At 41.4% G+C, this 111,314-nt stretch overlaps 9 protein-coding genes across 14 annotated transcripts; 3 read left to right on the top strand and 6 right to left on the bottom strand.

The window, feature by feature from the left end:
• Positions 1-428: 428 nt before the first annotated feature.
• Positions 429-5,384, bottom strand: asmt (acetylserotonin O-methyltransferase). The gene is made up of 8 exons (XM_085920676.1): positions 5,274-5,384; positions 4,651-4,825; positions 4,448-4,577; positions 4,293-4,361; positions 3,128-3,246; positions 1,095-1,235; positions 913-1,035; positions 429-646 (listed from the first exon to the last, which is right to left on the bottom strand). The coding sequence occupies exons 1-8, from the start codon at positions 5,382-5,384 to the stop codon at positions 429-431; spliced, it is 1,086 nt and encodes a 361-aa protein (XP_085776802.1).
• Positions 5,385-5,679: 295 nt separating this feature from the next.
• On the bottom strand, positions 5,680-10,125 carry akap17a (A kinase (PRKA) anchor protein 17A). 2 transcript variants are annotated; one of them, XM_085921049.1, is made up of 8 exons: positions 9,954-10,125; positions 9,520-9,684; positions 9,337-9,429; positions 9,046-9,264; positions 8,729-8,941; positions 8,196-8,344; positions 7,874-8,114; positions 5,680-7,794 (listed from the first exon to the last, which is right to left on the bottom strand). In XM_085921049.1, exons 2-8 carry the CDS (start codon positions 9,676-9,678, stop codon positions 6,961-6,963), a joined length of 1,908 nt encoding a protein of 635 aa, XP_085777175.1. In that variant the 5' UTR covers positions 9,679-9,684; positions 9,954-10,125; the 3' UTR covers positions 5,680-6,960. The 2 variants fall into 2 exon arrangements, with proteins under 2 accessions (XP_085777175.1, XP_085777174.1); XM_085921048.1 differs by having other exon boundaries at positions 9,337-9,684.
• A 1,149-nt stretch (positions 10,126-11,274) lies between these two features.
• sowahca (sosondowah ankyrin repeat domain family Ca) lies at positions 11,275-14,890 on the bottom strand. Its single transcript, XM_085920698.1, has 4 exons — positions 14,409-14,890; positions 13,396-13,736; positions 12,944-13,333; positions 11,275-12,850 (listed from the first exon to the last, which is right to left on the bottom strand). Exons 1-4 carry the CDS (start codon positions 14,734-14,736, stop codon positions 12,389-12,391), a joined length of 1,521 nt encoding a protein of 506 aa, XP_085776824.1. The 5' UTR covers positions 14,737-14,890; the 3' UTR covers positions 11,275-12,388.
• A 488-nt stretch (positions 14,891-15,378) lies between these two features.
• Positions 15,379-19,640, top strand: septin10 (septin 10). 2 transcript variants are annotated; one of them, XM_085920699.1, is made up of 10 exons: positions 15,379-15,519; positions 16,023-16,137; positions 16,217-16,412; positions 16,471-16,657; positions 17,382-17,543; positions 17,617-17,713; positions 17,787-17,955; positions 18,030-18,162; positions 18,254-18,432; positions 18,699-19,640. In XM_085920699.1, exons 1-10 carry the CDS (start codon positions 15,490-15,492, stop codon positions 18,712-18,714), a joined length of 1,284 nt encoding a protein of 427 aa, XP_085776825.1. In that variant the 5' UTR covers positions 15,379-15,489; the 3' UTR covers positions 18,715-19,640. The 2 variants fall into 2 exon arrangements, with proteins under 2 accessions (XP_085776825.1, XP_085776826.1); XM_085920700.1 differs by lacking the exon at positions 18,699-19,640 and having other exon boundaries at positions 18,254-18,436.
• A 659-nt stretch (positions 19,641-20,299) lies between these two features.
• Positions 20,300-60,521, bottom strand: LOC147051110 (E3 ubiquitin-protein ligase SH3RF3-like). Its single transcript, XM_085921043.1, has 10 exons — positions 59,907-60,521; positions 36,434-36,709; positions 34,544-34,639; positions 31,298-31,609; positions 30,519-30,634; positions 29,318-29,488; positions 27,205-27,464; positions 25,582-25,907; positions 22,871-23,232; positions 20,300-22,788 (listed from the first exon to the last, which is right to left on the bottom strand). Exons 1-10 carry the CDS (start codon positions 60,309-60,311, stop codon positions 22,620-22,622), a joined length of 2,493 nt encoding a protein of 830 aa, XP_085777169.1. The 5' UTR covers positions 60,312-60,521; the 3' UTR covers positions 20,300-22,619.
• Positions 60,522-61,405: 884 nt separating this feature from the next.
• On the top strand, positions 61,406-77,921 carry edar (ectodysplasin A receptor). Of its 3 annotated transcripts, none has more exons than XM_085920531.1 (12): positions 61,406-61,483; positions 70,437-70,502; positions 71,030-71,149; positions 72,549-72,730; positions 73,270-73,355; positions 73,733-73,810; positions 73,886-74,011; positions 74,106-74,177; positions 75,534-75,606; positions 76,044-76,320; positions 76,431-76,494; positions 76,575-77,921. In XM_085920531.1, exons 2-12 carry the CDS (start codon positions 70,452-70,454, stop codon positions 76,958-76,960), a joined length of 1,515 nt encoding a protein of 504 aa, XP_085776657.1. In that variant the 5' UTR covers positions 61,406-61,483; positions 70,437-70,451; the 3' UTR covers positions 76,961-77,921. The 3 variants fall into 3 exon arrangements, with proteins under 3 accessions (XP_085776657.1, XP_085776656.1, XP_085776655.1); XM_085920530.1 differs by lacking the exon at positions 61,406-61,483 and adding an exon at positions 64,047-64,180; XM_085920529.1 differs by lacking the exon at positions 61,406-61,483 and having other exon boundaries at positions 70,278-70,502.
• An 11,923-nt stretch (positions 77,922-89,844) lies between these two features.
• vgll3 (vestigial-like family member 3) lies at positions 89,845-92,033 on the bottom strand. Of its 2 annotated transcripts, none has more exons than XM_085920821.1 (4): positions 91,912-92,033; positions 91,405-91,745; positions 90,794-91,330; positions 89,845-90,714 (listed from the first exon to the last, which is right to left on the bottom strand). In XM_085920821.1, the coding sequence occupies exons 1-4, from the start codon at positions 92,016-92,018 to the stop codon at positions 90,674-90,676; spliced, it is 1,026 nt and encodes a 341-aa protein (XP_085776947.1). In that variant the 5' UTR covers positions 92,019-92,033; the 3' UTR covers positions 89,845-90,673. The 2 variants fall into 2 exon arrangements, with proteins under 2 accessions (XP_085776947.1, XP_085776948.1); XM_085920822.1 differs by having other exon boundaries at positions 91,405-91,747; positions 91,899-92,018.
• A 6,648-nt stretch (positions 92,034-98,681) lies between these two features.
• chmp2ba (charged multivesicular body protein 2Ba) lies at positions 98,682-104,535 on the top strand. The gene is made up of 6 exons (XM_085921072.1): positions 98,682-98,890; positions 100,592-100,683; positions 102,074-102,268; positions 102,552-102,654; positions 102,835-102,941; positions 103,362-104,535. The coding sequence occupies exons 1-6, from the start codon at positions 98,854-98,856 to the stop codon at positions 103,482-103,484; spliced, it is 657 nt and encodes a 218-aa protein (XP_085777198.1). The 5' UTR covers positions 98,682-98,853; the 3' UTR covers positions 103,485-104,535.
• A 1,132-nt stretch (positions 104,536-105,667) lies between these two features.
• On the bottom strand, positions 105,668-108,848 carry pou1f1 (POU class 1 homeobox 1). The gene is made up of 7 exons (XM_085920618.1): positions 108,713-108,848; positions 108,251-108,412; positions 108,046-108,144; positions 106,647-106,910; positions 106,230-106,394; positions 106,098-106,158; positions 105,668-106,018 (listed from the first exon to the last, which is right to left on the bottom strand). Exons 1-7 carry the CDS (start codon positions 108,846-108,848, stop codon positions 105,784-105,786), a joined length of 1,122 nt encoding a protein of 373 aa, XP_085776744.1. The 3' UTR covers positions 105,668-105,783.
• Between the last annotated feature and the right edge of the window lie 2,466 nt (positions 108,849-111,314).

The raw sequence follows: 111,314 nt of genomic DNA on the forward strand, positions 1-111,314 counted from the left end.
AGAAAAAACTGAGTTCATCATCATCAAAACAAATAAATAAAAATATGTCTGCACCAACAAGTGCCATTAAAAGAAAATCCCAAAAGTGCATCAGAAGTTTCTTGGTGACCTAAATACTTTCCATCTAATTACACAGAACAGACACAGCAGGGCAGGGAGCGAACCGATTGGTTGACATGGAAAAAGCCAGGTAGGAGTGACAAGACCAGGTGAAATCAATGACCAAAAAAATAGTAGAATATGTCGGAACCTATAATGCATGGAGGAAAAATTGTTGACATTACATCATAATAAAAAAAAGAGATTTTTTTGTGGGTATTGAATAACCACAATCACAATAAATTTTTAATGAATGTGATAAAGGCATATTCATTTACTTCTGAGGCAACTGTCATGAATATTATTTCCAGAAATGATCCCAACAAAGATCAAGCTTCTTTAAGTCCCAGAACTGCATCATAGATTTTGCCTGTGAGACGGTACTGGACTTTGGTGAACCCGGCGGCAGCCAGCAGGGCGCTGTACTCAGCCCCTGTTCTTTCTCGACCTTCCGTCTGTACCAGCATGTTTAGTGAGTAGAGCTGCGCGGTGAGCGGGCCGGAGCCGTCCTCATGCAACAAGGCTTCCACTAGCAGTATAGCGCCTCCTGTAGGAGCAATCAGTAACTTTAAAATTAAAATGAATAAAATTAGCAACTATTCTATATAAGGCGTAGACAGAATGTAACCTAATTACTTTTCAAATTTTTAATATTGTTTAAATGACATTATTATTCTGTCCATGAATTTTTATTTAATTGATTTAATTAAAACTCATTTGAGAGGTTCTATAAATGACTTCACAGGTAACAACAGTTTAAGAAGTCCATAGACTTCAACTAATGTTGAAGCAGGAAGAAAAAATATCCCAAACCTGGTTTGCAGGCTCTATGGACTCTGCTGAGCAGTTCTACGCAACGTTCATCTGTCCAGTCGTGGAGGATCCTGGCAAGAATGTAAAGATCTGCCTCGAGTAAATCGTCTTTGAAGAAGTCCCCTAAATGGACACACATTTAAAAAAAAAAAATAGAAGTGGCAGAGTGATAATGAAGTTACCCTCAATGAAGCTTATCTTGTGGTCAGCCTCCTTGACAAAATGTTCCCTGGATGTCTGCACCACCTTGGGGAGGTCAAAGATCGTCACTGCGCACTCCGGGTAGGCCGACGTGCACTGCTTGGCTAATGCTCCGCTGCAGCCTCGGGAGAGAGAACGAGAAAGCACGAAAATGACTTTGAGTCACAGCAGCATGAAGACACACAACCTTAATTAAAATGGTAGGAAATCACTCATAAATGGACAAATAAAGTCAGTGGGGTAGAACAGATGCTCGCAGGTATGTGGCCATTATTATTTATTATTGCATGATTTGTATTCAGTTGTGTCGCGTAGCCTCTGTGGACACGGTTCAGCTAACATTCATGGCAATAAAGCGAACCAAATTGAACTACATTTGGAGTGACAGAGAGACAGATGCCGTCGTACATAAACAAAGCGTCGACTGTCCCGTCGGAGAAGAAGAATCGTTCAAGCCGAAGAATCGGAACGTGCGTTGTCAGTAGCATCAATGACATTCGCGTAGACGGATATAGCCAAATGTTAACGATCACACAATCATCGGCATATTGCGACACTGTTTAATACTTGAACCCGATCCGTGTAAAATCTGCTGAAGTAGCACACGAGGGTAAAGAGTGGGGCGGTTATCGTTATACTTTTTTTAAAATCAACCTCAATCTGAGGCAGATGGACAGGAAAAAAAGAGTGTCTGAATTTGATGGAGGGACAAAAAAGCAGTGAGGTGGAAAACAGGATCAAAAGATCTCATTTTGACAAAATGACAACCATGTGTGTGTGTGTTTGGATCCTTCATTCTTTCATTGTTCGGTCCAATCCTCCACTTATGCCGTCGTATGTATCCTTTTGTCAATTTTCTCACACTCGTGTCTTTTGCACAAGCATCAGACGGGGGGGGGGTCAGAAGAGGTTGAAAATCAAAGCGCAACGTTGCGAAATAAAACCGAGCTCAACTCGGCATCACAACATACGAGGCCCAAAGTGACCTGGATGAGTCACTTTGTTAATGAGCTCCTTTTATGGGAGCTTTGTGAATGTTGTCGTACGTTTTATGGCTTTTGTTGTCTGCCTCTCAAATGTTTGATGTGACCGTCCTCGCAGAATTAAGATGTAAATTGTTGCTCACTAAAAACAGAAGGTACAGGTTATAGTAGGGTCAATTTGTAATTTAAAATAATGGAGGGGGAAAGGGGGGGCGGGGGTAGGCTAACAAAGAACCTCAATGAAAAATAAATAAATAATGTGTTTTAAATATAACATCAACACATCTGTGTGCGGCACCTTTATTATAACAATTAGTTGATTATGAAAATGCGCCCTCAGGTTCCCCCCCGAACGTCGCTATAAAAATCTTCTTCTTCATTATTTCAATGATGCATGCTGCGACAGTGGATTCAATATTCATCTCTGCAGCTTGGCACAAAGTTGGACAGACGGACAGCCGGAGGAGCTGAGCAGCAGGTGTGTGCAGACCTAACAGATGTTGGGTGAGAGACGAAGACTTAATGGGACGCTGCGGTCACGCCCTTCGCACCCCTGCTGTCCGCTCACACTCATTTCGGCGGAGGCGTTCCCATTATTATGCATAAATATCAACACACACACAGAGACGAAGGATGTCCTCTGTGTTTCCCCTGTTTTAGTGACTTCACAGCGTCCCCTTGTGGCTACTTGGGTAATTACATATTTTATTAGTTTATTTGGTAGAAATAATTTATTGGTTAAAAGAAATATACATTCTAAGATTGTTTTTTTACCCCCACAATGGAACAGTGAGCTACTTCCTGTTTTGATGTCATTAAGAAGAGTGATTATGTGTCAACTGTCACGAAGGCCATTTGTGCACTTAATTGGAGTCTCTGCAAAGGGTGACAGGATAAACGAGACAGCATGAATATGAATGTGCACCTCAGCCAGCTGTCTCTCACTTAACGTGACGGTTTGAAATGCTAATGGCCGTGCACCTGCTGATCCCGCCTAGAAATGACTTTAGCAAAAACATACACGCACTTACCTCCCAGGTCACAGATGACCTTGAAAGGTGAAAGGTCAAAGGCTGTCAGCACATCTCGACCGCAGATGTTCCATATGGAATTCATTAGCTGCATGAACTTCACCATCTCTTCGTCAGACCTCAACACACACGTGTAGAAAATGTTGAGCAAAAAGGGTTTGAAACTTTAGATGACACACCAACTTCTGGAAGAACTTTGAAAGTGACTCAATGTTTTAAAATTGGATTAGACCAGATGTGAGTAAGACAAATGACTCTGAGGCCAAACAATGACCTGTCAGTTGGAATGTTTGGGTTCAACTGGAGATATTTGCCTTTCAAATTATATTCATTGAGACGTTTCAATTTTGAAAACACATCAGTCACTTTTAGTCGCATTTATTCGGCTTTAAATTTCTCACTACGCAATCTCGTACATGCTCTGATTTTCCAAATGACTCTCTCTCTCCTCGCTTTTTTTTTGGTGTGTTCGAATTCCAACCGTATTCCTGACTTGACTAAATTATTTAGGTGCATTATGCGGCTGGTTAAATGGCAAGGAGTAAACAAGTGTGTGAGTCATGCAGCCAGCTTTGAATCATTTTGTCACTGCTCCAAGAAAGCCCTCGATGACTTCCGCGCTTGTTTCCCGCGCTAATTTCCCCCTCGGTATTCTCGAGGGAAATCAGCAGGGACGAAACAACCGCAGCTCCTCATTTGGCCATTGTGAGCAGGTGTTGATATTTCGTTTTTCAATCAATTAGCGGCAAATTACAAATTCATCATTCCGAGGATGACATTGTTACTGCACATTTCATATTTGGAATATTCTTGTGTTGGTCTTTTTAAACGATGCCATTTTGGTGAGATGATCAGATGCGATCTCCATGGTGGCATTACCAAATGACGACAACACGATGCAGCTATGAGGAGCATACAATAAAAAAAAAAGAAAAAAAGAAAAATTCATTCTCATGGAGCAAATAATTCCGAAAAATAATGTGATTCCGATTCTATATGCGATCATTTTTTTTGAAGGTTCTCTTTATATTTTTTTAAGCAACTCACCACTGAAAATTAATTTATCTCTGTTCGATAATAATATCTAAATAATGACATTGTGTGTGCAGCGCCACCTTGAGGTGAGTGCATCCAATATTTTCTTTAGTGTTGTGTATATTCTCACCTGTAGAGAGCCTGAAACAAATCTTTGGAGCTGACACCGAAGGCTTTTTCATACTGATTCGTTCCGTCCCTGTGACATACAAAACGTGATATTTTCAAACGACACACATCTTTGCTTAAACTGATTGGATTTAAATTTACGCAATTTTGACCGACCTGACGGCATCAGTCAAATAGTGCCAGCAAAGGTAGATGGTTCTGGAACTGTACTGGATGGAATGGTAGAGGGTTGCAGGACCAGAGCGGGTCAGGTAGAGGTTAGCCTGTTCTGTGTTACTGTAACACACTAACATATAAAGAAATGACAGCAAATGAGTTTTCCAAGGGTCCAAAGCAAATTTTGTTGTGGTCTACTTCACCTTGTCCATTTTGCTGGTGCGTTTCAAGCAGCTGAAGGCCGCAACAGGCCGCCAGCAGCCTCTGGGTCCCGTCCAGGCTGGCACCGACCGCCTGGCTGATGTCATCGGCGGACAGAGGACGTCCTGCACACGACAACACGTCGAACACGCCCAGCTCGCAGGCTGTGAATAAAGTCTGGTTCGGAGGAGAGGATAATGTCAAGGTGAGGAAGGGGGCGGGGCTATTTTGCACTGCAAATGTATACAATGAGACTTCTAATTAAAATAGTATATCTGCTTTTAGTCTCCCAAGAATAATTATTCTGATTTCTGTAGCCTTTCATGAAAATAGTGTGTTCAACTAAGACTTTTGCAAACATGTGCTTTAAAAACAAGCATTAATCCTCAATGTGTGATATTGCTTAAATATTTAGTTTTTAATCTCCAATACTGGATAATCAGTTTTAATTGGGGAGTAAACAGTAAACAAAGGGGTCATATTTTTGCAAGAAACGTTAATGCAAAACATTTTAACCAATTATTATTCTTGACAGAATAATCATAAAATCATATTTTTCTTATATGTGGCTTGACTTTTGTCCAATTCCATTTTAGTATTCATGCATTTGAACCCTGTGACTTACCTTGGAGACAAGAAAGCCTTCCATGTACTCGAGTATTTTCCTGGGGTATTCCCCAGCAGCAGGTGACGCCGCCGTTGTGTCCATCACATACCGAGCCGCCATATGGACCATAAAGTTTTTCGTCCTATGAAAGAAGCCGTCCCCTTCAGACGAGTGGAGACCAAACCAGACTAACAATGCCCATTTTGCAGTGGTAGTCGTGGGCTAAGCTGATTAGAGTCTGATAACTCGGATTAGAGCAGGGCCTTACCCGCCACTGAACCAAGAAACAAAAAAATATCCGCAGCCTTTTTCACGACAAAAAGAACCACATCAAAAATCAGTGGCATCAAAAAAGAATGGACAAAAGAATTCTTTCAAATACATTGAAAAGTTTCCCGTAAAATCATACAATGACCAACAGATATAAAAATCCTGGAAATTTTAATGTGACAATGTAATGAACATGATCCAGGAGGCTGCACAGTACACGGATGTGACAAATCTAAAAACTTGAGTCCCTTGCAATCTTATCAAGAGCTACGAAGTAAGCACAAAAGCCCAAGTCGAGACTTCCTACATTCCTGTTGTTCTGGGAACGGTGCTGCTTGCTTAATCAGATTTAGAGCATAGTCACAAGTCGGTCATAGTACAAAGAGAACTTTTAATCAGAAGAACTTTTAAAAATTAAAAAAAAAAAAAAATGAAATGACTAAGGAATTAAAAATGTGTTCAAATCGTTTTATCCTGAGTTTTCATGGGCTGCTTCAAAAGAGAAACCTGGAGAACATTCAGAAAGCTGACATGTTTTCAAGTGGTCAGTTCACATTTGGAGAAGAGCAGCAAAGAAGTGGTCAAAACTTCCGAAACACACTCGGTGGATTTGTCAAATATTGCCTATTTGATATATTTTTGTCAAATGTTACAATGTTTGTCATGCCATGAGGTTGCCATTTTTTTTTTTTTGGAGAGGGAATTATATCGCCTTAAGATAGGAATTGACCCTGTGCTAACCGTTGATATTCAAAAAGGTAATTAAGCTATCGTATTTTTCGGCCTACAAGTCGCGTTTCTTTTCATAGTGGAGAAAGTGACACAGATGGTTTGATAATATTGTTGCTTATATAATAGTTATTTTATATATAATTTATATATCGTTATATGGGCCTGTGGAATAATTTGAACTGCAACCGACATCAGTGGCGCGGCGCACATTGTTGACATAAAGGACGATCAATGGATTTAATGATTTGGAGTGACAGATATTTTGATAAAGGCGTTATTTATGTTATAGTTATTTGGATAACTGTCAATGTTACGTCAGGCCCGTTCTGTTGTTGCTCGTTCGTGTCTGATTTTGGTGTTGAATTTTGTCAAATAAATTTCCCCCAAAATGCGACTTATAGTCCGGTGCGACTTATACATGTTTTTTTTTTCTTCACTTAATTGTGCATTTTATGGCTGATGCGACGTATAATCCGTATATTCTTTTAGTCCGAAAAATACGGTAATTTCTTCTACTGTTTATAGTCTGTTTGATTTCTTGTGCTGATGCTACGTCAGTGAATGCGGAATGGATTAGCAAGTTGTGAGTGCGAACAAAGCACACGCTTCTCGTGCACGTCTGAAACAAACACGGCCTTCATTTGAGTCAAAAGCAACAACGACAAAAAGGGCCACTGGTTGAAATGTGAGAAGAGGAGCGCGTTCATCTTCGAGAGTGACTCCTGTCCCGACTGTAGCTGCGCCTCCTGTACTCTCGAGTGTAGCGACTCCTGCCACGGCTGCTGCTCCTAGAGTCGCCTTTGCTGTATCGCCCCTGGTGACGGTGCTTACGACTCTTTCCCCTGCTGTAGCTCCTCCCGCTGCTGCTCCTGCTCCTGTCCCGGCTGGAGCTTGTACTTCTGCTACAGTGGCTGTGCCTCCTGTTGCGCCGCGGGGTGTGGCTCCTCCTGTGGCGGCTGGAGGTCCTGCGGTGGCTGCCGCTCCGGCTCCTCCTCCTGCTGGAGTGCCGTTTCCTGGAGCTGCGCTCACGGTCTTTGCTGTACCTGCTCCTCACCTCCGCTTTCTTCTTCTCCTGCTTCGTCTTCTTCACATCCTCAGCCGCCTTCCTCTCCTTTGTCCCTCTACTTTTTTCTGACATTTCCGCAGGTTTGGATACTTGTTTGTCTTTACGCTCTTCTGCCTTTACTCCGTTCACCTGACCCGGGACTTGCAGGGACACGTTCTCCTTGCCGGGATGCGGGGCCTCCTCGCTCCCTGCGGCGCTGCCCTGCTCCTGCGTGTCGGGAGGTCTTGTGGGCTCGCTGCTCTTCTTCAGCATGTTGGAGAGCAGCTTCTCCCTTAGCTCCTTCTCCCGCCGTTGGAGGTCCAGGGCCCGTTCCTTTTCCAGCTCCACCTTGAGGAGCTCCTCCTGCTGCTTGCGTCGGCAGGCCTCCTGCTGCTGGCGGCGGACCCGCTCCTCCTCCTGTTGAGCCTTCTCCCGCTTTTCCTGCTCCTCACGTTCGGCCCGCTCTTTATCCAATTGCCTCTGCTTGGCCGCCTTTGAGTGAAGAGAAGCAATTTACAATGTTAAGAATGGAAAGACACCTTAGCTGTCAATCAGGTTCTTCAAGCGGTACCTTGGCTCTGGCCAGGAGCTCCGCGATGAGTCGGATGGATTCCAGATTGCGCTGAACCAGGAGAAGCCTCCTTTCCTCCATGGCGATCTTCATCTGAAGCTTCTTTTGCTCCTCCTCCTGCTGCTTCCTCACCTTCTTGATGTTCTTCCTTTCCTCTCTCTCCTGCAGCTTCTGCTCACGCTTGCGCTGCTTCTCCTCCTTCTTGCGCTCCCGCTCCTCTTCTTCCTGTTCCTTCTGTTTCCTGGAAAAGAGAACGTTTGGGCTGGGTCAACATCTGCTGAACGAGCATTACATACGAACAGGGGGGGGGGAGTCGTCATACCGCTCCAGCTCTTTACGTCGCTCTTCTTCTTCTTTCTCCCGCCGCTTCTGCTCCTCTCTCTGCTTTTCCAACTCCTGCAGCTTGAGCCTCTCCAGATTTCGCTTCTTCACAGCTGACTCTCCGAGATGCTTGGTGGTGTCAAATGTCACCTGGAAAGATTTCATTCAATGAGAATTCAAATTTCCAGGCAAAACAAAATTGGACTGTGTTTGACCACTATAATCAGTAAACAAATGCAATTTGGGATTATCACCACTCTTGTCTCCAAGTACAGATTTGTGCAACAAGATCTTTAATACTCATTTTAATTAAACCCTCCCAACAAAACATGAGCAGCTTTCATTCTCATTACATTAAAAGGTCTTAAAGGTGACTAAGATGAAACCAGCTCAATGCTCGTGGCCTCCCACACGGCTCACGTAAGAGATCGAAATGACTTGCAGTATTAAAATTACTAATAGGCGCACGCTGGTCAATCAGTTGAGGATTAGGAGCAGGCGGTAATCTTTTCAAAAGAGGGGGATTAAGCGTACCTTGATGTTGCAGGCCACTGCCTTGCCATCATCTCCTTTCAGCATCAGCTTCATGCCGCGAAGCGTATCCATGGCCTTGGTGAAGCCGTCATACTCGTGATACTGCACGTAAGCTTCAAAGTTCAGATGGCCCCCGAAACTAAAAGTATTAAAGTTCTTGTCCAGCATCTCCTCCCTGTACGGGTCCAGCATTGGGATGTCCACGTTTCGTACCTGAACCAACAAATTGTTGTCATTGTTATTGAGGACATCATAAAATAACATCACTGGATTATGCATGATGGAAATCAAATTCAGACAGTAATAAAACAGTGTACCTTGCCAAAGGCCTCAAAGACAGCGATGAGAACCTCCTCACACGGCCGATCTGGCAACCCGCTTTGCTTCTGGCTGAACCAGCGGCAGGGAAGTCCTTCCAGATGAATCGTGTCGGGTCGCTCACCCGGTAGAGTCTCATTCATGTCTTTGGCATCACGAAAGAACGAGTCCCAGTCGTGCCTTGTTGGGAAGTCCACTTTGTTTTCCACGGCACGAACCTTGAGGGGAAAAAAAAAAGTTTGAATCATCAAACTGACCACTGATAGATTAAGACGGGGAGCCAAGCTCACCTTCAAAACATCGGTAAAGCCACTAAGTTTGATGCTCTTCCCATCCAGGCGGCTCAATAGACTCTTAACAACAGTTTTGTTCTCCACTTCTCCCTCAAAACGAATGAAGTCCATGGTGCTCTTAGAGACCCGCAGGGTTGAAAACTGGTCGGGCACTACCATAGCCTTAACTCTCTCCATTACCTCCCAGTTGGAGATGCTCTTTCCCGGCAGCTTGAGCTGAGGAAGCGTGACGCTGATGGTCATTTTAGCAATGGGCTTCAAGTACATGTTGTGCTCAGCTGACAGGCACACCGCCTCGGTGGTGTCATGGACGATGGTGGTCATTGTGGCAGCCAGCATGAAAACCTGCAGGAGGTTTGAGAAGACTATCATTGGTAGAAAATGCAAAATAATGTTACAAAACAAGCATCAAGCATTTGACAGGCCATGCCACATTGGATATCGATTCAAGATGTTTGCACGTCGGAAATGTTACGAACATTATATGGTTTAAATTTGAAGCAAATATTTTAAACCGGTAGTAAAAATGGCTACGTGCCGTCTGCGAGGCATCTAGTAAATGTGGGTTATAAGCTACACTGGTTAGCATAGATAATTCATTGAGTCTCAATTACCTTGAAACCCGTTCGTGTAATACGAACGGAGCTCTGAAAACTTCTCTTATGACGACAAATTCAAACTATGGCACATCTGGTAATCTCGCAGTAAAATACAAGGAAATGATTTTGAGGGCAACAAACGACCCGGAGTAGCAAATGAACACAAGCTAAGCAACTTCCGCGTTATTTCAACTTTGACCCAAGAACGAACCAACGAGTACTTGTGCAACACTACGTCGTTACAAGAGCAGCGCCATCACATGGAATGGAGTATTACATGTTTTTATTATTTTAAAGGAAATAAATCATAAAAACGCAGTTAAAAATCTATTTTACGATAAAACCCTCAAACATAAAATTAAATTACATTTTTTTTTTTAATTACTGTTAGCTGTGAATGTGCCTGTGACTTGTTGTCTGTCACTTTATGTACTTTTGATTGACAGGTGGACCAAGTGTAGTCTGGCTTTCACCCACAGTCAGCTAGGATAGCCCCCAGCTTCTTGTCACCCTCAAAAAATGAAGGAAAAATATGCTCTTAGATCTCATATTGACAATCCCAAAATTTCTGACACAATGTTAACGGTTTTGTCTGTATTTTGCAGTTGTATCGTCTTTTGCTGCATTGCACTCGGGCTGGAAGTACCAATTCTTTCTTGCTTCATGTTTTGCTCCATCAACGTGACTCACTGGACTGAATATGGCACTTGGGGACAGAATGTGAGCTAAATTGAATATGGATTAATCCAATGAGAGAGCCCCAATGGCCACCATTGCCTGAAAGGATGGCAGGGAAATTTACATAACAGGCATTACTCCATTCGTAGTGTATGTAGGTCAGTAGCTGCAGTCAGACAGCCGCTCTCTCTTTCTCTCTCTCTCTCGCTCTCGCATGAGCTCTCACCCAATAAGCAGTCATACAAAAGCGGCCTAAAGCAACTCTAAACCCAGAGTGATACTTAGTATTGCAGTGATCTCCCAAATTAATTTAGACTAGAAGATGGGAGAGAATCCAGCACTTAATGTATATCCCAAAACAGATGTCAGGCCCACAAAGCTAAAGGACACAACATATGAGTTAGCATATTTAAAGCCCTGGAGAACATGACACACACATAATAAATGTGAGGCAGGTGCACAATGATGCTTCTACAAAATTGAAAGCAGTGTTAACATAGTCAGCTGTGGCTATTGTGCAATTGCTGGACATCAGATCATCAATTATTCAGCATCGGCAGACAAGTGCAGACTGTTGTCAGCTGCAGCAGCGAATGTTAACTAATCTTGGGACTTGAGTTCATCATTAAACACAAAGCAATTTGATATTGATGTTTTATTTCACATTTAAGGATGGGACAGATAAAAACAAATTGGCTTTTACCCAATAGTAACTTCACAGTATTGAGGTAAACATAGTACACTTGTTGTACAGATTTCTACTTGACAATAACATAAGGCCATATGCGTACTATAAAATACAAAGACAATATTGTGGCAGTCATGTGGTTTAAATGTACTTATCAGGTCATTTTAATAAAGGCTCATGTACAACAGACAAGACTTCAACAAATCACATTATAATTCTAAACTCTATTCACATTTGACAAACAGCTAACAATTCCATTTGTACATGCAAATCTAAACCAAGTTGAAATCAAATGCATTCCAGAGTATTGAATGTGACCGCGCTTGTTTGATTGCATATTTTTGAATGTGTGCTACGTTAGTCGTCAAAGGTCCCTGAACTCACTGTGTCGTATTGACTGGCATTTATTCAGCAGTTGTCAAAAGAGGCACAACATGAAACAAGTGGCAAAATGTGTCACCGTTTCCAATCATGCTGGAGTTTTCGGTGTATTTGAATTGATAGAAAAACAGTTGAACAATTATTGAGCAGATTTGAGGAAGAGAGGTGTATCGCCTCTATAAAATATAAAACAATCTGGTCATACAGCAGAGTAGTATTTAAATTGTGCAGAAAATCTTGAAAGTGGCAAGTGCAAATAGAACAAATGTATCAGAGCATAGAAGTACTGTAAAACAACTGTCAATAATTAAAGAAAAATATCTGTGAAAAAAACTCTTACTTTTGTGCAGCTATATTATGTACCAAAACACCATTTTTGATTTAAAGTGATCTTCCACCAATGTGAAATGACAAACTTCCCTTCCCTCCCTCCCATTAAAAAAAAACACGTTTAATGATGCATTCACTGTCTGTCTGAAATAAATAAATTAGATCATGTGTAGCAAAAAAAAAAAAAAGGTACCTAAATAAGTTAGTTAAGGATTGAACAATAGGAATAAAAATCAACTTCATTTCTTGGAGAAAAAAAAAATATTTATGACTTTAAAACTTTTAAAAGGCTTGTCCATTCAAGATATTATAAAATTATAAAAATCCATGAATGGAACTCTTAATAAATAATTAGCTGCTTTTTTTTGCGGTTTCATCCGAACAGGCTAGAGAGGGGCCGAGTTCGTTGAGGGGTGCTGGGAATCTCCTCTCCTTTTCCGACTTCTCCCGCGTCCCTAAAGGAAGCGCTGTGTATAATCTGCGCCCTGTGTCGCCCCCGATGCAGCCGAGCGTTCAGTCGACCCAGGGACGACTTCCTCAACATGCCCCCCTTGGTCCTTCCATTCCCGAGCGCCTCTTCGGAGGCCCCCGATGACTGGTTGAGTAGGCGCAGCGGGTTCAGGTTTCCCTGAAGCACTTTGGGAAACCTCCAGCCACGTGTTACACCGCCACCTACCGCCGAGTGCTCGTTGTCAGACTCCGCCCTCGGCGAGGGGACTCCTTGATCCCGCAGGTCTGCGGGCAACGGTGCGGGAAGGTACTGGATGGCTCGTCTACCGCTGTAATCCCTCACCTCGGGGTCCGCCTCCCAGTCGGACATCAGCACGCGCATCACCTGACCGTCCAAAACGAGCATGCATTTAGAATGCTTCAAGTAATAATAATAATAAAGCTCGACACGTATTTTTTAGCATCACACACAGCTTACCTGAATGTGTCCATGTATAGCTGCCAGGTGGAGTGGCGTGTATCCGGCACCGGACCTCACATTGACGTTCACGTGGACGCCGTTGTCCTTGGCGAAATTCAGCAGCTGGGAGAGCAGCTCGGCTTTGCCCTTCTTGGCAGCCCAGTGAAGGCACGTGAAGCCCGTGACAAAGTCTTTCTTGGCTACCAGGCCGGCCTCCACAGCCAAGAGGGGGTGAAGGCTCTCCCAAAGGCAGTCCGAGGCGCACAGCATCCACTCGTGCTCCATGGGGTCCAGCGCCACCGAGGCGCAGTCCTCGTCGGTGGCCGAGGAGAGGAGAGACGCCGAGTCGCCGTCGCTCCTCATGGAGTCTCTGAGACGCGGACCTCGATTTATGAGAGATCGGCGAACCTGTGGAGGGGATATTTTTTGGGGGATTACCAAACGCTAACAACACATCTTCGTAGGCTCACCTGAGGAGAACAATTCATCATCAGCTCAATGAAGTTCCTGCGGCTCCCTTTAGGTGTGTTGAAATCAAGAGTGTACTCCAGGCCTTCCACCGTGTTGTCCTCAGACAGGCAGCTGGTCAGCAATGCCCGTTGGGACCCTTTGGACACCCTGCGGGCCGCTCGGACTTGATGATGGCTTTGGGAGCTGGCGGGATGGTCCTGATCCGGCACCCCGATCACCGGAGCCGACTCGCGTCTTCTCCTCTCTCTCAGCTTGACCTCGCCGGCTCCGGGAATAGTGTTGGACTGAGCGAGCTCGGACTGCTTGACATCCATACTGCAGGAAGGTGGACTAGAAACTCCTATGAGAACAGAAAACATGTATTTAATGTCATTATTTCTGAACCTAGCACACGGAAGGAAATGTGAATATCACAAAGAAGATTGGGCCCACACAAACAGGAGAGGTATGAGAAAAGGATTGTAATGTCACAAAGATATCACACACTTTAACACTTTGTTGCCGAAGCCACAAAGCTAATGTTTTTAATGTCACAAAGATATCACACTTTAATAATTTATTTTGTTGCCAAAGCCACAAAGCTAATGTTTTTTTTTTTCCTGTATGAGGCCTTCAGGGTAAAAAGTCTGGACATTTTGCATTTACTTCCTATCGGCCTTTAAAAAACAATGGACAATTAATGCTTGTACATTTCTTATAATGCTTAGAAATACAAACAAATATTAACTTTGATTAACTAGTGTGCATTTTTAGATTTCAGCCCAACAGGATGGAAAAAAATAAAGGGTAAAGCAATAAAACGCTAGCATTAAGCGGGGTGGAAAAAAAAAGGACCAGATGGGCTCTGGAGAGTAAACCCTACTTGCACGTTGTGCTGAATAATAAAACCAACAATTAAAGGCCATGAAACAAAAACGTATAAATCAATGTGTTTATTTCCAAACAAAGAAAAAGAAAAGAAGACGTTGTTAATAGACCACAGCCGAGCCAATGCAGTTTGATCAAGACTCACCTGCTTGCTGTTTGTTGTCAGAGTCGCCACTGACGAAATTGTTGTTGCCTGGTGTTTTGTGCACGTTACCGTCTCTATCCAAGCGCGTTACAGAGCGCGCGTTACAATCCTCATTCAAACGCACATATTGCACGCCGCTTTCCACTTCCACTATACCGAGTGTGTCCAAGGCGCGCCTCAAAGCCTCCTCCCCCTTCATCGGGTCACTTCCAGCACCACACCTCGCCGCGAAGTGATCGATCAGCTCCATCTGTTGGACTCGCCCTCCTCGCTCCATTAAGAATTCCTGCACGGCTTCGACCGTGCACGGAGACGCCATCGTTATCATTGTCCAACCAAATCAATTAATTACACGGCAGCAAAACGTTTGGAAATTAGTCCGTGGTCATTTTTGCGGTCGTTGACAGCCGATGACAGCATCTTCATAGGACCTCCTCCTTTCCTCCATCATTGGCTGATCAGTTTCAAGACATGACCGCCAGGGGACGCACACCACTATTAAGCCCTGTCGTCATCGTGTTACATTACAGTGCTCCACGTAAATTCCAAAAGCATTGGAAAATTTAACCTCATGCTGTCAAACCTGAGTGAAGCAATTTTATGTATGACATTTTATTTTTACTATAAATTCACATAATGTGAATGCATTAGAACTACATGAAACATACTTCAATTACCGGTTATGTTGGTCTGTAGGGTAGACATATTTACCACACTTTGAATACATTGAAAGCGACACATTTTAGGACTATACCAATTTGAAAAGAAAGGGGATTCTTGTAAGAATGGGGTTGCTAAAGCAATATATCGAACATATTAATCCTCTTTTTTTTTTTTAGAAACATTTGTATAATTTAAGTTGAAAATGTGAAGTGCACCTCCTATTATATGACATTTTAAGTATATTCACAGAGACCAGTTGCCACATAAGACTGTCTTCTTTTACTTGGTCCAGTCTGTCCGCGGTGAGACGGTCCCATTCAGGAGGATTCTTTAGGGGGCGGAAAAAAATCGGACTTTTAATAAGTTTGATTGTATTCTGTCTCGCATCTGCGGGAAATCCTACATTTAATCGAAAACTATGGCTTCTTCCGATGTTGCTCCGCAACTGGTTTGTATTGATCTCTGTTATATCACTCTTATAACAATCGTAGTCGAGCAGGGAGTGTCTGAGGCTACAATGAAGTTAGCCAGCCGCACAACTAGCACAACTTTTCTCTTTGACAAATGAACGAACGCTCCCGTTGAAACAAAACGTAACTTGAGAACACAAATCTAAATACGTGCATGTAATTCATGGATTACGTGTTCACGCCAAGATTAACCATTAAAACAGTTTACCCATCGGCCGATATTACCAGAGGGGCGTTAGCTGTCTGAAAGAAGCAATCACGTCATCCATCTGGCTGAGTGACTGCTGTGGTATTCAGTTGCACTGTCAAGAAAACTTCAAAGATTTAAAGATATTTAGTCAGAATACACATTAGTACTGTAGTAGATGTTATTACATTGTTATTATATCGTAACAGACAGACATGTTTCAATCTGAATGCATGCACCTACTGTATGGTGGAAGATTATAGCGAAATGACTAAATCGTGTTGTGTTATTTAGGATAAGGGATTGCGGCCTCTCTCCCTGGCAGGCCATGTGGGTTTTGATAGCCTACCAGATCAGTTGGTCAACAAGTCCACGGATCAGGGGTTCTGCTTCAACATCCTCTGCATCGGTATGCTTCCCGACAAACTACGATTAATATTATTATTAGAAAGGCTTTGGTCATCAGTAGATTTCCTTTGTGTCTTCAGGTGAAACCGGTATCGGCAAGTCCACTCTGATGGATACTCTGTTCAGCACCAACTTTGAAAACTTTGAGTCGTCCCACTTTGAGCCTCGGGTGAAGCTGCGGGCTCAAACTTACGACCTGCAAGAGAGTAACGTGCGACTGCGCCTCACCGTGGTCAACACGGTGGGATTCGGAGATCAAATGAACAAACAAGAGAGGTCCGTGCGAACGAGCGTGGGATTTGTGTCCGGCCATTGTTAACTGTCTGTCTTGTAGCTATCAGCCGGTGGTGGATTACATCGACAGGCAGTTTGAGAGTTACCTGCAGGAAGAGCTGAAAATCAGGCGCTCGCTTTTCAACTATCACGACTCGCGGGTGCACGCCTGTTTGTACTTCATCTCCCCCTCGGGACACTCTCTCAAATCCCTGGACCTGGTCACCATGAAGAAACTAGATAGCAAGGTAGGAAGGCAATCTGGTTTACATTGGTTGGAATGCGTACGGCTATTTTCATTCAGTACTTGATTTTATAAAAGAATCAATGCTGGTTTTAGTGTTTCAGTAGTTAGACACGAATGCGGCCGCAGAGATGCTTTGATCAGCAAATTGTATTGCTGCCCTCCAAACCGCATTCAAATCATGAGGTGGTGAAAGAGTCGCAAATAATGCTAGCAACCTTTCCCATGCTCTCGTGTGTCACTGTCGGGAAGTGCCAGCAAGCCGCGATTTGCGTGTGAAAAGAGTCACACACACCAAAAAAGCGGTGGAATGTCACCACACACGCTCACACACTCAACACACTCGAGTTGTCCTTTTGTGTCACTGTACAGACAGACAGGCGGAGAAAGAGACATTTGTTGTTGTTTTTTTTGTGCTCTGCCATCACTTGAGTGTTTTGTTTGTGTGTCTGACCCCTGAAGCTCGAGCAGAAAAAACATTCTTGTTGACAAAATCACACGGTCAGGAATGCGGGGTGGCTCGGACAGCAGAGTGAGCTGCTGATCCACAAATAACATGGGGAGACATTTTTTTTATGTGCTGGCCCGAGTTGCCTCTCTTGTTGAGTTTGCTTCCTTAACGGAATATTAAGCAACTTCTGACACTCGAGTGTTGACCTCAGTACCGCATCGATGATGTTTCTTGAACGGTAGAGAAAATAAACAAGTTTTGTTCCGTCATCGTTTAGGTGAACATCATCCCCGTCATCGCCAAAGCGGACACAATCAGCAAGAGCGAGCTGCACAAGTTCAAGATCAAGATCATGAGCGAGCTGGTGAGCAACGGCGTCCAGATCTATCAGTTCCCCCTGGACGACGAGGCCGTCGCCAAGGTCAACACGGCCATGAACGTAAGCGTCTTCCTCGTCGCCGGTGTCCACGCGAGCTCTGCGGTACATTTGATTTATTTTTTTTGTCCTCTAGGGCCATCTGCCTTTTGCCGTGGTGGGCAGCACGGAAGAAGTGGCCGTGGGCAACAAGATGGTGAAGGCTCGTCAGTACCCCTGGGGGATTGTCCAAGGTCGGTTTGTGGATGAGCACGTTGGGCATGATGACGTGTCTGACATCGTCTGCTCTCCATCCCGTCATACCAGTGGAGAACGAGAGCCACTGCGACTTTGTCAAGCTCCGTGAGATGCTGATCTGCGTCAACATGGAGGACCTGAGGGAGCAGACGCACACGCGCCACTACGAGCTGTACAGACGCTGCAAGCTGGAGGAGATGGGCTTCAAGGACACCGACCCCGAGTGCAAGCCCGTCAGGTGACCGCCGTCAACAGCTGGGTGCGGGGGGGGGTTCCTAATAAATCGACGGATGTCCTAACACCCTCGTGCAGTCTGCAGCAGACCTACGAGGCCAAGCGTCAGGAGTTCCTGGTGGAGCTGCAGAGGAGAGAGGACGAGATGAGGCAGATGTTTGTGCAGAGGGTCAAGGAGAAGGAGGCGGAGCTTAAGGATGCAGAGAGAGAGGTTATTGTTCTAGATACCTTGAGTGAGAAAACAAATGCATCGAGAAGAGATATTTTTCACCATCCACCCGTTTTCCCTTTCCACTTTTCAGTTGCAGAGCCGCTTTGAGCAGCTGAAGCGGCTCCACGCCGAGGAGAAGTCGGCATTGGAGGAGAAGCGGCGCATGCTGGAGGAAGACCAAAGCTCCTTCGGCAAGAGACGTGCCGCCGCTCAGCTGCTGCAGGCCCAAAGCTTCACTGCCAACGGCAAGAAGGATAAAGACCGCAAGAAGTAAGGAAAACTTATTTTGCCCCTTTTTTTTCCCCCCTACATTCTACAGCATGCCACAAGAGGGCAGCAAAAACACAGTTTAAGTAACACTGAGATTTTTGTGCATGTCTCCTAATCGTGTTCAAACTGAAAAATGATGAAACCCTTATTGACTTCTTTTTCCAAAATCCACACTTGCTCAAATGATTCAGTTCAAATTTTGTTCTTGAGACTTATTGCTGTATAACTAATTTTCACCATATAATTTCTTTTCTCCTCCCAACCAGTTCTGGGTTCATGTGAAGAAATCGGGATTTGAACTCCAGTCTGACCAGCATCATTCCCAAAATCCTTTGTGGCCAGTCTTGAACACTAATCCGAAGTCTCCCATCAGCATCAGCACCGCCAGCAACACACAATTGTGTTTTATGTGCCAAAGTTAAGACAGTTCATTTTGTTTTTCCCTTTGAAATAATGTGTGGGGTTTTTTTTTGTTTTGTTTTTTTTGTACGTATTCTCTATGATACCTCCTTTGTTGTTTTTAAGCTTGCTGTGGTTTTAGAGGCTCCCGCTTGTTTATGTGTCGGGGTTAATAATGGACCTATAATGATTTTAATGGTACATTCATGTCTCAGATCTTGTGAACTGGTCACCAGCAAAATGGATGTTGAGAACAAAGAAGCATTCTTTATTACTTTTCGATGGACACCTTTGATCATTCAGTGTCATTCATCCTTCAAAACATATCTGCGTCATTTTTGGATTTGGATCATTTATTATCAATCCTTTGAGAGTGTTTGTGAAAGCAAGCAAGGCCTCGACAAGTTTTAACTCACGACAAAAATGTGTTTACTTATCTTTGAGTTGGTTACAGCATATTTACAGACACTAAACTCGACAGAATGTTTTGTTTCGCTTGCTTTCTCGTTTCTGCTGACACGCGCTCGTTTAAGTATGCGCAACAACGCCGAGTCATCGGGAAAAAAAACAAGACGCAAGATAAGAGGCAACAATATCGTACTTTGATGCTCTGGTGTCTAGGCCGACGCTCACCGTCGTGACACTTTACACTCCACATGTTCCACGTGCCTTATGTATGTCCAGCCTATAGTAGGATAAACAAAAACACGCAGCAAAACACACGATGCCTAACGAGGGGAACCTTTTTATATTTGTCCTACACTCGTATTTATGAAATAAACAGTGTTACTCAGGAGGCTTGTTCTTTATTTCTCTGTCTTTTATTTTTGGCACCGTATTATTGTTCAGCTGTACAGAAAAAGCATTTGGGAATTTTAGCCGTGTTTACTTTGTTACGTGTTTAAAATAAATAAATTAAAATAAAAATCAAACTAAAAAATGAACAAACTCATTAAAACGAAATCAATATAAAAACTGACAAAAAAAAAAGAAAAAATCTGTATAACAGACACGAATCGGACAGACAGCGTGATGCAATCGAAACATTCAATTGAAGGAAGCAGCTTTGCTTTATAAGACCAGTTAAGACTGCCGCGCTTTTAAAAAAGATGCAGGAGGAGACACATCCTCCCCGCCGTGTCTCACCGGGTATGGCGTCAAGTGTAAGGATGAGGATGGATTGCCCGCAGGAGGCCACAACATCTCTCCGAAGGAGACACCTTCACCTCCCAGCGTGGGATAAAGCTCTTGGCTGGGAGCGGGTGTCGCGGGCGTTCCCATGCGTGGCTTCCCACAAAACTTTCTTAAAAGATCTTAAAAGAAAATCGTACACGCAGGCCTTTTTTTTTGCTCGTCACTCTAAATGCTAATGAGGCTTGGAAATGGGCCTGGAAGTTAATGGGGGAGGAGAAAGGAGAAGAAGACTGAGGGGAAAGAGCAACTTTATCTTTATTGAACATCCGTCAGGTCAACACGGTTTGTCTTTGACTGCGGGCTTAGCGGACGCAGCATTAGGCACACCGACTCTAAATAAGAAAGACCATCAAAGATTTTTTGTTTTTTAAATCAAAGGCATTTATTGCGAAAAATGCACTTGACATGGAAAAAAAACAAAATCAATCACGGGTCATCAGTACAAGACGATGCATCATGATCACATGGTAGTGCGCGCTGAGTACGGCCAGCGCAGAGCATGACTTGAATGGCACCAAAGGCCTATAAATATTCTGCACAATATAGAATTAGATAGACATTTTTCTTCTTTTTTGTTTTTTTTTTGAAAGAGACCTGACTCAGTCCTGATAAGCGTCCACGCCGCCTTTTTTTTTTTTTTCCCTCCATGTGCTACATACCGAGGCCTCCCCTGAAATACATTCATTCTCTCACACAAACACACACAATCGTCTCCCATCGAGAAATTATTTCACATTCTGTGCTTTATTTCCACATTTAGACATTGTTTGGGGAAATTTAGGAATCCATCCCCTCTTCAACTTTGACCTTAATCTACTTTGCAGAGTTGCACCAGATGCACGGGATTACCCATAATGCACCTCTCTCACCATCGAGAGCTTGCAATTTTTTTCAACAATTTGACATGCTTGGAAAAGTAAAAACACTTTGTTTTTGTGCTATGAGGGTCCAAATTGGCACAATATTTATTTTTATATCTTCTGCAACAATTTCATGGGGGGGGGGGGGGGGGGGTTATGGTCAGCCAATCAAAAAGCTTCAACTACGGCCGTAATTAAAAGTTTGCCTCGCTCACACTTTCCACTCGCTTCCCTTTGAGGATATTTATGCACATTTCGATCTTGCCTGTTTGCTGTGAGCAGAAGCTCAACCCAAGAAGTCACAAACATACACACACACACACACACACACACACACACACACACACACACACACACACACACACACACACACACACACACACCCTCAAGTTTGGCTGTGCTTCTATCTCGGGGGGGAAAAGGTAGATAGTGTGACAGATGTAAACTAGCTTGGACCGACTCTCAGGACGTAAAAATTCATAAAGCAGACTGTACACTCACTGAAGCAAACCTTGTACAAAAATATCAACAAGTTCCAAGTTGCTGTCAAACATTTGGCAGTTGGAGAATGAAAAGCTTCTGTTCACCCCTTTGGAGTTTTTGCGACTCCTCGTCAACGACTTGACTTTTTTTTTTCTTCACATGGCTGTGTTGCTCTTTAAACTGTTAGAATTTGTGAGTTTTTTTATTTGGTTGAGAAAAAAAAAAAGCTGGTTTAAAGTTAAATATTTGTTAGAAGCTGATGATGGTAATCACATGGAGTGCAGTTCGGCTGTCGGAAATGTCACCAAGTGCAATCTTAACTCTTGCTTTCGTCGAACACACACATAAAAAAAAAAAAACAAGTTCAGCAATACAAATGAATCATCCCAAGAGTTTGTATATCTTTTTTTTTTTTTACATTCATCAAGCCATTTTTCCCTCACATGAAGCCACTGTGTGCATGGGGAAAACATTAAATAGAACAATAGTAAGTTTTCAGATTCAATAAATATTAAAAAAAAAAAATTAATGCTGAAATTACTTGTTGCACCTTTGTAGTTCTTTTTTTTTTTTTAATACAAACAAATCCAGTGACAGATCACAGCTTGGGACAACACAAATATCAATCCAAACATTACGAAAAAGAAAAAAATTAAGAGAGTCAAACAATGCTACACGCATTTATATAGAGGTGTAGCGATTAATCGATAAATTGACAAGTAATCGATTATCAAAGTAATCTAATTATTTGTGAATTGATTAATCGTTCAGCCGCTTGGTTGAATTTTAATTCAACAACAAATATTGAGTTTAAAAAAGAAAAAAAATGTGTTTATTGCCACAAACACAATGAACCTGGTTTGGATCTTTGCAAAGAAAGAACACACCAGAGAGGAGGTCTGAGGTCGCAGTTTGAAGCTTGTGCTGGTGGACGACACCTGGGAAGCTTTTCTTTGTGTGCTCTTCGAGTGTGTGCGAGCGTTTATCTGTGTGCGGATCTTCAGTAGTCATAGAGGACGGGAAAGTGTGGCCTCCCTTTTTCCTGTGCTGCTGGATCGAGAAGGACTTTTGAAGACGTCTTGTGCTACTGTTTTGATTCTGAAAAAAAAAAAAAGGTCCACAGGGAGAATTTTACCGCTGACACTTGAATTTCTGTGACTTGTTTTTTTTTTTTGAAGGTGAACAGCTCCTTAAGGCAGATTGGAAAGCCCAATATCAAGCCAAGTGATTTTGTGTGTCTTTTTTTTTTTTTTAAAAGCTCTCCACAAAGCTTCCAGGAAACAGGCCGGTCTGTCCCGTCCTTTGCAGGGTGCCTTTGTACCAGCCGTCGTCTCGCTTTTTGTGGACGAACACCACGTCTCCTTCCCGAAGCTCGATCTCCGCCTCGCTCTGGGGCGGATAAGGAACTACCACTCGAAACCTAGCCGACACATGAAGATGACAATCAAGTCAGCTGATAGAAATGATTTTCTACATCTTTATCCAGTGGTTCTGAAACCCACCTTTCCCTGGACAGGGGCTTGGGTTCAGGTCGGAGTACCATGAGAACACTGCTGGCTCGCGTCGGAGGGGGCGACATTGGAAAGTTTGTATCCAAAGAGCCCGATTTTCTGTGCAGAGGTTCCAACCCCACGGCCCCGGCCATGTCGATCTCAACGGGGCAGGAGCCGGCCCGCCCCTGAGAGACCATAGGACACGATCCGGAGCGGGCGTGGTGGTGATGGTGGGGGTGGTGAGGGTGGTGGACGAGGTCAGTGGACGACGAGGGATCGTGGGTGGGCGGGGAGGTGGGAGGTGAGCGTGGTTTCTTCTTGGCCGCCGCCCCTGACAGGAGCTTCAACAAACCTCCGGCTTTTCTTTCCTTCTGATGGGAGGAAGTCGGGGAGGAGCATGATTATTATTTTTTTCTGGAATTGATTCTTTTCGTTATAATTCAAATATTAATCGGTAAAAATAAATAAATTTTAAAAATAAAATTCAGCACGGTCTGTCGGCACCTGTTTTTTTTTCTTCTATTGACTAGTCAATGATTTTTTTGGGTCACAAAGTTGCTGTTCTTCTACAAACCGCACGGTGGCAGTATACACCCATTGACGCTAATGTCAAAGCAGCATGTAGTATTATATCATTTACACAAAATATCATTTTACACTTGAAAGTCAGTCTCACTGAGGGAGAGTTTGATTTATCCATCCATAAGGTCATGTGACAAATGCTCGTAGAAGGTGCGAGAATCCACCGCTGAAGATGCTAGCCCGTCCTGCCCTCCCATCAACCTAAATTACTCAACCATTTGCTCACCCACGCGCAACACTCTCAGTATGCGTTTACAGTAATTTATCCCAAAAGAGTCTGACGGATCAAACGACTCAAGGTAACCGCTTGAATGTTTCTTCAAGTACGGAAGATGAGCAAAACACTTAAAACACGGAAAACCATTTGGTCATTTTCATCGAAGGCCATTTTGGGGTCATTATGACTACGGAGACATAAATACACGATTGCCTCATCGTGTGTTTACAAAGACGCTAGAAATTGCTATGTGTTGAAATAAGACAGCGATGAAGATAGATTGGAAAACTGTTGTGGCCTTAGGAACAAAAACAAATGATTGGAAAAAAAGTGAAGACTATGCACTTTTTGGAAATAGTATTTTGAAAGAAACATTAGATAGACATGATTTGCTTTAGTGGTCCGCCGCTGGTCATAATTGGGGAAAATAAACTTACTGCTTTGAATCAAAAGTTTTCTTCTGGCTTCCTGATGTTTATGGTTTTTTTTGTGTGTGGCTGTTTATCGTCTGCCAGACATTATCAGATGCGCTTCATCATTTCCCGTAAATTCAGTTAGACTAGAGCAGTCAGTCTCTGCTGCGTCATGGCCAGATTGGCGGCTCAGAGCAACAAAAGGTATCAAGTGTGATGATGAGGTACGGCGTGATAATGTGATTTGCCAACAGGAGGTGACAATCCAATTGTTGCGGAATAAAAACGTGCTATGCCCCAACAACACCAGCAGCTGACACATTGAACCTAAGACTTAGTTGATATACTTTATCAAACGAGAGACTGCCAACTCAATTATACGGACACAAATAGAATAAAAATCAAATCTCTAGCAGTGGCAGGAGACGATTCATTAATATCTGAGCCTCATAAAAAAAAACAAGAGCGGTCTTTGAGTGGGATGGTGTAAACAAGCCTGCTGTTCCACTATGGCGGAGCTGTTTGTCAGCTCGCCATGTAGTTAGATGAGCTGTCCAACGCAGCCAAGCCAGCAGCAAAAAACAAAAGGAAACCGAGACAGATGCGAAGCTTTGCTCTACCATCATTCAACGTGAGAATGTCCCGATTTGACACCCCCCGAGTTTCTGTGCGGCAGACTAGGCGGAGTTCAATATGAGTGCCATAAGGTGCAGGGGGGGAAGGGAGCTTACTGAATCAGGTACAACGATCTTAGACATTTCCAATGTGTCCTTAAAGCATAAATGATTCAATAATGAGCTGTGTTATGTTCCACTGCTTTTGCTGGAGGGCTACAGCGTGGGCCAATTGAGAAACTATTACAATTGCAGAACGCTCTACTTAACAAGCAACTTTTTTTTTGCACGTAAGATGGCAAAGTTTGGCTTGTTTGAGCAATATGGTTGCCTTGTTGAGGTGAAAATATATCTAACCATCATTTCTTGTGCTTGGAGGTAAATACAAACAAGCATAATTTAGAAACATACACACACGGTACAGTGAGGCATGACAATGATCCAAAACACACAACACATCCAACCAGTCAAACCCGAGGAAGGGAATTGAGTTCTTTTTAACTTAAAGCGTCCAATCAGTGTAGCTGACGGGACACCTAAAATCAATTTACTAATCTGGACGCTTTTTCCAGCACTGATTGGACGGTCAACACATATCAGGAAAAAAACCCCAAAACAATTACCGTATTGGCCCGAGTATAAGACGACCCTGATTATAAAACGACCCCCTCTTTTTCAAGATTCAGGTTTGAAAAAAGACTTTTTGAACACCAAGTATATTTTTATTCAGAAAATAATCAATTACGCTTTGGCCTGGAGAGTTAAGCTCAGTATTTGTTTTAAAGACATCTAACCATCACTTTTCTTATTTCAATGCAAAAAAAAACACCGCCATATATTCGGGCCAATACGGTAATGGCTACAAGATATCATGGGGGAAACCAAAACACTCACCTTCTCAGTTTTGGGTGCGAGGGCGCACTGCGTGGGTGCATGAGAGGGGCCCGGGGATGGGGGCTGCAGGGGGCTTGCCGATTCCCCGTTGAGTAGCACCGCTGACACGTTGGGAGGCGTGAGGCAGGACAAAGGAGACGACAGGGGCAGGTGCGGCCGTGAGGCGGGGGACGACAGGGGCGAAGGCCCCAAACTGGAGCCTGGAGACGTCATAGAGAGCGGGCGACCTGATTGGCCGGTGCAACGTGAAGGGGAGGAACTCTGAGAGCGCAGGGAAGATATCGCCACGACGGGGCGCTCTGGACTTCCGGCGGGAGAACTATGAACTAAAATAGACACAAATAGATTTTCTGAATTAATCCAAGGACCTTTTACTGATAGCAGGTAGCCATTAGTCCTCATTCATTGTGGAAGGGAACATTTATCTCCGTATTTCACTTCTTTATAGACATTCAGAAATAACACGCTTCATAAAACCAAGGTGCCAAAGTTATTAGCACCGTTGTCTCACGGCAATATTGACAGTACGTTCTTCATATTTTTCAACACTTCAAGGCGAATATGACACAAACAGTAGGCAACCTTTCGGAGAGAAATGAATAATGGGGACAAAAAAAAAAAAGGGCAACAAGTTCCCAGGCAGTAAGCAGCTGTTTTAAAACTAATCTCACAGACCAGGAAAAAAAAAAAAGAAACCTCACAACACGCATGCAGTTTCCAGCCACCTGCTGCATAACACTGCCAAAGTGGCTTGCTGCTGCTTTGTAATGTAGTCCAGATGTGCGTGTGAATGTGTGTGTTTGCGTGTGTGTGTGTGCGTGGATGACACAGCCAGAGACCGAGAGAAAAAGCTAAGAGGCAAGAGGCTCTGTCATTACGCCTACATCCAACACAAAAACAAAGTGATGTCATTTGGCAGTGCGTTTCTTTGTGCGGCCCAGTCTCACAGTGTCAAGCAGTGCTTCGTGTGAGTGTGTGTCTGTTTTAACACAACACTCCTACACCTGCTCCACATCATCCTCACAAGCCATGCAGACCTGCCAAGGTTCATTTACGAGCTGCCAACTCTGCCCTACAGCGCCAACGTTTCTATTTTAAAATAGTTTTTGGGGTTACCTTAGGCTCACATTACTTGGCAAAAGTTGATGTTTGTATTTTAAGATCGGAAGTAACATAAAAAGATCATTTGTGCATGAAACATACAAAATCGTCCCCCCCCCCCGTTGTCATCATTCATTTGAGCAAAAACGTTTTTCCGGGCGATGGTGACACGAGGTCACGTAATTGCGTAAAGGTGACGGCAATTGTGTTTGCAATCAAGCAAGTGCTGATTAGACAGAGCTCAGCGGGCAGACAAGCTACTCTACCAGAAACAACTTAAGATGCACAGCAGGGTGCAGATTGTACATATTATATGATGTCATGACACTGATGCTAGTTTATGTTGCTTTAATGACAGCTCAGAAAATCGTCGCGGCGAAAAGACCTGTCATACACCAACCTCCGCTCGACTGCTTTCGTTTCACTTCGGAATGTGATTGTGAAAGTTGCATAAATATAGTGTTTGGTCCGTGGCGAGATTTGAAATGAGTATTGATTGAAAATATGTCGAGTTGTGCTTACCCAGCTGCATTGAAGTGCGTGTCTGGTTGACTGAATGCTGACTGGAGCGCAGGCAGTTCTTCAACTGCGCCGCCGCGCTCTGCGGCGACGAGGCGGGACTGACGCAGTTGACCAGCGGCGTGGAGGGACGGGACGAAGAAGGCCCCGGGGACCCTGGAGAAGAGGGGTCCGAGATTTTACCGCTGACCTGACTGCAACTGCCTCCGTTTCCTGGGCTGGACAAACATGAGCCCTTTGTGGCGCCAACCCCAAATGTAGCCCTTTGAAAGAGAAAAAAAGAGAGATTTTGAAAGATTAGAAACTCTAATTCTGAGGGTACCTTCAGTAAAATGTTAAAAAAACATGACTCTCTACAACATAGGTGTCAAACTCAAGGCCCGGGGACTAGATACGGCCCACCATATCGTTTTAAATTTGCATCAACTTTGTGTCATTACTGAAACTACAAATTGTCTTTACTTTTAAAAGATATAAAACATTGCTAGCAATTATAATTAACATTCATCTTTTTAAAAATATTTGAACAATTCTTACTACCGTAATTTTTGGACTATAAGCCGCACCGGACTATAAGACTAGAACTCGTGATTCCAGGTTCAAAATTTGCCAAAAAAAATCGCGGCTTATAGTCAGAAATTTACAGTAGTCTCTGATTTCAAAACTAGTCTACCAGTTTTCAGCAAAAAAAACGCTTTGTGTAGATCACATAAATGACGTGGCTCGTGTTTCCGAATAATAAACGGCAGCCCGGCGAGCTGAACTGCACTGACTGCACCATCCGCTCTCTTATTGCTACCCATTGACTTCCAGTCACATCCAAGAGTTATGGGCTAGCGCCAGTTTGATCTTGTGTGCCAAACAATTTGAGTTTTAAAGCATCTATAAAGGGGACACTTCCAGGGAGGATATTTCAGATGGACCTCCACTTAAGCTTCTCGTACACAGCCGGTCGCCATCGGGGATATTTCACTCCACGCTTGTGTAAGTGGGATAGCTGGGAGAGCTCCCACAAAAATATCTCACACGGGGGTGACATTAAGCTGATGTTGTAAAGTTATGTATAAAGCCGCAAGGCACGTAGGCCGATGGATTTTTCTTAACGTGCGCTGTTACATAATCTTTGAACAAAAAAAGACTTCACAGACACTTGAGGAAATGGTTTGATGGTAAACATTTGCTGTGATTGTTTCCGTCACGGCTAATGGTTTAGATAAAGCCGCTCACTATTTCAAATGTGAGTGACGCTCTATATTTCAGATGAAACGTGAGCTTGTTGTTAATCGTTGGGGAAAATATCGGCGGTCGATTAAATGAGCCCAGGTGTGTGTGGGTGTCTTCTTATTGTCATCGTAATGAGCATCCTGGCAGTTTCCTAAGTACGGAGGAGGGCAGCTTGAGAAAGAGCGAATGCTCTTGAGCAAATTGTCCAAATTGTCTCATTTGATTTTACCCTCCCCACCTCTTGCGTACGTTCTATCCTCTGTTCTCATCACTCTCTCTTTGCCTCTTTTTCCACCTTTACCACCCCCACCCCTCCCTCGTAGGCTTTCATCATCTTCCTCCTCACTCCTTTCATGCCTCATTTTCTTTCCATCGTTCCAGAAGTCTTCATTATCTTTTCTCTGGCTTGTTTGTGTTTGTATTATTCCTCCACCGCTCAGCTTTTGTTTCTCCCTCGTTCGTAGTCTTTCACCGCATGGCGGGGCAGGAATGCAGATTAGCCGAGCGGCCGCGTAAAATACGGACCTCCTCAAAGGCATGACGGGGGCTATAAAAATGAACAAATATACAAGTGTGACCTCAGCACTCTTACCTTTTAATCTCATGCGGTTTTAACCGTCGGGTAGTTGGCTTTGAATGCTAACAGCAGCGGTAATAACAATTTTATGATAATGATGATGATGCCGCTGGTAATGATTTATTCTCTGTATGTGGTTGGTAGCAGCAGAAGCGATACAGTGGATCCTCACAAATCCAACGGAAGTTGATCAACCTCCAATATGGAACTTTGACGTGTATAGCCGTCATTGGCAATTAATGGATGAGCAAAAAAAAAAAAAAAAAAGCTTTGCCATCACAGAACCTTTATATTTGAACATTCTGTATGACTGACCTGGACACGGGCGTGACGTAGTTTCCGGGAAAAACGCCAGACGCGGCCGTTCTCAGCGAGGTGCCTTTGAACCAGCCGTCTTGACACTTCTCCGTCACCCGGTACATCTCTCCCTTTCGAAGTTCCAGCTCGTCGGCCTTCTGGGGCTTGTAGGCGTACAGTGCAAGGTAGCTGAGAAATAGAGATAGTGGAAAATAATACGTAAAGAAAAAGGGCTGACTAACATGAACACCAAACATGAGACACTGGATGTTTCTTGCCACTGGCAGAGCTAGAGGGGGGCCGTGGGGGCACTGATCCCCCCTCCAAATACATGCTTGCAGCCACCCGGTAGCCCAGATAATGGACTTTTTGGTGTTTTCTTTTTTTTGTGAGAATTTCGTCCCACATTTTCACCCGTGTATCTAACATAATGAATCTTTATCAACGTTTTTTTGAAGAATCTTTAAGAATTGTTAAAAAAAAAGAGATACTTGCTATCAAGAAAGATTGTACAAAATAAAAAAATAATCAAAGATGAGGCAAATATATTTCAAGGGACATATAACAAATTTGCATTACTGTAAAAATGAGCTCCTGTTGTTGTTGTTGTTGTTGTTGTTATTATTGTTGTTAATGATCACAAACTAGAGTAAACCAGCTCTATATGCTGCCGCTAGGTTGCCATGGTAACAGACACGAGGATCGTATTCCGTCTTCCCATGGCAACAGGGATAGTTGCCAGGTCAAGATTGAAACGTCCACCCTCATCAGCAGTACCGAGTCACTCTAGACATGTGTCTTGTTCCGTATGAAACTTACAGGACCGGAAATATAGGGACAGGTGATGTCTTGTTTCACATTTGGGGAGAGGTTTGACTACACTGAAGGTCGGTGTTGCAAACTGGATAGCATATAAAGTGACTTTTCATATTCTTGATGTATAACAACTCTAAGGATAAAAGAAAATGTGTGATGGCCCGTGATGATGAGTTGTAAGGCTTGTTTTGAAACGGTGCTTTTACAGCCAAGGTCAAAGCGTGTTATTGTATTTTTGTGTTTTTCCAGGATGTCTTTTAAAGTTGTTTTTAAAGGCTTTTCTCAGTGTCATTCTGGAAGCGGAGTAGTAGAAATAGTGGAACATGGCCAATATCTCTGGGCATAATGGAAGATTTATTTTTAAGCTTGCAAGAAAATCAAAGTAAACAAAAAGAGGACTCACATGTTGAGAGGCAGCTGCACCTTTGCATGGGCTAACAGTTCAGAGGTTATCGATGCCACTTTCGGCGGCACCAGTACCCCTGCCGAGGAAGGAGAGGGACCTGGGGACGATGGGTCCTAAATGCATACACAAAGTGGTAAACATTTAGAAACTTTGAGGCATCAATGTAATATTCTCTGTGTCTGCAGCTTTCCAAAAACATTAGAAGCAACCAGAGGCAAACTGTAAGTAACTCTGGGCTAGAGCAATATATAAAAAAAAAAAAGTGGCAAATATTTTATTTAAATGGAACTGTCAGAGTTTGTAATTGGGAAATATATCAGGGATGTTAAAAAGCTGGATTAGCTTTCAGGCAGTATCTCTCTTCCCATACTGGTGAAGATGGAAATTGCATCTGTGTAGTGTGCATTATATTGTAGCAGCCCGTTTGTCATTTACAAGTTATGGGCGCATAAAACACAGCCTTATTCATATACAGTAAAAATGAGAATAGTCAGCATATATTTTTGTCAATAAGACAGTTACAATTAATTAAAATCAAAACTTTACATCAACATTGGATTATTCATTTTCAATAAAAGCTTCCATTAGGGTTAGGGTTAGGGTTAGGGTTAGGGTTAGGGTTAGGGACTAATTTAACGTAATCTTTTACCAGCAGCAGAATTTCACATTTTTAATTGAGATGAGATGATCATTATTTCATTATTTATAGATACTGATGATTTTTTTTTGTCATTTCTTAATGTTTTATTTTATGTGATGTGTTTATGCATGTGAACCTGGATGCGTGCTGCGGCCCTAGGGTCCGAGGAGCTGATGAGGACCGGGTGGGAGATCTCCATGCTGTGTCTGTTGTTGAGTTGAGCCGCTCGCTGGGTGACGGAGAGAGCCGAGAACGAATGCCTCTTCTTTGCATTCTTCTTCCCTTCGCCTCTCCGATGTCCCGGGCCGTTTCCGTTGGAGGGTGAGGTGCTCGGGGAGGGGCCGAGAGAGCAAGGCCCTAACGGAGACGGCTCGGAACTGGGACCCGGCACGCTGGTCGTTGTCGTGGGCTTGTCGATTTCCATCAGCTGCTTTGCCGTTTCGTTTAACTGAGGTGGAGAGAGGAGGAGGAAGTGAATGGCGACGCTTCAGAAAACAAGTCTGATTTAATGCAGTCTGCCTCTATTGAATTTTGCCATTATTGATATCAATTAGCTCGTTAACGCCACAGTCAAGAATGGCTCTGGTCTGGTAAGAGGGCTCAGCCTTAATATCAAAGTAACAGAACAAAATAATAAAGGAAAACCTTTGTAACAGTGGCAGTTTAAAATAAAGGACATATTGATATTTCTTGAACTTGGCAAAAAAAAGCAACTTGAACTTGGAAAAAAACAATAATAACTTTTCTTATCAACCTCAAGGATGAGCCGATTGGAGCGTGCTGGCCTTACTCGCGGATGATGAGGTGAAAACTAAGAAACATTTTTTTGTTTCAAGCATTGGAAGTTGTTCAAATCGACACTCGAGTCACAAGCAGGTGCATTAAAAGGTCCCCATTTAATTAATGAAGACGTAAGTAAAGTAGGTTCTTGTTAAGCGCCTGAATCGCTTTAGAGGACATTCAATTAATCGACTTGCATTAAATTCCAGGAGGTGAACTAAACACAAACGCACACTTAGGAGTAAACTGAAAACACTAAGAGACAACATCAGCTTTTGCCCTCTGACGAACTTCACTTATCCTCTTCTCAGACTCCACAAACACTCCCTGGAGGCAAAAGTTATTTCAAGAGCCACGGGCCAAAAGAAAAGGTGGATACGCGTACAAGAACAAGTTATATAGGCTCCATTTCCATATTAATAAATATGCTAATCAAGCTGAATCATGTTAATGAGCATGATGGATTGAAGCTCTTGGGATAGACGAGAGGACAGGGGACACACACTCCCCAGACACGGAAGGTCAGTGACACAACACACACTCGCTCGCTCAGAACTTATCAAGACTCATCAAGTCATTTTTAGCGACTCAGTCCGATAAAGGTGCGGAGAGAGAATGGGGGAAAGATATGATAGAAACAATTCTTTACTTGGTTGAATTAAAAAAAAAAATCCAAGGTTAGCTACCATATTTTGAGATAATGCTTATTTTCAGAGGGTGAATCATACCAGGGGTCAACCTTATCTGTATTGAGGAAAGCCCAACTGCATAAACAATTTCCCCCCAAATCCTGTTTTGTGTACTTCTCTTGATCCGATCACTTGTTTTCCCTGTATCCATCTTCCAACTGTTCTCATTCATTTCGACACCAGCTAGATAGTGGCCGACCCCGGAAATATGCTTGAATCCCCCCAGATAATTGACTTTTTGGGTATTTTCTGATTTTTACGGCAATTCTTTATAACTTTTTCACCCATCTACTGAAGGGAGAATTCACAGAATCTTCTTCAGCGTTTTCTGAAGAATATTTGGAGTTTGTAAAAGTTTTTTAATAATATTTTATATATATAAAATGGATGGATGAATATATACACACCGTATTTTCTGGACTATAAAGTTGCAGCAGCCATAAAATGCATAATAAAATAGAAAAAAAACACGTATAAATCGCACCAGAGTATAAGTTGCATTTTGGGGGGAGATTTATTTGATAAAATCCAACACCAGGACCACATGTTATCTTGAAAGGAAATTAAAAAAAAAACTGAATAGGCAAAAACAGGCTGAATAGTACGGTACGCTAACGTTAAATAAACACATAAACAAGGAACTAAGAACTGAGTCCTCCACCTCAAGAATTTTTTTTGAGCTCCGCCAATGCCTTTTGTCTTATCATAAGTATTTGTATTGTATTTAATTCAGACTGCGCTTGAGTTCTCTCCAAATGATTGACAGCCAATTCTATTCTATTATCTTCTTTTATGCTCTGCAGTGACTGAATCCATTCCGTTCACATCCATCACCAATTCCGAGCAGACTCAAAGAAGCGCAACAAAGTCGAGGAACAGAAAAATGAACCATTGCTCTCCGCTTAGCACCACTCACAGCTTGTACTCTTACACAGCCAGAAAATGGGAAATCGTTTCAAAGTCCTCACACCCTCAAGCCACTTTATACATCTGCTCCTCTTGAGCCGGTGCTACCAAACCGTGCGAAAAAAAACAAAAACACAGTAGCGCTTATTGCCTGCCGTGAAAAATACAAACCATTATCTCCGGATATGCGGCATCCAGTCTTTTCCAAACGATTTCACATTTACAAATCCCGTACCACGCAATACCCTAAAAACATGATTGCAATCTCCCAAAAAGCAATAAACACAGAATAAAATTATATAAGATGATAAGATGAAATTACTTAAATTCCATAATGGGTTAAACTATTTGGGAAGCTATTTGAGAAATGCCCCCCCCCCCCTCCCCTCTCCACATCGTCCTGAAAAGACAGAGTCTCCATAATGGCGCTTTTGTCCAGACATCCTTTTTCCAATCCGACCTTATCACCCCCCTTTTGGAGATAATGCTTCTAAAATGTAATCATCTTTAGATTCGAACGATATTGACCATCCTGTCAAATGATTTGTAAATATATCAGATTATTCTGGTACACAAACAACAGCTGAAGTCCAGCTGGGTCTTATTCATTAACACACACGCATGTGTGTGTGTGTGTGTGTGTGTGTGTGTGCCCTTGACATGTCTTGGTGCCCCTGCTGTTTGGGAGTGATGGAGAGGTCTGAATTATTGATGTATCTCTACTTAAAATTAAGCCTTTGGATTGATGGATATCTGACTCCTGTGTGGGCCATGTCAGAAATAGTTTCGCCGCGGCCATGTTTTTATAAGATAAACAAGCCGATAAAATCTCAAGTTGGTATTCGTGTCGTGCTTTGTCTTTTTTTTTTTTTTAGAAATCGTCAGCTCGGGTGATTTTCCCCCAAATAACAGTCTTCCCCACGAGGTGCAGCTATTGTCTCTGCTCCAAGATTGCTGTTTTTTTTTTATGCCAAGTGATTGTTTGTGTGCGATGTCTGGAGGCTTACCTCAACGTAGAGGATGGGGAAGATACCAATCTTGTCACCCAGCATGCCTTCTGCCCAGTTTTCATCCACCCTCCTGATTACCGTCAGGACTTCATCCTGAAGAGATGACGCACAAAACACAAAGAGTTCAATCATTTAACATGAAATTATTTTATATATGGAACAAATTGACCTCATATCTCAAAAGCAGTGATAGCATTTCTTGAGAAATGACATGTAATCTTCCCGAAATAGCCATGATGAAATTATATTTATAGCAAAACGAACAATGCGATTATCTCCAACCGTGTAGTTTTGACATCATCCTACAAAGAGCATTGCAAACCGCCTCGTATTTACTACGTAGAATAAGTACATGCTTGTTTTACATGGCTATAGACTGGAGCCTTGTATGGCTTATGCTACACTTTGACTTTGGTTTAAGATGGTATTTTTAGAAACATGAGGGTAACCACCCGAAGACAAAGCTGTATTTTGGGGTGCGTATAAAGGAATGTTTTTATTCTACCGTGACCATAGCAGAGCGAGCTGCTTAAGTCGACCGTGTCCAAACGACTCAGTGCTTTAATGAAGAAAATAACCGTCAAGTCCGGAAAGGTCGACGTACACTTTATCAACAGTCCTTTTATTTATTTATTTATTTATTTATGTATTTATGTATTTATTTATTTATTTATTTATTTATTTATTTACTTGTATTTATTTATATTTTTATTTATTTGTTTGTTTATTTATTTATGTATTTATTTATTTATAACTTGCTCTCTGTGCAATAATATCGCATAAAAGCGACACGATGACGTCTCCCACTTGACACGAAAACGCTTTTCACGCGTGCGTTTTTCTGTCATCATGTGAATATGCGGGTCTCGGTGAGACCATTAGGGCGGCAGCGATAATGTAATTCTGCTAAATGACTTGGTATTAGTCATAGTGAGTAATTACTCTTCCCACTGAGAAAACAATCACACACACACTGGTTTTGCATGACAACACACATTCTGCACACGGCAGGGAAGTGCGTATACGGCGTAGTGTCGTGTTCTATTGTCAACCTGTTGATTCACTTAGTCCTTAAATTAAAAACAAAACAATGTGCATTTCGTCAGGATGATCTCTTTAGACTGAACAGCACCTGCTGTGATTTGTGCAGAGAAAGAAAATGATAAGCTTTCAGCAACAGAACAAAGCCATGTGGAAATGACTGTTTCGAGAAACACCCAGAGTATAATCTAGCAAAATCACACCAAATTGAACATTTCATTTCATTTGAATCAGAGCGTTTTGTTGAAAGTATAAAAACTAAATCATCTCGGTCTTGCCTTCAAGTCTGCTAGCTTAACGCTAACATATTCCAAAGGTGTTCCGCAATCACGTGTTTTAAAAGACAAGCTGTTATCTTCGTTCCCACCCACAACGTTAATTACCAGCTTCGTTTTGATCACAATGACCTTATATCCAAAGAGATGAGGCTTGCCGTATCGGTACGTATCAAAGTGTCCCTGAACCGAGCTGTCTCTAATTCTGGATGAAAGTGTCTTGTTGAAGAAACCGTCTCGTGTTTCTTTAATGTGTACCTCAGAACATAATAGCGACGAGCAACTGACCCGCCGCTGAGATCATTGTCAGGAAGAGAACACGACAGATGGAATCCCAGTCGGAACGCGGCCGAGACTATTCAGATCGTTTTCTTGAGAGATTTCTTTCGAGTTTTTGCACAGTGGAGCAATCCTAGCCCATCCCCCAATTTAGCCGTTTTTGGTTTGATACTGCAGTTTCTGACCCAAATGACCCTAACCTCAGATCAAATTTTATGCAAGCTATTTTAACACACATTCTTTCTACATACAAGAACGTTACAGTCTATGAATGAGTGTTGGCGTGTGTCACCTTGCTGAATGCCAGGCAGTCTTTATCTTGGTCTTTGTTTTTGACCTCAAAGTCGTAAAGCGCTTTGCCCTGAGGCGGAGTCTGGCTGAGGGGCCGCAGCAACTGGATGTAACTCGCGGGCAAGAACCCGTGGCAACCGTTCAACTCCCCGTGGTACCAGTTGTCATCCACTTTGCGTCGTAGGATGATGATGTCACCCTTGGAGAACTGGAGATCACCTGGTTCCTTGCCTTCGTAAGAGTAGAGAGCTTTCCCGCAAGGCAACGCTGGGATATTCTGAAAGAGATCGGAAGACGATCCATTGACTCAAAAAAATCTCTCGAATGTAAGGATATATTATAAATATAGTATCAATCATCAGAATCTGAAAGATGTTTCATTTTGAGAATTAGATGACACTTGAAGAGCTTCTTTTAAAAGAGGAACAAGCCCAATAATGAGAAAGAAGAAGAATGCAACTTCCAATAAAATGTATTTAAAAGACACTCTTGGCAGTCCTACCAAAGTTATGTGGTTCTTTTTTCTGGGTTTGTTAGTTGACTCGAAAGTACCAAACCCGCACTGCGTAATATGCTGTGACAGGCTCGTAAATGAGGCAAAGAAGGCATCAAACGTCTTCTGGCGCATGGGGCCCAAGCAGCTGCCACTAAAATACAAGGTTGAGGAATTTTTGTGAAGAAAAAAAAGGATTGCCCCAAACGGGACCGGCTCTTTGAAGACGAACATGCACAGTTGCAACAGATACGTTAGCGTAATAGTGAGTTTGGAAATTGACTTTAACGTCATCATTTTCACTTTAATCGAGAATTAGCCAAAATTGTGTTTCGGCTTCTCATGAAAACGTATTTGTCCGCTTAACTTGTTGCTTCCAGTCAACAGGACGTCATAACGTGCCATTTACGTTGTGGAACAAATCTCTTTCAGCTGAATTTGATAGTGTTAGTTTGTTTCCATTGTTCTGTTCTTATTTTTAAAAATGATGCTACTCCATATTAAAAAGGCAGATTGTTATACTGCCGAAAAGTACACAACATGGGAAAAAAAATACATGACAACTCTAAATAAATAAAAACTGAGATGTAATCATGAATACTCAGTTTGATATTGAATATTAATCATACTAAACTAACATATTTAACCCTGTTTTTTAAGGCCTGGTGCCCTGCATGTTTCAAAATGATTAGCCAATCAGCATGATCTGCAGGAGCTGGCTAACAAAACAAACCTGAATCGTTTGAATCGGCAGGTAGAAAACATGGAGGACAGTGACCTCTTGAGGAACATAAAATCAGTATTGGTGCATCCCAAAAGACACAAATTCAAATGGGCTTCATGATTCAGAAGATTCAAGTGGGCAGCAATGGGCAAACAATAATTGTCACATGGAGAATTGCGATAGTCACGCAAACTGATTCTCTCCGGATGTCACTTAGAAGCAAACAACCAGGGGCTCTCCCATCACAATGTCTGAGATCAGATCCTTGGTGATGCAATCTTAGGAAAAATACAGTCAGTCACCAATACTGCCATGACAGCTACTGCAAAAAGTAAAATACAAATTTAAACATGCAAATGAATCGAATCAAGTGTTGAGCAGCCAGAGACGGAAATGGCGGGAGTTTTGCATGTAGCTTCATTTTATATTCAGCATCAAAAGTTTATCAGATACACGTCCATGACTGTATTGTGATTGCATATCCTCCATTATTTTTACTGGTCAGAATATTCCACCCAACACACATCAAAACTTCTGGGAGAAAGTAAATCCACGAACCCCTGTGGTGCAGTAATTATTGTTTGTGGATTTTTGTAATGGCCAGACGGTATGTATGGTTGTGTATGTGCGTACATGTGTGTGTGTTGGACATATATGCAAACACATTGACCACTGCTGGGGCTCCCATCTGCTCAGCTCTTTCAATCTGAGATTGACTTTTTGGTCGACATCAAACGATGTTTGAGTTGGAAGTTTCCAACCCTTCAACAAAACTGACAAAGCTCGTAGTCACACCTCATCACTTCGTCGGTCGTTTTAGTTTCTGCTTTAGGTTACATTCGTCGGTGAATTGTTTCCGTTCTCTTTTCCGTTGCTTGGCTATGAAAGGTCCAATTAATGTCTAGAACACAGCCAAAGAATTACACGACGACGATTAACAACAACAATCACACGCTAAGCTTTTGTTCATCTATTTACGAGGGTTTGATAAATGAGTTAATCATTTATTTATAAATGGCAAGTAGAAAGGAGTGGAAATCAATGGAGGGAAATTGATGCAGTGTGAACAGGAGTTTGTGGCTTTATTGTTTGGTGGGCACGGTGCCACCGAGACCAATAAGAGGACATTTGCTGAGAGGCGCCACTTCACAGCCTCTTGACCCGCTGAGATCCATTTGTTTCTCTGTTTATCTCCAAGTGTACAGCGGCTGACACAAAAATGACTCAAACATGAGAAGAAGACACGAGCGACTGTTGTATTGACACAGAGCGTCGGATGCCAGGAGGGACATTACGCAATAGTTGTTCCTTTCATTTTATATTCATGGTCTCTCGTCCGGATCTAATCGCTAGCAAACGTTCATGTTTTCGTCATACCGGAACTAGTAAAAGTAATAACGCAAACACCCTTAACCGGATTTTACACAGAACTGCTCTCTTTGGATGGTCCGATGGTTTTAAGGACCTTGTCTAAGGCTGTTTGGTCCAAGATGGGCATGCCGGACTTGTGGTTGCACGGCGATCACAAGTGTTTTCAAGAACCGGAGTGAACCGCTGTGAACTGGTGTGAACCAGAGTGAACCGGTGTGAACCGCGCATAATAGCGCAAATTAAATCAAGTGAACACATGGTACAATTGGAATAAAGGTTTTGACATACAATGCTTCACAAAGACAATGCATATATTATAAAAAATGTACAAAAATAGTCCTCTTCATTGATAAGTGCCTCATGAACCGGAGCCCTAAAAATGATGCTACTTAGATTTTCCGCCATCATAGGCAATCAAGCTGATATTTTTACACAAGTTAATGGGACAGTGTGTTCCACCATGGTTCTACCCCAGTCCATTTTTCTCTGACATTTTTATAATGTAATACAGAGTTTTACTCAGCGGAAACTATAATTCTGCTTGGCTGCCTCAGCAAAGTCACTGAGGTGAATTCTAAATCAAAACCCCAAGCCGTGATAAGAGAAGGAATAAAAAATGTGATGTCATGAGTTACCGTTTTTTTTTTAATGCATGTGCATAAAACAGAAAAAGCTTGCCTCAAATATCTATTTGTTTAAATTTCCAATTATATAACTGATTTCCCTTTAAAAGGTCAAAGGTCACAGGATATAACGAGCTTAGCATTCTACCAACCTGCGAGGTTTCAAATTAAATTGAATGCTTGATCTCAAAATTCATGTCTCACTCAATTTAAGACGTTTCACTTCAAAGGAAACATTTGCATTCCGTTTATAGGAAATGTCACAGAGTTCCGGATAGGGTGAGCGTTCTGAGAAATAAGGAATTAAAAAGGGACTAAATCGTCTCGTTTGGAACGCACCTTCTCGTCTGGATTCACTCATCTGTCAGCCGTAAGGCTCGCCAACACTAACATTCCCATGACGACCCCGTCCGTAGCACGCATGTGTGTGAAAAGACACTCGTCAGGACAGGATGTTCCTCTCTACTCACATCCATTTTTATAAACGCAAACCATTTTTTGTGTCTCTGTCTATCGACTTCTGGTAACAACACACACACCCGCACTTTGAACTGTGATTACTTTCCTCTCTTGTTTCTTGCTCATGTGTCCTTGGAGGGGCATTGGGCCTCGAAAACTTTTCCCGACTCCGTGGGTCTGCGGTAATAGCGTAGTAAATCTGCAAAGCTTTTTTTTTTACAGCGCTAGCAGCATGCTATCACATTGTGCCGTTTTATTGGAGCAGAGCTTCGATCTCAAAATGATTATATGTGTGTTTAAAAAAAAAAATGCGGGGAAGATTAAGCTTGGGATATAGTGAAACGGTAAGATAAACTAATACAAGCACGAGATATTTGATTCAAACTCTGAGTTGTGAATGAAAAGTAAATATTGTTAGCATAAATCAACAGATCAGCTGGTACATGCAATTACAGTCAAGTACATCGCAGATGCAAACACAAGCGGGGCTGTCTGGCAGCCACTCAGGGCACTATTGATTCAGTTTCCATCTATAATTCAACATACACCTCTGTTTAAGCGGCGGCGCACAAACGTAAGCAGCAAGACAAAAAAATAATAATAACCATCATGTAAAAATGATCCACTCAAATCAAACTGTCAAGACTACTTTAAATGCAAAAGCTGGAGGCGATTCTCTTCATTTGACGCTAACTTTGACACTCCCTAGCACATAGTGAGACAAATAAGACACAGCTCCAAAAGCTTTAATGCATATTCATCAGAATCATTACCGTGTCGAGTCGAGGGGTGGCTGTGTGGAAAAAAAAAAAAAAAAAAAAGTACAAACAGATGCACAGAGAAGCTGAGCTTGTTAGAAATGCAAGCTGTTGAGTTGGAGCAGCAGGCGATGGTCGTCCTATTGCTGATTGAGAAGAAGCAGTCAAGCGAAGTGAAGAAAAAGATGGCCAACATCCGGGTGGGGACGGCTAATATCGTCAACGGTTATAAAAAGAAAAGACCCTCATTACCCTAAAAAGATAATCCAATATGTTATTGCGTTGTTGGATTGGGAGGATATTACATCATTAAAAACCTCCTGTAGCTTTTTTAAATGACGAAATATAAATGGAAAATGTGACATGCATCCCCGATGATTATCTTGATGCTTTCATTCATCCATCAGTCACATTGCAATGATTTGATATGTTGTAAAAAAACATCCTGAACATTATTTTGCGTGTTAGCGAGTCAAAAATATCGACTCCACATAAACAGTTTCATGCTTCTGAAAAATTGCAGATATAGAGCTCAATAAGAAATTATATCATTTTTGCGCCTGGGACTGAAACATATCCCCGGGCCAAATGGGGATTGACTGTATTTTAAAAAAATGTGCTTTGGAAGCTTTCTGATAAATGATCTTTGTCGATAGCAATTTCTGGCATGAGTCGTTTGTGCCTGAAACAGCTGCAAGTTTTTTTTTTTTTTTTTAAATTGCTAGGTGAAATGGTTTCTCTATTGTGTAATGGCATGACCTTTCTGGAAAAATATGCATTTGCAAATGCAAATAACCAGAGCCAAACGAGTACGCCGCAGTAGATGGACGGTAATGTTGTTTAAAATTCCTTTCCCCACTCACATCCCCCACAACATATGACAATGTCAAACATTGGCATTTGTATGAGGCATTTGCATTATTATGTTCTTCCCTCTGGACTTGCTTTTTTTTAATTCTCAGTTTCTTTCCTCAATTCTAATTATTATTTTAGTTTATAATTGCATCTGCATTTTTTTTTTCACTACAGTTGTGTTTAAAAGGTATAAGGTCCACACCACTGTATATTTACGTGCATTTGTGTGTGTGTTTGTGTGTGTGTGTGTGGGGGGTGTTTGTTTTGTAGTACTTACAAGGACCACCACTGTTTTCATTGCACAGAAAATGAATTTATTAGTTTCCACTCCATCTAAAAGAGACCTTTCTGCCCGCAGGGTGAAAGTTACACCCGGTGAGGCGGACACTGAGTCTCATCTCTTTTGGTTCTTTTCACTGGCTTTTCATTATAAAGCTGCTCTTTTCTGCGGCCTCCCACTGTGACTCAATTGACTGATTTCATCGTGATTATACTTGTGAAGTGACTCGGTTATTCACTTGCGATGACAATGAAGGGATAGGATATCAGCTCTAAAGTCATATCATATTTAAAAGGAAGGTAAATGCTTGCATGGATGGGAGATATAATCAAGGGGCGGGTGACGTTTGGATGGATGACAGGTCGCCATCGATGTGTCCTTTGGTTTTTGGTCCCTCCCTTTGGCTCGAGCCTGTTGCCGTGACGACGCGGTGCATTGAGTGACAGATGGTTGCTGAGGCGTGTCGACAGTTGTTAAGAGTACTTAATGTGTCAGTCACAGTAACAGACAACTAAAAAGCTTAAAGGATACACTCATGGCCCCAACAACTTGCTAATATTCACTCAAGATTCGGCGCAAGGACGCAAGATTTGTGAGAGAAAAAAGTACAATTTTGTAGTCGTGATAAAGAATGTCAGAGATCTTAATTTTGGACAAACTAAATTTAAATAAGTGATTGTGAAGTAAATATTGATAAGATGAAGTCTGACATCTATCATATCTTGAATACCAAAATACATTTGGACTAAATTACAAAAACAGATTGGAGAGGAAGAGGAGAAGAGGAAGAGGAGAAGAAGACGTGCCCGATGTCTGCCAACAAGCATTTCTAAAGTGTTATAAATGATCTCCGTCTGTGGCATTTTTCCAAACAACGTTAAAGTAGGCAGAGTGACAGATAATAGATTGTGAAGTGTCAATCAATTCAAATTGAATTTTTGCTTATTTAATAGTCTGACAATTTGCCAGAGGTGGTTTAAGCACATAAGAGTTTAAGCCACAGATTGATAACCATCGGGGCAATGTGGAAAATTGCCCGTATGCCTCGGAAACCAGGCTTCTTCCGTAATTGCGAACTCGTCAAGTATTGAGAAAATTCTAAAAACAGACCAAATAGATTTTCGAGGAGCTCTATTTCACTCAGAGGTCATCCAGGTGGCATCAACAAATCATTACCTTACAGACCTTGTGGGAGCTTAACATGACCCTGAACCATTGTGGACGCTAATGAAAGATGTTACGATACAAATTCTGACACTGCGGCGTGGACAAAGGTAGCTAGCTTAAGACAATCGATCTTGGACATGGATCTAGGAGGCCTGATGTCACAAGGAATTGCAGGAACTTTTCCCGGGGGCTACCTATTGACTATTTACTGCAAACGAGATTCTTCTAGCATGATGTCACACACACATTCGATATGTGGAGCATTGACGGCAAAGGTGATTGGATGGGAGCTGTTAGCCAATCAGGTGAAAGCGTGAGGACTGACGTCAACTGTTTGCACTTTGTATCTCCTCTCCAACACCTTCTCACTGCTCACATCTTCCACCTGGCATGGTTACCTCTCACCTAGGCTGTCACATTCCTCTGCTAGATCCATTTTTAATTCCATCTCTGCTCTTCAATTTATATTAATGCTATGCTGAGTGATATACAGTTTAGAAAATATATTTTCTTTCATTACGAAGTCGGGGTTTATTTTGTCAATACTTCTGACTGGGCTCTTTGAGAAGAGTATCAAACAGCTGCAGATGTGACTGCCAAGAGGAACCATCATTTTTATTTACCAACCTTGGATTCCGCTGAATACAGATGGAGATAAAATGAAGACACCAAACAACCCTATGAATAATAATAATCAATCAAAAAGTAATGAACCTGCTCATGGGTTGCCTTGGTTATAAGGACTGAAAGGTCACACAGGGGGAGAATAAATTTCCTCGCCAGTAAGCATTTGTCAAAATATAAGTTTCGTCCTGGGACTTTTACATCAACCACAACATAGCAAGTATGACTTGTGAGAGGAGAGAACAGCTGGAAATTCATCCATTATTCATCATACAGATATACAACATCAAGAAAATCTGAACTTTTCAGGGAAATACGCAAATTGTATTCAACAAAAGGGTAATTCGTCAGTTTAGCTAAAAATTCCAACTTTCGGAATTACTTTGTTGTGGATGAAGGGACACAACAGCCTAAAGTTGAAGACAATGTATTGTTTTAACAGTTTTAAAGCTTCACTCAAAATAGTGCATCGTCAACAACATGCTGAGGGCAACAATTACTAAGAACGATCACGCTGGAGAGATGCGTCTTGCCCTTTTTGCTTTGGCAGTCATTACTGGCATGTAGTCAGCCTTTATTCGATAACTGTCACTTCCCTCCCCCAATCTTCCTTGTGGCACACGTAAATCGCTTTTTACGCTTTGGTCTTCTTCAGAGATTGAGGAGGCGCAATTCGGGTGACATTAGTAATACTCAAAGCTGCCTTCCACGAATATTTTGTCATTACTCTCCAATGCATAAGCAAAATACAGCAAGACCAATGCAGTGAACATTTGCAAGTACGCGGTAAGCCCAGTGAATCGATTTTATAAATGCTTGGGGTGTTTTCCTCGCATCGGCAGTTAAAATCCAAGCACAAAATGTTAGTTTTTATAAGAATGGGTACAAATATTTTTTTTCTGAAACCTTAATGATAATGTACAATTTCCTGTATTTCAGGAATGACCAATTCCGGTCCTTGGTGTCCCTCATGTTTTCTACGTCACCCTGCTGCCACACACCTGATTCAAACGATCAGCCAATCAGCAAGGTTTGCAGAAGCTGGACAACCAATCAAATCTGATAACCAGATAACGATCCTTGATCATTTGAATCAGATGTGTTGCAGAAGGGAGACATAGAAAACATGGAAGACCCCGCGGACCGGAATTGATAACCGATGTACAGGATACTAACTGGAAAAAAATGAATAGCATCCTGTCCTTGCGCTTGCTAATTAATTTAGAGCCGATTAAACGGCTAAGAAAATTTGATAATTAATTCAGCCGACGGGAACACCTTATCTGGATGTAATTGTTCTGCTGAGTAAGATGTAAAGAAATTCACACTTTGCATTCAACAATTTTGTTAATTTGAGTGACAGATAGAAATCAGTCATTTTCAGGCTGAATCTGACTGAAATTTCACACCACCTTAAAATATCAACGTGAAATGTGAGGACCGGAATCGACGACTTTATATAGTATCAGAGTTGCTCCTTTCACTTAGTTGCTTTTAATGACTTACTGTTTTGCTAATGTGTCAGACTTTGCGAGAGAGTAACCGTATCATCTCGTGTAGATTTAATGACGCCGTTAGTTCCCATTTGTACGCAACTCGTCACCTGAGGCCACCCACACATCTTAAACTGACATGCACGCATACCTACGGAGCTTTGTACTGCTTCGTATGTATTTGAGATATATGAGAAGGCGAGTTGAGACACTATTAAAGCACATATATCATACTCGCAAGTCTCGTCTCACACCCACCCACCCTGTTTGATCTGTAAAGATACCCCCCCCCCCAAAAAAAAAGATCCTGACCTTTGCAGGGCTTATAAATCATTTATCATGAAACAACTCTGTGATTAGTCCATTCACCTTTAAAACAGGGTGGGGCCTGACATTCGATCTGTGTTGACGCCCCATGATGGAGCCGTTTTGCAAATCAGCGCAGTAATGTAGACGTTCGAGGTGTCACTGCGACAACAATAGATGGTGTCATTTTTTAACACTACACACTATTGTCTAGTGATGAATTTCAAATACTTCTCATGGTTGTTATAATTCAATCTCAGGGTAAAAAAAAAAAAGTCCGAGTTGTTTTAGCTTTATTAATTGTGGACCAATATAGATCCTTTTAAGTGTTAAGTGTTTAACATGTGGGTGTTGAATTAAAACTGCTGATTTTGCTTTGTGTACTTGTTACTAGTAATATATCAACAATGGCATTTAACACAACATTCATAATCATTGACACACACACATATTTCTGTGGCCAATGTGTGTAAGTGTAATACCCAAGAGGAAAAAGCAGGAGATAGTCAGGGATTGGGTAGCTGCATGTAATGACTTATGGGGCCATGGGTGGGCAGGATCAGGTGGCAGGCACATTAGGTGGGTGGGCTGAGACGCACAACCACACACACCCAGTATGACCCAATATACCAGTTCCCGAAATGCATACCCGCAGTTTGATCCAGAAGGGACACCCTTGCTCGAAATCCAAACACCTCACGTACCCTCAGCCTCGAAAACCTCCCGTAATTCTCCTGACTCATCTTGACCGACCCCTAACCCCTCCTCGCCGACCATTAGCACGTCGTAGGTTCAGCGCTCTCTCCTCAGCTGTTGAGCTCACTCAATCATCTCAAAAGCTCAAGCGTGTGACCGCGCTAGGTCCTTGACCGTGGTTTTTCCCAGGATGTTTTGTCTTCCTTTGCCTTTGAATTCCATTTGTTAATCGTGTTCATTAATCGGGAAAGGTTGCGGTGGAGTGGAAGGAGACGAGAAGGAAAGCCGGAAGCACATGTGGTAGACAAGTCAAGCCTGAAGGCTCTTAAGCTGCTAGTCACCTCCAGCAAACACCGAGCTGCGCCTAAGTGGTGTTAATATTTTAGTTGGCGCTGGGCGGAAACATGTTTCTAACATGATGGTAGCATGCAAAAAATAAGAGCAAATTTGCCTCGGCTATTAATCACTCAATCCTCAAAATGAAATCTTCATAAAACACTGGAATAATTTACGATTAGCGTTAAAATTACAACTGTGGTAAGTCTTGAGTAAATCTATCAGGGCCTGTTTAAACTCAAACTTCCATCCGGTGACGGTATCGCCGACTATACACGCACGGACGGAAGGTGTCGGTGTCTGGAGATAGGAGAGGGAACTATCAGTAACAAAGCAAATATTCATCAAATCCCACCAGACGGTGCATTATTCATCACATAGGGATTTGAATTATATATGTCGCTCATCAAATATTTACTTTATTTGAGTTTTCAAGAACAGCGGACGGCTTGTGGTATTGCTGAGCGACGGTGAAATGTGACAGAGAGGAAACCTGTGTTCTTATTTACATTCCTACATGCTATACGTTGGCATTAATTCACGTTACGTAACTCTGCTTTAGGAGATCCCAAATTAGGAGAATCAACAAAATGTACAACAAGCTCAGATAAGAGTCAAATCTACTTTTCCTTTCCGAATTATACGACAAGATGTGTATTTTGTCTATTGATGTCTACCGATGAATAATGGATTTGTTTCTCCCAAAATAGTTGGATTTGGTGGTGATCCGAAACAGATTAACATGTGTGTGTGCGGGCATAGGCTATAATTCTATTTTAAAGAAGATTAAACCGTTATTTTGGCAAACATCTTATTCAGAGCAAATCCTTCCTTTTACATACACACACATAAATGCGGCGGTATGCTGCGCTGTGGGTGGGTGGGGGGGTGATGAGGGAGAGAGGGAAATTGCCTACTGAGGGAAAGAAGGAATAGAAATAACATCGACTTCATTTCTACCCCGTCAAAGGAAACACTTGACTGTCCAAGTGATTAGCGGATGACCTGCTCTTCCTCAGCAGGGAATCAGGACAGATGTAAGGGGTCAGCTAACACCTCGCCGATGGAGACAGAAAAAAAATCTTCTTCCCTCTCTTTGCCAAGTCTGATGGAATGAAGGCTTCTTTCACATTCATCTGTTAATATGGCCGCCGCTCTACAGATCTGAAGGCCGAGGAGCGATGAAAAATCCTTTCATTGCAGTTGGTATGAATCACACCCAATCAAATAACTTGATAAGAGAGAATTTATTAGGCATTCAAATTAAATAGTAGGTTTCGGGGATTTGTGAGTTTCTTGCTTGCAATTTTACTGTAGCTTTTCAGTTATGTTCAAAAGTATTTCGAGAATGGAATATTTTTTTTAAAGGTCGTGTCAAGTGTCTGATTACGAGTCAGTAGAGCATTGACTGCAAATTACGGTTATGATTTCAATTACTTTGGAATACTTTTGGACTCGATTCAATTCTATTGATAAATAGACTTTAGGCCGCCCCTAACCAGTCAATTTAATAACTTTAATACGTTAGCTGATGTGTAATACAACTTCAACTTTGTTTTTCAGCAGTTTTTTTCCCCCTGCTGAGTGAAGTAAACATTCTCCTAATTTGCCAACGCAACGATTAAACCAAATTAAAAGACTCTTACTTTAAGATTGTGGTTGTCTCATTTCATTAGAAGCAAAGACACAGTCTGAATTTTATTGCCAGATTGCCTTTTGGTTTTTTTTTTAATTAACTTCAAATTAAAGTAGAATTTACTTTTTGGCTAGAAAGTCTCAACAGACTTTAGCGTTCAAAATTTACCTGAACAAATTCAACATCACTGCTGCTTACTTAAAAACACTTACATAAAAACTCCCAAACTGCTTTGTTTTCAGAATCAGTATAAGTATATTATATATTATATATTATATGTTCCACTGAATAAACATTTTGTTGTTTGTGCATGTCTGAGCAACCATGACCCAATTCCATTTATCTGCTACCACTTAAAAACATTAGCAAGAAGAAGGCCAACTGTGAGAGATCATTGTTTAAATGGCTTCACGTTGTCAGCTCACAGTAAACAACATTTGATAACAAGTAACACAATTGGAATGGTTGTAGTGACGAAAAATGCCGCAACAAGTCTTGGTGTCTGTGTTTGTGTGAGTGGGGTGGGATGTTGGGGGGGGGTCATAAATGTCATCACTCGGCAACAGCTGCAAGTTGACATCATCACTGTTGGACAGCTGACGGCAACTGTGAAGGAAGCCGGTGTAGGTCTTGGACCGTATTCTTCACCACTACTTTTCCCCCCCGAGTTACACACCCTATAGAAATAGGAGGACCGATCGAAGCGTAATTTATATCTCCATTGGGTTAGTTAAGGTCGTAACAGTCAAAGCAGGTGAGTTGTTACTTCTGCATGATGGTAAAATTTTATCTGTGAGGAGACAGGCAACATTAGACCTTCTTTTATTCATGAGCTGGATTTGCAGCTAGCAAATGACCCCATGTGTTTACCTCAGCATACAAAGCGGGGCCTAGGAAGTGTTCAAATGTACACGCAGAGGATGCCTTGTAACTGGGCGACCATGCGGTTGGCTCAGTTTCCACCACAAATTAAGCTCACTACCAAAATCAATTGGACTGCAAAGAGAGCATTTCCTTCGACGGAAGCTTGTGCGGTGTTCCGTTGGACTCCCTAAAACAACCCAGTGAGTCAACCGGATTAAACAATTCTGGATTTTAGAAAAAAAAAATCTTTTTGTCTGAAAAACAACCGCAACCTTCCTGAACAAACACACTGAAATACAATCCATGACGAGTTCACACACAAAAACACACACGCTGCCAGAAATAGGTGGCTGCAGCTATAATTGAGGTTCCGTCAGTCTGTCTGAGGTCGGCTCAATCAACAAGGCCATATTTCCTGTTTCTGTCTCAGACGTATACACACATGCATAGACTCACGCACGCATACCGTATTTAAGATGCTTTGCATTCATATTCTTTGTGTAGCAATTATATGAAGCAGACTATGTCCAGACATGTGACCACAGTAGTGTATACTGTATGTGCTAGGGGCGGTGGGGTGGCTTTGACTTGCCAAAGCTATAAAAGTAAGGGAAGCTGGTACTGCACACACACATGCACAAACTCCATCTGCCCACAGTGCAGGTCAATCATAACCTCATTCGGGCGGAGAGAGAGACACATTCAGTCTCCTGCTGGGACACATTCACTTCTCCTCTATGGGAACTAAACCAGTCTAAACCGGATTACACTGCACCGATATTAAAGTAGAGTGAACTAAATCATCGTCGTGGATCATGCAGGTCCAAAACTGGATTATTAAAACTTGGATTATATCGACCCAACCAGCACAATATGATTTAAACGGAAAATTTGGTGGAATAATGGACTGAATCAGATCGTATTAAAGTGACTCCACTGGGATAATCCATTTTAATAAATGAGAACATATGCCTGTTTTTCCGGCTAAACCACCATTTAATCCAGTGATATCTTTCCGAATGGCCTTTTTACTGAATTTCTTTGATGCCTGCGGTGGAAATTAAAGTTCAATTTACTGATTGTAATTTTTTCGAATGACGTTTGCTACCTTAATGCTAACTGGACCGTGGGCTCCTTTAAGACAGTGTTGCGAAATACCCCACAAAGATGACGGGTTTAAACAGTGGCCTCACACCCACACATACTGTACACACAGACAGAGGAATGACCACAAGGAGACCATCCTCAACCCTGTGAGTGAAGACCAAACTAAATCCAAATGTCATACACAGCACATGCAAGAAGACGCTGACGTAGACACCCGCACATTTACACTACCGGTGGGACACCACTCTACCCCAGCTGTCCATTTATGGACCACGAGTGAATAATGAATCAGTGTCTGTCGGTGTGGGGGGGCAAAGCATTAAAGCACATTGCATGTGTTTTGCATGGTAAACTACACACTGGTCATAAGATTCAATTATATCCAACAAGCGATCTTTATTCACGATTGACAACAACACAAACATCTGCGGGGTTCGGCCCATCTGTTGTTACAGGCTGCTCACTCAGCTTGGTGTGCGTGTGTGTGTGTATCTTTGGATATAAGCAATTGTCTGTTTTCACGTAATATCGCTGTGGTTTCAGAGACTATGTACAGCTTGAGGCTAGGAATGTAGTCTGTCTGAGAAGAGGAATGTCAGTCAGCAGAATTGCTCGACATTGGGGAAGGACCATTAAGGGGGAGGACAAGCAAAACCAGACATTGTTTAAAAAGCAGCAGTAATGGGATTACTGCTTTTGGGATGGCTAACATTGAGGCTTTTGTACTCCCACCCCCCTCGATAATTGACTTTTACAGCTTGGGAACACACATGTTTCTGTTTGGCCCAACAAAATGTACATATGAAGTGAAATAAATAGCCCTGTGTCCTACATTGCTAAAGAGCGGAAGCATTTTTGGATACAGTTGTTGGTATCTACGGTGAAGTGGGATCGTACTGCTTCAAATCTTTCTTGAGACATTTTTAGCATGGAAGTTTCCCAGTTTAATTGTCATATTAACTCATAAAGAAACCGTTCAATTACTGCTATCTTGGATAGAGGACCGTGTTGTTTTCGTATTATGATTCAATTCCTGATTCTAATCTACTACACGTTTGGATTATACACAAAAGATGAGAGAATATTTCTTCATGTAGAGAGCAACCTGTAAGAATAAAAAGCAAATGTATCAGGAAAACAAACCAAAAAAAAACCAAATGACAAACAGTGGGCATTACAGTTCTCTGTTTATACTGCTTCATTCAAGTGTGTTTATCTGCATGCGCCATGGGACAGAGGTGACTTATCTAGGACAGGGACATCACAGGGAACAACAGCGGCAGGAATGTAATTTTCTGGTGGCAAATGAAGAGAAGAACAAGCGTGACCGAGCGGGTTGCGCCTGTGGACTTTACTTTAATACCGCCATGATCATATATAGAAGACATAAAAGGAACCGGAAACAACCAGGCGGGAAAAGCCTTCCTGCTGACATTGTTTCTAATGTCTAACAAAGTGTGTGTGTGTGTGTGTGGTGGTGGGGGGGGGGGGGACGGCTGAATTCAGCAGATATAAAAGAGCTTTGCTGTGTCACTCAAAGACAGAAAAAGAAAAGACGAGAGGGAGCAAAGAAGAAAAGAAGTTAAGTCAGCAGTAGAACGGAAGCAGTCATTAGAGAAATTCCATTGTTTGCTGTACAATGTAAAACATATTTGAATTAGTTTAGATGGAAATGTACACAGAATTCCATCGAACGTTATCCGTAGATGTTATATTGTACATTTCAGTATGAAATTTCAGTGTGAGACTTCCTGGCCACAGTCTGTAACCACAAGTACTGATAAGAACCTCTTGTGAAAGTGCCAGTTCTACAATCTTTATTCAAATTTAACTTGGCAGCAATTTAAATAAAATATGAAAAATCCCATTGAGCAAATTTTTGCTCTGCTTTAAATCTCGTGCGTTTTAGTTTCTAAACAAATAAACATTACGACATATTTGGATATATATTCCGATGCTTGATAAATGCACAGTAGATTAAATCTTGAATCACATCCTGTTTTTAATGTCTGTCGACGAACATATTTAATCAACTAACCCTAACTACCCTAACTAAGCCTAACTATCGACTTGTCTTCTGCAGTCTGAGCACAGAATCTTTCAAAACTGGTTTCACAGCAGCTTGTGCTATTGTGCATGTCCTCTAAAGCCTCCTTCCTCTATGGTTTCGTCTATGTTCTGATCACAGCAATTTGTAAATCACTTTGATAAGGACAGCTTCCTTTCTCATCTCTCACAAAAACACACAATGGATTCGAACGGAGAAAAGATAACGAGCGGCGTAGCGGTTGAGGTGAACCGGAGGAGGCTGCGGTAAAAAGAAAAACAGAGTTGATAAGGACAGAAATGGGGTTAATGTATGAAAAAAAAAAAGTATTTTCAGAGAGGAAAAAGGGAAAGCCACGGCCTCGGGGTCTGACACTGTCCCAGTTTTACGACAGCGTCTGTATCTCCTGTGGCTTTCCTGAACATTTCCACCCACTTGATTAATGCTGCCATCATAACTAAAGCCAGCATCTTTGAAGACTGCAAGAAAAGTACGTTGAGGGACATACACAGCACTTAGTTTAAGCCCATAGTCATATTTTAGCCTTGATTACAGGAAAGAAATTGTTCTGGGACTTGCATGTGGGTTGGAACTGGGACACAATGGATATACTATAGTTTATGACGGAGCGCAGAAAAAAATGAAATGTAAAAAAATGACCTCAGGAAGTTGAAGTCGCTTTGTTTTCAAGCGTACAATTAAAACGGGATTAAACCGTTTCAATGGGTAAGTGGAAGTGATTTCTCGGTTCCGCAGAAGTGTGATTAGCTGTGACATTTCTTTGTCACTCATCAGTGTAATTTGGTGCAATTTAGGAATTCATCTACGTCAAGTTCAAATCCCTGAATGACAGATTATCTTTTTCTGAAACGTGTCCACATCTTTTTTTTTGTATCTGCCATTTTTTTTTTCACCAGAAAATATAGCCTGTGTATCTCTGGGCTATAGAGGGCTTAGTTGAAGAGAATAGTATGCTTAGGATTAACCTAAAAGTTGTTTGCACTTTCTAAAAAAAAAACACAGTTTGGGCATACTAAGAGGTTTTTCAATGCAATAGGCAGCTTGTGCCAAATCAACGGCTTGATGACCTGTGGCGCTTTAATCGAGCTGGCAGGACCTGGTAGCGGAAGCCCGAGATGAGTTGGGACTCCAGCCAGCTGTCTGAGGACCCATGAAGGGAATGAATAGCGAATTGAGTAGCAAAACGGCCACGACCGTTTGCTCAAAGTCGCTCTGAGATGGCACAAGCACCACTCGGACAAAAAAAGATGGGAGTGATGAGGGTGAAGGGAGGGAAAGGGGAAATGACACATGACAGTGACACGCAGCGGTGCTGAAGGATGCTTTGGCATTCAGACGAGGCTACTTTGTAGTTTGAGGACTGTCAACACTGGTGTCTGTTGAATCTGGCAGGATTTTACAGCATTACAGATGTCGACTAAATTGTTGGTCATTGAAATAACTGATGGAAGAAAAGCTCCAACAGAATAATCATGATCTAGAAAAGCTTGAACCATACGTCGTGATAAACGAGTCATTGTATTTTTCCAACTATAAGTCACATTTTATTTCCTAGTTTGGCTTGATTCTCCAATTTATACTCAGATAAGACTTGTATGGATTAAAATTAGGAGTTGGATTCGCACCAAAAATTCACCTACGATTAGGGAACCAAGTTTTTGAAAAATAAAACAGCAACAAAAATATAACCCATATTCTGGAGTGACGTATATGTTCTTCATGATGCTTTTTTTTTTTAAAAACCGGTATAATCCGGAGCAACAAAAACTACAACACACCTGATACAAACCATCAGGATTGTCATCAGGCTTTCCCAATGCTTGCTGATGACCTGATCATTTGATTCAAGTGTGCAGGAGTAGGGACACGCCCAAAACGGGCTATATAAGACTTGGTCAGTCCTGTCATATCGAATAGAAAATGATGCCTCACCATATGTAAAAAGAAAGATAGGAGCACTAGCACGAGTCTCCTGTTTTCATGCTGAGTAGCAAATTGTGTGATGTTTGTTTCCAAACAAACCCTTTGTCCTCTTCCACTCAATATTTTCTTTTCTTGCACCACTCAAATTGTTCCTGTGTGTAAAAGAATTAGTTTAAGTGCAAGGAAAACTTCTTTCACAGCAGGAACGCCAAATTGGAGTAACCAAATCCTCAGCATAGCAAATTGTCATTGGAGATTCAAATGATTTAAATTACACATACGGCCTTGTTGGTAGATGAAGACAACAAAAAGAATAAAAGAGATCAAGAATTGTAAGAAACGTTTCAGCGATAGATTTCCACTCAGATTTACAACTTAATAACTGTAACAACTCTGTTTGTATAGAACGCGAGTCAGCCAGAACCAAAGCTAAAAGCTCCTATCTGTTCCTTTTTATTCCAACAAAGCATGTGTTCTTCAGTCCTGAAATCAGATTTCAGTCCTAAACATACGCAGCAATTGAGACCAAACAGTTGCGTCTTTCACGCCGGAAACAATTTGTGACGTGACCGCAGGTTGCATATCTTTGATCCATTTTCGACAAGGATCGGTTGAACCGTGTGATTTCCTGAAGGCCTGCTGTGCTGTGTGAGTGCTAAAAAGTTTTCTGCAGTGTTATCTTTCGTGCAGGAAATTGCGCACAAAGTTGAATCGAGTCGAATATTTAAACGTGGTGTCGGATCCAACCGTGGAATATTGACGATCATTGAATAACAATTTCATTTTTTTGGTATATTTTTCTGATATATCGAAATATTTCATCTGAGATGATTAAAAGCCCAAGTGGATTATCGAAGAAAACATCGGCACAACCCTGCAACGACAAGAAAGACACTTGTACTTCACTTGCAAGAGATTCACATAACAGGGATGTGAATTTGAGTGCCAGACTGATCTGTCTATGTTGCCACGGCAACAAGTCTTTGGTCATACGTCTTGTCTGTGATTGTTGAAGAAACACCTCATCGCATGAACAAACAGATAAATGCACAAAAACAAAAATCCTTTATGATCTAAGTTCCCTTCATTTATAGCGGCAATCCAAATTTGAACTTTTTTTGTTTACATAAGGCGTCGAAATTTTCACCCACATAAACTTTATCGTTCACTTTCCTCCCGTTGTACGAGATCAACTGCATATACCGCACGCGCCGATTTATTCGCATAACATAAATAAACATATCCACGCTGAATACATTTAACACACCCACCAACCGCAATCACATACCACCAACATACCAACGCATACACTTTTCCCGTGACTCATAACAGATCCAGCAGGGGGATGTTTCGGAGCAGACGTCAGAACGGAAAGACGATCGCAGCTGTACTACAGCCATGAATGTTGTGGATCACAGTGTCCCAAAATAACCTGGGATGTTCTTAAGTTAACCCCTACTCCAAATGTGAGACTGTTTTCAAAAGGAGAGCTCGCAGCATAAGTGGAAACTATTTGATGCATTGTTCATATTTAATCTTTTATTCGATACTTGACGTCGCTCGTTGTTATATTCACATCGTTTAAGTTAAGCGAGGAACTTACGGTGAATTGGGAATACAAAAAAAAAAATGTTTGGTGAAAAGAAACTGAACAACCATGGAAAGTTCAATCGGTCCCACAGGCGAAATGGGTGGGTTGGCTGGTAGGGGGACATAGAGACTGATTTTCACAAAGACCCAAAACACATTGGCGGTGACGGATTGAATCGGAGAGCCGTGAGAGGGAACAGCAGGTCGGCGAAGAGAGAGACCTGCATTCATGGCTGTACGTCCCGCTTCTCCTCAAATGTGCCTGCATGTGTGTGCGCTCATTTCTTTCTTCTTCTTTCGACACTACTCTTGCCAAGTTTCTGTTGCCCGCCCGGTTTTAAAGTGGTCGGTGGGCACATTTCAACAACTACCCATTAGAGGGAAAGTCGAGGAGAAGAGGGAGAGGCCTTTTTGGCGAGTCAACAGGAAGGATCTTGCGACATTTGAACGTGCACCTGTGCTTACTTTAGGAGAATACGGTCTTCCCACAAAAACTCAATTTTTGGACTGGAAGTCATCCATCAGTGCACACACAGGTGACATCATGAGACCTACTACAACTTACAAAATACAGAGGTTCAAATTTAACTCTGCCTAAAAAATTCAGATCTTCAAATCATCTTTCACCATTGAATTGAATGGAAATGCCATTAATCTGTTCCTCCCAACCGAGAAAGTTATAAATTTATTATTCAAGAGTCTGACCACGGGATTCTTGAGTGGTGACAATGTGGTCACAGCAAACAAATAAATAAACAAAAACAGTTTGACTTGTTTCAATGTTTGACATGTTGACTACTTCACGGTACGGTCATTGATAATGTTTTAAATGCCACCAGTGAAATGCGGGGTCTTGACCACCGACCACTGACATCTCACCCTCATTTCCATAAGAACACTTGCCCACCAAGTGAAGGAGTTGACCTTTAACCTAATGTCTATGTGTGAACTTGTTAAACTGGGGGATGGAATTGATGAGATTCCAACCATATACCCGTGGGAATTGCGGACAAGGCTTTAGCAGCCATCATGTGCATGTACAATTTTTTACGAGTGATTTTGGGGGCCATATTGGACCATCCTAACCAGATGTGAAAAAAAACAACAACAATCTGATCAAAATATGCACATACGTGCTCTTAATATATTTCTTTTTTTTTTTTCAGCACATGATCCATCATCCTGAAGCAGACAAGAAAATAACCACATTTAAGTTGTATTTAAGGGCCATTAAATGTTGATTTCCTTTGACATGTTTGGATAGCTGGATAAAAAAAACACGGTAAACAAATCAGCCAGAAGTAGCTACACATACGCACACACAGGCACACACAGTTGTACAGATGCCTCAGAGCTCTGCTCACAAAGAAAAAGAAAACATAAAAAAGTAAAAGTAAATATGTTTTGATGTGCAGCCAAAAGTCTGCGTATTTCTTCTTTCTAAAATGTATCAAGTGCAGCAATGCTTTTCCTTCCAGCGGCCCACTATCATGTTTCAAGTGAGCAAGGAATTCATCAATCTTGACAAAGTCCTATTGGTCAAAGCCCAACGAGCATAAAAAAAAAAAAATGCTGGTCTTGCTGCCGACTCAGCAATTCTGCCTGCTCTTCAGGTTCCATAGCAACACCGTATTTACACTCCTCACCACTTGAAGTAGTGTTCTTTTTGACCCATTTGACACCCTCCATAATGCCGTGTGTGAGTGTCATGTCAGATTTTAGTCCTCTTGTGAGGCCCTGTGTTCTTTGTGTGCAGGAAAGGAGGGGCCGCACACCGGCCCCGTACCCTGTGGTGGAGATTAATTCTCACTTTTATCATGGAGCAATGCTCTCTGTGGAGCCTGGAGGGGACTTGGGCAAAGTGGCTACAGGGGGATTGTGGATGGTAATAGTTTGTGTGTGTGTGTGTTTGTGCAAGTACGTGTGTGTGTGTTCAGTGGCATACACACACAGTCGAGTGGTTTCGCAGTTGGGGGCGGTCATGACCCTATGTGTACATTTCTGCGTGGAGGAGCGATTGATTGATTGATTGATTGATTGATTGATTGATTGATTGATTGATTGATTGATTGATTGATTGATTGATTGATTAGTTCAGCCATTCGTTGGGCGTTGCGACGAAATGTTAAAACTTTGTGTACTCTTTACTTGATGTCCCAAAGGTTAGGAATATTGAAGGAACGGGAAACGGGGTGTTAAGTGTTGGCGGAAATGTCCCGGAAGATTTAAATTGCATTTCACGGCCATAGTCGACTTGCTGGCTGCGGCTACACTTCATCATTCCGAATCACTCCACTGCATCAATCAATGGTCACTTTGCTAGATAAGTCTTATTGGGAAGAGAGAGAGAGAGAGAGAGAGAGAGAGAGCGGAGGGCTTGACTTTATTAGCCTCATTATTCATAGAAGCCCAATCCTAGCTGGGAATTTGTATAAGTGCTGACAGCAAATATGAATTTACAGCTCATGAGTTTGCGTTGTTACGAACATAACTACAATGTGAATCCTAAAGTGATTTCTTTTTTTTTTTTTTTTTTGCCTTATTGGGTGTCAGACAGTAAGGTCGACTGGAAGAGATGCAGCATGTAATTAAGAGCAAGAAGATAGAGGCGGAATAGTAATAGTCCCGCAACAGCCGTTGTTCCGACAGAGGAGACGATATATTGCGGTGGACAGTGTTTCCATGCGGTACTGCTCAGTGAGTGGACGGTTGGACGGACGGATAGATGGATGGATGTTTCATTGCCAAGTGTCCCGATACTTTTGCTTCAACAGTGCCACTGCCTGCTGGTTGCTGTCAGCTCCCATCACGTTTCCACAGAAGCAAATACACAAGTGGCAAGTCAGTGACACGCAAAAGATTAAGATTCAGAAGTGAGGCATTTCTGGATTTTTTTGGAGGGGTAAATGAAGATAAACAATGCCGCATACCAGACTTTGGAAGTTTTTTTTGTTCCACATCCCACACAGTCCTGAAATAAACACTACACATTGTTGGTGAAAGACAAAAAGAGGCCAACAAATTGTGTCTTTCTGCATCATGTTTGAGAAGCAGGAGAAAAAGACGACGCTAAAAGTGACCGGTGGCGACAAATATTTATCGAGTTGATTAGAAGCCAATGTTTATGAAGCGGTGCTCGGAAAAAAAGATGCGTTCATAAGCACATGCTTGAAATGAAACTCTGACAGCATCGTCTGTGGGGACTACTAAAGGCATTAAATGGCCATCTTGAGAATCCACCTTGGCGTGCATAGCTCAAAACAAGACAGTGATTTTCTGCTCTCTTGAGTTCACTTCCTAATGTGGAAACAATTGTCTTGGAGCGACCCTTGATTTAACATCGACTTTATGGGCTTCATTGTTAGATCAACCTGCTTCAGACTGCAGGAAAAACATCAAGTCATGCACCTTGCATGCCAATACTGAAGTCACTCTGAAAACACTCCACCTGCAGGAAACACCTGCTCATATATCTCAAACTGTTTCATTTTCTTTTTTAGATGGAATAAAACTAGCACCTTGCACTTTTTTTTTTTTTTTGGGACATGCATGATAAAACTAACTGATGCAAAACAATGTCCTGGATAGACTGCAGACTGTCTGGATTTCTTCACCTACTGAGCTCATGAAAGCGTTTTTTTTTTTTTTAAGGATCATGAGCACAAATTCTCACTCAAAGTCCAACTATGCCAAGTGAGATGAAAGATACAAGGACAACACATATTATTCAGTAGATGAGTCATCTGCAGTTCACTCGTGCGCATTACACTTGAGTCTCCTGCTGCCTGCCTGGGATTGTGTTACCAGGTAAGTTTCTGATGCTTCCCTATCATCAGACAATCTGTCATGCCATATGTGAACACATGCAAAAAAGCAACTAAGTCGGTTTTATAACTACAAATCACCAGAGATAATCAGGATAGAATCTTGGAAAAAATATCTGCACAATGTATTCAGTGTTCACCCGGTGATGCAGTGCAGCAGCAGAGACAGCAGCACTGTTGTCATTGTTGTCACATCAGAATGGAAAACAAGTAGTATCGAGGAAGTGCAAAGATCGGATCAATTAGGAAAAGTGCAGAGAAAAAAAAAGTGTGCTACCTTTACAGGAGAGCTCCGGGTAGCGACGGGCAGTTCTCTAACGGCGTTGCCCGGAGGAGACGCCGATATCCCAGCAGCGCAGATCTGCAGCGAGCCCCCGGCCACGGGTTGCCTGCTGCCCGCTCCAGCTCCTCCTCGCTGAGGCCGCTGTTTAATACCGTCCAGGAGGCGAACGAGCAAGATGTTGGCAGGGAGATCATCCACTCCGCAGTCCACCAGGATGCGACACTCCGGGCAACGCAGCTCGTTCCGGGAGCTGACGATGTTCTCCAGGCAACGGCGGCAGAAGGTGTGCTGACAAGGCAGCACCTTGGCCGTGGTGTCCAGGCGCTCCAGGCACACCGAGCACTCCAAGAGATCCAGTAATGACGAAGACTCGTCCATGTCGGCGGAGAGGGTGATCATCTGGGCTTCAGGCTCCGTGGAGACGCGGCGGTGGCGGCGGCGGCTGCTCCTGCTGCTGGTGGTGGTTCTTGTGACGGAGGAACGGACCTCGAGCACAGAACATTCTGGGAGGCGAGCAGACGGGAAGCAGTCGAGGGACGCCCCGTGTGCGTCGTCGTGCACTTTCGCCTCCAGTGTGTCTGTGCGCCTTCCCCCGCCGTGTGTCCGTCCGCTTTTTTGTGTGTGTGTGTGTGCGCGCGATCCGATCGTGTTTCTCGCGGCTGTGTTGGAGGCGCTGAGGTCACGCTCTCATCACCATCCTCATCCTCGTCATCATCACTTATTGCAATCGTGGCGCGTGCGCACAGTCAAATTGATGAAGAACACAGAGACCAGACAACTTGTCAATCGATATAATCAGCTTTATGACTAAGCAAGAGATAATGAGTGAAGTCATTACGACAATAAGGCGCACTGGGTAGGCGAGGAAAAAAATAATCATCTTTTTTTCCCCCCCTCAAATAAAAAATAGCTCACCCTTAATCTGTTCATAAGTGGAGCTTAGTGTGTCTATCGTTGTGGTTTAACTTCACTGTGCTGTAAAAGTGCACTCATGTTTTTTTTTTTGCGTTTTACCTGCAGCCTTGGATGCAGATCCTGAATTGTCGACTCAGCAATATTCACTTTTGTCTCTCGAATGATGATCATCAATGCAGATCACGCTCATTTGTTTTCTTTCTTTTTTTAAAGTTCTTTTTATTATTACCGGAGCTTGTGTACCTGCAAAGGGGCAACAACCCTCACGACTGTCCTCGTGTAAAAGTTGTCTTTTAGTGCCCTCTAGGGGTTAAAAGTAAATTTTGTGTTGTTTATAAAAAAAAAATTCATCCCAAATCCCTGGCACTCCTGGATATTTTCTACATTCTCATCCACTCCTTTTTTTTATTAATTATGCAGTTGCACTCATTTTTTTTTAGTAGTTTATTTAGACAGCTTGCAGTATTATTACTGCCGTCTGCTAACACAACATTGGAAGCCACATGGAGTTGAGTGTTATCAGCTGTAAATGCGGGCGGGCCGACATTGCCCGTCCACCTGTTCAGACCTGCTCCACTCTTGCAATCATTCAACGCCAGAGGGATCAGGAGTGAATCTCGCTAGTTCGTCCCCGTGTCAGTATGTGACTTTGCACGGTGAGTGGCAGGGCGGTGGTAGGGGGGGGGGGGGTATGGGGTAATTGTCACCCACAATGAAAAGTTGTGCTCATGAAGAAAATGTCAAGGTCAAATTTTATTACACAAGAATACTAATAATAAATGTAAATGATAACTGATTCAATTAGAAGTTGCATAAGTGTACACACCCACTTAAAACTGGGGGATTCGGCGGTGTTTGGAATGAACAACTCACATTCAAACGTATTAAATGAGAGTCAGCACATAGGTGTCCCTATTGAGGTGGCCACTGACTGTATATAAAGAGGGGGTTTAGTTCATATATTGGTGCTAAAATGAAATTCTGATTGAACTGCAATGAGACTGTCTGGTAGTAAAACGAAGGTCAAGTACTTGAAATCGGGGTCCCGCTGCATAATGTCTACGGGGACCTGGCATTTTTCTTCAAGCTCTATTTACAGCCCGTAGCAAGACTGTGGAATATTGCAATGCCACAGCGGCTCGTCTAAAGCGAATGTCAGTCTGATGTTGTCAAGGCCTGATTTAAAGACCTCGCTCACGAATGCTGGCAACAAGCCACTCTTCATCTCTCCTAGTCTTTATCATTGTCACCCAGGTCTTGCGCTCGGCGTGTTTTATCCGATTTATATACATTCCCGCAGCTGATAATTGAGATTTAAAGGTAGAGCGAGAAGTGCTGGAAAGTGATTATTGGATGAAAATCCCTCTCAATCCCTTTTAAGCGGAAGCTAAGAGTGATAAGAAGCTATTTTGGAGCTGCAGTAGTGAAACCAAGGCAATTAAATTGTCTGTTAAAGAGCCTAACATAGACTCGCATGCTGCGGTCATGAAGTCGTAAAAAGGTTGAATTTGCAGACAACCTAAAGTTTGTAAATTGCTATCCTCACCTGACTTAAGCAAAGTCAGTTTTTATTCCCCCCCATACTGAAATAAGCAACGATTTATTGTGCTTTTATGCCACATATTGTTTACATGGTAAGCTACATGTGTGTACTTGTATCTTTGTCCCCTTTATCAGCCAGTGGCCTCGGCTCATGCAAAAATAGGTTAGCTGATGCAGCAGTTACCATGGAAACCGGGTCTTTTTTTTTTTTTTTTTACCCCCCTCTTTGTAATGGACTTGTTCGTAAATGTGTGAAAATGAGTATTAGCTGACGGGAGTGCAGAGAGGTCAAAGAAAGTTGGGAGAGAGTCCTGGCTAAGAATATAGAAAAAATACTTGACCCATAGATGAGATATGAAAGGATGGAGACTTTTTTTTTTTTTTACTCCTTTTGCCGACATGTTTTCATATCATCAATTTGTAGCTTCATTATTTTTAATGTTGCTTCATTACAGATTAAAATGCCGTTTAAGCATCCCTCATCCTTTCATATTTAATCTTGTTGTGCTGCACTGTGGCTCATTTATTTCTTACGCCAACCCATCATACCAAATCAGGATTTGTGGCGGTGTAGTGTACATTTATTGTCACATTACTCTTGTTGTTTATCATATCCTCCTCATCCTGTATTTAATCTAATCTCTTCCGCTCTCCTCTTTTTTTTTTCTCGACAGAGGAAGCCCCTGACTCAACATAAATGATATTTTGTAATAGGATGTGAAAAAGAACCTTCTAATAGGTTAGTAAGTGAGGGATGCTGATTGAAAGAGTGAATGACCACCAAAGGGTAAAGATAAGAAGTGAGGAGACAAGACTTGTGGTCAGAAAGAAACACAAGATGGGGGGGAAGTGTCAAGTAATTAGAGGACCCTGAGTTTTCAAAGAAGCTTTTATCTCATCCTTCCTGTGGCAGGGAAGACAGCAGTGGCGGAGAGGAAGGAAGGAAGGAAGGAAGGGAGGGAGATCAAGACTGGGTTTCGGTCTTTTTCAGACAAACATCACCCACGAGTGTCTATGCATTGAGTTTTGTCCAGAAAGATCCAGCGATGGACATAAAATGATGACTAAGCATTTTTTTCTTTATCTGTGTACACTAAAAACAGTGGCGACATCTTAGACCTTGGCGGAGCTAGCTGGGGGGGCTGCGGGGGCACTGATCCCCCCACCAAATACACTTGGATTCCAGACCAGATTGCTAACTTTTGGGTATTTTTTAAAAAAAAAATTCCAGAATTTTTTTTTCTTACCTTTACGACTAAGGGAACATACAATGAATGTTAATCAACATTTTTTTAAAGAATTATTTGTATTGTAAATAGCGCAACATGTAATAGTGTGATGGTGGCACTTAAACACAATTCGGCAATTTACATCTCGTTGTTATTAAGAAATTTAAGCTTCATGTTGAAACCTGAACTGGAGGAGCAAAAAGTGGTAAAATTAGTATTGGGGGGGCAGTTTTTTTTGTTTTTTTTTTACTGCTACTACCTATTTATGGACGCTAGAGGGCACAGTCGAGTCAGGACCTGCATCCACCCTCCTTCCATGCCAGGAGTTTACCTGCTCTCATTTGTCTCAGGGCGGAGAAACCTTCCACTTTTCCCCATTAAGGAGGAGCCTACAGACAACTTGCACACAAAAAGTGGATGCAGAGAGTCACGTTCAGTTGTGTGGACTGAGACCTTCATAGTCAGTCAGACCGTCAGTGATGCTAATTCCAGGTTGATCCTGCTCAAGGTGGACCAGGATTGCCAGTTGAAGTGCAACATCCAGCTGGTGTGCCTTCCACTTACCTCCAAAGAGCATCGCAGGTAAGACCTCAAAGCAGCTGTGGAATGCTTGGACAGATTTCTACAAGATTTGGGGGAAATTCCTGAGCAGTCCTTATTCATGACTTGGCTTTCATTTTTATTTGAATTCAAATAAATCCTTGTCACGTTTGTATGTTTAGTTTTGATTAGCGAATTGCTCCATCAGTGAGATAACATTGTTGTATTTGACTGGTGGGCCTGCGCTAGCCAAGCACGTGTAATGCAGATGTAAAGTTTGCCTGCCAAGTACTTCACGTTGTGCAAAGTTTGCTTTATTAGCATGCATGACAGGCACATCCTCAAACAGACTGAATGCATGAAAGCTGCGTGTTGGTGCAAAGATTTCAGCCTAAGGTTACAAACAATTTACTGTACTTCATCATCTGTTCTGCTTTGTAAGAAGGTCGTCTTTATCTTGTTGCGAGTGGACTTATTTCCTAATTCATTTAGTAACACCATCCCATGGGAGAGTGGTTAAAGGATTTTTTTGGGGGAGGGGGGGGGCTATGTGTGAGGTTGTTAGTGTGCACACCTTCCGCTTGTCTGCATAATTGTTTTCATGGTGCCGCCTGACTGTCCCGGGGCCCTCAGGGGAAGTCCTGCCCGCAGACAGGCAGCTCGGCAGCTCGGCCCGGTTGGGGACAAGCCGGGTCCTGCCGAGCTTCTGAAGTCTGCTGGCTGACTTTGAACTGCAGCTGCTGGAGGTGGAAATCTATCTGTCTTAACACACACACACACACACACACACACACACACACACTTCTTCATACGCAAGACCCCAAGGCCACCCCTCTTGCCGTCAAGACTTTCATGTTCACAGGTAGAGGAAGCCGCAAGAGGACGGGGATGTAATCTTCAAAAGATGTAAAGATATCTTTTGAGGATTAAAGGTGTAGTGAGGGAGAGCGAGAAAAAAAAAGTCTGAATCGAATCTAGTTTAGCCATTTCAGCACCATGTTGCTTTACACTAAATCCATATCATAACCCTCTTGAGTGGATCCGTGTGTTTCCCTGTAGTAGCGAGGTGATTTATGTTCAAATGTCAGAGCTGATTCACATCCAAAACGCATAACCATGTTGAAATTTATAGTGCTCCAGGGGCCCATTTATTTTTATTTTATTTATTTTATTTTTTAATATATTTTTTTATAATTTATATCTACATTTATATATTTTTATTAGATTTATATATATTTTTTAAAATATTTTTAATCTATTTATTTTATATTTTAAAGCCAAACAACAGATTGTGACTGATGGCGTGATTGGAAATTCCAATGCAAAGCAAACTGATGTAATAATGAAGACATCACAAAGATGTCACGTTACTTCAAAAAAAATGATTATTTGTAAAAGTAGTGCTTTGGTATTCATGTGCTTGCCGATTGAAAAATACTGCACGGATCTGTAGCAAATTATAAGGCCACGATGCACTCCTGCATTACGTTTGCTCAAATTGGCTAGTTTTCATCGAATTACACTGATAAATAAGATACAGACCCATTCCCCCTGAGAAAAAAAACAAAACAAACAGTGACATGTTGCAAAGGAGCCACCAGATTATTGGCACAAGGCGAGTTCTAGGAGTGGGTTGACCGCAGCTGTGGAGCCTCAAGCGCGAGATGATTTATTGAAGGCAATTGGCGAGAATGAAGTCACCCGTGAACCATGTTGCTTTACTCATCCGATTCTTATGTAGCCTTGCAACTTAGATGATGGCATGCTTTTTTTTTTTGTCCCAGGAGAGAGAGAGAAAGCAGCATTAGGTGAGAAGAAGGAAGCAAAACCATTGCCAGCTGTTGGCATGAAACTTTCCGATGATGATTTCCTATGATTTGAATTTGGAGGAATTCCCTGACACCCCCCCCCAAACGCTTCCACCCATCATGTCATCATCTATCGCATTTATGAAACCGCAGGGAAGGCTCTCATAGTGCTCGGATCTGTCAAAGAAACTTGTTTACTCTTGACTAGAAGGTCATTCGTAATCTACGTCAGGTATTCTTGTCAGTGCCTCTCAATAAATCCACCCACTTCTGATGCAAGATCTGTGAGGAAGTGGGCCTCATGCATTCTTAAATGATCCGATTTTTTTTTTTTAGACAGACAAAAAAATGCTTTAGATGCAGCACGGTCCAATAAGATAATACAAATACATTCCAGGCTGCAGATGAAGCTTTCCACTTAGAGCCACGACAAAATAAACAAGTAAGAGGGACAAGATGGAGACATTGTGGCTCAGTCAGTCGAAAAAAAAAAGAGCCAAACAAGGTATTAGGAAGAGGAGTCGATGAAAGACATCACCAGCAGGCAAATCATCAAAGAGGAAAGACTTTTTGACTGTGTGTGTGTGTATGTGTGTGTGGCTTCTTTTTATGTGTGTTTGTTTCGACTCTGCAAGCGAGTGGGAAGCTGCCACTTAGTCTGTAATTAAAGCAATCAAAAGATGAAGAGAGATGAGGAAATGCATACACACATGCATACATTATACACACATCACAGAGATTATTGACGCAGAGGTGGGTAGAGTAGACAAAAAAATGTACTCAAGAGTATTGATACATGGCTCAAGAGTATTGATACATGGCTCAAGTAAAGTAAGCGGTCGTGAGAAAAAGTATTAACTCATTCACAACCAATGACGACAATAAACGTCAAAGATTGAATTTTCTGAAACACATTTTCCAGCTTTTTTTAAATCGCGTTCATGTTCTTCCATGTGTGTGACAGTTATGTTGCATCTTTGTTATGTTATGTTATGTTATGTTGTGTTGTGTTGTGTTGTGTTGTGTTGTGTTGTGTTATGTTATCTTATCTTATCTTATGTCATGTTATCTTATGTCATGTTATCTTATGTTATCTTATCTTATGTTATCTTATGATCCAGAGCCTTATTTTTTTTTCAATATGAAAAGTGATTAATTTTATGACCGTTTTGAAATATGGCCTGTAAGGAAAAATTGCTTCAACAAACCAATCAGAGATCAATCAACGTTCCGCATTATTTCAACTGACCTCGAACCTTTGAACCGCCCTAATTGTGCAGCACGGTAACGTCCAAACATAATTTTTCAGTGGCATGAGTGTAAAGCGATATTTTGTAAGTAAACGAGGTCCAGCTGTCGTTTGACATTTGCTTCTGCGCGCAAAGTTGGAAATCACTTCACATGTGTTTATTTCCACGTCCGGCTACGACGTTGATGATGTCGCTAATGAGCTGCGTCGGGCCTCATTTAGACTTCTCTGGTCTTTCTCTGTAGAGAAACGTTGTTGTGTCAGAAGAAAAATGAAAGTACTAGAAATACAATTCTGTCGCCAAAGAAAAAAAAAAAAAGGTCGGAATATGCTTCCAATTCCTATAATCATGCCCGACCATAAAATGAACTCGATTATAATGACAATCATTACCTACAATGACCCAGTTGTTAAAACCCGCTTTGGGTCCAATTGCAAAGGTGAAAGCTTTTGAGTGACAGCTTTTTATTTACTCTCTAGAGCTGCCTCCCCCATGCTAGAGACAAATTATAGGCGGCTAATGAAAATTTAGTAACATGGATTTTATTCAACTGAATCATCGTTCATCATCATTGTCCACTATGTGTAGAGCAAAGAAGTCAATTCAAGTAAACGGAATCAGTTGTCTCTCTTCTCAGCCCACTAAACGTAAAGTCGATTTATATCGTTGATTTATTCTCTGCCGTAAAAAAATTGCGCAGAAGATTGACTGACGTTAATTTGAGCACATGTTGCGCAGATGTGAGGGCACAGTGATGAGGAAAGTTGGAACTATGATGTGAAAACAAAATCTGGAAATGATTGACAATTGATGGAGAAACTCATCAAATTATAATGTTAAGTCACAATAACCTTTTATTTTTCTGTCAAGGCTCCAAAGGCGGAAGGCTTGATTTACAGCATGTGCTTGTTATTTCACAGGGGGAAAAAAATAACATAAATTAAATTTGATGGGGTTGAGTCATGGTTTTCAGAAATTAAGTTAATTGTCTGTTTTCTGGCAACACAACTCAGTGGCAGATATGGAGAACTGATTTATGCTCAAAGCAGCAGTTTGAAGGACAAAAGTGGCTGGCAGGTTTCTGATTTTACCAATCTGGTAGTAGTTGACGAGTCATCATCAGTCATCATCGCAACCAAACTTGCTGCTATTATCATTTCAAGAAGAAATGTCATGTAAGGCTACTTCATAGATGCATGACATGAAAAAAGCAAAAAAAAATGACAAGGGAAAACAATTTCAATAGGAGACAGGAGGTCCAAATTTATTTTCCATGTGCTGTAAATTGAGTTGTCATAGGAAATCTGGAGATCAAAACCAAACTTTGTTCTAGTTTTAGAGAGGTCCATGTGTCATGCATAACCTGGACGCTGAGAGTGAAAAAGCCTAAGGATCTTCAAACCCGAGTCGTTATTTTTGTTTTGAAAAAGAAGACTTTCACCAAATTCAATTACTCAACTCAGCAGTTTCTTCTCCCAAAATAGTCACAAAAACAAAACTTCCTGGGTATTAATAAACATCGGCAAGTTAAGGGGGTATCATTGCTGTTTATTTCGTTTAGTAATCATGTTGTGGCTGTCATCTGTTAGAGAGACTAAATCCAGATGAATGAATGAATAATCAATAGGTGCCATATTAAATAGCACCCAAAAAATTTAATCAAATTTCATGCGACACATTTAGCTTCACCTTTCACCCCACCTAAATTTGACTGGGGCCCAAAAATTCTGCCAAGACACACCAAAAAAAACAAAAAAAAACAGAGGAGATACTTAGAGAAGATTATGCGATCGTTAGAAGATGAATAACCTCGGGGCCTGACTTTCATCCCAGACCTGCCTCGACACACAAAGATAAGATTTGAAGGGGGGGGTGGTTGAAGTGAGGGTTGAAAGAAGTAGTAAGTTGTCAAAAGACACAGAGTCTTCAAACGCATTGCTCTTACTCGATGTGTGCATGTGTGTGTTAGATGAAGTCAATGATTTGCCTTGAGGGTCTTCATATACATTTGGCAGTTCTTCATTTCCTGCTATCCAGCCTTTTATCTCATCAGCAACACACACATGCAGACATACCGGTTGTGGCCTGACCACAACGACTGTCCTCAAAGACCAATTTATGGGTTATATATTGTATGCATGTGTGTGTATACGTGTGTGTGTGTGTGTGTGTGGGTAGTCGGTGATTACGAAAGATCAAGCCCAGCGGCTAAGGGGAATTAGCCATCATTGAGGTTAAGAATGTTTTCTTCACCAAGAGTGAACTCGATCTAGCCTTGAGGCTAATGAAAGCCAAAGTCTAAGTTTTGTATTCATGTGTCAAGAGTCGAAAAGTTGGCTGTTGCGGTCTTGTTGTCCAAGTGCGACGAATGGCTAAATTAGAAGCATTATTATAACGTGCTGAGCGCTATTAAAGAAGAAACAGCGCTTAGATAATGCAATGTATTTAGTCTTGCTGTCATGAAGGCGCCACTTTGCTAGCTACTGCACATATGCGCAACATGTGGCTTGTCAGACAGACGCCACCATTCAAACTTTGTTTGTTTTAACCTTGATAAGAAGGCATTTTGGATGCCCGAAGGAATAGAATGTTTTTAAACAGAGAAAATGTAAGCTATAAAGGTATTAGCGTGTTTTTTTGCCTTTGTGTTACTGATCCAAATTTAAAGGGGAAGTTGTTGTTAGCTCGATAGGAAATGCGTGTTTGGGAAAATGATGATAAATACACAGCAAGGTTTGAAAAATGTGAAAAGTCAAACAGAATGTGATTTATTTACAACTCTTGAAAAAAAAACCTCTTTTTGATCAACACAACTTCGTATAGTTGCCTTTTATGTTTTGAAGCACGTTTACGTTTTCCTCACGGTAGCATGAATCACGTTTTGACCTGTCAGGTCAAAAGTGTACGACAAAGCGACCCCACTATAAATATTATTTTCAACCTAGTCATTAATTGCGTATGGCCTTCACGTTAAACGACGAACAAACAAAAAACTTTTGGAGCAGAGGTTAGCCAACGGTGACGCGTGCTAGCAAATATGAGCCGGAGCAGCGCCATGGGGTGTTTTGCTACTATCATTACATGTTTATTGGCAATGATGTGATAGTTGCGCTTCACTCAAATCATCTGGGCCACACACTACGTCCCCCACCACATAAACTCACCCAAAGCGAGAAGGATGTTGCAATGTTTGCATTTATATATTTCAGATTTTTTTTTTTCTTCCCCAATGTCTTCCAGGAATTGAGCGCAAACATGCCGCAGAAGAGAGGAAGGACAAAATCCATCTTGGTGTCCTCACTTTTAGTACGTGTTATGCACTTATTTGACTTTCCTCGTCATTTTTGTCACTTTATTTAACAACAGTGATTATATAAAGTCAAATATTTTATTGGTCATAGACTTTGTGTGCTTTCCCAAAACTCTCAGTGTGCAAGCAGTTCTAAAAATCCTCAAAGAAACTCATTCACATTTATTAACATCTGCTCTCTGGGAACAAAACCACAATTATGTTTCACAACATATCACAGTTTGCTAATACTTCTGTGTAACCAAATGAAATAATTCTGCACACAAAGGATGGGCATAAAACGGGTTGGAGAGTCTGTGTGACGCCAAGTTACATACTACTAATCATTAGCATATGCTACGCATTTTTGTAAGAGGATAAAATCTGATTGAAGGCCACCATATATTGTTGTATAAGGGTTAGGGTTAGGGTTTATTTTCACATGTTTGGGGATTTGGGTATCATAATTTCTGCCATATCATGTGTGTTGGTGTGACCGGCATCCAAACGTCCCTAATTTCTAATCTCGTTTTTGTGTCTGTAGGTGTGTTGTATGCTTGCGAGTGCAGAGTATTCCAGCTGTGGCGAGTACGAGTTCTTAAACCAGACCAGCAACAGTTGTCAGGCATGCCCTCAATGCCAGCCAGGACAGGAGCCGCACATGGTGAGATATTCGTAAATATATGACCAGTGTGTAAACTGTCACTTGATTACTTGATCCCACTCCAAAATGGAGTCATCCAAAAATAATTTGATACGCACATTTTTCCCATCTCGAGTCATGTGACATGATGTCTTAGAAGAAATGTGAGACCACCCACCGTGTTGGCACGCATTTGCGCTGTCCCGCTCAGTGAAAAGCGGCTTAATTCAAATTAACAGTTCTTGTAATCGCTTTTAGTGACATTGATGGGAAAGGTATGTGTCAAGGTAACAGTCTGTCTGTCAATCCACAAAGGCCAAAGAAAACAAAGACAAAAAATAAAAAATGCTCGCCAAGTCGGCTCCCACGAAATTGTTCGACTCTTGGGAGACAACAACATTCTTCCTTTTGAAGTCGAATTAATTACTATTATTAACTTCCTTCCTCATTTAGTGCTTTAATCCAATAAGCACACTATTTTCACTGTACTCATTTCTCCTTTCCCCAACGAGCACGTCGGCCCGATTCCGATTCTCACCGAGACTAATGTAGTCAGTTTTCATCCGAAGACAGCCAGATTAGAAAGAACCCGAAGATCAATCAGTCAAGCGTCGCCGTTGCACTTTCGCCCGCCTGTCTGATCCCCACGGAGCCTCTAATTCATGTTCTCAAGTGTGTGTTCAGTCATGGTGTTACCACAGGGTGCATCCTCGCACACGCACGCACAAAACATCACAGGAAGATGAAGACGTTCAAGTCCCTCGTTTTTAATTTTTTTTATCCACACTTTGACAAATGTAGCAGGTTATATTATTTGTGTTGCTCAACAGACACAACATTAGGTATATCTGCAGTAGATTCAATACAAGAGCAATAGCAGAAGATTAAACCAAAACAAAAAAAAACCCAAAAATATGATTGTTAATCATGCACGTGTTTTAGCACTCAGTAAGTCAAAGTGACAGGATTGTGCCGTGGGCCCGACACTGTTTTATGAATGAAGCATGAAGGTCAACTAGGAGGGGAGCCTCATGAGTTTCCTTCAAGAGCTGATCCCCTCTCTGGCCTCAGGCAGTGACATTATCAAGTACGAGACACGACAGATCCGAGCAAACTGTACAGCGATACCTTGAGTTAAAAATATTAATATATAAAGAAATAATTAAAAAAAAAATATTTCTTTCCTTTTTTTGATATTTTCATATAACAGAGATAGCCCCCCCCCAAAAATCAAGCGAATAGTGACAATTTTGCAAGTGTAATGATTCATTTATTCATTTATTCATTTATTTATTTATTATAATTTGTCACATTATATTATATTATATTATATTATATTATATTATAATATATTATATTATATTATATTATATTATATTATATTATATTATATTATATTATATTATATTATATTTTGTAGACGTGCGGCTACGGTGTGAAGGATGAAGACTTCTCCTGTGTACCGTGTCCACATGGGAAGTACTCCAAAGGCAAATATGAGATCTGCAGACGACATAAAGACTGCGACGCCCTCTACAAAGCCACGGTGCGCACGGTGGGAACGTCAGACAGCGATGCGGAGTGCGGGCCCTGTTTGCCAGGGTAAAACAACACACTGCTACACAAAAAAGAGAATGTGATGCAAGCTTTTGCAACTTTCTGGAAAATAAAATGGAAATGCGAACATCATGGAAAGACAAAAAACAGATTTTTGATATTATATGCATTGTTCCTGCTCTCTCTGATGTGATTCAAGAATGTATGTTCCTTTATTCAAATATTTACCATACATTTTGAGGTCTAGAGCTTCATTGCTTATAGCTGCCTAAAGCAATATTTTTAAACTTATCATTTTTAGGTTTAATACAATCCCATTTAAACATAAGTAATGCTTTTATAGTATCGGTCATTCACAGACTCCTTGTTGTCTCCTTATCTTCATTTTCAATTCAAACTTGCAGCGAGCCAACTTTAGTGCCTGCGGGCTAAATTTCATCATCTGGCAGATCTTTTTTTTCTTCTATATACTGTACTTTGTCTCCCAAAAAATATTCTAAACCGCACCTTGACCTTCTTCTTAAGAGATCGTCTTTCAAAGCTGATTTTACATCTCCTGACTTTATGTTTTGTATTTCATGCAGGTATTATATGTTGGAGAACAGACCCAGAAATCTCTATGGGATGGTTTGTCACTCCTGCCAAAACGCGCCACCCAACACCAAAGAATGTACGAACTAAAATCTACCTTTAACCATCATTTTTTTTGTATTTATAGTTTTCAATGTTCATGTAAACCCACATTTGTATCATGACTGCACATACATAAAGAAATCAAAATATTAGAAACACCGTCAGACAAACATCAAAGAATTGATTATTCCTCCCATCCCTAAAACACGCACATACTTGTCTTGTATCTGCAAATTAGCGTCGTTTGCGCAATTAAAACGTCAGGGAGTTTAAGAAAGATGATTAGCACGTTAGCACTTGCATTACACATTTTTGTGCCATGTTAATTTTAGATCATTATGATACATTAAAAATCATTGGGGGAAAAATCTAAGGAATAACACATATTATGCCGTTTGTGTAATTATGTCACAGGTATGCAGAACAATGTGCCGGTGCAAAAACCTCAATCGGATCCTGGCAGCACCACCGTGTTCCCTCATCTTCAAAAAGGTACACACACACATATACACACACATACAAATACACGCAGAAAAGCATCAATGTATTCTGTCTTCATCGTCTCAGATCCAACAGGACAAGGTCACTTAGCGACGGCTCTCATTATCGCCATGTCAACCATCTTCGTCATGGCCATCGCTATTGTTCTTATCATCATGTTTTACATTCTGAAGGCCAAGCCAAACAGCCAAGGTGAGCATGTGGAAAACAAACACACACACACACACACACACACACACACACACAGATAAGCATGTAGGTTGTGACCACGTTTATCTGTTTGCAGCATGCTGTCATGGTCAAGTGAAATCAGTTGACACTCTGACCAATAAACAAGAGGACAAGAAAGACATCCCTGGTAGGAATTGAAAACAACATTGTTCAACGTTTCTGTAAACATGTGAAATCATTTTTTTTAAAAGAATAGCTTGCAAAAAACATAACGAACACTGTTCCAATTGAATCAAAGTGAAAATCATACGTTTGGGTAATGACAGTGCAAGCAGCATCCTGATTGCTGCAAGACAGACTATAATCACTATAATATACTATACAATATAACTAAAATAATAATTCCCACCTTTGCTTCGGTGATGGTAAACGAGATTTGCACACAGGCCTGCAAAAAAAAGCTTTTGCAATCAAACACGGCTAATGATGGGACATTTGAAACGCTTTACTATTATTATTATTATTATTATTATTATTATTATTATTATTATTATTATTTGTGCATGTCAAGACATTCTAAATATAGATTTTTATTTTATTTTTATTTTATTAACGGTGTAAGCGGTTCCACACTGGGGGGAACTTTCAGGTTGCACTTAAAGAACGTTAGCTTTCATGGTAAAACATTCCGTTTGTTAGCGATGCACTTACAACCGTGCATGTGCAAGTCTGAGTGTGTGTGTATGCGGGTGTGTGTGGGCTACAGCGTGATGAATACATCCTGGTGGAATGTGGAACCTGCCCAGATAAAGTCATGCATCCCTTAAGGCGCCATTTCTGCTGACAATGATGCTCTGTTCTCCTTCATGTGCCGGTTAACCGTTCCTCAAAAGACTGTGGTCGAACAAGGCTGATTAAAAATAGACAGATTTAATATAATGACTTAAAAGCAGGGTAATTTATAGACTTAATAATATAATAGCTAAAATTAAGGCAATTTAGGTGGCTATGATTCGCAACAAAACATGTCGGTGCTTAAAGTAATATCGTGTCGACGCGGGCGAGACGCCGTAGCTGCGAGCTGTAGCTGTCACGTATATGAACTGAGATAATAAAGCTGTGAGATGAAAGTCATGGGTGCTTACACACACACACACACACACACACACACACACACACACACACACACACACACACACACACACACACACTTTTTACCGCCTGTACGGTAATAGATAGAATCTTCAGCATTCCGTTAACGCCAATCCTCACACCCATGCTAGCTTTTATTAGCCACGTTAAAAAGGCCACCCCAGCAACCAATATGAAACCACAAAGCCTCCAATTGCATCGCTTGCAGCCAGGATTGGGATTCACATAAGAGTCACTATAATTACGGTGGTTTTTTTTATAGACCACCACTCCGGTGTCTAAAATGGTGTATGGTCTTTGAAAATAAATTATCGGAGAGACTGCTGATTTCTTTCGTGTTCAACGAGCTCAAGTGTGCATTATTTAAGAAAAATGTCTGCTTCTCTTTCAGACAAAGTGGTGATCTACTCTGAAAAAGATGAGTTTGACAAACTTCAGGCCTCACCTCAGATGGCAGTGAAAAGGTAGGAGACGTGTTTGAAATGACGTACGAATTCATTTTCATTCTTTGACTTTATAGCCAATTTTAAGGTGAAAAGAAAAATAGAACGTAATCGATTGACACAAATATATAAGCATTCATTTAGAAATAATCAATTGATTCAAAATGGCCTCCTGGTATGTCACAATACAACAACAACAAAAATTTGATTAATTTGATTCGACATGTGTTTGTAATTTAGCCACTACAGAATAAGTCTGTTCGGTAGTAATATTGTTGATGTTGGCAGACGGTGTGAGGTTACGCGACACCTCGTAAACACCCAGAGGTGAACAGTAGGGGGCGGGGTAGTTAAGGTGTTTTTCCTCAAATTGGCATCCATGTTTTTTTTTTTTTAAAGTTGCCCAAGCTGTATGTCATTGCACACGTGAATAACATGTAACTTCCCTTCCGCGGCAGTGAAAACGACGCCTCGTCCGAAAACGAGCAGCTGTTGAGCCGCAGCATGGACAGCGACGAGGAGGCCACGTCGGAGAAGCAGGGCTTGGCAAACTCAAACAACCTGACCCCTCTCAACAATGTAGGGAACAAGCCGGACCTCTGCCTTCTCACTCTGGGCGCGCCGGACGCCGACCCAGTCCGTAACGGGACCGCCAACGTCGGCGCTAGCAGTCCCGACCGCACCAACCACATCAGCAATGTGACCGCAATCAGCAACAGCAATAAAAACCCAGGGGTAGGAATGTGAATCTTTGAAATATGGACTATACATTTATGATTATAAACAGATCTTTGGATCATCTGGATCACATTGCGTTTTTTTTTTTTTTTTCTTCTACAACGCAGATGTTGCAGAGTCGCAGGAAAAAGATCTTGGATCTGTACGCTAAAGTGTGCAATGTGACGGACGGTACGTTACGCTCAGACGGATACAAATATCTTTATGTTTAATTAAGAATCTTAATAGCTTGGATATTTTGATTCCTTCAGGCCTGAGTCCCACAGAACTTCCCTTCGACTGCCTGGAGAAAGCCAGCCGCATGCTAAGCTCCTCCTACAGCAGCGAAGCCGCCGTGGTTAAAACATGGCGGCACTTGGCCGAGAGCTTCGGCCTGAAGCGCGACGAGATCGGCGGCATGAGCGACGGCTTGCAACTTTTCGAGCGGGTGAGCACGGCCGGATACAGCATCCCCGACCTGCTCACCCGCCTGGTGCAGATCGAGAGGCTGGATGCCGTCGAGTCGTTGTGCTCGGACGTTCTGGGAGGAAACGAAGTGGCGGCCGCCGGAGGCCGACGGGGCATTAACAGTTTTCACAGCCAGTTGGCGTGCCCGTCACCGTGTCAGGCGTCTTCTCACCGCTGCGCCAGTGTCTAAGACAAAAGGATGCATCCAGAAATTAGACTGTACCCTCCCTCGTCACATGAAGAACATCGATCGACCAAGAAGCTACATATCCAAAATAGTCGAATATGAATCAATCAATCGATTAGCGGTAGAGGAATTCTTCCGTATATTTGCACAGCTCCACAATCAGTCCTTTCACCAACGACTTCCTCTTCGGCAACCTCGCCAGAGCCAACCTCCACCTCCCTCGTAACTTTTGCTTCCCTTTTTTTACCTCAATTATTGGGTGTGTAACTCCGCAGGGGCCCCTAATAGTCAAAGGTGTTGCGGTTTATACAGCGGGTGCAAAGTGCCTGTAAGTTCCACCGCCCAATTAAGCTTTTAAAGACTAGTAAAAGTCCAGTGGAAAAGTTGGAAAAAAAAAATTACAGTCACAGCAAAGGTATGACTAACTGCCCCCTTGGAGTCATTTATTGAATTGAAAGCCGATAAGTTATTTTGGCTGCTGGTTTATATAAAGTTACACAATGGCCTTGTTGTTTTAATTCGGTTTCAGAATGCCCGTCCACCTATTGTTGAGTAAATCAGAAGCACAAGTTTCAGATTCATCAACAACTCCGTCACGCTAAAAAAAATATACGCACGTGTACAAACGAGCGTGTATTCGTATCTTTATTCGCAGCAGTAAATAGAAACCTCAAATTTTGAAATAGAGTGCCTTGCTCGATGAAATCCAGTTTAATTCCAAACAGGGCTGAACATTTTTATGGTGCTGTTTGCTGAGCTGGATGTCGGACTGGACATAGTGAAAGTTTGGAGACAGGGCAACGGCTTACTTTATTTTAGATCGGTCCTGAAGAGATGCAGAACATTGATGGGATACCTCAGTAGCAGCAGCCGTGTAGCAACGTACGGAAAGACACTCCATATTGACACACAACCAAAGTGTGACTGTAGATATAACTTATTATTGTACATAATATTTACTTGAATAAAGATGTATGACCAAAAAAATGGTTTGATACTTGACCAGTTATTCAACTTTTTTTTTTTTAACTTGCATTTTCCCTCAAAGCAAGGAAACTAATGTTGGAGATAGATAATATATATATATATATATATATATATATATATATATATATATATATATATATATATATATATATATATATATATATATATATATATATATATATATATATATATATATATATATATATATATATATATATATATATATATATATATATATATATATATATATATATATATATATAAAATAAAACTTTATTAAGACGTACTGTTATCATTTGCACACAAATGGAATGAAGCCTTAATGTAGTCCAGAAATAATCAAAATTAATTGTCTTTTTTGAGCTCATTAGATTATTCAGGTCACTCATAAAATTTCTGTTGAGTGTAAAACTGCCTGTCGGGATTTATTTTGTTTTGTTTTCTGGTTTTGTCTTGCTCTTTAGGGGTTGTTGGTTCCACCTGTGCTCGACAACCCGTTCCCCCTCCAAGCCTTTGCATCCCGTCCAGGTGTTTCATGTTGTTTCATCAGGTTCCTTGTATTTATTTCCCAAGTTTCTCTCAGTCTGTGCCAGACTGTTCTCATGGCCACGTTGGGGGTTTTTTCTTCCTTTTTTTTTTTTAATACTGGTGTTTTGATGTTGTTTTGGTCTTTAGGAGCTTTGATTAGATTTAGAATTTCCCCTGCATTAGTACGCCAGCTGCTTTTTGTCAATAGATTTTTTTTTTCAGTGCAACTTGCATCCCTACCTTGCTAATCTTGCCACAACCATGACAAAAAACACTCGAACCGGTCTGCACCATGTTCATCATGACTGATGCCCCTATAATAATCAGTTGAGTCAGCAGACATCGCTCTATTAACTTTGAAACGATGAAGACAGAATCACTTGGCACACTTTCTAGTTGATTCCTTCGACTTTTGCACCTTTCGAAATTAGAGACTTTGAAAAATTGCTCGTCTATATTTAAAATATGCTTCTTTTTTTTTTTTAATCAACATGTTTTTTCGATTAATTTAATTGCTTTGCCTGAGGTTATTGTGATGAGTCAGCGTGCAGAGCAACTGAACTTTCATTGCCTCAACTTGGAGTAGGCCAAGAGTCACAAACTCTGCGAGGGTATCGGGAGCTTTCCCGTTAAATCAGAATGAAGAGTGTGATAGCATCCTGGAGGCTTTTAAGTTGCCAGCCAAATGATGATATCAGACATTCTCGGTTTTGAGGAGGCAAAAGAGGTTAGGATGCCCCCCCCCCCTCCTTCCCTCCCCGCAACCGCCATTCACTCACTGCCCCATTTAGTGTCTGCTACATTAAGAGAATATCCACGTGCTTATTGCATTACTTCAGCAGCATGCACAACTCCATCTGGTGGAAATCTACATTTTGTGGTCTGCAATGTCAAGCTGCTGATTGTCTTGACTTTATGGCTCAGTCCAAGTGGAACCGCTAATACCCCCCCACTCCCCCCACCAACAACCAAATAACATTTTAATGAGCTTAACCAGCCAGACCGGTAGAAGGGGAGCTTTTAACAGAATATTTGGATGAGAAAAAAAAAAAAACCCTCAAACATAAATCACTATTAGTGCATAAAGTCGTGTGGGTGATGCATAGCAGGGTAGTTTGGCAGTTATATGTTAGGAAACACGCACCAGACACAGGCAAGCACTCGTGAAAGTCCATAATTTGGCCGGTAACGGTTTCCAGAGAAGCAACACTTACAGCCCATTGAAGCCTTTAAAGAGAGAAAGCCGAGTTTTATTTAATTTTTTATATTTTATTTGATTTTTTACATTTTATTTTAGATTTTATATATTTCATATTATTGAAGAGGAGGAGCATATGGTGATATTTAGAGCATGGTATTGGGACAATGACCTCTTTAGCATGGCCTGCTCCTTCCTGGAAGTTCTCTTAGAGATTTTATGGGAGATCTTCATATAGGAGAACTATCATACTAGCCTAATGGTGGCCTCTGAAGCTTTTCCTAACTGCAGCAACATGGCAGACGATACATTAAAGAACTCATCCTTGATATTATGGTCATTTCTCAAAAGTCATGCTAGTGCCTGCTGTCAGTTCCGGTTGTTATACAACTCTTCAAAATAGGAACAATATGCCTAGTGTGATATGCATCAAATATAACTGCAGAAAAAAACTAATCCAGTCTGACACGTAACCAGTAGGCTTCTCCTTGGAAAGATGAATGGAACCAATAAATCAGAATAGCTCCGATTCAAAACGGATGGAAAGGAAAAGCGCTCGAGAGCTTCCATTTGTCAATCTCCGCACCCTCTCGGGTATCTCTTGCCTTTGTTTCCACTGACCCCCATGACATAAGCCCCCGTATTTCTCCATTGTTGTTATAGCGGTCAAATTTGAGACTTTTTCGACAGATTTTAGACTTTAAACCGCATATGATGTAGCAATACTGGATCGTCTTGATTCTGACTGAAGGACTTCAGAAGGTTCTCATGGAAGTTGAGATGGAAGTCGACAGGTTTTCAGCAGCAGACATTAAAGTCAGTGAGTGCAGCGATAAAGGGAACATTCCTATCTTGAAGTTTAAAAATTGGAAATGCTTGAAGTATGGCTTTGAAGTGTGTTCCTGTACAAACAAAATGAAAAATACTCAGCACGCCTCAGTTCTATCGAAATTACAGAATTGTAAAAAGACAAAACTCTTTGATTAGCTTTTCAGCCTTGTCAGTGAACCGTTGAAAGGCAGGATGATATCAGTCCCATGACAACACAGTCTTAAAAAGCCGCTCAACGACTTAAAGCGACAAAAGCACGCTAACAGCACCATCTTCTGGTGACTAGAGGGATCGAGTTGGTTGTGGTGTAATTCTAGCAAGCTGCCAGAAGATGTCAGTGTTTCTTTGATATTCTCTCTAGGGACCCCAAATTCTCTCTTTCTTTCTTTCTTTCTTTCTTTCTTTCTTTCTTTCTTTCTTTCTTTCTTTCTTTCTTTCTTTCTTTCTTTCTTTCTTTCTTTCTTTCTTTCTTTTTTTTTCTTTTTTCTTTCTTTTTCTTTTTTTTCTTTCTTTTTTTCTTTCATTACTGGTGCATAATGATTGTGTTCATGCAATTCTGTTTAGACAGTGGGACTCATTCAAATTTTATTATATATTATTAAGATGATGATCAAGTTGATGATCAAGTATTGGCATTTTTTGTAGTGAAATCCGTGCGTGTGTATGAATGTGATCAAGTGTGAGCAAGCACTTTAGTGGCAGGAGGCCAGTTATCATCTTGCTCCTCCTCTTTACAGACGCCAAAGACAAATGCATACAATGTGGCCCAGGGGACATAACACACAAAAGCAATCAAGTCCCTTCATTGAATTAACAGCAAACTGTTATGTTGTAATACGCAAGCAATTATTCTCTCTCTCATGATAACAAAAAACATGCACATGCAACCACATGCAATTACAGTGGCAATAGTAAAGCAGTGCTGAGAAAATGATTGCTTTTCAAATGGTATGACTCTCTGCAGCCACAGAGCAGCAGTATGTATGCTAATAGATCTTTAAGGGCTTCAAAGGGACCCCGGAGCAATTACGCTGTCTCAGAAGACTGCAGAAGATACAGAAACCTTTTCAGGAACATTTTTATATTAAAGACTATTTTTACACGTTGCAGTGATAAACTCGGGAAGTAAACAGTAAAATAAAAATAAAAAATAAAATAGATAAAAAAATAAAGCTTTAAAACATTAGATAGAAAAGAAAATGAAAATCTACCATGAGCACCAGTGCAAAAGTATCATACTAGTGGAAGCACAACAGTAATGATAAATATCGGTGCCACAATACCACAAAAAATTCAAAGAAACCCAAGTAAATTTATTCAACAGTGCAACATTGTAGTTTATTCTTAAATAGAACAATTTGAGATAAACACTTGACTGTACAATGATCATTGTAGTGTTCTGCTCATCATGCTATGTACATGATTAATAACTCGATTCTTCCCCATAATAACTCCAGGAAAACAATTTCTGGGGTTAATTTTACTAGATGAATTTGTAGAGATTTAATTGGATACATTAATATTTTAGTGTTTACTCTTAACACACTGCAGGGCTTTTGGGATTTGAGAAATTTATTGGGTGGGGGGGAAGTAAAAAAAAAAATCCTCCCATGCTTCCACACGAGTTTATTTTTTTATTTTTTTTTATAGTTCTTAAATAACCAAATATAAGGTCAGACAAAATGTGACTTGATCAAGACCGTCATGCTAAACAAGTCATGCTATCAGCATTGCCATTTACAGAGCTCATGCTAGCTTAGTCTTGCTAGCACCGCCATTTTGGTAAAACTGAACAGCTTTGTGACAAATACAACCTGCCGTTATGGATGAACATGTTTGAGAATCTCTCTCATGCACATCAGTGAGGTAAAGCCTCAAGGGCGGGAGAGACATTCGTAAAGTTAGGCTTAGTTCAAACCTTGCTAGCAGTTATGAAACTACAATAACAATGGAGAGGTCGTATTTGATTGATGGTCTACTTCCTGCATCTGATGATGCCATAGTCTGACACTTATTAGCAGCGCTGGCCTTGTGACAGACTGGTCACAACACAATAAAGGACAAGGATCATGTGATACCAGAGACAGACATGATGAAGGACTGAGGAGATGGCAGTTCTAGTAGAGACTACCATATCAGAAGGGGGACCTTCCTCTTCGACCCTGGCAGTGCTGTAATTCCTGCAGGATTGTGTCATGTGGGACGTTTCTGGGTCGTCTCCGGGCCCGGCGGCCCTTTTTTGGGAATGTCATGTTTTAACAACTCCAATGCCTTTCTTATTCCCGCTTCTGAGGGACTGTCTGGAAGTCATGGAATGTGTGTAAGGCAGCAGGCCAGATGCTTGTATTAGGAAGTAAACTGTCTGTCCAGTCTGTTTGGGCCTTTAATGCAACACACATACACAACCTCTGATAAAATTCTCAATGGACGTAAAGGCTTTTAAGTCGAATGGCTTTTGAAGTCGTACTTATGGATTAGGTCAAATAAAATGGCGGAGGTGGAAGTGCATTCAGGTAAATATATACCAGGTAGAAAGAGGGAAGCATTTTTCTATTTGTGTCCTGCGATTTCATATGAGATAAGTAAACAATGTATGAGATAAACAAAATGACAGGAGGAGCAGTAATGGAAAGTATGAACTGGAGAACATCCCGTCGAAGGACATTAGAATGAGTCAGTACGTTTTTCTCCAACCGTTCCTAAATTACATTTCCTTGGTTTGATTTCTTCTATTGTGTTTGGATCAACCACAGCTGCTCACTGGTCCCAGAGGTCAGTGCGTCCTTGATGATAAGTCTGCTATTGGGATTCATTGTAAAGCTAAGATTGGCATGGTCATTGATGTTTTAAGATGACTCAGCAAGTTATATTACAGCCAATATTTGAGACTATTATGTCTCTGTTTTTTTTTTTTTGAAATCAACGGCTAGCATGGTTCGGCTGGGACTCGATTTTAAGTAGCATTCTCCTTGGCAACATTGGCAATGTAAAAACGTGCAATTATTTCTTAGTACTTCTTTGCTCACCATGAGGTTTGAATTGCGGTCAAAAGGAAAGTTCTGAAACATTTGCTTCTGAAAAACTTGGATTCCAAAGAGCTAAATGTTGGCATGGAAGTTTCGGTTACACACTCGCACACAAGCATTCATTTCCTGGTTCTGGAAATTTAGCAAAGTTGAGCAAACACCTTATCCCAGCAAGTTGACCACAAGGTCACATCGTGCAATGTTTGGAGGAATATCAATAAAGCCAAGAGTTAGAACCCAGACCTTGTCGGGCTAAATTAGCATGTTAAAAACAGTCGAAGGTCTCTTCTCACTAAAAAAAAAACTGCGGCATTTTACCAAGTTCAGTCCGAAGCATTCCAGGCAACTCAACAACAGAATGGTTAAAAAGTGCTGCAAGCTTTAGTGAAGACCGACGTGCCTCCACAGCACCGTGAGAGACATTTGACATTTTATGCTAAAATCAGAACCATGCATTTATAATTGTGAATTTGCCCATTTTAATTTTCAAATCAGAATGGCTGTGGTGGAAATACATACATCTGACTTTAATTCGTTCTGTGACTTGTAACCCAGAACACCACAATCATCTTTCGCCATTGAATTGATTCGAAATACTATTGATCTAATATCGTTCATACTGTCTGTCTACATGTGCTGCTGCAGTTTGTGTGAAGGGCATTCCAAGCAGTGCAAATACAGTATAAAGCTTTTTTTTGTCATAAAATACTGTCTGTTTTAATACATGATCAAGCCATGCAGAATACTAAAGAGAATATCATTAATTTTAAAATGCCAAATTTGACACAGTGGACTCCAATAAAAATATACCGATTTATAAAATAGCAAAATGAAATCATTGATTGAAATCATGTCGTAGCGCAGCGGCAACCTTTCGAGCCGAATCACAGTATGTCATTTAACAAAGGGTCACTTCTCCTCCTGAGCTCATTTCCATCTTCCTTAGTCTGAGCTTCACTTCCACATGCAGTCACACACACGCACACACAAACACATTGGGGTTGTGCGTAGGCAGATGGAATAGAGAGGAATCCCTGATAAACCAGCAGCCTGGCGGAGGGCATAGAGAGAGGAATGATAGCTATGCCGGGCATTCACAACACTGTGTGGTATTACCAAACAAAGCCTTCTCTTCAACCACTTGTCAAAGACACTATTGTAGTGCGAGGAGTGAGCTTCTGTATCGCACACACACATTCCTCATCGCACTCTTCCTCGACACATCTGTGCTTCTGTACTTCTACTAAACTGTAACTTTGAGAATCGGTTGAATCGGGGGGTGAAATGAATGAAATCAGAAAAATGTTGTTCGAGGTGACAAGGCCCCAAAAGAAATAATCATACAGATACATAAAAATATGAAAGTCTTCCCATGTGAATAAAAAGAAATAAGCTTCCTGTTTTCCATCTTCTGTTTAATGGACAGTTGTCCCGATACTTTTGTCCGTATCGTCCTGTTATACTGTTAATTGTGAGACTTCCATTGGAGCCCTGTTGAGAATCACCTGCAAAGGAGTGGGAGCAAAAAAAAAAAAAAAAAAGGAAGTTCCCTGCCTGCTGGATAACCTGACAGCACACACACACACACACTCACAGGGGGGTTGACAGCGCTAATGTCACAAGCAAGAGAAGGAAGCTGTCCGTTCGTGGGCCAAGTATGTTGGCTTCTTCCTGTCGCTCTGACGTGCTCCTGACTGCTCCTGCCACCTCCACCTCCTCTACAAAAGACTCATGGGAAGGAAGACGTGACAGGAGGGTGGGACTCACATATGTCTCGTGTCAGACTTTGCTCCAATGGTTCTGCTAGCGCCTGTCAATCACTGTCAAGTAGGGATAACCAATTCGAGGTATAAATTCAATTGAGATTTTTCTGACCAATTTTACCATGATTCATCGATTTTGGAGAGTTGCCCTAGATATGCAAGAAGCTTTAGTGTTTTACTCAAATGGTGATTTGGGGCTGGCTCTCCTGTCCACCACATGTGAGCTCATCACCACATAGGAAGTTCCCAACTTGGTGACAGAACCCACTGAGCCGCTCGGCCCGGACAAGACGTCCTGCCGATGAAAGGGGCTCTCTGCTTACACTAGCGGAGAAAGACTCTGACCGTGGGGGCCCGATGCAATAACAATAGAGGGACAGTAGGAAACAGGCGGGGGGGCAAGGAATTACCTGCCAATTAGGTAAAGTTGATGGATGTCATCCTGTCAGAACCCGAGGAGGTTGGCAGATGAGCCGCTTAAGCTTCATGTTATCCCTCAGATTACATTCTCCGCCGCGTGCACACACACACTGAGATGTTCTAAACCCCAACGTGAAGTCGTTGAATGGAAGATGAAAAATCCCCCCCCCCTCTCCCTCCCTCCCACGACGAATGAATCCACGACGGCAGAGGATTTTTCTCAGGCTTTACGATCAGCCGAGATTGACGGCCAATTGTTTTTATGCGGATTGAGGTTTGTTTTTCTTTTTTGGCCCTGTAGTGTGGGAAAACATACGCTTTTAATACAACCTTGCCTTATAGCTGTTATCAATTAGAAGTTTGTGTTTTTATAGTCGTCGAAAACCACAGTGGCATTTGTAGTTCGACTTTTAAACCTTATCATACTGTTTTGTCCGTCATTACTCATATTGCTATTTTTATGTTTGTTTAAATGTCATGGGATTCATTCAGAATTTGTTTTGTCGACACACATGCATCCTGCTCACTTGATTCCGGCGTTCAGCTAGGGAAAAACCGTCCTTTAGTTCCTTTTTATTCTCAGAGGAAACATTATCTTAGTGACAGCGTCAAAGTATAAAGCAAACAAAAGCAAACATCTGAGTCAATGGTCCGGGAATGCCACTGCGGCTTTGGTATGTGTGGTATGGTCACTACAAGCAGAATTGGGAGCAGCAGGTACTGTATATGGTCACATTGGGTCCGATTGAATGATTGACAGGCAAATGCATGGCTCAGTTAGCAAGGGATTCCTTAGTGCTGTGTGTGTAATGTTGTTGTTTTTTTTCCCAATTATATTATTTAATATGTCTACTAAATTTTTTAAAATATCTTTTTTTAATCACAAAAAAATGTGGAAATTAAGCTGGAATTGAAAAGTATTTTGCTGTTTATTTACTAACCTGTAATTTATTCTTTTTAATATTCGTAATGTACTCCTAAAAGAAATTAACGTTTGTATGATATTGTAATTTATTGAGATGCAATAAATGTCAATAAATATTGAAATATATGAAATAATAGGAATGACCTGAGAATAATTGTATTTTAGTTCTTCATAACAATTAGTTTTAAATACTGCATTTCATCAATCAACAACTAAATAAACAAACAAATCCAATCATTTAACAAGTATTTGTATCCGTGTAGCTTGCACTTTATAAACACTGGCCATTCCTCGGTAGCTAATTGGCAACATGACAGGACCATGATAGATCTGAGCTCGATACACTCAACGCCGTACCTCACCTCATTGTACGCGTGGGACGGAAAGTGTATTTGCTTTCTGTTTCGGCTTTTTCGTACAAGTGAGCCTCCCCCAAATGTGTCTCATGAAGTGGATTCTTGCTTGCCCAAACAGAGGACAGGGCTTACTGGAGAGGGCGGCCAGTAGAGACTGAGCAGGGGGGGAAACAGGTGTTGGTTGCTAAATGTGCTTTGAGTGAGCAGAGGAATGACAGCTATGTACTGGCCTCTGCGGTTACTGGAACATTAGCCGGAGTGGAGCTGACAGCAATAACCTACTGAATGGAATGGACTGACCCCCCCCCCTCCTCTCGATTGGAAAAGCATTGGTGGCTTTGCAGACATAGATGAAGTTTGACTATTATTTACAAACCCGACTCTAGGTTTATTATGTTGTCTTTATTCTGTGTCTCTATTCTAGTTTACAAATACTTTTCATCTGTGATTTACTTGAATATTTATTTATTCCAAATTCTGAGAGAAAAGGTTCAAGGCCGTAAGAGAATTGCTTATTGTTCTCGGAAGCAAGAATGATTTGTGGCGAACGTGGCGCCAACCTGGAAAAAAAAGTTTCAACTGTAAAAAAACATACTGGTGAGACATATTTTTAGTTATTATTAACTCAGGAACTATTAAAAATATATTAGTACAGAAGTAGTATTAAAAAAAACATGGGAAAAAAACTAAAATGATTTATTTACGGGAAGCAATATTAACGAGCTAGCTAGGTAGCTAATTGTTACATCACAATCGCGCCCAAGTTCAAACTGAGGTGCTCATGTTCTGACACAATTGAGTGGGCTACAACATAATTCTCAGAATCTGCACATTTTCAGCAATTGTCTTCAAATAATATATTTCGAAACAAATCTTTTGACTTCACTTAAGAGTGGTTAAATACAGACAGTGACTACTGTGAGTATCTTTTCCTTCTTTGTGTGTGGCCAAGCAAAGGAATGCAGCCTGTCTGGTGTTCTGTCTGGCAGGTGTTCAGTCTGTGTAGTTTAACAACCATAAATATTTATTTTCTACTTTGGTGCAACTATGAACTGAATTTTAGTCGAAAAGGTGTGACATGCTCAAGATCGACATAGGAGGGGCGGAGCCAACAGTGGATTGATAACACATCCTCGGTTTGGCCCCTCCCACCAGAGAATCCATCGAATATTATTATTTCGAGCCAATATTTCATTTGAGTGTGTTTGTTGTTGTTTGTTATCAATCATTTTTAAGGGGCAGCAAGCTCAGTAATCCCTATCTAAACTCAATAAGGTTTGAAATGGGGATCAGCAAAAAAAAAAAAAAAAGAGTCCAATCTAATTATTTTTCCAATTCTTTAAAGCCAATACAATTATGCTCTGGTGAATTGAAACGTATTGGATACAAAAGAAGCAATTTTTGCAAGAAGCAAATGAGGTTAAGACCCAGATGGGTCTTTTGTGTATGTCCACTGACACACATACTTTTTAGTAACCAAGTACATTTACTCTCATTTCTATTTGTTCACTTATTTACAAAGTAAATTGGTTCTTCTATCGTATTTCTTAGTATAGTCTGTGAACTGAAATACTATACATATTATTCTCAAACTAGATTTATGAATAATTACTTGTCTCGACTGACTTTTGGACACTCCAGAATTGTCTTATGTGAACTTTGTCGTTCTTCCTGCAATGGAAATGCCTGGAGTGATTCTCCGAGGGTGCCAGTGGGATGTCTGTTAGCATATAAGTACTCGCAATACTGATGCAGAAGCAAAATGCTAATGCTAATTGGGAGTTCTGCAACAAAAGACAATCTCCGTTGCAAAATCTTCCTAAATTTCACCATACTATTAAAAAATTTTATGTTTTTTTTTTTTTTCTACGTTGCCCTGGTAATTTAATCTATTTCAATATATAGGATTTTCTCAGAATTGTTTGTCTGCTGAGCAAATCTTCCATGATAGTTTATAAAAAGAGAGGGTACATGATGTACAAATTAATTGTTTTAACCTTCAAAACCAATTGCACAAACTGAACGAGCATCGCTTTTTGTTCTTTGTTCAAATTGAATTTGTTGAGCACTCCTTATTTTCCTGTTCAGGCTCATGCATCTTCATTGTCAAGACTGGAAAAAAAAAAGAAATCTGAAATTATAAGCAATTCTTGGAACATCATTCTCAAAGCATGCTCCACTTGAGATTTCTTGCTTGATGCGTGATTAGTTCTGGAACTGCTGCTGGCTAATAAACAGAACCACATAAAAGAGAAGTTTGAGCTGGAATGTCTTTGCGGTACTACTGTTGGAAATACCGACTGTCTGGCTACATTGTATACACAAAATGTTATTTAACCGAAGAAATTTGCCAGGAATCTACTCCGAGATGAGCATTTCATAAAATTAAGTCTTTGAATTAAAAACACTTTTATTGTATTTCTCCTGTTTGTATCTTGTCAAGTCTATTATTAGTAATACTCTAGAAAAAAAAAAAACGTGCTCACTTTGACTGTCTGTCCGCCGTGTCCAGTAAACTTCCTGTCCAGACAAGACAAATGCATTCTTGCTGTGATTTAAAGTGCATGTTTTTGTCAGGAAAGGCAAAAAAAAAAAAAAAATGTTATGGTATATTGTCATAACTATTTATGGAATGCAGGCTATTTCCTCTAGGACTGCTGGTATAATTTTTTTTCAGCAACAATTCAGTGGTGAAAACTGTGAGGTCTTCAGTTTTGGCATTTTTACACATCAATATGGTTTTTGGGCTCAGTATTTGATTTTGTTTTTAAACCATTGTATTTTTTTGTGGATGTGAATTTATGGAATTTCTATTTGCAAATAGAACATCATAATTTATTATTTACATTCAAACATACAGTATCAAAATATTCAACACACAATCCCTTGAGGCAAAATTTTAAAGGTAGCATTCAGGCACAGATGTCATCCAGCAAAAAAAAAAAAAAAGCACACTCTGAAAGGCAAAACTGTACACATTTGGTATACGAGTCAATATCACTATAAGGTGACGTTGAAATATTTTATGGCCAAGCTCCCAAACTTTCTTAAAAATGAACGACAAGCAGACAATGTAAATGTAAACCGCATTTTTGGCTAATGTGAGCAATTTATAAGCACATGATGGACTTAGCAACCTGATTCTGTTAGCTGTGTACTGTCTAACAAATATATTTAGATTTTCCAAAAGATAATTACATCAATTGATATTTCACCATGACAGAGTAGACATGCGAAGCTCAACAACATCCAACGACATAATGTGATTCGAAATCTGTGGGAATATTTATCCGATAATTATCCATCATTTCAGCCTCCACTGAAGAAAGACGACAGGATGGACAGCAATTTCAGGGAGAAAATGTTCAAGATGAAAATAGAAAATCAAAATCACTGATCATTTTAAGAGATTTAGCATTGTTTTGGTATTTATGCAAAGGGTTAGCTGTGTATTTTAAGACTGATGAGGGGGAAGAAAAAAAAAGTACGATATAGTGATATTGACCCATTGAGCAGCTCTTGAAACAGAACTGCAGAATGAATGAGTTCATCTCCACCATAAGTTATGTAGATAAGGCAGGAACAGTAGTAGAAGAGTCCATCCATATTGTCCATTGCAGTATTGGTTTTGCAGCCATCTATTGATGGTGCCACTTAGTCCTTCTGAAATGCACGTCAGCATTTAGAACCAAACTGATGACTTTGCTTTGGTCTGCTCATGAGCTGCAGAGAGACAATAAAACATTGTTATTCCCACTTTGCGAACTTATACACTCGATCGGATTCTTGTGACCGAACCAACCTGAATCATACAACTCCAAGGATCCATGGAGACTTGAAGGCGTCCAGGGAATAGATGAAGCCGGGATTGGGCTGCAGCTACTGGGGTCCATTTCTGTCTTTGCGCTCTCGCTGAGCGGGGAACTCCCTGCGCTGGCTGTAGACTGACTTTGGTTTCTCAAACCAGGCAGTAGAAGAGGACTAAACCTGGACTCGAGCGCCGCGCCGGGACTCGGGTACGAATGCAACATAGGCCGGTGGGGGTGATGATGGCGAGTATGGATGTGAGTGCGGTGGTGTGGATGGTAGACATCGTGAACGTTTGGGTAGCTACTTGTGCTTTGGGGGTTAAGGCTGTAGGTCCAGCTGTCTGTGAGGCTAGCTAGCGGTTGGAGGCCGGCCTGGGAGAGCACGTGACCAGCCCATAGACCGCCGTCAGCGGGGTTGAGGGAAATTGGACTTGGGGAGAAGTCTGACAACGAGACAGAAGGGAGGCAGGTGGCAGAAGGGGATGGATAGGCGCTGCTCCAAGTTGGACTGTTCTGAAGTGACTCACCATCTAAAACAAAAATGGGAATCAGTCAAAGAATGAAAGTCATTTTTTCGAGGAACTATCCCAATGCCTCTGATTACCTTTCCATGATCCGACACCGCTCGAGGCAGACGTCTGGATCATCCGGCTCGGCTTGGGCTCCCTGTTAAGTCCGGCCGACTGACTGAGTGCCCGAGAGAAGTGTTCGTCCACCACATCACTGATGTCGCCTTGGAAGTAGGTGAACAATATACAGCGGGAGTTTAAGTACTCCGCACCTGCTGGTTGACTTCCGTCTTTAACCTCCAAGTCATGTAATGATAAACATCCAGATTGGGTTCCGGGAGCCGATCGAAGACACGGATCTCTGGATGGTATTCCTCGTCCTCCGCCTTGCTGCTGGCCTGAACAGTTGTGCATCTTAGTTTGAGAGCTCAGCTTCCTCTGGAAGGAGAATCGAAAAAGCATGGAATGTAAAGGGAGGTCATTTAAAATACAGGATTTATTTTTCTGTGTTTTGAAAACCAAATCAGGTAATAGAATCGATTCAGTTCAACAACATTTCTGATCATGTATGTTGCAATGAAAATCTCACCTGTTGTTGTTGCTGCTGCTGCTGTTGGCAATGGTGATTGTAATATGTCGACTTGTAGGCTTCTGCAGGGAGGAGGTGTGCTCCATAGCTTTGGTGGTACATCACATCCAGGCAGCTCATAGCTAGAGAGCAAAACGGAGATCACCGGACTATCACTGGCTTCAGGCTGGTTGCGTTCCCTCGCTCTTCCGAACCTCCATATATTGGCAAACACATACAATGGCCATGCCGTCCTGCTTGAATGCTGACAATGCGCCTCCAGCTGTGCACCACCCGGGGCCACAAAGTCCACCAAAAACTTGTGACACTCGAGCCCAGTGAAAAACTCCTGTTAAGACTTCATCTCTCTTCTGATTGGCTGTTCAGAGAGCTCTCTCTCTCTCTCTCTCTCTCTCTCTCTCTCTCTCTCTCTCTCTCTCTCTCTCTCTCTCTCTCTCTCTCTCTCACGCCCCCATTTGGAAAGGTTCTGGTCTGGACACACTTGCTTGGTATGTACTAAATACATACACCCTTGGTTTACATGACAGTCCTTGGCCCCCCCAAAATCCTATTACACCTGTTTGTTTACATAACACTTAAACTATTTAATGGTTAGCTTTTTATTATCCTGGTTATGTTTTTATAGTGCTACTTAACTGCAGGTCCTCGATTGAAATGTAATCTTAGAAATGACTCAAGATGGCCTAGAGATTAGCGAATGTAAATGGTTCCATAGCAATATGCTGGTTTTCTTTTTGTGGCTTCATTCATGCTGTGTATCATTCTGATGATTCCACACATTCTGGAAGGATAAAGCAAGGCTGCGTGTGGTCTGGAAAGAGTATGAGGAAAGAGAAGAAAGACTATGAGGGCATCTTGTGGAGAAAGTGTTGATGGCAGGTCAGTGTGTTCATTGTACAGAAGATGGAGTCCCATTTAATGCAAGTTAAAATGGTATTCATGAATTATGAACACAGTCAAATGTTATTTCCATGAGTGTGTGCACAAAAGGGTTTTTATTTGTCTTTGTTTCATTTGTTTTATTTTTTTTATTTTTTTTATATATGTGTTGATTTATTTGTTTTTTTTATTCATTTATTTTGCTTTTTTATGTCATGTGCAGACCTCAAATCAACTGCTGCTTGTTCCATTGTGGTTGGACAAATAGACAAATGAAATAAAACCAACTTCAAGAGTAAAAAGAAGCTTTTAACAACACAAACACACACACACACACACACACACATGCATGGAGTCAATACTATTTACACCTGTTTACTATTCATCATTGCACCAATATATACCAGTGAGACATAAATAAGACAACAAGCTGATTTATTATTATTCCCCGGATCAGGCCCAGCTCGCTGTGGAGTTTCACATTCGACTCGCCGTGACTGATGAGACCCGAGGGAGTCCGACAAATGGTTGACGCTTCCGTCACTTTCCGCCATCTTTCTTTCACTTTGATCTCACAGTGGGAGCGCACATTATTCAGCCGTCGTCTCCTGCTGTGATTAGGCTTCACGAAAATAGGCCATCAGTTTAAGACGATTTTGCAGACAATTTGAATCCGTTTAGAAATACATTGTGAATTAAACACAAGCTAATAGGAATAAAATATATTTTTTAAAATATTTTTGGGGTAAAGCTATGCTGACATAGATAATGTTAAAGCTTCTCTCTCCATTCTTTCCACTCAGTGTGGAAGTGGGGCAGTGGAACACACCAAGCGCCTTGGGGACACACACATTTGGATATATTGTCGCACACACACACTTTTGCACACTTGAGAGTGTACATTACAGCGGCACAGACACATGAATTGCTCGTGTCAGACACTCGACCTCGGGGGTTTTCCACCAAACATCTGGAGTGGCTCGTGCCGCCTCTCCACTTTGCCTTAATGAGGCACAGTGATGATTATTAGAAGATGTTTTAACTGGGGAGAGAGAGAGAAGAAAACGATAGAAATGACTATGAAGTTTTGGAATTGTTTGCTTTTTCCGATCCTAAGCCCTAAAGGAATAGCGGAAGAACCTTTGGTGCTTTGGATCTAAAGACGATTTTACGAGCGAGACGCATTTCAGAAGCACATTCTGTTGTGATGTTGTTTTGAGTTTGGGAGATGTCCTTGAAGCTCACATATGAGCTGCTTAAAAAAAAAAAAAAAAAACCTAGCTGAAGGAGCTGTATGGTGCAAAGAGAGAGTCAATTTAGTGGCTAATTAAGATGTTTAATTAAAAATCTATCCTCCAGTCTTGATGATGCAGGTGTGAGATGATGCTGACTGCTTGTTTATGAAAATGCAGAATCAGGAATATTTTAGCTATATAATCGCTATTATGGAGGGACTTTTTTTTTTTCTTCAAGTCCATGCTGTGGCTTTTAATTCCACATTATCATTCTAAAAGACCATTTTGTGTCTAATTTACAACAACTTGCTTATTCAAGTCGAAATCAACAGCTTATTTGCAATGTGCTAGCAGTTTAATGAGAAACACACTCATTTGGACATTAATGGAAATTGAGTCTTTTTTTTTTGTGTACAACACAAACGCCATGCTTCCCTGTTTTCATTATCTCACTCTTTAATAATGTCATTAATGGAAATCTCTTGAATGGTAATGAGAGTTTTGATTGCAAAGACAACAAAGGGTGCCGGGCCCGGCCGTCATTGTTGAACGTGAGTGCTCTGAAGAAAGTGAGTTGAAGATATTGGATATTCCCTCAGAGTCTCAACGCTGACCTTGCTTTAAAAGCACATAATTACTTAGTCCATCCTCCACTTTTGCCGCTCATTCTGCATTTGTGAAGATAATGAAACCCGCCCTGGCTGCTGGCTAAAAGTTAATGAGATGATGAAGACTCAAATGCGGGGGTCATTTTCACCGAGGGAAAATCATCCAATGACAGATATGGACTTGGTGTTAAATACGAGTTTGACATGCATTTAATGTAAAAATTTGCATCGCATTGCAAAACAAAATAATGTTAATGTTTCTGTTTGTGTATCAGATATGCATGAAATTAAAGCATGCAAAGAAATACCTCTGCAATTTTCTTACAGACAAAAGTCACTCCTGCGGGAAAAAGACACAAAGTGAACTATAACTATATTTTATATTATAACTCTAGGACTGGACACAATTATTCTGTGTTTGACATCAAGCATTTAATGTATTAATACCCTCAAACTACTGTAAACCTTCACCTTCATTTGGAGAGTGTCCTCTGTTGCCCTTCCAATCATAATGACTTAAATTCCCTGATGCGGCGTCTGAGTCGAACTCCTGCTGGGACCACCAAGCCTACATCTCCAGGCTGGCTTGTGGATGAAGATGGCTGCACACGCTTATAGCCTTAGGAGAGATGCTTTTAATGCATGTCGGCACACAGATTGGCCTTCCTTGGGCAAAATGGACCTGTGGATAAAAGGCAACATCATTGGAGCTTGTGACATCCAAAATTGGCGCCAGCAGCATGTTGGCGGCGTGACCTTACTGGCAAAACCATCTGCTTGTCGAGCTCGTGTGTGTGGTCCAAGTGCACCTGCCCAATATTTCTGGGCTTGCGAGTCGGGAGATGATGATGATGAGCGAGCACTACAGGGGGGGGGAATAATCTCTTATTACCCACAATTCCCCGATGTTGTTTTGCGGCAGGAGTCGTCCCACGAGTGGAGTCACTCGCTCGATTTATTGCCCTCCCTGTAGCCTTCGCCATCTTCTCGATGATCACTCCTCTTGGCCGCCCGCTGGCTTCCAGATGTCCCAAGAATCGAGTCTATGAGTTGCAGTTCTTGTTTCAATCAGTCCCCCACACATGTTCTTCAATTAGCCCTCCCTTTTTATGTCAAATTCCATTGTGGTCCAACTCACATTTATTTAATTCTTACCTCATGTTGTCTATTTGAGATCTTTGTTGGATTCATCCATCAGACAGCAGCAAAATCCCCACCCTCCCCCTCGTTGCTCCGTTTTGCATACAGACATATTTCAGACCTGTTACATGGCAGGGACACGAGAATGCTTCAAAAAAACAGACATATATGAGGTCTTATTATACAGCAAGTTGGGATTTATTCCAGACACTGTCGATATCCACCCCGAAGCCCCCCGAGAAGGTATATAGTTGAAATTCCATTGCATGACAACACAGATATAAAAGGAATGCTTTGTTGTTTTAGTCAGGTGGTCACAACATTAGGCACAGCTACAATGCAAATCAGATCAGTGTTGTATTTTTCTGTTATAATAGTTGGATTCAATTCTTATTTTGCAACATTAAACATTGCAACTAAACCACAATTAAAAATATTATTTTAACTCATTCACTGCCATCCCAGTTAAAATGGATCTTTGACGTCTATAGCCATCATTGGCAGTGAATGAGTTAATCCGAATTTATTTTTTAGTGGCAGATTATTTCACCCGTTTTTTTTTTTTTGCAGCATTGTAGTGGGATGGCATATATCGTAATAACATTTTACACTGCCAGCTCAATCTGGAATTTCTTTTCATTTTTTTTCTCTCGATGTTCTATAAATGGCACAGACACGAAACGAGAAAAAACAATGTGAAACCACTACAAAGAATTTTTGAGTTTTTTTTTTTTTGTGGACTCCTAGGTTTCATTTACATAAATCACAACCAATCGCTCTCGTCAGTGGTTCATAAGTTGGTTTATCTGGACAGGAACGTGGAAAACACAGTTGTTATCAGCCTACAGCAACGTCACGTATGTCAAGTGAGGGGATTCAAGCGATTTGTTCAAAAATACCTTAAAGCTGAATAGCTCGGTGCGTTTTATGGCTGCGACTCCCGTGGATTGTTCAGGGTTTCTCATTTCACACATGAAAGTCTTTCCACTCTCTGTGTGGTGCTTTTTAACATTACATATTGCCCGAGGCTAAATGTTAGACATAGGAGGAGAAGTGGAGGAAGAAAGTGAAACCAGATAAGAGTTAATGAAGGCAAATTGAGAATAAAGCTATTGCAGCGATAGAAGATAAAACAGATTAAACGACTTCTTTGTTTTTCCGTCAAAGCGTGTCCTCACAGTGCCCTAATGGGGACCAATTTTCTTTTTCAAGGACATTAAAATGGAATGGAACCTCCAAAGTTGAACATGTTTGTTCAGTAATACTGGTTGACCTCCAAGTTCAGAATATTCCAAAACAATGAGTACATTATATTTGTTCAAATTACAAACTGTTGTGTCCTGGAATTTTTATTCACTGTGCAGGCAATGTTTAAATAACATTTCAACAAGATACATTCACCACTTTGCAATAAACTAAGATGAAGTAAGACTGGTTATTTTATTTATTTATTTATTTATTTATTTATTTATTTATTTATTTATTTATTGCTGATTCTTAACTGACGTTTAATAGAGACGGAACTGGAAGATGTTATGATTACCTGCATAAGAAAATATTCAGGGTTTGTATACCTGAAGGAGTCCTAAATGCTCGGGGCCAGATTTCTCACCAATGAGGCCCGATGATGATGAGCCCTATTTAGTGGGGGGGGGGGGGCGTGGAGGTCCCCGTAGTCCTCAAGTGATTAGTGGCAAACATCTTCCCTAATAACCTTAACAAGAACTATGCCTCAGGACGACATGCCGCTGCACACCTCTCCTTGGAGATAGAAGAGTAGGCTGTAGGCTACGCACCCTCCCCTCCTCCTCCCTCACAAAGTCACCTCTTTCCTTCTCTCCTCTCCTCCAGCCACAACTGGGCATCTCCCACCATGTCGGCACTAATACCAGCACACACATGCACTAAATTGGGTTGGTTATGGTTCATGAGTCCCACCTCGCCCCATAAAGTTGCCCTCAGCATCAATATGAAATAAGACAATATGAATACACAATAGAGGGGAAGGGAAGCCCTCGTCCCTTGGGATGATGAGTTATGGAAGGAAATTGAGAGAACATGCTATGATCTTTTTTTTTTATTGTTTTTTTAGTGCTGTTTGTTTGAGTTCACCAGCAGCTACTCGTTGAAACCAGTTCCATTTTTTGTCATGACTCATGCATCATGCAACACTTAAATTAGGTAAAGAAAAACCACGTACTGAAAAGTTCAATATTGAGTTGTTTCACCAACTACTTGTATGACAAACTTTAACAGTTTTTTTTTCTGAAACTATGGGAGCGTTTCAAGGAAAAAAATAGAAATTTAAGCCTTGGATCTCAAGACATTGTCCAGATCACTGAGCTAAATCTTGAACCTCAGATTAGCATCCCTGGCAAGCAAAATGAGGCACCAGACATTTCCTTTGTGTGTGTAAAAGAGCAGTTGGTTGCTTCACTACCTTTTGGTCCTGATGTTGTATTCATTTTTTTTAAAGTCATTAGAGATTAAGGTTAAATTTGTGACATTGTCAATCAAAACTGAGGTTTATTTTCTTTGTAAAGTAATATTTGATTTTATTTGTAAAGTAATATTATATGTTTTTGAATTTCAGTTTTTGAGCTCTGTAATTTGGATGCTGCCTTCACGACATGATTTGATCGAGAAAATATTGGTTTGTTTTCTTTGTTTTTTGTAGCTTTTTTTTGTGTGGTTTTGTTTCATGTACTGTTCAAGCTGACTTGCCTGAAACGACATCTCTCTTCTGCACCTATGATTCTAATATAATCAAACAGACACGATTTCATCATTTGTATGAAAACAAGAAGCGGTTCCTCGTCTATTTTCTTTCCATTATTCGACTATTTTTCATGTTTCACGAGTACACGTGAAGGCAGCACGAGGAGCGTTTTCATGACGTCACACAGAGCGGTCGAGCCAGTCAGTCAGCTGAGAGAGGAACAACCCGACAACAGAAAGTCAACCAGGAAGACTCCGACGCTGCTCAACTAACCTACCGGTCATCAAACACCGTGCTTAGTTACACCCGGAGTCGTTTTAGTTGGTCTCTATAACCTTTATATTTTATATAATAGTCTGTATAAAGGCAGAACGATGGCTTCCCTTTTCAAGAAGAAGAAGACTGTCGACGGTAAGTTTGTTTTGGGGCACAAGCTAAGCTAAGTTGTGTTGTTAGCCCGAGACTGTATCAGTGTTGCGTCCATAACTCATAAGTTCGTCTTCCACTTGAACCCGTTTGACTTGTTTCAGATGTTCCATGAGTCACTGGACCTATTGTCACTCTCAACATTGTATCAGTAGTTTCCATGAGATTTACATTTAGAAAATAATAATGGTCGTGCGGAAATAGCTACGAATGTCATTTTAGGGTGTATTTAAAACGCCTGGAAAATGTCAAAATGTACTTTTCAATGTAAACTATGAATAAATTTGTGTTCTCGCGATTTGTCAATATAACACCGTTTGGTTAACCTTACAACTTTCACATGAATGTTTAACTTGAAATTATATTAAACAGATGTTTCTGTCAGTCTGTCGATATCGATCGATATCGATCTATCTGTCTGACGTCTGCTATTATGAACTTAGGCTAATTTTTGTCTGTACAGTGATCCAGTTGTGTTGAAAAATAGCTCAGTTGATTATATATATAGAGAGTTGTCAAAATTCTGAGTGCTCTCTCAATCACCAAAGTATTTTCCTCAGGCTGATAATCAAGCATGACAAGGTCAAAAGGCAGCCACTATCAAAAAGAATTAATAATTCAATCCATATTTAATTGTGATTATATTCAAAGTCAAAAAGTCAAAGTCTTTGAGGGCAAGATGAGGATAGCAGAACAAATGGCATATAAATCTTGATGTACCAGATCTTTTTGTTGAGAAAAAAAAAGGGGCAAACACAAAATTACATGTTAAGGCTACCTACCTACTCTTCATCTGAGTTTCACTCGTCCACCTTTGGTTCTTATCGTCGTCTCGGTGCTCGCAAGCCAATATCGCATCTTCTGAGATTCCGCTTGGGCAAAATTCACCGAGTGTTCCTTACTTGCTCTTGTCTCACGTCAATTTTATTTAGCCTTAGGTTGAAATTGCCTTGTGGTTATTAGGTGATTGGAAAATAAAGGTTGGGGGGGTTGATCACTTGTATTTGTCGGACGATATCCCTCCCACTCAAATACGTACTCACTGCGTCACTTTGTACGTATTCACGTTTGGCTCTCGCAAGTGGTTCGACGCGACGTGACGTGGATCCATCGAATCCAAGAGAACTTTCTGTTCCATAAAACGGATTTCTTGTCGCTTCTGGAAATCTCCCTCCCCTTTTTCTCACATAGGAGCTCGTTGAAGGGCTCTACTCTGCTCATCCTACATTTGCCCTTTTTTCTATCCGATGATTTAAAGGAGCGTAACAGAAACAACTCCTGTAGAACATTGATGTATATTTAAAAATATTTTTTATTGTGAGTGATGTGAATCCATTCACTATTCATTTATAGACTTTTTTTTTTACTGTATTGCATTTATTTTTGACATTTATTTGTATTTAATTTTTTTTATTTTTTATTTTAGGAAATGAATATATGGAAAAACTATATTTCTACCGAGGTTTTAAGTGCGTGTTAGCGCACCCTATTGGCTTGCTTACACAAATGGTGTATTGATTGATGCTCATGCATTATCTCACATGATACCACTTAGCGATAGCGTGGGAGTCAGAAAGCTGACTAAGTAGCAATACGAGCTGTCTGACGCGTGGTGGGAAGCACGGACACGCTGCTCACTATTAAAATAACTTCAACATTGTTTTATTTTTTTCTGTCTTTCCTAAGATGTCATCAAGGAACAGACGAGAGAGTTACGCGGCACTCAGAGACAGATCACAAGAGACAGAACGGCTCTGGAGAGGCAAGAGAAGCAATTGGTGAGACTCCAACATGCAGAAAAATAGGAAGCTTGATTTTTTTTTTTTTTGCATTTATTCCGACATCTTGGATAAAATCCTACCTACCTTGCTTTCGAGACATGCAGGGACATTTTCCACTGCAGGGATTATGTCTGTCGGACTAATGGATCTCAATTAATAGACATGATGGATCTGCCACGGTGGCTTTGCCACAGGCAAAACATGCAACCGGTTCTCTTCATCTCACATCCACATTCATGTGTTTGCACAAAAAACACACAAGGTTTCTTCTCGCTGCCAGATGAAAGAAACAAATCGCATACTCTTGCCTCTGTTGTATTAAATAAATATCATACGGGACATAATTACCTCCTCGGGGTTGGGGGGGACAAGGTTTTAATTTCATATTTGCGCTAATTAGGAGAGTTTTTGAACCTCAGTGGCATGTTCTGAGTAGGAGAAACTTGGTGCTAAGAGGTGGGTATGACCTACATTTTCAGTTTAGCCCCGGAGTACTTGCACACTTTTGCAATTTCTTCAGCAAAAAAGCTCAAATTGCAAAATCTATTTCCCCCCTGAATGGAATAACATTTTTAATTTAGGTTTTTCTGTAGGTGGAGCCCACTGAATCAGATTGTTGTAGAAAATATATGCATTTACATATTATATTATTATTACTATTATAATAATAAAGGAAGAATATGTGTGAAATACTTTATGGTTTTAAGGTTGTCCTGCATAAGCTTGAGCAAATTGACCGTGGCAGAAAGATATTGTCCAGCCGCTCTTCAGGCATCTGTCTGCTTTTCAGCCAAGCCTCCGCGACATTTCCACTCACTACAACTGTATTTGTTTGAAATGGATGCTGCAGACATTACGATAATCACCGTCTGCCTCTGTACTCTTCACTCCAAATTTTATTTTCGCACAGCAAGTCTGACACTAATGCACCACCACATAGTGTGGTGCCAGGGTGAGCCAAGTTCTACTCATTCATAATTAATTATTTCCAATAAAGATGCTTACAGCGCACACACATGAAATAAACAAGGCTGTTCAGAGGCTCGGCTCGCTTCCTCTTAACCCGGAGCTTCTCTGTTGTCTCCTGGGAAGTGTACACCCACAATCTCCATGCCTGTGGGCGGTAACGTATATTCAGATGTTTACCAAAGCTAAAAGCGTGCACTTGCTTGCCACTGAATGTGGCCTCAACCATATTGGCTGTGGTTTTAATGTCTATATTTGCACACGGAGTGATTCTCTCGGGAGCTCTGTGGGTATCTTTGTTGGTTTATCGATTCTTGGTCGCGTGGAGATAGACTCCAGGTTGATGGATTGCTTGGATTGGAAATGGACGGTTGTTACTACAAGATGATGACTGGCGACATTTTCCACTTCAATTCTCCAGGAAGCAGAGATCAAAAAAATGGCCAAGAGTGGCAACCGGGAGGCATGTAAAATCCTTGCCAAGCAGTTGGTCCAGCTGAGGAAACAGAAGAACCGCACGTACGCCGTCAGCTCCAAAGTCACCTCCATGAATACGCAGACCAAGCTCATGAACTCCCAAATGAAGATGGCCGGAGCCATGTCTTCCACCGCAAAGGTATTCTCCTCGACTCGACACCTCGGAAATCAAACCGGAGTGTGAATTCCGTGAAGCTGAATCGCAGCTTTGCTAATGAAGCGCGAAGGGAACAAAAAGCCCAGAAGCCATTCGCTCGTTTCCAAGTCAAACCTTTGTAAACACACAGGTCAGCTATAATTAAGCCCTCCAATTAATGAGGCGTGATTGTGAGTTGCTTGAGTGTCTGCATTAAGTGGAGTTAGTCACCAGCACTGGATTTGTGATGCCACACATTTTGAACGTTGTGAAATAATATCTGCAGACAATGCAAGCCATCAACCAAAAGATGGATCCTCAGAAGACGATGCAGATGATGCAAGATTTCCAGAAGGAGAACATGAAGATGGACATGACGGAGGAGATGAGTAAGGACAATACACACACATGAGCATGGGAAGAACATTAAACGCGGGAAGCTGGGGATGGAATTGAAATGCTGCCCGCTTCAGCAAGAAAATGGAGAACAATGTGCTCGCATTCCCCAAATGAGTAAAATTCGTTGTCTCAACTAAAAGAAATCATTGTCCACGTCCTTCTCGTTTTAGTAAACGATACCTTGGATGACTTCTTGGATGAGTCTGGAGATGAAGAGGAATCTCAGGACATTGTCAACCAAGTTCTGGATGAGATTGGTATCGAGATCTCAGGAAAGGTAAGCAGCTCCAGAGTGAGCATCTTTTTATCTGGCTTTTTTTTTTTGCCCATAAATTCAAATGTGATGTTAAACTGGGGAATTTTTTATTATTAATTAATTTATGATTATTATTATTATTATTATTAACTGGGGAATTTTTGAATAATTAAAAGTAACTGCCGCATGGTGGAGCTGAGCAATGCGTCGGGCTCCCTCTAGGGGTTATGAATGATATTGCAGCTCCTTTGCCATCATTGTGCAATAAGCAGGAGCACAGCTGTAGACTGGGAAGGGACATGAATCTCCCAAGCTGCCTCAGAATTGGCAAGTAGATAAGAAATCACGACATGGACGCAGTCGTTAATCGTACCCGCCGGACAGGAAAAGCTGCCAGTAAGCATGTTTTCAGTTTCCGCGTCTCCATTTGTGCGCGCGCAGATGGGAAAAGCTCCGGCTGCAGGAAAGAACGCCCTCGGTGCCGGCGCCGCCGCCTCGTCCAAACAACCCACCATATCCGACGATGAGATCGAGAGACAGCTCCGCGCCCTCGGCGTGGACTAACAGCTTCTGATCTCCTTCATATGGCGACTGACGCACTGACTTTTTGACACAGGTTAAATGGTTACATACAAACACACACACTGACATCGCTCTACTTCTGCTCAAATATTTATTACGACATTAGCGAGGTGGCTGAACGATCCGCGCTCGGCTGGAAGAAAAAAGCCGGACGCCACCTGCACTCTTGTTTACAGTGCAGCTCGTTTTCTTCGGAAGGGCTGCCGCGCATACTTATCCAAATCATCTTTGCTGAAACTTGACGCTATAAAAAAAAAAATCATTCAATCCATATTTCTTTGCTTCCAACTAGTCTTATTCCTTTTTTTGGGGAGGCTAAAATGCACACAATGAGTGAAACCTCAAGCTTCACATTCAAGTAATTGGTGATTCAACTCTGGACAGATTGTAACACTTTGAACTACTGGTACTAACCGAAGATGTTGTTTGCTGTAGAGCATTCCATGCTAATTGAGGAGGGTTACTTTTTTTTTTTTTTGGGGGGGGGGGTGTCTCCTGGTTGGTCTTTATCTTCTTGTATAAATCACACAAGTCCTTCAGGGATTGCAGGTTACCGCCTGTCCTGCCATCTCGCTTCCCTTTTAGCTGCTGTGCAGTTATGCATTTTTATTGTTTTTTTTTTTTGTTTGTTTTTTTGAGACGAGCTGCCTGTTGTCCAAAACAAACACACACACACACACTGCAAAGAGATTGTCACTGTGATAAAAGAGGTGTTCCTACTCATTCTGATGTTTGAGTGGGCCATGAGTAACACGGAAACATTTCTCTTCTGTCTTAGGGCATTTTTTTTTCTTTGTTATGTTTCCCTAGATTTTTTTTTCTTCTTTTTTGCATGTGTCTCACATGCACAACAAACTAGTTTAATAATTCAATCATACATTTGTAAACATCTTTGAGAAGATTCATTGAGCAAAAACATCTTTGAACTTTCAATTGCATAGGAGGTTGTTTTATTTTGTATGTGCACTTGTTTCCTTAATTACTGGACTGTGTAAATGGGATTTTATAAGTAATAAAATTGCTTCTGGTACAACGTTTTGGTGGGCTGCTTATTGATGGAGAGATAAAATTGAAATATGGGGTTAATTTTATGTATTGCGTAGCTCAGGCCTGGCCAACCCGCGGTGAGTTTAATTTTTGTCAAAGGCGCATGCGCATGAGGTGAAATTCCACAAAACCGGAGGGGCAAACCAATTAGTGTCAATTTCACCCTGAAAATGGCAGGGAAAAAATTCAAAGGTATACGAAAATATGAAGATGAACACAGGACGTTTTTAATAGAGTGGGAAAGTTGATATTTTTTGTGGTTGAACGTAATGGCAAGCCATTCTACCTGCAATCGCGCATTTCAAAACTTCAAATCTTGAGCGCCACTTCAGCTCACTCCATGCTGATAAGGATTTTCCAAAAGGGACTGAATTTTGCAAGGGCAAATTGGACACTTTTTAAAAGTCATGCAGAAAAACAGGAACAGATTTCCCAACAAATTACAAAGCACTCAGAGACTGTCACGCTTGGATCGTATCAACTGGCTTGGAACATTACAGGGGCTAAAAAGTCATGCAATGAAGGGGAGTTCCTTAAAAAAATGCCTCAGTGACACAGAATATCGGACATGAACAGGAATGCCAGAAGTCGCACTAAGCAACATGTAAAGTAAGTGAAAAAACGCAATCTAATTATTGTAAAACAGCCGAAAAATAAAAATGTTCAATTATAAAATTGTTACTCATGCAGTGACAACTGTATAACGGCAGAGGGCGGAGTTGTCCCATTTAACTGGATTTTAACGTGAACGTATTTTAACATGTGTGACCTGACTTCACATCAATTCCGTCAAATAACTGCCAGTTTGGTCAAATATCCTCTGGTTGTATTTATGAATTACAATGTATGACTTCACCTAATTTGACACCAAAGCTCATTTTTTAGGTCCTTTTATTGTTTCCTGTCAACCACAAGTTTGCAGTACAGCAACTTGTGGAGTTAACACACACCAATGACCTCAAATATACTAAACAATATCATATATTACATCTGAATATAAATAATGTGTAAGTCTAATTAGGGAAATACAAATTGCATCTCAACTCCCAAACAAATAGTAAGACACAATGTGAATTACAATTCTTGATCCTCTTAACAATGAATTTCTTTCCCTTTTCTGTTGAGCCACCCACACCTTTTGTGTAAAAACAACAACAACAAAAAAACATTAATTTTGCTTGGTTACAGACAAAACACTCAATATAAAGCAAAACATTATGAGTTCATCCATAATTTATATCATCGACCGATGTGTTTTACTCATCTGGCCTAAGCAGTTTGTACTCAATTTGGCCAAGCAGGAGCTAAGGCTGGTTTTGACTCGTTTCTCCCTCTGGCGCCTGTTACAGAACCACACTCGGACCACTTCCTTCTCCAGGTGAAGGCCTTTAGCTATCCGGGCTATTTCCTGAGAAGATGGTTTACTTTTTTCCACAAAGCTGTGCTCGAGAGCCTCCTTAGCTCCTAGGCTAAATTGAGGAGCAAGCAGAAAATCAGGAACCCAAAAAGCTGCAGTCACAAGGCAGATGAAGAAAAAAAAAAAAATACCTGATAGTTGTTCTCCTTTTCCTCTTTCGCTCATTCATTCCAATTTTGTCATTGTTCAGAGCTGAAAGGAGATGTGAGAGGAAGGTGAATTTGAGACTTCAAAGATTTAGAAAAAATTGGCGCCGGGCTCACCTCGAGCGAGCTCGGCTTCATCCAACCACTTGGCAAGAATTGCCTTCAGTTTGCAGGCGTTCTTGAAGCTCAGCTGCAGATTTTCAAAGCGGCAGATTGTGGTCTGACTGAACTCTGAACCGTGCACAGCGGCGAGCGCCTCCCCCACGTTGGTTTGAGTGTAGCCTAGTTAAAGGAAGCAACCTTAAAATAACACTTTAAGCCATAGAACACAAATGGTGCAGCAACATGTAGACAGACAACAGCAATACTGCTCTCCGGTTTCCTTATCAGTAAAAAATATTACAGCAGCTTACTATGTCACTTACAGTAGTTGTGAAAGTCTTCTTTATAGCTGTGTGTGGCTTAAATATATTAACAAAAAGTTACAAATGTTGTAAATAAAAGTGGGAATGGCATTTCCATCCTAATTCTCACCAAGTTTGATCCTCCTTATCTTAAAGTCATTGGCAAACATCTCCAGCTCTTGTATCTGGGGGGAGTCCATAGCGGGGGTGTCTTCCAGCTCCCGGATGCTCTTCTTCTGAATGTTAACTTTCATCTCGCCCACAGCGGGGCCCCCAGGGGCCTCATCAGTTAGAAGGAGAGCCGAGGGCAGCGATGAGAAACCGTGACTTAATGCGCAGGAGCTGCCGCTTAAACCGGGATCTGGAAACTTGTACAAGCACGGTGTCAGTGAACCTGGACGGAAGGACACGAGAAGTGTGGAAATATTTGTTAGTCACCAGAACAGTAAATGAAGAGTCGAGATGGATTCTAAAATGGTTGCATCGTAAACGTCGTCCCGTGTAGAACATAGTGAATCAAACTATTCCGTCAATAGGTCAATGATTACATGTCCACCATTTAAAATCTAAAAATGACGGCATGGGCACCCCTCAAAGGTAATCAATATTACCAAGCAACGGTGGCATTTGATCAATATTGCATCAGTGACGGCATGAACATTTTTCTCGTGTTAGCCATTTGACAGCCTCCGGAAAGCCCCCGGGGCTCAAACTAACAACGGTAGTATTTTTGAAGTCATGTCTAACACTTGGAAATCAAGACCACTTCTTCCATCTCGTGCTGTGTCCGTCAGAATGATGAAATATTTCTTGAGCATACAGTTTGATGTAAGACATTGAGCGCTGAAATGAAACTATAAATGTATTGTTAATATGTCAGCTAGCTAGTTAGCTAGCTTGCTTACGTGCTATGGCAGTGCTTCTCATTTATTTTCTAATCTACGGTTAAAAATGGACCAAAAATTTTGTTCTATTCACCATAATATATAAAACAGAATTCTAAATGCACACATCTGTATTTTCCCGAGTGAGCTAAATCTCAAAAGTTTTGTTTTATAACACGCAGCTCCACTTTTCTCTTGTTTCCATCAACTCCCAAAGGAGCTCTTCTCTTCTTGAAGCTTGACACTCCACCTTCAATTTTTGAAGACTTTTTGAGCTTGAAAAAAATAAAGTGCGCTTTACTGATACTTGCTGGGAGAGATGTGGAAATAAAAAATTGTTGTCGACAAGGACGTTGGGTAAAAAAGAAAAATTGAAATGATGTAATATGGCTAAATTAACCTTGGTGTTGTTTCATAAAAGCCACAGCAAAAAATATTTCCTTTATGTTAGCCAAATCATTTTTAAGTGAGTCATTAAAAAAGTCTATAATGGACAAGGAACAATTTAATTAAACAATTGTATTTTTAATTGGCCAATTTAATATTAGTTGTACAGTTTATTGTTGATTTCAAGAGTTGTAAACTCCAAATCAGGCAAAATTACGAAGTTTCATTCTAATTGAAGTAATGGAACTGTTTGATTACCTTGCAGGGAGTTTGCAGCGCTCACCATGTTAGGTGGGGGCACGCCACACGTTTGCAGGATACAAGTCTGAGAAATACTCGCAGAGAGCATCTCCTGAGCTGTTATGCAAGAAAGACACCTTTCAGTCACACGTCAATCACAACTGAGAGGTACGCAAAAAAACAAAATGAAAGAAAAAAATGAGAATAATGGCAGCCAGCCTACCTGCCATGATGCCGTAGGTGGCTTGCTGGTTGCTGTAATGACATGGTGTGACCGGGTAATGGAGGCTCGGGGGGCTGTTCCCCAGGGGGTTCCCCAGGGAGCTTGCGGAAAGCTGCATTTGAGAACGCTTGGACGGCTGACCCAAGGAAAGCCCGGATGACACTACAAAAAAAATTGACATTAGAATTCTCCTATTTAAAATAATCCCTCAAATTAAATGATTATTATTCAATGATTCATCACCTTATTGTTTTTTTTATGCATAGAATATTTAAAAATGAAGAAAATATTCTCATCGTGAAAGCAATGCCTAAGCTGAACCAGTTTGCTCGGATGTCTGTTGTGACATTATCTCCATTTCTCCCTTTGTATCAGAGCACGTAATTATGTACTAGAATAAATGTGTCAGCCATTAGTGTAGTAAATAAATGATGTTAGTAATCCAGATGGAGGCCCACTTACCTGCAGAGACCATGCTGTGACCGTGGGAGGTGCTTGGCAGGCAGTCCCCGGCTGAGCTGTGGTGCATGAAAATTGGCAAAGGAGAATCTCCTGCCAGAGGCGAGAAAGCGTCACCACCGAATACCTGAGACGCCATTTGGCCTCTTTGCGTTGTCTGATACGGTCCACTTTGCTTAAGTCATCACCCCCTTTATTCATTCATTTTCACTCACAGTATTTTTCAACCCTCAACTTTTTTTGGAGGGTTCCTCACTTCTGTTAAATTAAAGCCGAGCTTGTCTTTTCTCTATCCCATCACCCGGTAAGTGAGCGTCTGTCACCCCCTGGAGACTTTGCATCCTTCTGCAGGTATTTATACCCCCCCCCCCCCCCCCAGGAGGGTCCACTAGTCCTCACTCCACCCCAGGAGGCCCTTTCTTTCACATCAACCAGCAGCTACCAATCCCGTGCCACCTCTGTTATTGTGTTTTTCCGTACCTGCCTTTGTGTTATCCGGTCTCCAAATCCAGGATTAAGGTACAGAGCGGCGTCGAAACCCGATCTCGCTCGACCCTCGCTCTCTATCCGCCGGCGCTGCGTCCCACCTCTGATTAAAGGGTTCGGCTGTTGTGCCGTAGGGCGGCGATATCCAAAATAACAAATTCTTGCTTTGATTTGAATTTATTATATATATATATTTTTGTTTTGTGAGATTTTTTTCAGATTGCATAAAATATGCCATGGGTCAATCAAGGTTGGGAAATATTTTAATCACAATTAACAATTTTAAAAACGGAAGATCTGTTAAAAGAATTATTGTTTCCAATGCTCCTCTACACAAAGCCATTCGCTCGATATCCCCTCGGTTGAAGATGTCACAACTCGAGCTCTTCATCTCCTTCCTAACCGGGCGGACTGCCTCGGCGGTGTTTGGCCTGCCCCCCCCCCCCCTACCCCCCTGACAAGTGTCTGATGTTTTGACAGCGGGCGAGAGAGAAAATGCTACCATTTTGTACCTGTTTTCTCAGCATGATATATTCTCCTTGACAAGGTCCTCTCCACACACACACACAATGGACGAGGTATCAAGCAGAGCAGCAGTGACCTTATGACACTATTTTCTTTGTGAGAGCCAGGGATGAGAATAGAGCGCTGCATTATGGCTCCCTGCTATTTGACATCGTGATGATTTGGACAAAGCCAAAATCGAGAATGATTATAAACACGGCAAATATTGATTCAGGTAAACAAGATGGAACGTGGTCGTAGGAGAATTGGAGATGATGTCATCTCAAAGATCTAACCTTAACCCCAACATAAGAATTCAGACATGATACTATGGCGCCAACATTTTTTTATTAATATGGAGGGATGTGGAGATTAAAAAAAATCAAATAAAAATGACCGCACATGCTGCGTTGTATTAAAATCCGTGTTAAAGCACCTCTTCCTGGCAGCGAGGAGGCCATTATCCCTGTAGAGCTTAATTAGCTGCAGCAACAGAAGAAAAGTGAATCACTGATAATGCACGTCACCCTCGGGGCCGCGACCTTGGGATCTGCTGCCGAGCGCATCACTCCGAAGAAAGTCTGAAGAAGATAAAAATAAAAATAAAAACTCCCATGTAAAATGGAGCGTGAAGCGGGAAACACTTCTTGTCACTTAGTTGCCGTGAATTCACAACGTTCGACTAAACTTTTGGTTCATTATATAAAAGAGGTCACTTTGTCTGCTGCCCAAATTGGGGACATTTTTCCAGACCGGTTTGAAAAACAATGACCTCTAGAAAGGCCTAATGCTAATATGATTTTTGAGGTCCAAATAAATGTATCTGAAAAAATCTTTTGTTTCTAGTCGCTTTACACGTACGTGACAAAACTGCAGTATATAATCAATGTATATAATGTAAAAAAATAAAATCTGTAGTAATATATGATTGGAATAACCCAACAGAAATAATAGGAGTGCGTTTAATGCAATAAAAAAAAAAAAAAAGTATGCAATGAAAAATTTACTGCGCTGCGGTCAAGCAGCTGGTGCAAGGCAGCTGGAAGGTTTGCGAGAAGTGCAACAGTCTGCATCTCGAGGGAGCTTACTCGTTGCCTCCATTTGCATGACACCGCAACGGGCCGGGTAAAAAAACGAACTGGCATTCATTGTACGCCAAGCTCCATTTGTTTGCGGGCCGGGCTTATCCCAAGCGAGCCAATTATCTCAGAGTGAGCGGAAGAGAAAGTTGCCTTTGTCTTCGTATGGTGTCCGTTTTGCGCTCATTGCAGAGTGTTTGGGTTAAAACAGCGGGGACTCATCACCAAGGACAAAGGTTAAGCTGGGAAGCATGCCGGCCATGTGCTTTCTGTTGTGTCTGTATTTGTGTTGATCCGGCCCGGAGCTCTGCTTCACTATTGTTGATGGAGGTGGGCAGCAGGTGAAAAATAGCTTGTGGGTGGCGGGCATGATTCAACTTGTTCGAGCTCGCGGTGCTAATTTTAGAGTTTGGAATGTTTTGCTGTGAGCTGAAACAACTATGTGGCTTGAAACATGATTTATATGTATTTATATTTTATATTTATATATTTATATTTATTTATATATTTATATTTTATATATATACATATATATG

The sequence above is a fragment of the Syngnathus leptorhynchus genome, chromosome 9 (genome assembly GCF_054491065.1).
Source record: "Syngnathus leptorhynchus isolate UIUO chromosome 9, UIUO_Slep, whole genome shotgun sequence".
NCBI classification, from domain to species: domain Eukaryota; kingdom Metazoa; phylum Chordata; class Actinopteri; order Syngnathiformes; family Syngnathidae; genus Syngnathus; species Syngnathus leptorhynchus.

What these genes read in the sequence shown, in the direction of transcription:
- asmt (XM_085920676.1), bottom strand. Translation starts at nt 5,384, where the DNA reads ATGGTCCATATGGCGGCTCGGTATGTGATGGACACAACGGCGGCGTCA. An exon ending in GCACCAGCAAAATGGACAAG is followed by an intron (nt 4,578 to 4,650) that starts GTGAAGTAGACC and finishes TTTATATGTTAG; the next exon opens with TGTGTTACAGTAACACAGAA. An exon ending in CCATAGAGCCTGCAAACCAG is followed by an intron (nt 647 to 912) that starts GTTTGGGATATT and finishes TTGCTCCTACAG; the next exon opens with GAGGCGCTATACTGCTAGTG.
- akap17a (XM_085921048.1), bottom strand. Translation starts at nt 9,678, where the DNA reads ATGCTGGCTGCCACAATGACCACCATCGTCCATGACACCACCGAGGCG. An exon ending in GCTTTACCGATGTTTTGAAG is followed by an intron (nt 9,265 to 9,336) that starts GTGAGCTTGGCT and finishes TTTCCCCTCAAG; the next exon opens with GTTCGTGCCGTGGAAAACAA. An exon ending in TCTTTGAGGCCTTTGGCAAG is followed by an intron (nt 8,942 to 9,045) that starts GTACACTGTTTT and finishes TTGTTGGTTCAG; the next exon opens with GTACGAAACGTGGACATCCC.
- sowahca (XM_085920698.1), bottom strand. Translation starts at nt 14,736, where the DNA reads ATGATAACGATGGCGTCTCCGTGCACGGTCGAAGCCGTGCAGGAATTC. An exon ending in TGATGAATTGTTCTCCTCAG is followed by an intron (nt 13,334 to 13,395) that starts GTGAGCCTACGA and finishes TCCCCTCCACAG; the next exon opens with GTTCGCCGATCTCTCATAAA. An exon ending in CTATACATGGACACATTCAG is followed by an intron (nt 12,851 to 12,943) that starts GTAAGCTGTGTG and finishes TTGGACGGTCAG; the next exon opens with GTGATGCGCGTGCTGATGTC.
- septin10 (XM_085920699.1), top strand. Translation starts at nt 15,490, where the DNA reads ATGGCTTCTTCCGATGTTGCTCCGCAACTG. An exon ending in CCCCTGGGGGATTGTCCAAG is followed by an intron (nt 17,714 to 17,786) that starts GTCGGTTTGTGG and finishes CCGTCATACCAG; the next exon opens with TGGAGAACGAGAGCCACTGC. An exon ending in TTAAGGATGCAGAGAGAGAG is followed by an intron (nt 18,163 to 18,253) that starts GTTATTGTTCTA and finishes TCCACTTTTCAG; the next exon opens with TTGCAGAGCCGCTTTGAGCA.
- LOC147051110 (XM_085921043.1), bottom strand. Translation starts at nt 60,311, where the DNA reads ATGATCACCCTCTCCGCCGACATGGACGAGTCTTCGTCATTACTGGAT. An exon ending in GTGCAGCTGCCTCTCAACAT is followed by an intron (nt 29,489 to 30,518) that starts GTGAGTCCTCTT and finishes TCTATTTCTCAG; the next exon opens with CTACCTTGCACTGTACGCCT. An exon ending in AAGCCCCTGTCCAGGGAAAG is followed by an intron (nt 22,789 to 22,870) that starts GTGGGTTTCAGA and finishes TGTGTCGGCTAG; the next exon opens with GTTTCGAGTGGTAGTTCCTT.
- edar (XM_085920529.1), top strand. Translation starts at nt 70,278, where the DNA reads ATGTTTATTGGCAATGATGTGATAGTTGCGCTTCACTCAAATCATCTG. An exon ending in CAGGACAGGAGCCGCACATG is followed by an intron (nt 71,150 to 72,548) that starts GTGAGATATTCG and finishes TATATTTTGTAG; the next exon opens with ACGTGCGGCTACGGTGTGAA. An exon ending in GCCACCCAACACCAAAGAAT is followed by an intron (nt 73,356 to 73,732) that starts GTACGAACTAAA and finishes ATTATGTCACAG; the next exon opens with GTATGCAGAACAATGTGCCG.
- vgll3 (XM_085920822.1), bottom strand. Translation starts at nt 92,018, where the DNA reads ATGAGCTGCCTGGATGTGATGTACCACCAAAGCTATGGAGCACACCTC. An exon ending in AGCAGCAGCAACAACAACAG is followed by an intron (nt 91,748 to 91,898) that starts GTGAGATTTTCA and finishes TTCTCCTTCCAG; the next exon opens with AGGAAGCTGAGCTCTCAAAC. An exon ending in CTTGGAGTTGTATGATTCAG is followed by an intron (nt 90,715 to 90,793) that starts GTTGGTTCGGTC and finishes GTCTCTCTGCAG; the next exon opens with CTCATGAGCAGACCAAAGCA.
- chmp2ba (XM_085921072.1), top strand. Translation starts at nt 98,854, where the DNA reads ATGGCTTCCCTTTTCAAGAAGAAGAAGACTGTCGACG. An exon ending in GAAGAAGAAGACTGTCGACG is followed by an intron (nt 98,891 to 100,591) that starts GTAAGTTTGTTT and finishes GTCTTTCCTAAG; the next exon opens with ATGTCATCAAGGAACAGACG. An exon ending in GTATCGAGATCTCAGGAAAG is followed by an intron (nt 102,942 to 103,361) that starts GTAAGCAGCTCC and finishes GTGCGCGCGCAG; the next exon opens with ATGGGAAAAGCTCCGGCTGC.
- pou1f1 (XM_085920618.1), bottom strand. Translation starts at nt 108,848, where the DNA reads ATGGCGTCTCAGGTATTCGGTGGTGACGCTTTCTCGCCTCTGGCAGGA. An exon ending in TCACAGCATGGTCTCTGCAG is followed by an intron (nt 108,413 to 108,712) that starts GTAAGTGGGCCT and finishes TTTTTTTTGTAG; the next exon opens with TGTCATCCGGGCTTTCCTTG. An exon ending in AAAAGGAGAACAACTATCAG is followed by an intron (nt 106,019 to 106,097) that starts GTATTTTTTTTT and finishes TCCTCAATTTAG; the next exon opens with CCTAGGAGCTAAGGAGGCTC.